Here is a 144179-nt window from a genome sequence, read left to right as displayed (position 1 = left end):
ACTCTCAGCAACCCCACTGGTTGCACTCCACCAGGCCCCCTCTGTCCTTGGAATTTTCCAGGCAAGAACACTGGAGAGGGTTGCCATTTCCTACTTCAAGGGATCTTCCTGACCCAGAGATAGAACCCACATCTCTTGTGTCTTCTGTATTGGCAGGCAAATTCTCTACCAATGTGCCACCTGGGAAGCCCCTATATACGCAGTACTTCATCTTATTAATTGTGTTATTTAAACTCATTTACTGGTTTATTTTTTTCAGTGAACATTTATTCCACACCTTATTATTCACTGGACACTCTTCTAGGCATCAAGAATACAGTCTTAAACAAACAAAATCCCTGCCTTTCATGGACTTTATATTCTAGGGGAGCTAATAATAAATAAATAATAACAACTTATGTTATACACACCCACAGAGTAGTGATAAATGCTTTCAGAAAAATAAAGTAGGAGGATGATAGAGAATTTAGGGTGTACAAGGCAAGAGTTAATCCATAAAGGGTGGGTCAGGAAGATCTTTCTGAGAAAGTGATATTTAAACATATCTTTATATGTTTGTTTATTTGTCTTTGATTGAGCTCTTATTTTGAAGATATATATAATTGTTTTTCTTTTCACTCATATCTGATGTCCCTTTTTGGCTAGTATGATATTTTTTGTCTTGAATTCTGTTTTGTCAGATATTAAAATTTGAGCATCTGTTTTCTTTCAATCCATATTTGCATAACTTTCTTGATCTTGTTTTATCACTTGGTTTGAATCCCAGCTATGATACTTGCTGGTTATTTCATCTTGGATTGATTATTTAATCTCCACAATTTAATGATCCATTAGTGAGGATAGTCAAAGTATAATAACTATCTCATAACACCATTATGAGGATTAAACGAGTTAATTCTTGTCATGTGCTTAGGACAGTGCCTGGCTCATAGTAAGTACTGCAGAAGTAAGACGCTATAGGAAAAAAACAAAAACAAAAAAACATTGTGTTTCAAACATTTGTTTGCTTTTATTTCAAGTTTGTCTATTGCTAACAACAAATTAGGTTTTAGCTTTTAAAATCCAGAGTCAATTTTAATAGATGTTTTCTATCCATTTACATTCACTCTATGTATTTTAACTATATTAGAATATATTTCTGTCACCTTATTTAACATTTTCCCATTTACTATATCTTTAGTATTTTTCCTTTATTTCCTATTTTATACTAGCTATGCAGCATTTTCTCCCAACTAAAAACATAAGCAATTATTTGCACCTAACTTCTTAAGAAGCCATGTCCTTCCCTTTTCCGAATATTTCTGTTTCTTCTTCATTTCCTTTTATACATATATTGTATTATTGCTCATGAATGGTTATATATATTTTGATTCCCATTATATAGTTTCCATATCACATACCTCGTTTTTCACCTTCCTATAGCATCTTCACTTCTACATGGTCTTTTTATACATCCATGGCTCCCACTACTCTGCGTGTATACAGACTGCCGTGTATGTATATATAGGCAGATATAGACTGCCACATCCTTATCTCTGGCTCTAATTCCTCTCCTGATCATACACCTGTGCATTCAGCTGACCCAGACCTCCCATCTGCATGCCCCGCGGTCATTCAAACCCAGTGCATCCTAAACTGAACATCTGCTCTGCGTTTCGCTGCTTCAGGAATGGTACCACCAACCTCACAGTTGCCAGCCTATCGCCTTGACGCTCCTCTTTTTTCCCCACCTTCCAATATAACGTGGTGTTCTGTCAATTCTACTTCCTAAATTTGCCTTGAAAGTCTGTGTTGTTTTCTACCATCCTTATCTGGATTCTTGCATGATCTTTCTACGCCCATCTGAGCATCTCCTCCACCCTCACCCCAGTATACTCTTCTACCCTATAACCTGTGATCTTCATAAAATGAATATCTAATGATGTCATTACCTACTTAACACTCATCAGTGGCATTTTATCACCCTTTGGATTAAATGTTGATGCCATAACATGGCTCACCAGTCCACAGGTGATCTGAGTCCTGCTGGCCCTTAGCTTTTCCCATCCCAAACTCCTTGAGGAATTTCTTCTAGCACCTCAAATATATCAGGTGTTGTCTTACTTTCACACGTTATTTTTTCTTCCTAGAACATGTTTTCCTTTCTCTTTGCTAAACTTTCAGACCTCTGTTTAGATGTTTCCTCTGAGAAGTCTGTCTGCCTCGTTTAGAAAGCCGGCATTCTCTCAAGGTCCCCTGCCTGCCCCCACCACACCGTGTCTCCTCCTTAATATGGTGTTTTATGAATGTTTGGGTTTTCATCTTTGATTCAATACTCTCAGCAAAGGCAGAGGCTGTTCCAAGTCGTGTCTAGGATGAGCCTGATGTAGGGTAAGTCCTCGGTGACATGTATTGACTTGAGTTGCACATCCATGCTGTACTTCCGGTCCCTTGGATTCTTTTAACTCTATACATTTCTTTCAAATTCCATTGGCTTCTTAGAGACATCCTAAACATCCCTAACTTTATACTTTACTAACTGATATCTCACACTAAAATAATCCTAAATTGTTTACAAGGTAATTTTCATAGACTATTTCATTTAACTCTCTCCATGTTCCTGGGATATGATTAGGAATAAATTCGGCTCCCCATTCTACAATTAAACATCTAAGTTCTGAAGAATTTAGTGAAAGGCACAATAAGACCAGAGTCAGTTCATCTATTTAGGTTTTTGATTCAATTTGGTACTTTTTAAAAATTGTGGCAAATATACATGGCATACAACTTATCATTTTAACTGTTTTAAGTGTACAGTTAAGTTGCCTTACGTACATTCACATTGTCATGGAACCGATCCCCAAAACTCTTTTCACCTTACAAAATGAAAATTCTATACCAATTAAATGACTCTTCATTCCCTCTGCCCCCCAGTCTCTTACAACCACTGTTCCACTTTCTATTTTAATGAATTCCACTAGTCTGAGTATCTTATGTAAGTTGAATGAGACACTATTTTTCTTCTTGTCATTGACTTCATTTAGCATAATGTCTTCAAGTTTCATTCATGTCGTAACATATGTCAGAACTTCCTTCCCTTTTGCTGTGTATATATTCAATCATCTGTATATATTACAATCACAGATATACACCAAATGTTGTTTATCCATTCATCTGTTGATGGCCACTTGCATGGGTCTATCATTTGGCTATTGTGGATAATGCTGCTGTGAACAATGGTGTACAAATATCTCTTTGAGTCCCTGTTTTCAATTCTTTTGGGTGTATACCCAGAAGTGGAGCTGTTGAATCACGTGGTCATCATATTTTTAATTTTTTAAAGAATTGTCATACTTTTCCCACAGCAGCTCTACCAGTTCACATTCCCACCAACAGTACACAATAGAGCTAATCTCTCCACATTCTAGCCAACACTTCTTATTTTCTGCTTTTTGATAGTAGCTATCTTCATGGGTGTGAGGTAGTATTTCACTATAGCTTTGATTTGCATTTCTTTAATGATTAGTAATATGAAACATCTTTTCATGTGCTTGTTGGCCATTTTCATATCTTCTTTGGTGAACTGTTTAACCAAGTCATTTGCCCACTTTCTGATTGATTGTGTGATTTTTTATTGTAATAAGATTAAATATTTGGGTATTAATCCTCAACAGATATATGATTTGCAAATATTTTCTCCCATCCCTTAGGTTGTTCTTTTACTCTGATCATTGTGTCCTATGACTCCTGACACTATTTTGAATGGTCTCTTTAGAGGATTATTTACAGAAGTGGTACAAAGCCTATGTGGAGTCATGGCAAAAGACCCAGAGCCCAGTTATCAGAACAGATACACAAGGTCAAGGATTGTATGAGGGGGTGGATGCTGAGGCTCAGGGTAGGGGAATGTTGCCGGGATAGAGACACAATGTTTTCCTGCTTAGAGTACCATATTTGTCATCGAGACTGAGCTAGGCATAAGGCAACAGATGGGGGTCAAGTGATCCCAGGGGGGCGTCCCAGGTGGCTCAGTGGTAAAGAATCTGCCTGCCAGTGCAGGAGATAAGAGTTCAATTCCTGGGTTGGGAAGATCCGTTTCCTTCCCCAGTACAACGAACTCCAGTATTCTTGCCTGGAGAATCCCATGGACAGAGGAGCCTGGTGGGCTGCAGTCCATAGGGTCACAAAGAGAAGACATGACTGAACACACACACACACACACACACACACAACTGACCCCAGGAGTGGAAAAAGGAGGGACACCAGAACTGAGACATATTTAAGCCTCTTTTATTGAGTCGTATATAGACGACCAAAAGATAGTTTCATTTCTTCTCTAAGAGGTTTAAACCACTATTCAAGTGCTAAGAAGTACCTGGGATAATCCCACCAGGTACTCAAGGAGACACCTAAGAATCATACAGTTGGGGACGTCCCTGGTGGTCCAGTGGTTGAGAAGCCGCCTTCCAATGCAGAGGATGCAGGTTCGATCCCTGGTCTGAGAACTGAGCCCACACACAACTACGGAGTCTGCTACAAGCCACCATGACAAATTTCAGCTAAATAAATATTTCTTATAAAAAAAAAAAGAGAACCATAGAACAAAATATAGGCCTTTGAAGAACTAGGAACCCAGGTTAAGATGATTATCTGCTAATTAAATTCTTGACTTTTAGTAAGGAAGATCCAGGACCTCAGGGTAGATATCACCAACTCAGTTGAGGTTAGGATTTATGATTTGTCCACAAGAAAGAAATTAGGAATTGTATGTATCAATGTCAGATCAGCAGTAGTGAATTGATGCCTTTCAGTTAAAGGCAAAACCTACCTGAATCAAGTTAGAAATAGGATCCAGGTTACCAATTAACCAGGACCGGCAGACTAAAGGTGTTCTAAAAGAGACTTTAAGGGTGAACCGGTTTGCTGTCTGAAGTCCATAGGTGTCATTTCCCCCTGTTTGTTCTAAAAGGATCTGTTTCCCAGGGGACCAGATAGCCATGTGACATTATCTATATATACCCTTTAGCCATATAAATGAATACAGAATCATCTCTTTTTACAAGTTTTTCAGATCCCAGTGCCACAAACAAACAACATTAGTGGTCTGCATACTCATTTTCAACTTGGACACCATGCTGTTCAACAGTCTGTTTTTTATTGAGCTCTTTTAAGAACATCACTAAACCATAATATTTTTAAAGCATCACTGAGAAAATATCAAAAGGGTTCATAACAGAGACTTACAATTACAAGGAAAACAGAGGAAGTGACTTTTAGAAATGAAAAGTGGTGAGGAAGTGACAAATGGACCACATGCACCTGGGATGAGTCATTTGACAGGAGAAATGATTCTCGGGGATGAAGTGAGTCACTGGCGGTTAACAGGCAAGATGGAAAAGAGAGAGGGATGTTGTTGAAAGATCAGATGCTATTAGTCGACCGAGTAGGCTTTTTAGCTCCAGTTTATTTGACTAAATCGTCTAAAGTTAAGGGACTTAAAGGAAAAGCACGCTGGGGATGCTGCCAAGAAAACTTCCGCCACAGGCCATGGATGGTTGGGTGAGTTAACAGCCCCTTGAATCTGCGCAAAAGCGAGGTGTGCAATGACAGCCATGGCAGATCCATGTTGTGTAGCATCTAAAGAGTTAACAGAACCACTTTTAAAGATCCTCAGGGATTAGAATGGGGATTAACTGCCTCCAAAACTTTTAATGCCCACAGAACAAATGTCAGCTAGGAGAAAACGGATGCCTAATTATAATGCTCCAAAGGCATGCCCCTTGCCTGTTTCAGTAGCGATGGATCCAGGAATTTAAAATTTAAAACAGCCCCCCTCCCTGTGAATTTATGAGCAAAGAGCTTTTCAAAATGCCTTTTAGAATGGGATTGGTGCATAGGAAGAGGAACATCTGTGAATCCCTTGAATTTGTTTTCCACTTTGTTCTGTATTGGCTGCAAACTTGATATAAATGCTTTCTCTGGTTTCATAAATATCACTGGTAAGATATTTTAGACATGACCAAGGATGACATGTAAAGACGTGCAACTGGAAGAACATTTCCCAGAGTTTGCTTCATAGGAAAACATGATTCCATGACCAAACAGATTTAGAAAATAATAAAACACTCAGTTAATAAAAAGTTGAATGTATTTCTTAAATAAATGTACTTCTTAAAACAGGGTTGTTAGAATACACCTAGCTGACCTCCAGCTACAGAGAGCATCCTGACCACGGACCTTCACTGCGGCCCTTCAAAGCCGTCCTCCACATGTGATAGGCCAGTTGTCCCCGAGGCTGCACCCAAACAGTGACCTTGACCCAGAGAACAGGGTCTGAGGTAGGCTTGTTATCGGAAGACACAAGACTCTCCTGACTGACAACACTGTCTCAGGGATTTCCTGGCAGGCCTGCTGAGCTGATAATTCACTCAGGCAGTCTAGAAGTTCCTCAGTCTCTCCTGTACTGGGGGTCAGACTTGCAGAATCTGATGGCTTTTCTGGGATTCCCCAGCTCCCTCCCTCTTCCTCTCCCAGGCATTTTTGCTAACAGAATTCTGCCATGTTTAATTCTGTCTTGGTGTCTGCTTCTCAGATAACCCAGAAAAACTATTAAAAAGCTTATAATAACTCATAAAACTCTGTGCACACACACAAAAATAGCAGCTAAATCTATGAAGCAAAACCTATTAGAAGAGGATTTATATAAAATGGTAATATTTGTGAGAGATTTTAATCCAACCCTTTTAAAATCAGTCATAAGTGACAGAAGAAAATTGAAAACATAAAGAAATTTATGAATCCATAGCTCTGCAAATAGATAATAAAAAGTATTTTCTAGCTTAATGGAACAAAGAAAGAAGAGACTTTTAAAGTCCATATTTCTTATCATTATTCAATAGAGTTAGAATAAATAATAAAATATGACAAAATTATTACCTAGAAATGAAGGAATATGACCTCAGACAAATTTTAGAGCAATGAGACAATCAAAACTGAAAGGTAGCATAAGTTGTACTAAGTGAGTGAAAGTCACTCAGTTGTGTCCGACTTTTTGTGACCCCATAGACTATACAGTCCATGGGATTCTCCAGGCCAGAATACTGAAGTGGGTAGCCTTTCCCTTCTCCAGGGGATCTTCCCAACCCAGGGGATTGAACCCAGGTCTCCCACATTGCAGGTGGATTCTTTACCAGCTGAGCCACAAGGGAATCCCAGTTGCACTAAAGGGAATGTTAAATACCTAAATGTTTTATTTAAAAAGAAAGATTATCTGTATGTCTTCTTTGGAGAAATGTCTGTTTAGTTCTTTGGCCCATTTTTTGATTGGGTCATTTATTTTTCTGGAATTGAGCTGCAGGAGTTGCTTGTATATTTTTGAGATTAATCCTTTGTCTGTTTCTTCATTTGCTATTATTTTCTCCCAGTCAGGATGGCTGCTATCCAAAAGTCTACAAGCAATAAATGCTGGAGAGGGTGTGGAGAAAAGGGAACCCTCTTACACTGTTGGTGGGAATGCAAACTAGTACAGCCGCTATGGAGAACAGTGTGGAGATTTCTTAAAAATCTGGAAATAGAACTGCCATATGACCCAGCAATCCCACTTCTGGGCATACACACTGAGGAAACCAGATCTGAAAGAGACACGTGCACCCCAATGTTCATCGCAGCACTGTTTATAATAGCCAGGACATGGAAGCAACCTAGATGCCCATCAGCAGATGAATGGATAAGGAAGCTGTGGTACATATACACCATGGAATATTACTCAGCCATTAAAAAGAATTCATTTGAATCAGTTCTAATGAGATGGATGAAGCTGGAGCCCATTATACAGAGTGAAGTAAGCCAGAAAGATAAAGACATTACAGCATACTAACACATATATATGGAATTTAGAAAGATGTAATGATAACCCTATATGCAAAACAGAAAAAGAGACACAGAAATACAGAACAGACTTTTGAACTTTGTGGGAGAATGTGAGGGTGGGATATTTCAAAAGAACAGCATGTATACTATCTATGGTGAAACAGATCACCAGCCCAGGTGGGATGCATGAGACAAGTGCTCCGGCCTGGTGCACTGGGAAGACCCAGAGGAATCGGGTGGAGAGGGAGGTGGGAGGGGGGATCGGGATTGGGAATACATGTAAATCCATGGCTGATTCATATCAATGTATGACAAAACCCACTGGAAAAAAAAAATAATTAAAAAAAAAAAAGATTAAAAGGAATGAAGCTTATTCTGTATTATAGAAGATTAGAATAACAATAAAAGCAACCAAAAGAAAATATGAGGAGGCTATTAGTAAAGATAAACGTGAAAACAAAAATAACAATAAATGATAAAAAAAATAGGAGAATAACTAAATAACTGAAGAGCAACTAAACCCAAGGGCTAGTTTTGTGAAAATATCAAACACTCATGGATGTAATTATGATAAAAATTTAAATGTTTAAATAAAAATGACTGAAAAATATACTTGATTAGGAATAAGGGGGAAAAAAAACCAACCATAGACAGAGAAGAAACTTTTAAAAAGAGCAACAATGTAATACCTCATACTACTTCTCAGTAGCAAATTTGCAAATCTAGAGGAAATACTTCCTATATGCTAAAAATTGCCAAAATTGACCCCAAATAGAGAACAGACAGAGTAATTGCCACAGAAGACTTGGGAAGGTGCTTAAGGAGCTACCATGACAGAGGTTCCATGTCCAGATGGTTTTACTGTTCCTTAAGCTTCTAACTCTAAACCATAAGAAAAGATGGAAAGGCCATCATGACTATAGTTATGAAGCTGACATAATTTCAGTACCAAATTCTGGTAAAGATAATTATTTTTAAATATGTTAACTAATATTTTTAAAATCTCAACCAATATCATATGTAACTAAGGAAGCAAAAATTATAAACAAAATACAGCAGACATATTTCAATATCTTCCATGTTTCCAGAGATTAATATACTATCGCCAATTGGGATTTATACATGTATTATATGGGTGCTTCAATGCTACAAAAATCTATCAACAAAATTCATAGCATTGATAAATTAAGGGAAAATATGATCACATTAATAAATCCTTAAAAGGCATTTAGAAAAGCTAATAGGCATTCTTAATAAAAGCTTTGAATAAAGTAGGAATAAATGGTGACTACTTGATGATGATTTGAAAAATTGACCTATCAAAACCAATAGAAAATATTTCAAATAATGAAAGAAAACCATTTCAGTTAAAATCATAAATATCATAGAATTCCCTCTATCTGTGTTATTAACCAATATGATATAGGTTTTAGTAAGTACAGTAACAAGGTAATAGAATAATTCATGAGAACATTAGTAAAGAAGCAATGATAATATCTCTATTCACTGAATTTCATACCTAGAAAACCCAAAAGATTCTTTGAGAAATTGCTTTAATAAAAGAGAAAAATTGGAAAATTGGATGGATGTTAAAAATACAAAATTCAACAGCTTTTCTTTATATTAATAATGAAGACCTGCATATGAAAATAGAAAAAAAAAGATTATTTCATTTACAATAGTTCCCCCAAATTTGCATGAGCTAGGAATAAATGTAAAATGAAAGACAGAGGTCTAAATAAACAAAACTATAAAGCCATGTTGGAGAAGATAAATGCTGAGTAATGAGAAGGCATAAACTTTTTGAATTAGAGAAACCTAATTCCATATGAAGTATATCTTTGCAATTCTTTGTTGCTACTATACTGCATTTGTTGCTGCCCTGCCACTCAGTCGTGTCCAGCTCTTTGTGACCCCATGGACTGCAGCACCCCAGGCTTCCTTGTCCTTCACCATCTCCCATAGCTTGCTCAAACTCATCTCCATTGAGTCGGTGATGCCATCCAACCATCTTGTCTTCTGTTGTCCCCTTCTCCTCCTGCTTTCAGTCTTTCCCAGCATCAAGGTCTTTTCTAATGAGTCAGCTCTTCGCATCAAGTGTCCAAAGTATTGGAGCTTCAACTTCAGCATCAGTCCTTCCAATGAATGATCAGGACTGATTTCCTTTAGGATGGACTGATTTGATCTCCTTGCAGTCCTAGGGACTCTCAAAAGTCTTCTCCAACAATGTAGCTCAAAAGCATCAATTCTTCAGTGCTCAGCCTTCTTTATGGTCTAGCTCTCACATCTCACTTACCCAAACCATAGCTTTGACTAGATGGACCTTTGTTGACAAAATAATGTCTCTGCATTTTAATATGCTGTCTAGGTTGGTCATAGCTTTTCTTCCAAGGAGCAAGGGTCTTTTATTTTCATGGCTGCAGTCACCAACTTCAGTGATTTTGGCACCCAAGAAAATAGCCTGTCACTGTTTCCATTGTTTCCCCATCTATTTGCCATGAAGTGATGTGCAATTGCAGTTAGAATCCCCTGGTAGAGAGGAATCCATTCTCTAGTGTGCATGCTCCTTCCTGTCTTAATAAGTACCCAGGGCTATTTGTAACAACACTGTATTTGCCAGTGTTCTGGAAAAGCCCATGGTTCTCTCCTCCCTCTCCTCTACTTTCACACAGAACACTTCCCTTCTGACACCTCTGGGTCACTAAAAGTATAGGAACTTTTCCCATACTAAGTAATTCTCTGTGACACTAACTGGGTGTGCTACAATTTAACTCTGTTCTAACGTGATCTACCTGGGGTTGGTATCAGATCCCACAGGTTAAGGGCTCAGTTACACAAGACTGCCCCCCATTTCAGATGTCACCCCAAGTAGCATGTCCCTATGTTACTCACAACTTCTGTCCTACCTGCTACAAATATGAGGTTCCCATGACTTCTTCCCCCCTTGGATTTGATTGATTGCTTGAATAATTCTCAGAACTCAGGGAAACACATTTACCAGCTTATTAAGGGATCTGCCAAAAGATCCAGATAACAGCCAGTTGAAGAGATACATAGGGTGAGGTCTGGATGGGTCCTGACTACAGGAACTTCTGTTCCCATGGAGCTGGGGTGCACCACCCTCCTGCAACATGGAATATCTCCTGGTAGACGCCTGTGTTCACCCGTGAGATCTTCCCCAATCCTGTACTGTTGGGATTTGTGGAGGCTTCCTCACGAAGGCATGAGCAAACATTAATGCTTTTTTTCATCCCATCTTCTCTCTCTAGTAAGTGGTTGGGGCTGAAAATTCCAAGCCTTTAGTTCTGGCTTTGTCTGCTGGTGGCTAGCCCCCCTTCCAGGAGCCCACCCAGAATCACCTCAAACAATGAACAAACAATGCTCCTAGTGCTCTTAGAACTTAGGAACCTACAAGAGCTTTAGAAGCCTTGTGTCAGGGACTGGGGACAGAGACCAAATATATATTTCTTACTACAAATCACAGTATTACAGTGTCTTTTGCTTCCTTTGCAATGGGACACTCTTGTGTGATCAAGTTCAGGCCAGCGGGATGCAGATAGAAGTTATGCAGTAGTCCTCCCCTACCTGTGGTTTCACCTTCCATGGTTTCAGTTACTCGCTGTCAGATGAGGTCTGAAAATAAATTGAAAATTCCAGAAATAAACAAGTCATAAGGTTTAAATTTCTCACCATTTTGATGTGGACCGTCACTTTGTCTGGTGGACCCTGCCCATTAGACTCTGAGTAGCCGTCTGAGTTATCAGATTGACTGTCACCTTATCACAAGGCTTGTGTTCAAGTGACCCTTATTTTACTTAAAAGTGGCTCCAAAGTGCAAGTGTGATGATGGAGGCAATTCAGATATGCCAAAGAGAAGCTGTAACAAGCTTCCTTTAAGTGAAAAAGTGCAAGTTCTTGACTTAATAAGAAAAGAAAAAAAAATCATATGCTGAGGTGGCTAAGATCGACAGTAAGAAAGAAACTTCTATGAAACTGTGAAGAACGAAGAAGAAATTAGTGTTAGGTTTGCTATCACACTCAAACCACAAAAGTTACAGCCACAGTGCATGATAAGTGCTTGGTTAAGATGGAAAAGGCATTAAATTTGTACAATACTCTGAGAGAGTACACATTCACATAATTTTTATTATAGTACATTGTTATAATTCTACTTTACGATTAGTTACTGTTGTTCATCTCTTACAGGGCCTAATTTATGAATTAAGCTTTATCATAGGTATGTATGTATAGAAACAAAAATGGTATGTATAGGGTTCAGTACTTGCTACAGTTTCAGGCATCCACTGAGGTCTTGAAACATATCCCCTCTGGATAATGGGGTACTCTTTGCGCAACTTCCATTCTTAAAAGGGGGTGGCGTGGTTTGACCTCTGCTTTTCCATTTTGTCTTTTCTGCTGGAATGTAGGCAAATAGCACACCATTTTGTATATGAAGTAGTAAAATGAAAGATGGTGAAAAAAAAAAAAAAAGCTTCGTCTTTTACACTTAAATCTGAGACACCAACCCTAGACTGCTTATATTTTCATTTTTGGTAAGAAAAGCACAGACAAAACTAAAACCCTTATCTTATTTAAGTCACAGTTACTTTTGCTCTTAATTACAGCATCTGAAACCACACCCTAAGCAAAGCAAATCTCAATGATTTTTAAAGTCATTACATAAGATCATATATAAGTTTAAATGGAAAAATAAATACCAATAGAAAGGTAGAAAAACCTTTTTTTTAAAAAAAAAAAGAAGAAAAGAAACTGAAAAGCTGTTTAAGGCATCTGATTAAATAAATATGGCAATGGTTTGGGGATAGAAACATAGATCAGTGAAACAATGTAGTTAAGCTAGAAAAGCAAGTTTACATAAGAATGCAAAATAAGCAAATGTGATTTTTTTTTTAATTATGTGTGGAAAATGTTTGATTTAATCAATGAACTGTCACAACTGCCTGTCTACATGAAAAAAAAGTAAAACTGCACCCCTGTCTCAAATCACATGGATATCTAAATTCCAAAAGGACTGAAGACTGAAACGTAAACATATAACCACAAAAACCTTCAGAAAAAAAATCTAAGAGATCACGTTCAAAACTGAGAGTTCCTTCTTAACCAAGGCAGGAAGTTCAGAAGCTGTTAAGGAAAAACAGGTATATTTACATGAAAGTTTATGTAGGAAAAGATAGAATATAGGTAAAGAGAAATTATGCTTGAAATCTGATGGCAAAATAAAAATTATACTATACAAAGAGCTCTTACAAATTGACAGGAAAAAGACCTACAACTCAATAGAAAAATGGGCAAAGTGTATGAACAAGCAATTCACAGGAAAGCAACTCCAGATATTTGATATGTATAATGAAAAGACATTCAAACTCACTAGCGTGAAAATTGCAAATTAAATTAACAGTGACATATGACTTACATCCATAATGCTACGTTTAAAGAACGGCTGTTCTACCTGCTGTTCTTTGCTGACAGGAATGAAGAAAAGAGCATACTCTCCGAATTGATAGTGGAAATGTGAATATTTATAGACTTTTGGGGAGAGCAACTGGCAATACCTATTTCAAAATAAAATAAATTGCAATCCCACCCATGGCAATATTTTCCACTGAAAAAAAAGTATCAATATATCATAAGGCTAGATGTATAGAATGCTTGTATAAGGTGTTTGTAGAGTTAAAAAATATAAACATGAACAGTACAACTCCAAATAGAGAAATTGTTGGATAATTTATGAGACACCCCGTCCATGGAGTTTTAGAAAGCCATCACAAATAATGAATTAGAGCTCTACTGAGCAGGAAAAGAGGATGCAAAGAAATATGATTCCATTTTTGTAAAACAAAGCCAGAGGACTATATGTGAGTACAATTATATTTTATGAGCCTGGAGGAAAGCAGGGAGGAATTCACATCACGTTGGTAAGAAAGCTAAGTTTGAGGCAAGTCACTGGGTCAGCAGTTTGATAAAGACAGGAAGAGGAGGAGGAGAAGAAAAGAGAAGGCAAGTCAGCTTCAGAACACCCTGCACGTGCAGCATCATCCCATTAGAGTAAAATGACACATGAGCGACACAGGTGAGTGCAAATAGAATTAGAATTAAGAAATTACTATGAGGCAATATAGGACCTTTTGTAGTGTAAGTTGTTACAATATTAAGTAAACAATAAATAGTTACAAAGTCAAGCATAACTTATGTGTGTGTCAGTCATGTCCTACTCTTTGCGACCCCGTGGACTGCAGCCCACGAGGCCCCTGTGTCCATGGGATTCTCTAGGCAAGAATACTGGCATGGGTAGCCATTCCCTTCTCCAAGGGATCTTCCCAACCCAGGGATCGAACTTGCGTCTACTATATTGCAGGTGGATTTTTCACCATCTGAGCCACCAGGGAAGCACCTAGCATAGCCTATGGTTATGTCTAAATAACATATGTGGAGAGAAAGACAAAGATTAGAAATTGTAGAGCACAGTTGGTGGGATTTTAGATTATCTCCCATCTTCTTAAAAAAAAATTTCTGTACTTATTTTTAATTTAATTTTCACTTTATATTGGAGTAGATTTACAGTGTTGTGTTTCTTTCAGGTGTAGAGCACAGTGATTCAGTTATACACATACATATATCCATTCTTTTTCAGATTCTTTTCCCACATAGGATAAGGGAATATTGAGTAGAGTTTCCTGTACTATACCATAGGTTCTTATTGATTATTTACTTCATATTACTGTTATATATTGTCTTTAAAAATTTAAACAAAATGAATAAAAATAATAATTAGCAATGAAAGACCGTGTGTCATGCATTTCTTGAAATTAAAGACTCTATAATGATGTCAAGATATCATATGAACTGGACAAATACTAACAAGAGAAAGTGGTGAATTTTGGCATCCTCTGTTTTCTCTGATTTTATGGTCATTTTTCCATTTACTACTTTCTGTCACTGTGTAAAAATGAGATCTTAAGATAATATGCTGATCTGCAAAAATAAACTTGGAAAAAAAAGTGCTTAAAATAAATGTGTGTAGTCACTGAAATCCTCTTAAGAAACCAGACAGAACCTTGGATGACTTCTGAAGAAATCAGCAATTCCAAAACTTTTTTCACTCTCCTCTCTTCTGCTCTGCCAGCCCTGTTCACAGCTGACCGACTCTGACAAGAGGTCTGGAAAAACAGGTCCTTTCAGATGGTTACAGGGCCCCCTGCAATGGTGTCGAGGACATGAAGACAGCCCCCTGGGGTGAGAGTGGTGGTGATGGGGAGGCATTCAGTGACCGTCACGGCAGCAGGGTGGAAAGGCAGCCGGGGAATCAAGTTCACCCAAGTCTGCAAGGTTCTCATTGCGTGGGTTCCCCTGAGGTCATTGGTGCTTTGAAGCCGATTATCAAAATGTTTGTGACAAAGTGTGCTTTGCCCTCCTGAGTGGAGGTTTCCCGTAGTGATGGCTCAAGACGGCTTTCCATGGAACTGTCCTGGGGACAGACAGAGGGCGACCTTGGTCCCCACCTTCCTTCTTGAGCATTAGTTTTCTCCAAGGTCAGAACTGCAGGGCTATAAAGGGCCGTGGCTGGGGAGGGGAAGACTGTTAGCTACATCCACGTGCCTTCTTGTGGCCACGCGGGCTGTCTTCATGGGCCACCAACTTCCCTACACCTGGCATGATGCCTCAGACAGGGCGGACACTCAAAGTTGCTCCCTTGAATGTACACATTTTATACAAATCTGGAGGAAGAACTGAAGACAATCTGTTGCTGGGACACACAGAACTCTCTGTTGCCTCTCTCTGCCTGAGAACACAGTGGTTCCACACATATTATGCCTTCCATCCTGAGCTGTTGAAAGGAAGGCTTTGAACTATCAGAAGCTCTCAGACTTGTAGGAAGCGTGGAATCCAGATTTGCAGATAACCTGGATCTTTTTCTCACACTCACAGGCTCATTGTTCTTGCCTCTGAATGTCTCCTGTCCTTAAGGTGAATCGTTCACACTCTGTGGGCCAACTCTCTAAGCTGGGGTCATGGGCCTCCCAGGGAGGCAGTGTTCTACCGGGAGGCATTCCTAGGAAGGGGACTCGAGAACACAGGTCCTGCGTGTCACCACACATCACTTGGGGGAGTTCTCGCCTTGTAATCTGCAGGTGTATGTTTGTAACTGCTCCCCAAGCAGATCTAAACAACAAAGCAAGTGAGTTGGCAACACCCTCTGCTTTTCACCTGCTCCTTCAGGCCCCAGGTGAACACATTTCTCAGGTAACTACCCAGTTCCAGAATCACATACCCGGCTTGTTTTCTCAGGAAGGGGCCTCAACAGAGCAGTAAAATAAAATGATGCTTCGTTTTTGCTACAGAAAACCGTTTTTTCCATTGGTTTCAACATAACCCTAGCATTGCCTGTTGCAGCCTGCACTTTCACCCGTATTCTATCTGCTACCTCTCCTGGCTGTGAAGCTGTGAATGAATTCCTCAGATAATGTCTTCCTAAATTCCCTGGCCAAGAGGAGGAAAGGTATTTTCAATGTGCATTTAACTGAAGGATTGGGCATAAGAAAGATGGTCCAGATTCATTTCACTAGTAAATCAGAGTGATTCAAAATCCTGTACATTAGTTTTACTCATGGAGACCAAACTGTGCCATCACAATGCATCTTCACCATAGACAACTTCTCATTGTCCAAGGAAGTTAAATTTAGAATCCCATCCTACCTGGGCCCAAGTTTCCATTTTTTTCATTCATCAAAGGCGACTATTTCAAAAAATTAACTAGCTCTCTTTAAAGTTCAGTAAAAAGTCTTCCTGCCCTGCATTTTACACCTGCAAGATCCGTGTTGCTTTGCGAACATCTAGGTCACATGTTCTGTAGTTCTGTGTGCTCTTTAAAGGACTGAGAAAGAACAAAGAGTGTGCACACTATCTGTAAATAGCTTGAATCTCTCTAGGATGCTCCTTCCTTAGGAAATGCACAGAGAAAATAGTGAGCAGGTTTACCTGGAAGGTAAGTCATAAAGCTTGAAATGATTTAACCACCAAAGGTCAGTCTTAGTTCACTGGCACTGTGAAAGGCTTTCAGAACTAATCCTTAGAAAGAGTTCCCTTTCTTCTCTTTGGCATGACCTCACAGATTTCCTGGCATCACTTGGTGAGAAGGAAATGCAATCCTGTTCCTCTTCTGACAAAGGAGGTTTGGAGCCCTTAAATGGCTCCTTCCTGTACATCTTGATAAAAGCCTTTTTTCTTCTGCATTCCACTCTCTTTTACTTAGTCTTGTACTTTGTATCTTGGTTCATCCCCAAGAGTGCAAAGATGTCCTACTCATTGCCAAGTGCAGTCCGTGACCATCAGCAGGGAACCACTGAAGTCCCTTTCAGCTTCACTTTGGATTTTGTCAGCAGCACTTCTTAGACCCTCCAGCCTCTGTGCCATGGGGTCCTGGCAAGAACATCACTCCGGGCAAATTCTCAGATGGAGAGCGGGCCTATTGAAAGCCAGAGAACTTACACAAAGCCCAAGTGTGAATCCCTGACGGGTGGGTGCTCTCTCTATACCCAGCTGATGCCCGGCAACTCTGTGAGCACATTAGTACCTGGGACCTCACTTGTGCTTCACCTTCTTCCTTACGGCTCCTGGGGACCTTCAGGTTTTTAGCATGGGGAGAGAGAAGGTGACTCTGATTCTTTCCCTGCCATCTCCACCTGGGCAGACGATTACTCTCTCCTGAGGATCTTGGAGCTCCTGGAAGTGCTCCATATGAACACCCCTTCCTGTGATCTTGCCCATGATCAGGATATCTTGGAAGGTGATGCGTGAAAGATGCTGTTCATCCTCAGATGGCCTCGCTAGTTAAAGTACATCTTGCATGACTTCCTGGACCTGAAAGTTCTGGTCAGGAATCCATTGACCCCCAAATAGATCCATGGATAGCAAGGATTCTTCAAACTCCTTAAAATTGTGTGTGAATTGTTCTCTATGTGTTTTTATTTTCCACAGTGTCCATCATGTATTTGAAGAGTTCTGCAATGCTAAAATGATTTGAAACAGATGCTTGCTTGGGTTACTTTTCTCATCCTGACATTTTATGGGACTTTGATCATGTTTGTAGCTTTACCACCAAACCCAAAACTAAAAAAAAAAAACATTTATCTGAGAATGTGACATTGTCAGAGTGGAATTTCTGGGCTACATCAGTGCATGCTGAAAAAAACACTAGAAGTTCTGGAGAGAGCACAGTTTTCCCTCATCTTGGTGAAAGTCGCTCAGTCATGTCTGACTCTGCAACCTCATGGACCACACAGTCCATGGAATTCTCCAGGCCAGAATACTGGAGCGGGTATCTGTTCCCTTCTCCAGGGGATCTTCCCAACCCAGGGACTGAACCCAGGTCTCCCGCATTGTGGGCGGATTCTTTACTAGCTGAGCCACAAGGGAAGTCCAAGAATACTGGGGTGGGTAGCCTATCCCTTTTCCAGCAGATCTTCCTGACCCAGGAATCAAACTGGGGTCTCCAGGATTATAACTTCTAGCTATTTTTGAGGCTTATTGGGTGGAACCATAGATTGTTTTCCGGGCTTCCCAGGTGGAACTAGTGGTAAAGAACCCTCCTGCAGATATAGAAGACTTAAGAGACAGGGGTTCGATACCTGGGTCAGCATGATCCCCTAGAGGAGGGCAGAGCAACCCACTCCAGTATCCTTGCCCAGAGAATCTCATGAACAGAGGAGCTTAAAGGGCTACAGTCCATAGGGTCCTAAAGAGTCGGACACAACTGAGTGACTTAGCATGCACACATAGATCATTTTCTACTTTTCACAATAACTGCTGTGATCAGAGTCTTCCCTGAGAAAGACGAAAGATTTATTTCGTTCCTGGAGACTACCTAAAGACCTTACTAAACACTGCCCCAATCCTGATCTTTTCCTGTCCCAGTCTTGTCTTAAAAGATCAGGACCATACAGGAAAAGCAAGATACATGTTAGACTCTTAAACTTCTGAAAGAGTGAGTCAGCTTCCTAGCACCTCTCAGCAACAGCCAAAGGTGGTTTTTCTTTTCAGTATCATTTTGAATTCATGAATAATAAGATATGTGATACATTTACCTTTTTTTAAAGAATTATTCATTTTGAAAAACAAAGAGACCCATCCTTGGTGAGTGGGGACCTCGTCAGGTTGAATCTTAAGCCCTGCAGACCCAACCTTGGTGGTCTTAGATTCTCGTATTGCCTGAAGAGAAAAGTTGTTCCAGGTTCATCTTGTCTATTTCCTGGACCAGATGGGAAGCAGCTGTTTCTCCAATGAGATTTGCAACAGGAAAACTTAGAGATCATACCTACTCATTGCTCCTAGGTGTATTTCTTTGGCTCTTTCAATAGACAGAACTAGAAATAAGCATTCTTAGAAGAAAAAAAAGACTACCCCATGAGCATAATGGTATAGCATAAAGAAGTAGAAGTTAAGGAGTTTTTACTTCATGATTTTATGTTCGTAACTCTGATCACTTTTGATGAAAATCTTGTTCCTAGTGATGTTAACACAATTACTTTTTATTTCATTTTATGTGTGTCTGTTTCAAAAAAACAATGCCAATGTTACTAGTAAGAAAATAAGTATTCAATACAGTTAACAATTTCTTTGGGGTTTCTTTTCACTATTAGTATATAGCTCGCTATGGAATATCAGTCAAAATTATTCTATTTTAGAATCACTTGAAATAATTTACTTTTATATAGCTAAGTAACTATTTTAAACACTCCAAAAAGATTTATTTTTTTGTTTACATAGTCATATGTTTTTATGTAACTGTAAAGGTTTTATTTTTTCTTTATGGGAACATATTATGTATCTAGGGATTCCTCATTAAGAAACAGAGGGGACGGACTTAGCTACTCCATGGCATGTGGGGTCTTCCTGGACTAGGGATCAGACCCACATCTCCTGCATTGGCAAGCAGATTATTTAATCACTGGGCCACCAGGGAAGCCCTACAAAGGGCATGACAGAAGTAACATTCCAAGAATGTAGAGATGGGAAAAGTAACATCCAATTGTGTTAATAATGGGAAAAAATGTACACAGAAGTGGGATGGTTAGTTGGATTATGTAGTAGAAATGGAACCTGACAACAGGTGTCTGATTTCACTTCCTATTTCCAGGCCACTCCCCAGTAGCAACTACAACACACCTAACGGCCACAACTGTGGGAGAAAGTCAATGAACTACCAGTGACTTTTCTAACAAAACTCTCGGATGTACCAAAAACTAGGTAACCATTTTCCATTGGTCTCCCTTCTAAATAGTCAACAAACATTTACAGGATCTTCTACCAGTCCACAGAATAACTTCACCCTGTTGCTCAAACTTTATTTCACATAAAACCTAATATAAGTTATTAGGTTAATAATAAAGGTTGTTACTGCCTTTATTTTATGACAGTATTTGGTCTTCAAATTTCATGTAGGATGAAATGTAGCATGAATCTACATGCTACATGAAATCTACATTTCATGTAGATAAAATGATGCATCTGCTCCATGCCCTTTGGAAATCGTAAATGAGGCACACTATCCTTCTAGTTAAGTGGGGAGCATGCCACCCAATAGAAGTGCCTCTGCTTCTGTGTTTTCTAAGAGATGGTAACTGCAATTTCTTATTTTATATAAGGATCTCCAGAATATCTTTTATGTGGCTTTTATACTCAAATGTTTCTCAAGAGCCAAGTGCAGTAAAGCATTTAGATGTTAACCGCTAGGAATATGCATGTTTTTAAGTTCCTGGGCAGTGCTCTGTGCATCAGTTCTCCCCTTTCCATCTCTCAGGATTAAAAACGTACGACAGTTGTGCAGGGACCCTGAGGAACAGGGACTCCACACACGTAGTCTCTGCGTTTTAGTAGCATCCCTCATGAGGTTGATAACGTGCTCTGGGCCCTCTGAGAGCTGCAGTATGGCTCAAACAAATGACCAAAATCCTGAGAAGGCTCGTCTTAGCTCTGTGGCTAACTTGTTGGGTTGTTTTGGGGAAAACACTTACCTACTTCATGCTGATCTGACCACTAAAATATACTGCCTGCTATGTGGCTTACAGGGGTGTGTAAGCAAGTATCCATAGCACTCTCCAGGGGAAACAATTACAGACATCCAGGGAGAAATACACATCTTCCTTACTATACCTGCAAATCAAGTCTGCTCTCTTGGTTAACATTTGTTGTACTTGCAACCCACATTTATTGATTCTGCTCTTCTTAGATTCCCGATCTTTTTGAAGGTTCTGTTCAAGACTCTGTTCCTGACACTGTTTCTGAGGGCCACTACCAGTTCAGATTGTCTTTTTCTCCCTTCTCTTAGTTTACAACTAAGCAGTGTAGACATAGAGCGATTTTTCTCATGCACAGAGGCCGACTACGTGTCCTGCTCTGCTCTGTGCAGAGCTGGGCTGTTTGGAGCTGTGATTAGCATCATTTCCATGTGAGCCTGTAGGGTCTTTCAAGGACTCTTTGCAAGTTTCCGTGTTTCACGTTTTGTTTGTTGTGGTTTGAATAGGGCACGGCTGAATTTGTTCAAGCATCTCAAGCATTCACAGCAGAGAATTCTATTTATAATAACATCTCATCTGCCCTTCAGTTAGGAAGGCCAAAACCCGTTAGATGTAATGACTGTGAACTCACTAAGATTCCATGCACGTTGAAGGCTTCCTCCTGAGCCTTAATACTTGCTAAGGCCATATTGGTTTGTCAGTGGTGTGATTTCTTACATTTGATCTCTGTACTGATTTATTTTTGTTTGTTTGTTTTTAAATTTTTATTTACCCGTTCATTTTTGGCTGTGTTGGGTCTCTGTTGCTGCCCGGGCCTTCTCTAGTTCTGGAGAGCTTGAGCTACCCTCTGGTTGCAGAGTGTGGACTTCTCATTGCAGCGGCTTCTCTTGCTGCAGCTCACTGGCTCTCAGTGCAGGCTCAGTAGCTGTGGCGTGTGGGCTTAGCTGCCCTGCAGCATGTGGAAGCTTCCCAGACCAGGGATCAAACATGTGTCCCCTGCATGCAAGGTGGATTCATAACCCCTGGAGCACCAGGGAAGCCCCTTATATTAGTTTCTTAAAGCTTCGTTAGGAAAGAAGCACCAATTGAGTGACTTAAAACTACAAAACCTTTTTCTTTCACAGTTCTGAAGGTTGGACTCTTGAGATCTAGGTGTTGGTTATTAGAAACACTCTCTCGCTGAGACTCTGAGTGGAATCCTTCTCACCTGCTCCTAAATCCTGTGCCTTCCTTCACTTGCATCATTCCAATTTCTGTTGCTGTCGTCATGTGTCTTCTTCCTTCTGGGTGTGTCTCTGGGTCTCTCCCCATCTTATAGGAAGTCCAGACCTCTCCTCCAAGATGACTTCATCTTAACTAGTCATATCTTCAATAACCCTACTCGTAGGTATAACTCCTTTCTAAAGTTCTGCAGGTTAGGACTTCATGTATCATTTTGGGGAAACACAGTTGAATCCATAACACTCTTCTTCCTTTGTGGTGGTAGCCAACAGCTATTTCTATTACTGTGTTCCTTTACTGTCCCCTGTTGGCCATTTCCACTCTCCCAGCACCTTCTTAACTAGTTCCCTGTATTAAATGTTTTCCATTGTGCTCCCTAGGTTGTGCATTGTTTTCTTGATTAAACCTAGATGATACACTGAGAGAAGAGGCATGTCTCTTTGTTTGTTTCTTTGTTTTTTAAATATTCCTATTCCTTCCTTGTAGATACTAATTTAAAGAGGAAAAGAAGGTAGTGTTGAGTCTTTCCAGCTGAAGAATCAGAACAGATGTTTTCCCTCTCCAAAGCAAGAGCTGCTAAAGGGCATCCATTCAGTTTAGAAAAAATCCTTCGGCCCACTGATATGAGGAAATAATCATTGTTAACTGTTTTTTTAAAATTCTAAGTGGGTACAATATCCATCTCAGATCATAAAGAAGTGCTCAACAGTTATCAGTCACCTGGCTTCATCAGATGAGAAATACATCAAGAAACCAAAAGAGTGACTTGGACCATTTCTAATTCTCTTGGCCTCCATTACATCTCCTGCATACTTTTTTCCCCAAAGAATTTGTTTTATTTTTCACTCAGCAAAAGTCTTTATTTTCTTACAGTAAAGTTCATGCCTGTGGAAGAGAGACCCACAGGAGCTGAAACCAGCTATGTGGCTAGTGAAAGTCTGTGGCATGGAAGTAATGACGTCAGTCTCTCAGGGCATGACAGAGATATTCTCCATGTGCTACCATCCCATTGCTTTGACTCCCAGCAGACCTTGATAAAATACCACCTGGGAGGGCAGCTTGTTCCAAGGATAATATCTGCTGTAAATGAGTCTTAGAGTGAATGGTAGACAATCAATGGACTGAAAATCTTCCTAATATAACGGAAGTGGAAACTTGCTCTGACTAGATTCACATGACGCTAAAGTCACGGAGTGAAAAAGGGCTCTAGTGGACTTCCCTGGGGGTCCAATGGTTAAGACTTTGCCTTCCAATGTAGGGGGTGCAGGTTCAATCCCTAGACAGGGAGTTAGGATCCTACATGCTGCTGCTGCTGCTGCTGCTAAGTCACTTCCGTTGTGTCCGACTCTGTGCGACCCCATGGACTGCAGCCTACCAGGCTCCTCCATCCATGGGATTTTCCAGGTAAGAGTACTAGAATGGGATGCCATTGCCTTCTCCGTAGGATCCTACATGCCTCATGGTCAAAAGGCTGAATTATGGAATAGAAGCAATATTGTAGCAAATATAGACTTTAAAAATGGTTCTCATCCAAGAAAGGAGTTTTGTCATTTATGAAGGGTGTGCTGACATCAAAAGATACACAGAATATGCAACTTGATTCATTCATTCATTGAGTTCATTCTTTCACTCTTTCAGCAACAGTTGCCCAGGCCTGTTATAAGTTAGGCCAGCTTCTAAACGGTAACGGATAGCTGTGCTGCGCGCTGTGCTCACTCCAGTCTGACTCTTTACGACTCCCTGGACGGTAGACCTCCAGGCTCCTCTGAACACAGAGATTCTCCAGGCAAGAGATTCTTCCATCTCCAATACTGGAGTGGTTGCCATGCCCTCCTACAGGGGATCTTCCCAATTCAGGGATTAAACCCAGGTCTCCCACATTGCAGGCGGATTCTTTACCGTCTGACTCACCAGGGAAGCCCGCCATTACATAGCAGGAAGCAAGAACGTCTTGCTTTTTAGCTTTTGTTCTTATAGAGCTTTAACTCTAGTAAGAGAAAGGCAGTTAATAAATGACAAAAAATAGCAGTGAGTGACAGCTTTAATAAAATTAAAACAGAGTAATATTAGGGAGACAGCTTAGGTTGCTGATTGGGAATTATCCTTGGTTTCTCTCTTCCCAAGCAGGGCAAGCCTCTTCAAAGAGATGCCATTCTAGCTGGATCAGAATGACAAGAGAGAGCCAGCTTTGCAAAAACCTAGGGAAAGAACACTTCAGGCAGAGAAAACTTTAAGTGCAAATTCCACAAAGCAAGAATAAACTCAAGGAGGCTGAGGAACACCAGAGGCCTGGACCCTGGAGCATGTTGAGCTGAGGAGCAGGAAATGAGGTGAAATCGAAGTGATAAGCAGGCCAGGTCAAGTAGGGTCTTGTTGGAAATTCAATTTCATTCAGTCATCAGTGGTAGCTTTCTAGAGGGTTTCACAGTGTGGGAGATAGATTATATAATCTTTTCTGCGTGCAGAATAGGATTCAGGGAGTAAAGAACGAAACCAAGGTGACAGAGAACAGTCTAAGTGAGAGACGGTCCCTGGGCTTGGGGTGGTGGGGTGACAGCGGCTCTGGGAGACACACACCACCTTCATTTTTTTGTCTGTCATTGACGATAGTAACATTTACAAGCTTACTTCCTAGAGTCACGATGAGGATGAAAGGAGAAAAAATACAAAGTGCAGAGTACAGTGCTTGGCACACAGTAAGCACAGTAAATGGTACCTATTTTTACAATTAACTGACTTCTGCTAAGGTGAAAAAAAAAAATCTACTACTGTGCTAACAAGACATCTATTTCTCTTGTGTTCATGAATTTAAAGGAACCTTCAAGAACGTCTTTACTTCATGATTCCTATTGAGGCCTGAGTCCTCACATCCTACAGGCTCAATTAAGGCTGTTTCCATAACTGTCTCAGTCCATCTGCAGAAGTTTGCTCTATATCCACACCCACTTAGTGTCTCTATCACCTGCAACCTAGATCTCTCCTTCATCTAAGTTGAGTCTTTCCCCCGCACTCTAGATCTTCTCTTGTGTACTTCCTCAATGATATCTTTCCATCAATCTTCCTCTTCTCTTGAGTGTTCAATTTCCCTGAAGGCTCTAAACTACTTTCATCAATACTTAAATATGTTCTGGGCACACTTGTCTTAAAAAAAAAATTCAATCACGTCACTCTCCTCATGAGACACTCTCGGTACCTCTCCCATTTCCTTCACCATCATGCAGAATTGTCTGCCCTCTGTCACCTTCACCTGACCACTCTTGTACTCTGTTCTCTGGCTTCCGTACCCTTCAGGTCACTGTTAGAGTTTTGCTTCTCATGTCACCAAAGACCTTGTTCTTATTCAGCCCCACTGAGCCCTAGGTTTGTGACGGCCACAGTTCCAGCCTGTTGATAGTGATGCTATCAGCTAGCAATGCCTGCAGTATTCACCTGCCTCCATCCCCGGCCTCCGCCATGGACATTTCTCTTTTCAGAGTCAGTATTGTGGTTGGACCTGCCCTTGTGGTTTTTAGTATAATTGCAGGACGAGCCTCAGCAACAACTATCAGGGAACTTGAAGGATCAAGATTTACTACTCACAGTTACTGAAGGGTGCACGGCACACTCAGTGCCACGTGGCGAGCTTGGAGGGAGAGAGAGCACCCTCACCTTGGCTTCTGCCTTTATTAGGGCTGAGGCTGAGATGCCTATGCCTACGCCATAGGTTCACTATTTGCTGGTGAATTTAAGAGTAGGAACTAAAGCCCAGGAAGCGAGGTGGTGTCAGTCAAGCGGTCAGTTATCTAGGGCTTTCCGAAAGGGGAAATTTATGGATGAGGCCACCTGGCCTTTTATCTCGCTGTGTAGCTGGCAATGCCTGTGACTGAGATGGATGTCTTTGAATAGGTGCCTCAGCAACTGAAAGCTTAGTGTCAGGCACTCACAGTACAGTCTGGCACTGTCCCCGAAGGAGACCAATGGAGGTGCCAAATTTACTTCTACCTTTAGTGAAGGAGGCGGTATTTTGTCCTTAATGTTCAACTCTATCCCAGGCATGGGCTAGGCTTCATGGCCTGCCCTACTTCTTCCAGTACCATTAACTGAGGATTGCAGGGTCATTTCCCAATGTGGGAATCTCAAGTAACACCACCTGGTACCCAAGGATCCACTTTACATATAAGGAAGTTTGACAATGGGCACATCATCATGGAATCCACTGGTACCATCAAGAACTCTGTCAACCCAGAAGCCGTCCACCTGATGGAATATTGGAATGACCTCCAAGAGGCTCAGCTAAAGGACCAGCTGGGATGACCTCAGATGGGGTTGGAGCACCCTCCTCCAACAACAATCGTAAGATGCCATGTCCCCAACAGCAAGAATTCGCAGTCCAGAAATCAAGGAGTAGAAGTAGTGTGGGGTCCTATCACCATTCTCAGACTTTGTGCATCAGCCCCCACAACTTTAAGGTCTGTTGTGTTAGAAATTGGAATGTTTCCACTAGGCAAACCAGTAAGGGTCTCACTGAATTCCAAGATACACTGAGGCCTGGTTAATTTGGACCTCTGTGCTCACAGCAGCAAAGGAAACATTTACTCTCTAGCGTGAGTGATGGCCATGGTTATCACAAAAAACTAGAAATGCTGACACACAAACAAACAGGGAAGAGTGTGTCTGGAGCTCAAGAGACACACTGGGGTACTTCCTGGGGTTTCCATGTCTGCTGGTAACCATGGCAATGAGAGCCTGACACAGGAACAAGGTGACTAGGGTCAAGACTCCTCAGGGATCAGGTCTGGGGCCCACTGGACAAGCCAGCTTAAACCAGTAGGAAAGTCTGGAGGGTGAGAAGAATCCAACAGATGGGTGGGAGAAAAAGGAGTGGATGAATATTAATTATGGTTTCAAGCCCAACTGCTGTCTCCTGCCACTGGCTCTTCCCATGAACCCTTTGTTTTAAGTCTTTCTGGAATTGTAAATGGCCACTAATCACAACTGAGCCACTAGAGGCTTCCCTAGTGGCTAAGTTGGTAAAGAATCTGCCTGCAATGCAGGAGACCTGGGTTCAATCTTCAGTTCAGGAAGGTCCCCTGGAGAAGGAAATGGCAACCCACTCCAGTATTCTTGCCTAGGCAACTCCATGGACAGAGGTGCCTGGCGGGCTACAATCCATGGGATTGCAAAGAATTGAACATGACTGAGAGGTTAACACTTTCACATATATACAGTGATCTTTTTGTTTAATGACAAGGCTATTTACACAGAAATATCTCTGTCAGAATCATACTTCTAGTAAACAATTTAGTTGGAGAAAAATCCTGGGTCTAGAAACAAGCAAAACATTTCTGCATCTCTGAAATGGTTTACAATAACCCACCGTTTCTTTTTTTTAGCACCTAGTCCTAAAGTCCATTATCTACAGCATGTGCTTTTGTAAGATGCTTTGTTATATGGTTTTCTATACCACAGAAAACTGAGAGGGAAGTTGAAAGAAGAGCAAACATGTTAGCAGTCGTAAACTAAGAGCGGAAAACTGCTTGATGTGGCCAAAGGGACCAAGCAACAAAAACAATAGGAGGCCAGAAAAGAACCAGCCAGAAAGTAGGACACGTTCCACAGCCATCCATGTAAACACGTGGTTGGTCCTGTGGAAGTTCCCTCAGTTACCAAACCAGAGAAAGGAATGTGTGTTTCAATGCAATTTACAACAACGTGGTTCAATTGTTAAAGCTCGGACTTTTGGATAGTATAATTTAATTAGTTATAAAATTCTTTGATGGAAAGTAACATTTCCTAAAATTGAAGAATAAAAGAGCTTTTGCCATATAATGTTTTTTATCTGCATTTTGCAGACATGGTGGAGTGGGTGAAGAGGAAGGGCTGACCACACTTGTCTACCAACCCACACCTCCCCAGCAAATCCTTTTAAGTGCCAGGAAAAAGAAATCTTTTAAAGACTAAATTCATGACAGCGCTGGGAGACTAGAGAGTAACAGGAAGGGGTCCTGAAATTGTGAGGAATTTCTAAAAGATATAAAGCACATGGATTAAATTGTCAAGAATTGATGAAACCACAGCCCAGCTTATGCACAGAAGGAAAAAAAAAAACCTACTCAGGAAGATAAGAGCAGACCTAGAGAAACCCAAGTTCACTGTCAACAACTGGAGCAGAGGGTCCTTCAGCAATCATCATGGTAATTAAAGAACTGCTTTCTGGTCAGTTATAGCTACTCTCTCCTCTGGGGAAGAGCAAATCCAAACCAGCTATTCGTGGGGCACTGGTTCATCCCGTTCTTCCTCCTTAGGTGTAATTAGAGGGAATCAGAACACCAGAAGTTCAGGAGAAAACCATTAAAATACAAAAAGAAGAGACAGAACCTTGACTCAAGGGAAAATTTGTGAAAAAGAAATAAACTTTTAAGCATTAAAATTAATGTCATCAGAGAGATGATCTTGCACGGTAAAACTAGAATATGTTGTTGGGAAAAACAATGAAAAAGCAAGTAATAATTCTTGAGGTTCTAAAATTATAAAGAGGAGGTGTCATGGAAGGAGTGAATGGACAAATGAACACAGCAATGGACAAATTAATGATCTAAAACGGAGGCTAGCAAAGGATTTCCATAAAAGGTCAGACTGAGGAAAAAGTTTAAAGTTGGTTTAAAAGACTTTTGAAAGGGTTTAAAGAGTTGAAAGTTAAGAGTCAAAAGAGTTAAAGAAAAAAGTTGAAACATTTCAAGAGTTCTGTTGTGGGTTCTAATAAGAATTCCAGAAATGGAGAAGACTGAATGGAGGAAAATATGAAGAAAAATAAATGAGAATTTATCTTAACTGAAGAAAGACACAAATTTTTACATAGGATGGGTCACTAGTATCATGTAAGAGAAATATAAATTGCCAAGAGGTATCTTTATGAATCATCAGAGCTTTAGAATAGAGATTTCTCAAAGCTTGTAGACATGGAAGCCCTCAGAAATAAACCTGCTCTAGAGTTGCTTGTTCAGGAATTCTTTACAATGGAATGAAAACTCAACCCAAGGAAGAACCTACGTATAATATAAGCTAAATAACAGTAAGCAAAGAAGTCAGGAAAACATAGATAAATTGAAATATGTAGTAAATAATAAAGTTCACAAATCTAAAACTAAATTCTTGAGTGATGTGGCATGGAAAGTAATGAGAGAGAAAGGGAAAATAATGGTGTGCCAAGATTTTGTCCTTTTAGTAAAGAAAGAGATAAAACTTAATTTAGATTAATACATGTTGAAATAGGCATGCTAAAAATGTAAGAATGATGACTAATACAATAGAAAAAAGATGAAATAACTTCTAAACCTCCTAGAGGAAAAAAAATGGTACCACAATTTTAGCCATCTAACAAAAGAAGGAAAGGGGCAATTAAATAAGAAATCATGATGCATAAACTAATATAAAATAAGATGACAAATTAGAAATTATAATAAATGTAGATAGGTTAAATGTCAAACATTTTCAAATTTTGTACATGTGTAAAGCCTTGAAAATTTTTGAAACGGTAGAGTGTGCTATTTATAGAGAGTATCTTTGGAGATCAGAGGGCATAGAAATGAAAACTAGGGGTTCAAAGTTGACAGGGACTTCTGTACTGTTGCATTTTACACATGGGGACCATAATCATCTATTTTATACATTTTTTAAAATTGAGGAATGTTAGCATACAACCATTGTACAGCTTGTAAACAGCTTATTTCTCTTCACCTCTCTCCAGCTCCACCCTCAGTTAGTTCAGTCGCTCAGTCGCTCAGTCTTGTCCGACTCTTTGCAACCCCATGGACTACAGCACACCAGGCCTCCCTGTCCATCATCAACTCCCGGAGCTTGCTCAAAGTCACATCCATCGAGTCGGTGATGCCATCCAATCATTTCATCCTCTGTCATCCCCTTCTCCTGCCTTCAACTTTTCCAGCATCAGAGTCTTTTCAAATGAGTCAGTTCTTTGAATCAGGTGGCCAAAGTATTGGAGCTTCAGCTTCAGCATCAGTCCTTCCAATGAATATTCAGGACTGATTACCTTTAGGATGGACTGGTTGGATCTTCTTGCAGTCCAAGGGACTCTCAAGAGTCTTCTTCAACACCACAGTTCAAAAGCATCAATTCTTCAGCATTCAGCTTTCTTCATGGTCCAACTCTCACATCCATACATGACTACTGAAAAAACCATAGCTTTGAATAGATGGATCTTTGTTGGCAAAGTAACGTCTCTGCTTTTTAATATGCTGTCTAGGTTTGTCATAGTTTTTCTTCCAAGGAGCAAGCGTCATTTAATTTCATGGCTGCAGTCACCATCTGCAGTGATTTTGGAGCCCAAGAAAATAAAGTCTGTCACTGTTTCCATTGTTTCCCCATTTATTTGCCATGAAGTGATGGAATGGGATGCCATGGTCTTCAGTTTTTGAATGTTAAGTGTGAAGCCAGCTTAGCTCCACCCTCATCTCCTGCATATTCCCTTAGCCTAGACAAACATAGAGTTCTTTCTGCTTCATATCTGGTTAATTTACCATTTTCATCCATAAACTGAAGTTAGTATGGTAACTATTTAGAGCATGTTTCAAACATAATCTTTAAAATGATCAACTGCGGCTATCACAAAAATACATTAATTGTAGTATATTATTACTAATATAGTGTTTGTATTTAATTTTACTTAACAATATAATATAAATATTATTTACTTAATAATATTTAATGATGCTTCCCTAGTAGCTCAGACAGTAAAGAATCTGCCTACAATGCAGGAGACCCAGGTTAAAATTTTAAGTGACAGGAAAACTTTTAATTTTAGAATATTATTTATTTAATAATATTTATTAAATATTACTTGTTTACTAATAATAGTCAATGATAAATAATGTTAATAGTATTTATTTGATTTTGTTTAATATTTTAAAATAGTAAATAAAAATATTTTGAGAACGGAAAAAGAAACCCTCTATAATTTTATCATCCAGAAATAACCAAAATAGAAAATTCATAACTTGACATTTAAAAAACCGGTTATGGTACCAGCTGAAGACATTTCCATCCTAGCACCTAAATCTGGCTCTCTCTAGTCCAGGCCACATCCAGATGACCTGGGAGTGAGCTTGGCTAGAATAATCAGGTTGGATGCCTGGGGTAGGCTGATAGTTGTTCCCCAAACTATGTTCACACCCTAATCCCTGGAATGTGTAAATATTGTTTGGAGAAAGGGTCTATGCAGGTGTGATTAAGTTAAGGATCTTAAGACAAGGGAAATCATGGAAAGTATCCTTAAGAGAGAGTGGAGATTAGACACAGAAAGATTAGTCATGTAAGAAAAAGGGAGAGTTAGGACTTCCCTGTTGGTCCAGAGGTTAAGGTTTGGTGCTTCCAATGCAACAAGTGTGTGGGTTCAATCCCTGGTACAGGAAAAAAATTCTACCTCCCACATGGCACATCTGGAAACTTAAAAAATTAAAAAAAAAAAAAAAGTAGAGGGAGATTGGACCCAGAGAGACGCACAGAAGAGGCAATAGTGTAAAGATGGAGGCAGAGGATGAAGAACACAGAGGAAGCCTAGCAAAGGTTGACCCCCAGAAGCTGGTGATGCCTAAAGCTTAGCTTCTCTGTACACTGGTGCTGAATCAAACCTAGGAGACAGAGTTTTAGGTGAAGAAGTAAAGGATAGTTTTATTGCTTTCTCAGGCAAAGGGGGACACAGAGGGCTCATGCCCTCAAAATCCCTGGGGAGGGTACTGACAAGTTTTATAGTAATTGTTCAAAGAGGGACTGATCATTGCATTGATGTTCTTCTCATGGGTTGGTGATGAGGCAACCAGAGATCAATATCATCAAACTTCAGATCCACCTGGCCTGGGGTCTACAGGCTTGTGGGCAGCATACCACTGTTAATCATTAATGTCTCCCACCTAGAGGGGCTTTCAATATTTGCAAAATAGCTCAAAGATATTGTTGTGTGTATCCTTTGATGGAGAAACAGGACCTTGCCCCAAGGCTGCTCTTGACTGTTTGCTTCTCCTTAGTCTCCCATCCCCTTCCTTCCCCAATTAACAACTGCTTGAATCTGCCCACTGGAACTCAGGGAAGGTCATGGAGGATCAATGAAGGCTGTTTCCCATAATCAAAGAAATGGGGACACAGAAAGTCTCTGTGGCCAGGAGCCCCACAGAGCCCTGCATGGTATCACTGGGAGAGGCAAGCAAGGATCCCCCTCCAGGGCCTCTGGAGGAAGCATGGCCCTTTGGCACCTCCATCTCAGACTTCTGGCCTCCAGAACTACAAAAGAATACAGTTCTGCTTTATGTCACCAACTTTATGGTCATTTGTTACAGCAGCCACAGAAGCGTGTGATACAACACCCCTTACCTCTCCCAGAGATGAATACACACTACATAAACCCACGTAACTACCCCTATCTGTGATATGGCAGTGGTTTCCAGACTCTGGATTATTCGTACGTGAAATTTCAAAAAATGATCTAATATTTTTAAGTCATTTTTAAATGATCTGACACTGGGTTGTTCCATTTTTATTTACAAAATGACATGAAAGAAAAAAAACTATCATTTATTATCATTAGTTCATAAAAAAGGACTTTTTTTAAAATACAAAGATACTTTAAAAAGGACAGTTCTTTAACTCAAATACTTATACATTTATTAAAAACTCATCATAATATCCTTATTCTTACTTAGCAATGGTGCTGATGGAATTTCACTACAGGTGGGTTCTTGTCCATAAACAAGAATTTAGGGCCCAAAGCTATGTCAGCTTAAACCACATGTACATATTTACTTACCCATTTTTACTCCGTTCCATTCACCATTCCAGCCAGCTCCTGAAAGAATTTTGTGGAAATTCAAGAACTCTTCTCTTTTCATTTCCTTCTGTGAATTAGATTTAAGATCATGGACATACAGTCAATGAGTAACATTATATATACTGGTTGGCAAGAAAATCAATGAGACTGTAAAAGAATAACTTTTAGGAATTCCCTGGTGGTCCAGTGGTTAGGACAGCACTGCCAAGGGCCCCCATTCAACCCTCAGTCAGGGAACTAAGATTCCACAAGCCATACAATGCAGCCAAAAACAAGCAAACAAACAAAAGACCCAGAATAAAAGAATAACTTTCTAATTTTTTAAGTATGAAAAAAAAATCTCTTTCCATTAATTTTTAAAAGTGTAACACTCATAAGTTTTAAGGACTCGTTAATGAAAAGAGCTAGTTAAGGGTATGGTTTTAGCCAGTGGTCATGTATGGATGTGAGACTTGGACTGTGAAGAAGGCTGAGCACCGAAGAATTGATGCTTTTGAACTGTGGTGTTGGAGAAGACTTTTGAGAGTCCCTTGGACTGCAAGGAGATCCAACCAGTCCATCCTAAAGGAGATCATTCCTGGGTATTCATTGGAAGGACTCATGCTGAAGCTGAAACTCCAATAGTTTGGCCACCTGATGCAAAGAGCTGACTCATTGGAAAAGACCCTGATGCTGGGAGAGATTGGGGGCAGGAGGAGAAGGGGATGACAGAGGATGAGATGGCTGGATGGCATCACTGATGCAATGGACATGAGTTTGAGTAAACTCTGGGAGCTGGTGATGGACAGGGAGGCCTGGAGTGCTGTGATTCATGGGGTCGCAAAGAGTCGAACACGACTGAGCGACTGAACTGAACTGAATGAAAAGAGAGAAAAAACAAATACATAGCATCAAGAGTGAAAAATGGGATAAAAAATTTAGGAGGAAATAATAAATTATGAAGAAAAAAGATGGAAATGATCCTACGGAATTTTCTTTGTTGTTATTTTCTTCTTGCTTCGCTGCCCTCTGTTCGCCAATCCAGTGGCAGAGGCAAAAAATAGATGAGAACAAAGAAATTATCATCTAGACAGATGCCATTCATATCAGCAATCTATGAGACCTAAAGAGTCTTAAGAAAAATGTACAGTATATACTTGAAGAAAACTATTGACACAAAACTTAACTAATGTACATATTGGACAAACCAATCATCAGGCTCATTCCTTACTGGTATCATCCATCTCAGACTGAATAACTCTGCTACCCCTAGGCTCCCAATCTGAAACTAACCTCCTCATTTTGCTGGCAGAGATGAAATTAAAAAGGTAAATTATTAACACCCGGAATATCTCCAGGCTGCAAGCCTATTCTCCTGAAGCCATCAGGTAGATTCAAAACTAACCCTCAACTGTAGGACTAAGTTCCCTGACACCTTTCCCCTCTTTTTTTTTCCTGCAGACTTTAGTACCTCTTCTTGTTTTACTAGCAAACCAACAAGATATTTCTAGGGGAAAAAATTTTTTTTAAGAATTTACTAAAGTGCTCAAGTGAGAGTGATCTCTCTCTTTTTTTTAATTTATTTGTTTTAGTTGGAGGCTAATTACTTTACAATATTGTAGTGGTTATTGCCATACAGTGACATGACTCAGCCATGGATTTACATGTGTTCCCCATCCTGATCCCCCCTCCCACCTCCCTCCCCATCCCATCCCTCTGGGTCATCCCAGTGCACCAGCCCTGAGCACTTGTCTGTTGCATCCAACCTGGACTGGCGATCTGTTTCATACATGATAATATACATGTTTCAATGCTATTCTCTCAGATCATCCCACCCTCGCCTTCTCCCACAGAGTCCAAAAGACTGTTCTACACATCTGTGTCTCTTTTGCTGTCTTGCATATAGGATTATCGTTACCATCTTTCTAAATTCCATATATATGTGTTAGTATACTGTATTGGTGTTTTTCTTTCTGGCTTACTTCACTCTATATAGTAGGCTCCAGTTTCATCCACCTCATTAGAACTGATTCAAATGTATTCTTTTTAATGGTTGAGTAATATTCCATGGTGTATATGTACATATACACAAGAGAGTGATCTCTTTAATCACCATTTCCTAAGGTGAGGTCATTCTCAGTGCAGACAGCCTCTTTTTACCCCAGGCTTCTTCAAAAATTCTTAGCTGATCCTGAAATCACAAACTAGACTCTCTATTCCTGAATCAAATAACAAAGAAATGGAGGAAGTTGTGACTTGAGAAAGGAGAATTTAGGATGAGACCTTGGTTTCTGTCTGAGAACTTGCCTGCTTCTCCATCGTTGTTCTTAAAGACAGTGCTGGGAAAAATTTACAAAAAGAAAGGATTTGGATTACCTCATCTAATCTCTTTGAGATTTTTCAAGATGTAAAAACTGAAGTTCAGAGTGTATTTGCATCATCAATAGACACAGAGCCAGTTATGGGGAAGTAAGATCTTCAAAATCACAGATCAATTTTCACATCATGCTGTCCCTCCTGCATCTCCTCCTTTCTGTTCTAGGAAGTTGGAGGGCAGAAAGTTCAAGAACAAGGAAAGAACCCTAACACCAAAAGCTTTTTTATATTGTTGCCACATTTAAGGGAAAAAAAAAACACAATATTAAATTGCGTTGCCATTTAATCTTACTACCTGGTCCATTTCTGTCAATGTTTCGTTCCCTTATCCATGCAGGCAGAGAGAGTTACACCCCCAGACTGTCCCCTCTCAATTATATAATGAAGTATTTAACAATTATTCAGACTGTTCTTTGGCAAGTTGATTTTTAAACATGTGTTGCCAGTTTGCCAGATACCAACCTTGTATGCTATTGCAACAATGTCAACCAAAACCAGGTAAAAAGTGCCTATGTTAAAAGGTTGGTTTACCCTTAGCAATCTTGGCTTTGAAAAAAATTCTGGGGAAAATTGCCAATTTGGTATGGGAACTGAGTATGAGGAAGTTTGTTCAGGGTTCTTATTTGGCAGTTTCAACTGTTTTTTTCTGAGGTTTATTTTTGCTTTTTAATTCTTCAAATATATGTGATTGGATGTTGACTTTGAGGCTTAGTCTGGCAAGATCTGAGTGCAGAGTTCCTTGTTCAGTGACTGTTTTATTCAAATTGTGGGTTTCACAGCCTTCCCTCCAGCCCTCTTTACAGCACCTTGGGTGGTTGTAAGCATTGAGACTGGATTATTAGGATTGGAGCTTTCCTGAAGAAACTCTCAGGTGTGAACCTGGAGCATTTTTCTTGGTGGCAGGATATTCTTCAGTTCTACTAGTTACATGATTGGGAACATATTGATACAGTTAAGCTTAATTATTGCATACCAACAGAAGGCACTTGTACAGACAAATGGGTTATCATCATTGCAGCAATACCATATTGCTGAATGGTGTTCATTCTGCCTTCACTTCACCCAGCCTCGGCATCATTCACTGTGTCTTTTTGGGACAAGCAATGGTTTGCTTTCAACTAGCTCAAGCACCCTCACAGTTAACTCCTGAGTGCCTGCTGTAAAGCCTACTGAAGCAGAAAACGGAAAGCCCACAGCATTGCCTGTTCCTCTGAGATTGAGAGTTTCTCCAGTGTGCAATTTAGACTTGGGGAAATAAGGTGACCTTTTGGAAACGGGACCTTCTCTTTCAGGTCTCTTAGTGGGTATCAATTTTCTAATGATTTAACTATTAACCTACAGCAAATTAACTCATGCAAACAGAACATTTTGACCTCAGCCATTGGGCATCATTTGCTATTCAAGTTACATATTAACTTAATGCACCCAATAAATCAGTAGCGCGACCTTCAGCTGTCAGGGAAAGTAGCAAGACTCATGTTGAAACTGAACATTTGTAGAGGAATTTTTTTCTCCCCAAGAAAACTGAATGTGAAGGATTTCCTCAAGAATGCATTTCCTATTTTGGAAAACGAGCAGGTTGCCAGGATGCCATTAAGTACTTTTAAGTCACTCACGAATAGGCACCCTGAGGCCTGGAAGAGTTCTAAGCCACTTCCTTACCTCTGTGACATGGGTAAGTAGCAGATTTTACCAGCCCACTTCCTTCATGGGATATAAAAAGTGGTCCAGTCTATACCCTGAGTCACAGATGATAATAATAATAATAAAGAACCTTGTTTTCAGGAAGCAGAGCTTCTAGAAACAAACAAGGAATAGGGGATGGGGCCAGAAGCAAATCTCAGGCTCCAGTCACAGCTCGAAGTCCCTTTATCTTTCTTTGTTAAAAACTTTTCTCCCTTTCCTCCCTATACAGATCTGTTCGGTCTCCTTGTTTGTGCCAAGTTCTTCTGTACCTACTATTCAATATGAAGAGATCTGAATGGAAAAGGCCTGTGTTGGAGTCACTGTGGAGAAAAACTCAGAGTTTTCTGGGAGCTTCATCATTTACCAGATGTGGTGGTACTGATGTTTTCTTCCTTTTTTTTTTTTTTCCCCAACTGTGCAGGTTGCAGGATCTTAGTTCCCCAAACAAGGATAGAACCCTGGCCCACAGCAGTAAAAGCCCAGGACCCTAACCACTAGAAAGTGAAAGTTGCTCAGTCATGTCCAACTCTTTGTGACACCATGGAGCCTGCCAGGCTCCTCTGTCCATGGAATTCTCCAGACAAGAATACTGGAGTGGGTTGCCATTCCCTTCTCCAGAGGATCATCCCAACCCAGGGAACAAACCCAGGACTCCTGCATTGCAGGCAGATTCTTTACCATCTGAACCACCAGGGAGGCCCTAACCAGCTGGTCTACCAGGGAATTCCCATGGTGCTGTTTTAAAATACCATGCATTTCTGGCTCATGTTTCCACTTTGGGTCCTAGAGTATTATTTGACCCAAATCAGCCCTCTCCTGTATGGTTCAACTGGTGATCTCAGCCTTTGGTCACATCCCATCCCCCCAACCCCCATGGGGCAGTGGCAGATGTCTTGGCAACCAGCTGGCTGTGACATTCCTCTGTCCCCCTTCCTCCTCTCCTGCTCTCAGCAGTAAGTCAACATCCACTGGAGCTGTTGCTGCAGGAACCACGCACATAATTTACCCAGGAAAGAAAACATACCTTGGCTCTTAAACTAAAATAAATCTTCTGAACAAGAGAAAGCAAAACATCCTCTGGGCAAATGGGGTCCCTGCTAGTGTGAGATGCATTCTTTTTCATTTTGCTTATCCCCAACAGTTTATTTTAAGGACATCCACAAGTAGGATATCACAGGCACATTAATTTGTATGACAAATATTTCATGGAGCCCTGGGAAACTGAGAAGGCACAGAATGAATCAAACAGAATCCAGACCAGAGCCTCAAGGAGTGAATGTCTCCAAGGGGAGTTATTATACTCATTGTAAAGTAAGACAGAAAGATCCAGCTAGTAAGATGTTGGAATTCAAAGGGCCAGTTTAGGACTTTCAACTGGGAGAGCTGAGGAAGAGGTGGCTGCCTGGATGGTCTAGAAGTCCAGTCAGATTTGTGTGTCAGGTTGGGCAAGATGTCAGAGGGCCTGGTCAGAGGAGCAAGAGGGGGCACCCATGGACTGCAGCATGCCAGGCTTCCCTATCCATCACCAACTCCCAGAGCTTGCTCAAACTCATGTCCATCAAGTCCATCAAGTGATGTCATCCAACCATCTCATCCTCTGTCATCCCTTTCTCCTCCTGCCTTCAACTTTTCCAGCATCAGAGACTTTTCCAATGAGTCAGTTCTTCGAATCAGGTGGCCAAAGTATTGGAGCTTCAGCTTCAGCGTCAGTCTTTCCAATGAATATTCAGGACTGATTTCCTTTAGGACGGACTGGTTTGATCGCCTTGCAGTCCAAGGGATTCTCAAGAGACTTCTCCAACACCACAGTTCAAAAGCATCAATTCTTTGGCACTCAGTTTTCTTTATGGTCCAACTCTCACATCCATACATGACTACTGGAAAAACCATAGCTTTGACTAGACAAAACTTTGTTGGCAAAGTAATGTCTCTGGGTTTTAATATGCTGTCTAGGTTGGTCATAGCTTTTCTTCCAAGGAGCAAGCATCTTTTAATGTCATGGCTGCAGTCACCATCTGCAGTGATTTTGGAGCCCAAGAAAATAATGTCTGTCACTGTTTCCATTGTTTCTCCATCTACTTGCCATGAAGTGATGGGACCGGATGCCATGATCTTAGTTTTTTGAATGTTGAGTTTCAAGCAAAACACAGATCTAAAAGGCAAAAAAAAGGGTCTTCAGCAAAGGTTTCACCTAGTTTTTCCTTGACACATTTAACGGAGTTAGTTTCTATCCTTCCTTCCCAAAAGTTTCTAAAATGTCCCCATACTATATCTGTAAAGAAGTTTAGTGATATTAAAGTTTTTTAAATCACTTGCTCTTTGCTTGGTTTACTGTGTGGTTTTAAGTGCCAGCAGATAAGCAGGTTGCAATAGCTTCTTGCAAAGCGCTCTCTGAGCCACGGGGCCATCAGCTCAGCCACAGGGCAAGAGGAGCAAGGTCCTGGGAGGCTGCCCCTTTGTGAAGGTGGTTCTGTGATCTTCAGGGAGCACTTAGCAGCAGCAGAAAGTAAGAACACCCCAGGCAAGCCCTAAGTCAGAAGTCTTAGAAGTTTTAGGAAAGACAGGAGCCGTAAGAAGTAGGCACCAGGCTTTGAGACAGGCTAAAGGCTGGGGAGAACGTTCCAAAATCAGAAGGTGGTTTTGAAGAAAAGCAAACATCAGGAATTGCAGTTAAGATTTTATATATGTGTCTTTTAAAAAAATGCATGTCCCACCTGAAAAGATTAGTAACCTTGCTTAAAAACACTGTTTATGTTTAATGTATGGAGTATAAGTGCCCATGTGTCCCCATGGGCATTTCTGGCACCAGACTGTCAATATTGGTTCACAGCCCTAATGATACGGGCTATTCAGATTGGACTGGACTCTTAGCAGTATTTGCTCTTCAAATTCCTCTAGTCCAGGGGAGTCTGATTCTTCAGCTCTGTCAGTCGTTAGGCTATGTTTCTCCCATGATCCTCTTCTCTCTCTCTTTTCTTTTAAAGGTTTTTTTTTTTTTTTGGATGTGGGCTATTTTTAAGTCTTTATTGAATTTATTACAATATGGCTTCTGTTTTGGTTTTTTGGCCCTGAGGTATGTGAGTCTTATCTTCCTGACCAAGGATGGAGCCAGCACCCCCTATATTGGAAGCTGAAATCTTAATCACCAGGCCACCAGGGAAGTCCCAATCCTTTTCTCTTGAGCTTGAGTCTAATTGTCCTTTCTCCACAAAATCAGCCACAGATAATGAGGCAAAATTATCAAGAACTGCTGTTTGTTAAGTGAACTTTGTCCCAAGTTGTATCATTCTTCCTCAAAATATCACAGCACATAAGGCTAGAGGTTACCCCCAGCACCATATGTTCCCTCCTCCTCCCTCTCCTCCTGTGTGATGGACGAGTACTCTATGAGAAACCCCCCATATTTGGAACTTCATTTTGCTATCGTTGTGGCCAAGAATTTCTTCCTAACACTTATACTACTTTTCTCTGCTGTAGTGAACCCCACCAGCTTCTCTTCCTATACTTATATGTGAATGGAGATCCACTGCCTGTGTGATTAAGACACAGTCTGTAAGGCTGGAACCCAGCATCTGAAGGGCCAGTACATCTATCTCTGCTCCAGAGTTAGAGCCCCTACCCCTCATCTAAACCGTTATGGTAAATGGATCGTCATAAAGCGACCAGCTTGAGAGCGTGTGCATGAATTTGCACGAATCCATCACAGTGTTAATGTTGCTGACCAAACATCAAGCTAATAATCAATATAACAGGTTTTATTGTCAACAATATTTGCTTATGGAAATTATTGCATATCTTTAAAAATACCCTCTTTTCTAGATTAACTATCCCAAAGACGTTTTCTGCTTAGAATCAAGTTTCAATTTTTTTAGTTTTGCCTTTCCCCTGCTTTACCTTTAAGTGGTTTCCTATGACCCATAAGGGCTAAGGTGTTTTTTTAAACTTTTTATTTTGTACTGAAGTACAGCTGACTAACAATGTCATGATAGTTTCAGGTGAACAGCAAAGGGACTCAGCCACACACATGTATCCATTCTCCCTCAAAGGGATAAGGTCTAGTTCTCCTGGTCAATACCTTTAGGGGGCTAGCCAAAGTCATTTTCTTGGCTTCCCATTGTGGTGACCATATTTTTCTGACTCTCATATCAGAGAAGAAGGTTAAACAAGGAATTTATGTACCATATTTGTATGTAAGAGGCAGCCAAAATCAGTCTAGATGCTGTTATATTAGAATTCCTAGGATTTTCTAAGAATTTGTGAGACTTCAGTATCCAATCCTGTAAATGGAAATAGGACTGGCCAGGAAATTTAAGCCATGTTACTCCAACTGTGTTTCTGAATCTAATTGCTATGTTTTGCTATGTTTCATTTTTTTTTCTTTTTTAAAGTATGAAAATATGATAACACACTACAGGTGACTTGGAAAATATAGACCAAAGTTATAGTTTCACTATATATTTCAATTGCTTGTTTTAAGTAGATAAATTAAGATTTTTAGTTGGAGTGTTTCGTTTCAAATCTTATTACCTAAGGCAGAAAGAGGGTTTTCTTTTAATGTACAGTTAAGTAAGGCCTTTGAAAATCACACCAATAATGTTCAATTTCACAAATGTTTAGAAGCAAAACACATTTTCTAAGTAGATTCCATTCTACTTCAATTCTTTCGTTAGAAAATGAAAATAGTCTTAAGATTTAGGAATCCAGTTACCCAGACACACTGGGGTTTACTGAACCTGAATACCACCCAGGAGCTATAATGGAAGCTCCCAGCCTCAGCACTCCATGGATCAATTGGCAAACAGACTTCTTTCAGGAACTCAGGCACCACTACCCGCTGTTTTCAATTACTTTTTCCTTGATAAATACAGCGGAAGCTACTTGTGTCGTCTCTGTAAACTCCACAAAGTGCAGAAAGAAATCTACAGAAGTCTCCCCACTGTGGGGAGATGGTCAAAGGCATCTGTCATGTCTGTAGGAGAGGGACCTGGGAGGATTTTGAGTGTTAATAAAGACGTCTTAAGAGGGGACCTGCACTTAGGGCCCCTGAGCGTCTTCAAAGTGGTTTCTATTTCGGGCTTTTCACTCTTCTTTATTAGAATCAAGAAAACCTACATCAAGGAACTCTAATGGGAAATTTACGCCTCCTAAAGCTTCTGTACCCTTCAAGAAAGGTAGTTTACTGGATGGTTAAAAGTGTTTCTAGAAGTTGTTTGTTATTCTTATATGTTTGTGTTCATTCGTTTTGATTCCTTATGTCTTAAATAGCATGATCAGGCATTTCTATCATCTCTTCTGAGAAGGGACTGCCAAGTAAGTACAGAGTAAAATAAAAATTAAATTAAAGATAAGATATCGGTATTCTCCCGTATTGTGTTGTTGTTGTTCAGTATCTAAGCTGTGTCACACTCTTTGTGACCCCACACACTGCAGCTGTCCTTCACTGTCTCCTGGAGTTTGCTCAGCTCCTGTCCATTGAGTCCATGATGCTATCTAACCATCGTATCCTCTGCCCCTCTCTTCTTTTGCCTTCAGTCTTTCCCAGCATCGAGGTATTTTCCAAGGAATCAGCTCTTCACATCAGGTGGCCAGAGTGTTGGAGCTTCAGCATCAGTCCTTCCAACAAATATTCAGGATTGATTTCCTTTAGGATTGATTGGTTTGATCTCCTTGCAGTCCAAGGAACTCTCAAGAGTCTTCTGGGTTTTTTTTTGTTTTTTTTTTTTTAAGATTCTGGAAACTTCTATACAGGATAAATATTCAACCTTGGTTATATAGTATTGGACTTTATTTTAAAACATGTATATTATATATGTCTGAACATATACACATCTGAAAGACAGACTCTTAGAACGCCTGGGGCCCCTCCACTTCTTTCCCACAGACTCTGAAGCCACTGTCCTCTGTTGAGCTGAAGTGAGACCAGTGGCTTCAGCATGCCCCCAGGTGGAGGAGGCCTGACTCAGCATACCCCATGAAGCCGCCTGAGTATACAGACAGCAGAAACAGTGAACTTCCCCATGTAGAACGACAGAACCCTAGGACTGGAAAGATACTTAGAGAACACATAAGGTAATCCTCTTGTTTTTTGTTTCCTTTCTTTTTTTTTTTTTAAATAAACCAGGAGCTGAGCTCAGGGAGATGAAGTCATTTGTCCTAGGATATCACCTGATTTTTGATGAGTTAAAGCTTGAAGTCAAACTTCCTTACCTTTAGTATGGAAGCTTTCCACTCACTGCAGGATGTTGCTTGTTCGAATTTAAGAGGAGTATGAGAACCCAAGCCCTGGCTTGGTCACGGAGAGAAATGCTATGAAAGACATAAATGATATGACATGATATCAGCTGTCCTCCCTACCACCAAAATGGTCTCTACATCTCTAGGAACTCCAGGGCTGCCGTAGGGACTGAACAGGGATGAACCAACCTTCTAAAGGCGTCTTATCTCCCTTCTTCCCAAGTCTATCACCACTGATCCCTGGGTTGGGAAGATCCCCTGGAGTAGGAAATGACAACTCGCTCCAGTATTCTTGCCTGAAAAATTCCATGGACAGAGGAGCCTGGTGGGTTACAGTCCATGGGGTCCCAAAGAGCTGGACATGACTGAGTGACTGAGCATATCTAGGAAACAAAATGGATACACAGAGAGGAGAAATAAAATTATCATTGATAAATGGCAATAAATCGAGAGATTGAGACTGATATATATACCCTACTATAATAAAACAGATAACTAATGACAACCTGTTATATAGCACAGGGCACTCTACTCAGCACTCTGCAGTGACCTATATGGGAAAAGAATCTAAAGAAGACTGGATATATGCGTATATATATCCATATACATATATAACTGATTCACTTTGCTGTACAGCAGAATCTAACACAACATTGTAAATCAACTATACTCTGACAAAAATTAATTTTTAAAAATAGCAATAATAATTGTAATCATACTAAGAGTGAAAACAGTACTGGTTATTTAGAATGCATTATGCACTGAGCCAATCGCATGCATTGTCTGATTTTACTTTCGTAATAATTCTGTGAAATGAATCCTTTCATTATTCCAATTTCAGATGAAGAAAATGAGACCCAGGGAGATGAACGTGCCTAAGCATCCACAGCTCAGCAGTGGCAGTCCAGGGATTTGAAATAATGACCATTCAGGTGCAAAATTAACATCTTAATTTTTACACTACGAGATGGACAGAGAGGAGACAGGTGAGAATTTCAGATAGAAGAAATAGTGTGGGACTTCCTTGGTGGTCCAGTGGTTAAGACTTCGCCTTCCAGTGCAGGGGTTAGGAAGCCAAGATCTCACATGCCTCACAGCCAAAAACCAAAACATGAAACAGAAGCAAAGTTGTAACAAATTCAATAAAGCCTTAAGAAAAAAAAAAAGCACATGCAGAGACAAACAGGATACCAGAGCAAATCCTGTTTGAGGAGCTATGAGTACTCCACGAACCCACAGCTGTTGTTTTTGTTTACTCACTAAGTTGTGTTCCACTCTTTTGTGGCCCCATGGACTGTAGCCCGCCAGTCTCCTCTGTTCATGGGATTTCCCAGGCAAGAATACTGGAGTGGGTTGCCATTTCTTCCTCCAGGGCATCTTCCTCATTTTGGCAGTTGAATTCTTTACCACTGAGCCACCAGGGAAGCCCTACAGCTCAGCGTAAATCCAGGTGAATTAACTGTGGGACACAGGACCAGCAAGAAGGATGGGGTCACATCACAAGGACTTGAACAGAAAACCAGCTTGGGAGTTTTACAATAGATTTGACCTTGGGCAGTAGAATTGGGATGAAGAGAAAAGGACCAAGTCAAACACTGCGGAAATAAAAAACAAATAAAACCTAGTGGTTTCCTGTTTCTCCATCTCCATTGTATTCCCAAGTAATATGATAAAGTTAATCTATCCCTTGTACACATTGAACGTGTATCTTATAAAAGATACCACAGTAAAAATGATCAAAAGGGACAAATGAATTTACTCATAAAACAGAAATAGACTCACCGACATAAAGAACAAACTTAGGGTTACCATAGGGGATATGGGGGATAAATTAGGAGTTTGGAATTAACAGATACACACTATTATATATAAAATAGCTAAACAACAAGGATCTACTGTATAGCACAGGGAACTATAGTCAATGTTTTGTAATAATCTATAAAAGGAAAGAATCTTAAAAAGAATATATACATGTATAACTGAATCACATTACTGTACATCTGAAACATGTATAACTGAATCACATGACTGTACATCTGAAACTAACACATTAAAAATGAACTATACTTCAATTTTAAAAATGCTTAAAATGTTTAAAAAATTATCAATAAAGATATATGACTAACTATAGGGGCTTCCTAGGTAGTTCAGTGCTAAAAAATCCTCCTGCAAGAGACACAGGAGACCCGAGTTCGGTCCCTGGGTCAGGAAGATCCCCTGGAGTAGGAAATGGCAACTCACCCCAGTATTCTTGCCTGGAAAATGCCCATGAACTGAGGAGCCTGGTACAGTCCATGGGGGTCACAAAGAATCAGACTCGGCTGAGTGACTCAGCACAGGCATGCAAAGGAAACATGGAGAAATAATTTCTCAGTTTGTTTCTTAGTTTTGAACTTAGTCATATTATTCTACTTCAAATTTAACAAATCTTATTATGTGCTGTTCAATTAAAGTCATGTTTCACTTTAACATTGATTAGATTATGGGGGAGGAATTGTCTAAATAGAAAAACCAATGAGGCAGAGACAGTTAATAAGCTTCTAAGCCTTGGAGCAAAGATATTGTACCATCCAAGAGATGCTTCATTCCAACAGGGAGATGGCATTTCCCATATTTTTCTTGATTACTTTTTTTTGCAAGATGAACATAAGCAATTGAAAGGGAAGTTGAAATTTGCATATTGAGGGCTGTTTATTATTTATGAGATGGAAATCAAACTCCTATATAACCGCACTCATTGAGTCTCACATAAAGCTTCTCCCATCTTATTCCAAGGACACTACTTCTGTAACAAGTGAATTTCAGTCCCAAGCACATTCAAGTCTGAAATCCGAGTTTATTATCCAGGACTAGATGGCTTTACTCTAACCTACACCTCCCTCCTCCAAGCAGAATGTTCCATAAACCTCTTCCAGGAAGCAGGCACTTCTGAGAGCTGGCCCCGCCTACCGTCTATTTCTGCACACACAATACAGACCCCATCGTCAGCGTCCACCACCCCCTTGGCTTGGGTCCACCACCCCCTTGGCTTGTGCCTGCCTCGTTTTGCAATTCTCCTCTGTTTTTCAATTCTCTCTGCCACTCTCCCTGTGGGAACTCACCCCTCAGCACCCTCGAGGGACAAACCCAAGAGCGTTCCTCTGCCCTGTCTGGAGCTCAGCAGGCATCCTCGCTGCGCTCACTGGGCTCAGGGCAGGCTTCGGGCTCGGCCATCCGATGTGTGCCTGTCTACCCCACGTCGACCTGAGCTTGTTGACCATCATGTCCCCAGTGTCTAGAAGGCGGCTCAGAAGACAATCAATGCTCAGTTAAGTACTTGTTAAAGGAGAAAAGCTGGTGTGCTATGTTGTTAACAATAACAACAAAAATTTACACTTAAAAATAATTCCATTAATCACATAGTTAGGTAGTTAGTAACACTAAGTAATGAGAAATTCAACACAATGTATACTTATTTCACCTACAAAAAATAATTTTAAAATTAAAACAAATAAATAAACAATTAAAATAATTACATCTATTCACCTTTTCCCCATGGTGTCTGTTTTGGTGTTATGAATAGAAATTCATCAATAACTCCAAATTTATGGAGTTATTTTCACCAATGCATATGTCTATTTGGAAATATTTATAGAATACATATTGCATTGGCCAAAAAGTTCGTTCAAGTTTTTGCATCTTTAAGGAACCAAGGCTGGAGATTTAGGTGCCTTATCTCTTTATGCACACAAAGGCTATTTTTATGTTTAATTTTAGATTTAAAATTTCAATCCATCTGGAATTCACATTACCATTTGATTGAAGTTCTTTTCAAGTTCATGGCTTCCTGGTTCTAAAACCCATTGGAACTGCACAGAAGAATCTGCATATATATACATCTCTTTGTATGTAGATGTGTGTGTTTGTGGTGTGTGTATGTGTGTATGTGAAAGAAAGAAAAGTTTCAATCTGTCATCAGATGATTTAAGTGGTTCATGAACTGAAAATTATTAGAAATCATTAGTGTAAGTGGTAATTTTATTTTAAATGAAATGCCAATTTTCCTAACACTATGCATTAAAAACCCATCCTTTCCCCAGTAATGTAAAATGTTAACTTTAACAAGTTATAACCAACCTAGACAGCATATTAAAAAGCAGAGACATTACTTTGACAACAAAGGTCCATCTAGTCAAAACTATGGTTCCTCCAATAGACACGTATGGGTGTGAGAGTTGGACTATAAAGAAAGCTGAGCGCAGAATTGATGCTTTTGAACTGTCGTGTTGGAGAACACTCTTGAGAGTCCCTTGGACTGCAACCAATCCATTCTAAAGGAAATCAGTACTGAATATTCATTTGAAGGACTGATGCTGAAGCTGAAACGCCAATACTTTGGCCACCTGATGCGAAGAACTGACTCATTTGAAAAGACCCTGATGCTGGAAAAGATTGAAAGGAGGAAGAGAAGGGGATGACAGAGGATGAGATGGTTGGATGGCATCATCGACTCAATGGACAAGAGTTTGAGTGAATTCCAGGAGTTGGTGATGGACAGAGAGGCCTGGCATGCTGCAGTCCATGGGGTCACAAAGAGTTAGACACAACTGAGTGACTGAACTGAACTTTATCAACAGCTAGGGCTCTGATATTAGAAAGACCTAGATTGTGATTTGAATCACAATTCAACTATCTGTGATTTCAAACAAGTTACTTAACCTCTCTAAGTCCATAACCACATCAATAAAATGGTATACTATAGTAGTATCTCATAATCAGGTTTTAGAATTAAATTAGGTAATATAAGCAGAGGACATAGCAATAATCTTGGTTCGAAGTAAGCCTTTAATAAATGTTTAAATGTTGGCACTTATTAATACAATTCTCACGCATGGCTCTAGTTTTGAATTCTCTATATCATCCATTGATATAGATAAATTTGCCTATTACTCCAAGGTATGAATATTTTAAGATCTTCGTTAAATAGCTAAATTGCTTTCAAGGAAGTCTGTCCATCCTCATCCCCGCAGACAATTTAGCAGAGTGTCACATTTCACCTAGTATTATTATGTCAAAGAATCTTTGCTTACTTGAGGCATGAAAGGTATTATGTCACATAAGTTTTAATGATGTGTTTCTTTGGTTGTTAATGAGCTTTCTGTATTCCCCCACATGTACTGACAATGTGTATTTGCTCTATAGTGAACACAGGTGACCGTTCTCCCATCATCAGGACAGCAGTGCTGGACTCGTGGCCACATAGCTCACACTGCAATTCCCACCTCCCTTGCTGACTGTACCCATGTACCTAAATTCTCACTCATATAATATGCACAACTCTCACCTCACCTACAGAGGGCGGGATGTTCTTCTCTTCCCGCTAAACATATATCCACAACTCGCCCCACCATGCAGACAGGGAAATTCCTCATGATGGAATGGAACGGCAATCTGGAAGTAACTTAGGTCTTAGAGCAGAGTTGTCTCGGCCTGCTGGACCACTAACTTTAGGATTGTTATTCAAGAAAGACTTTTATTGTCTTTGAAAAAAAATGTGAAAGTGTTAGTTGTTCAGTTGTATCTGACTGTTTGCGACCCCACAGGCCCCATTGAGCCTGCCAGGCTCCTCTGTTTATTCAGCTTGCTGTATTTTTAGGTTTTTGTATTAATTATACATAGGGCTTCCCTGGTGGCTCAGATGGTAAAGAATCTGCTTGTAGTGCAGGAGACTCTGGTTTGATCCCTGGGTTGGGAAGATTCCCTGAAGAAGGGAATGGCAACCCACTCCAGTATTGTTGCCTGGAGAATTCCATGGGCAGAGCAGCCTGGCAGGCTACAGTCCATAGAGTCGCAAAGTCAGACACGACTGAGTGACTAACACTTTCACTTATTAATAGTACATATTTTTTGTTCACTTACCTATTGGAATATTAACACTTTTTTATTGATTCATGGGGCTTCTTTGCTCTATTCAAAGCAAACATTTTTATGTAGTCATTTCATTATGCTGTTTCTGTGTGTGATATCTTCTTTGTATTAGCTAAATAAGAAACACTCCCTATACCACAGACATTATATGTCCTCATTTTTATGTGATTTTTAAATTTCTCATTTAACTCATTGATCTAGCCAATGTTATTTCAAATAATGAATGGATAGTAAAATATATCAAAATTATTTTTCCAAATAATTCATTTTTTCTTACTTCTTAGGACCATTTATAAAACAATTTCTCCTTTTCCTGATGATTAGTGATACTACCATCATCATATTCTATATACTAGTTCTACATTCGAAGATGTGTTTCCAGATTTTGATCCAGTCATCAGTCTAGTCTAGCATCAATCTGATATTGTTTTAATAATTGTGGTCTTAAATTCGAGATGTTTCTTTTTATTAATGTGGCAAGGTGAGGGACAGCAGTTGCCACAATGTTGGGAAATTGAAGGAACAGACTTTCTGGGGGAAGCAGACAAGCCAAGGATCAGTGGGACATACCTCACGGTTCCAGTAATCTCAGCATCCCAAAGAGGTGCTATAGCCCAGGGCATCATTGGACACACAGCGAGATTTGATCTGAAAGGGGTCCTGCCTCCTCATTCTTTACCAGTTTAGAATGCTAGCAAGACATCTGCTTTACATATGAATGTGCAGGTTTACTTCTCTACCTTTATATCAAAAGGAAAAGAAAAATCATGTAACATAGAATCAACTTCATGTAGACTTCCCTGGCAGTCTAGAGGTTAAGACTCTACGCTTCCACTGCAGGGCTACAGGTTCACGCCCTGTTCATGGAAGTTCCCCATGCTGTATGATGTGGCCAAAAAAAAAAGGAAGAATCAACTTAATGTATCTTTTAAAGTGAAAGTGAAGTCGTGTCCAACTCTTTTCAACCCCATGGACTGTAGCCTACCAGGCTCCTCCGTCCATGGGATTTTCCAGGCGAGAGTACTGGAGTGGGCTTTCATTTCCTTCTCCAGGGGATCTTCCCAATCCAGGGATCAAATCTGGGTCTCCTGCATAGTAGGCAGATGCTTTACCATCTGAGCGGGGTCAGGAAAGTTCCAATGTATCTGTTAAACAAGCAGTAATAAATTTAAACTTTCTTTTATTTAAATAAAATTCTTTAATAAACTAATGGATAGCTTCTGGACACAAAGAATATTTATAACAATATCCAGTCTCATATTCACCTGCTAAAATACATAAAAAATAAAAGTAGAAGTTTGAGCATCCCAGTTCGAATTAGAAACAAAACAGTGCTACTCCTCTTCACCATTATTCTCTAATGCTGTTCTGTAATTTTGAGCCAGCGCAATAAAACATGGCATAGAAATAAGATCTATTAGACTGCCAGTGCTAAAAGTAACATCAATATTTTCAGACTCTACTCAGCATGTTCCAAATGTAAAACTGTTTGTTTAAAGTCTATCAGAAAAGGTAAGCAGGTAAACATAGGTAGGTGATTTTGGAAAAAGACAGAAAACATGAGAAAGCAGCAGAAGTATCCACGAATGATAGCCGAAAGTTCAGGTTATCTGACTGAGCCTTCCAGGACTGGAGACACCTCTCCCACAGACGGAGAGGCTAATTTTTTTCTCATTACTAATTTCTCTGATCATTCAATTTTATTGGTTTAAAGTCTGCAGTGCATAGGGTCGCACACAGTCAGACATGACTGAAGCAACTTGGCACATATGTAGTTCCAGAAGAATAGAACCTTAAGGATGAGTCCTCTGGGTTAATGGAATTAATTCTGGGTTCTGTGCAATTCATTTCCTGATCTGATTTAAAGTTCTTATTGACCCTGTTTCCAATGGGAAGAGGACAGTGGTGGCCATGGCATGGAGTGACAAAACACTTCTGTACATTATTGGCTGTTAGACTGGCCATCAAGTGCCTGGAAAAGATAAGGCTCTGAGCGCCAAGTGCTTGCTGCCAGAGAGCACCGTGGTGAAAACAGGAGGGTGACGGGCTGCTTGGTCGGACCAGAGTATTGTGCAGAACTTAGGGAAAGAAAATAATGATGTCAGGGCTTTAACTTTGTACTTTAAGGACTCTGTGGGGACCCAGCACGTTTCATGAGTGCCCTAAAGGAAGCGCTTCTCCTGCAGCCAGTGGTCTATCATTTCTGAAAACCAAACCGAAGACTAATCTATCAGGTGGCTGAATTACAACTCACATTCATTCCTAATCTAACAGGATCTGTTATTTCCCAGTAAGAGTACTGCTTGGGAAGATGTTGTATACTGAATATTGGTTTGGGATAATATGGACAATTTCATGCACCTGGAGACCTTGGATCTAGTGCCATGCTGAGCTATTTTGAAGCTTAAAGCAAAAGGATGAAGTCATTTATATTGATTCTGTCTTTATTAAAATTTTTGATATTTTGTTCATCATAGATATTTTGCATCAGCTTAGGTATTTTAAATATCACATTAAAAAGTTCTTTATTTTTATTATTGAATTGTTGGTGCCCTCTTAAAGTCCGCACCCAAAGCAGGTGCTACCCTCTGGTCTCCATCCTTCTTGAACCTCTAAAATCTGCCAAGTCTTCTTGACGAGGAAAAGTAGGAGGTTATGATTACCCTTTTAAAGAGGCTAGGCTCTCTTTCCCAGAGGAATCCATAAGGACCTTCCTTGAGACAGCTGCCTTGAAGACAGGAGTGGTAAGCTTCTAAGGACGACCCCACCACCTTTCTCACTGCTTTTAGACGTATGTGTGCTTAGTCGCTCAGTGGTGTCTGACTCTCTGCGACCCCATTGACTGTAGCCCGCCAGGCTTCTCTGTCCATGGAATTCTCCAGGGAGGAACACTGGAGTGGGTTCCCATGCTCTCCTCCAGGGGACCTTCCCTACCCAGGGATCGAACTCAGGTCTCCCGCACTGCAGGCAGATTCTTTACCATCTGAGCCCCCAGGGCAGCCCCTCTAAACCTATAGCCAGACTCAAACCGAACTCTAATTGACCTACCTGGTGAAGACGTCCTAGCTGGCGTCATTTCGATTGGACTGGCTTCCGTGTTGATTAGCCAATGTTCATCACTCATTAAGTATTCAGGCTTTACTTCAAATATATGTAATTAATGTTATATTAATATGTTGAAATATTCAACATCCTGTTTTTAAAAATCTACTTGATATATCAATATGATGAATTGTGTTTCTATTTTACTTTGTGTATTTCTATTTTATTTTATTTCTACAGTAATTGTGTTTCTCTTTTAATTTGTGGCAGTTTTAGTTCCAGATGGATAGATAGATGGGGGGGTGGGGTGGGGAATTGGTTTTATTTTTTGTGTTTTTATGCAGTTCAGCTCAGATAAGTTACAATAACTTCTTCAACATCAACTATAGCTTTTCCAGTTTGGAAATATACCTATAAAACTGTCTGGGCCTGGTTATCATAGAAAAAACATGGAAATAGCAGGATCCAAAGAAAAAGTAAAAATTCCACATCTGGAGACAGCACTTATGAAAATTGTGTTGTATACTTTACAAAACCTAAGATTACAAAGCATGGGTTATTTTGGATCAGCTATTTTCCTCAACTCTCACATTAGAGAATCAAATGTGATTCTCACATTAGAGAATCAAAAGAATTATCACCTATTTGAAGGTGGTAAAATGCTTTAAAGACACAGGGGCATATTATCTGGGCTGTGCAGGTAACCAACGAGAGAAGTGAAAACAGATGGATCAATGGTGAGACTGAAGGGACAATTTCTAACATGATTTCTCCCCTTTCTGTCAAAATTTTACTTTTAGGATGTGTATCTATTTCTTCTCAAATAACAAAAAGTTATACACATTTTTGAGAAGCCAAGAAAGATTTAAATATCCCTTTAAAAAGGCACAAGTCAGAGATTAACAAAATGATTGATAATAAAATATTAATGGAACAATATACTGTAATAAAAGTTATGTGAATGTGGTCAAAAAAAAAAAAGAATGTCATCAAAACACTGAAGGTATATTTAATGAGAATTTTATTAATTGCATTAAGTATTCAACGTTGATTGAAAAGTCAAACATGTATTTTAAGGGATGATCAGAGAATATCAGAGGAAACTGATTTTTACGCAGACTTGTTTTTCTACCAGTATATGGAAGAAATGCAGTCTAGATAAGAATTTTAGAAGGATGCTGCCTCTTCTTTAGGGGAAGTAGGAAGCTGTAAAATCACAGGGGAATCAGATCTAAAATGGAGAATCTCTATAAACCAGTCAGTCTTAAAGGAAACCAACCTTGAATACACTTTGGAAGGATTGGTGCTGAAGTTGAAGCTCTGATACTTTGGCCACCTGATGTGAAGAGCCGACTCATTGGAAAAGACCCTGACGCTGGGAAGGACTGAAGGAAGATAGGAGGAAAAGGGGATGACAGAGGATGAGATAGTTGGATGGCATCACCGACTCAATGGACATGAGTTTGAGCAAGCTCTAGGAGATGGTGAAGGACAGGGAAGCCTGGCGTGCTGCAGTACATGGGGTTGCAAAAAGTTGGACAGAACCAAGTGACTGAACAAGAACAACAAATGCCGTCTGCAGCAACGTGGATCAACCTAGAGACTGTCATACTGGGTGATGTCAGTCAGAGACAGACATATTATATGACACTGCTTTATGTAGAATCTAAAGGAGTGATGCAAATGAACTTATCTACAAATAGAGTTCCAGATGTAGAAAGCAAACTTATGGTTACCAGGAGTAAGGGCCAGGGAAGGCATAAATTGGGAAATTGGGATTGACATCCACATATATAAAATAGATAGCTACTGTATAGCACAGGAAACTCTATTCAATACTCTTTAATGGCCTATATGGGAAAAGAATTTTTAAAAGAGTGGATATATGAATATATATAACAAATTCACTTTGCTCTACACATGAAACAACCACAACATTGTTAATCAACTATACTCCAATAAAATGTTGAAAAAAGTGAAAAAAAATATGAAGAAAAGTCTGGGTATGAAGATTTTGAACTTCAGCATTCCACATTTTGCATTAGTATGTGCCACTTTAGAAGGTATCCCAGGAGAAAGTCCATGTGAATAAATGCTCTTTGTACTTTATTTACAAATTCATTCATCTTATTTTTAGTAACACCACATCTAATTATAAAAGCCAAAGTATAATTGTAGCAAATGTGAAATACAACTGTTCAGAAAATAGTAAAATTCCCCATAAACCCACATCTGGAGCCAGAACATAGTAGCATTTTATTGCATATTTTAGCAACACTTCCCAGGGGGTGCTAGTGGTAAAGAACCCACCTGCCAATGCAGGAGACACAAGAGACGCAGCTTCCATCCCCGCGTAGGGAAGATGCCCTGGAGAAGGGAGTGGCAGCCCACTCCAGTACTCTTGCTGGAAAATTCCATAGGCCGAGGAGCCTGGTGGGCTAGTCCATGGGGCCCCAAAGAGTAGACCATGAATGAGCACAACAAGGTCACGGAGTATATATTATTTTGAATCACCCTTGTTCACATTGTAGCACATTTAAGACACACTGTGAATGTCTTTCCAACGTTCCCAATCGCTTTTCTGCATTATCATCTGTCAGTGCTGCCTAGTCATCCATTGCTGGATATGCCATGATTCCTTTAGCGAAGTCCCTGTTTCGGCTGTTGTTTGTTTTTACGTCAGGCTCTTGAGATTCATGGCTTGAATTTGCATACCCAACTACTGGTGCATTCTTGACTAACTCGCCTAACCTTGAAAACTAAGTGTTCTCTTGTCAATGGAAGTTGTACAGAGTACCTCATGACGTTTTTTATAAGGCTCAAATGAGATGATGTTTATAAAATTCTTAGCATAACACTTGGGCACATGGTAAGTCCTGAATGAATGATTTGTTTGTTTAGTCGCTTAGTCCTGTCCAACTCTTTGTGACCCCATGGACTGTAGCCCACCAGGCTCTTCTGTCCATGGGATTCTCCAGGCAAGAATACTGGAGTGGGTTGCCATTTCCTTCTCCAGGAATCGACGGTAGCTAATTTTATTCAATATATTGGCATGAACATACATGTAGATAAATTTTTGTGTGCATTTACAATGTCCTGATTAAAATAAAATTTTAGAGACAAAGTAGCTGAATCAAAGGTATATGCATAAAATTGTGTTAGGTATTTCTAAGCTTTCATCAAGGGATATTAACAATATAGCAAAGATACTTTTGCCTGAGGTATGTGAGATAGCTTTTACTCCCTTTCTTTACCAACTTTGGATAAGTTAGAGCTTCTTAAAATTGGCTATTTATACAGGCAGATACAGAATTTTGTTTTAATTTTCATTTCTTTAATTACTATGAGATTTAACATTTTCATATTTCATAAAATATCACTTATTATTGCTTCTTTGAGGAATTGGTTTGTATTTTGCTCATTTTCCCAATGGACTTGTCAGAACATTTAAAAAAAACTGCAAAATTCTTGCATAGTCAAATACTAATACTTTTATGGCTTCACCTTTAATCTATATACAGTTTATTGGGTGTTTGGTGTAGGTCAACTTTATGTTTCTAAGTTGTCTGTTGTACCAGGGCCTCTTGCCGTGTGGATAAGGGTACACAAGCAAGTCTGGGCAATCAAGATTTTCAATTCAAGTTTAAAAGTGTAGGAAGTAGTAGAATTAAATTAGTTTACAGAATTTATCAAACGCACAAAAGATGAGTATATTTTAAGCCCAGGCTTAACTGAAACCACAGGGGCAAATTTTTTTCCATCATTTGGAGACTGTTTTCTCAAAATACTGAAATCCAGGAAACTCAGACATATGAAGAAGTCCTGGGTTTTAGCCTTTCAAGTGAGAAAAAATATATATATAAAACATAATGCTGCTCCACTTGTTTTTTAATTTCAGTATCAATAGCTTCATCTTAAACTTATCCTATTTCTTGTCAGCTACAAAATCGTGACATAAAATCAGTTTCTACTGGTGAGAATATGGTTGTGGGTAAACCATAAAGTAACTTTGAGTATGTGGTACATTATATTCTTATGACCACAGGATCCCTGGTTCTCTTGCTAATTAAAAGAGTAGAATATAAGGCTTCCCTGGCGGTCCAGTGGTTAAGAAATCTGCCTGCCAATGCAGGGAACATGGGTTTGTCCTGATCCAAGAAGATTCCACATGCACAGGGCAACTAAGTCCATGCGCCACCACTACTGAGCCTGCATGCCTAGAGCCCGTGCTCCGCAACAAGAGAAGCCAATGCAGTGAGAAGCCTGTGTACCCTAACTAGAAAAAGCCCACATACAGCAATGGAGACTCAATACAGCCAAAAATTTTAAAAAAGAGTAGAATACATAAATGTATTTTATAAATATGACTATGTATGTGTGTATTTTTTCCAAATATTAAGGATCCTTAATGAAACACCCTTAATTTACAAAGGAAGAAATTGAGGCTAGGGCTATAGTCTCTAAATATTTTTTATTTCACAATCTTAATAAAAATGGGTATGTATATATATATTTCTGAATCATATTCATGTTCTACTTATTAAAGTTAATGTATTTTGTAAAACACAGCACACATACTAAACTTTTAAATGATGCAATGGAATTGGATCTAACTAGAGATACTGATATTGTTCTTCCTCACCCCAAAACAACATCCCAAGGACATATAAATAACCCCACTTTGAAATAACCAACTTAAGAATTTAACTGACTTGTCCACAGTCGTGTGAGGTGGAAGAGAACTATAATTGTGGTTTTCTAACTCCAAGTTGCATTTATTGCTACTACATTGACCTTTTCCTTCCAAATATATCCTCAAGTTAGAATTGGGCCAGGATTGACCAGGTTAATAGCTTCCACTCTTATAAACTCTATACTTAGAAATATCTTATTTCCACAAATAACTGAACTTTAGATTTCAGGCTAATATTAAAGGTACACTGGTGCTAACTTAAAATTCCCCCAAATTGACTTTAAGGTTATGTCAAAGGGAAAGTTTCAGATTATTAATTTCCTGCCAGTCTTGTCCAATGTTGGCTTAAACCTGCAGTTTATTCTTAGAAAGCACTTCCTTCCCCAACACAAGGCACTAAAGCAACTTTTAAAATCCTAAAATTATAACACAGAGACATTTCTTTCAGAACATAACTTTGTCTTCTTGTCCTTGAAAAAAGAAAAAAGATGTATTTTCCTAATCCAGATCCCCCTACAGTTGCAAATAACTTTACCATCTCATAAGGTGAACTTTTGAGATTTGTCTTGCTTGATACGACCAGAATTCTCCTAAACTGAATGTTCTAAAATGGAAGCATTTATACTTGAGAATGAGCTAAGGGGGGAAAAAAAAGCGGCAAGGTGTAAGTGCATGGACCATGATTATCTTGACATTCGGATGAGCGTGATTGAATGTTTTCATTAGAACTCCAGGCAATGTGTTCTCGTCCTTCTAGCTCAGGATTTCTCAAACCAGGCGTGCAGTTGTAGTCTTAGGGCTCTGAGCTCTCTTTAGGGCTTTTGTGTGTATGTGTATTTGTTGGTGCTTGTACATGCTTTCACAGCATGGTAATCAGAACCATATTTGTGAGCTCTGCATATTCTGGACCTTCTGAACAGTCATCTTAAACTTAAATATCACCACCTTCCCAGGTGGTTCAATGATAAAGAAATCCCTGGCCAATGCAAGAGACATGGGTTTAACCCCTGGGTCAGGAAGATCCCTGGAGAAGGAAATGCAACCCACTCCAGGATCCTTGCTGGGATAATCCCAGGGACAGAGGAGCCTAGTGGGCTATAGTCCACAGGATCACAAAGAGTCTGACATGACTGAGTGATTTAGCATGAATGCACACATACATGTGCAACATTAGTGCCTGGATTTGCCTTTGGATTTATGACTGCAGCTAAGAATATAAAAATGTGTGTGTGTGTGTGTGTATGTGTGTGTAACTGAGCCATTTCGCTATACAGGAGAAATTAAACACAACATTGTAAATCAATTACACTCCAATAAATGTTTTTTTAAAAAATAGCAGACTTATCACAGTCACTTGAAGCCACCTCAGAAGAAGGAAAGAGCCCTGTCCCTTTAGTATCCATGTATGATACCAGGGTGGGGCTTCCCTGGTGGCTCAGTGGTAAAGACTCCACTTGCCAATGCAGGAGATGTGGGTTCGATCCCTGGATCATGAAGATCACCTAGAGAAGGGAATGGCTACTCACTCTGGAATTCTTGCCTGGGAAATCCCAGGGACACAGGAGCCTGGTGGGCTACAGTCCATGGGGTCGAAAAAGAGTTGGCAATGATTTAGCAACTAAAGGACGGTGATACTGGGTAGGGCTCTAACCTGCTTGGGTCATTTTCCATCCATAGGGCCAGAAAGTTGAGTACTAGGTTCGAAATCCAGATCACATGGCCTCTCCTTTGAAGGCTGAGTCATTCAGCTTTGCTGCTTATCCTTGTGCAGGAGGTGGGCAAGGAGAGTTATGTAAAAGAAGGGATACTAGGAAGAAAAGAATCAGCCAGTGGTCTGTACCACAGGCAAAGGAAACCAGAGCAGACAAATCAGAAGTGATGCATTTGAGCTAAATGAATGCCAGATGGTATTGCAGCATGGTATATAATTAAAGGTTTAGCCGTAGTCTGAATAAAAAGAAGTGGTGGTAAAACTATGATCTCATGGCACATGATAGCATGCCAGCTTTAAAAAACAACGCCTTTACAGCATCAGTACCATAATATAATCAGACTGCTAATGTGACTTTTAGTAGTTCCACTAAAACTCTATCAGCACCACATTAAATTAATGTTTGCTCAATTTACTTGTTGATTTGTTGGTTTTTACTGGATCTTTCTGTATTTAATCAGTAAACATTTTGATTTATTAATGTATTTGTTATGTAACTACATGGCTACCCACCCCAGTATTCTTGCCTGGAGAATCCCATGGACAGAGGAGCCTGGTAGGCTACAGTCCATAGAGTTGCAATGAGTCAGACACAACAGAGTGACTAACAATTTCACTTTCTTTCATAAGCAATTGCATACCTGGTTTATGGCTTATGTATTTTGCCAACATTATAGTAAAAACAATGTTAACCAATACTATGCTTGACTATTCTTTCTATATAAGAGAATCCATACAATATTTAGTTTCGAGGAGCCTTGCTAACTTATCCATTTCATCTGAGATCCACTCTCTTTTTCGAGGCCAAACACTATAATTCCCTCAGTCTTCTTTCATATGATCAGATTTCTGAGTTCCTTTGGACTCGGGATTCCCAAACTGGGGGCGGTGCTCTTTGGAGGTATATTAGAATCATCCAAGGGGCCTTGTCCAGACCCGAAGATGCCCCTAGCATCCTGAAAAGGCCTTTTAGGAGGAACATTCTCCAAAAGGATGTTGAGAACCACTGCCACAGTAATCTGCATTCACAATGAACTATCTGATGTGCCTCAATAGTACCAGGGTGGAAAGCAGGGCAAGTATGATGGCTTTTGAACGCCAAGCCCCTTACCAACAGCTCCCAGAACTGGACACAATGGTCTATGTACGGTCTAGTTGCCAGAAGGCAGAAAAGCACCTGAGTTGAATCTAGTTTTACTCACTGCACCCCTGGTTCTCAGTCCTGTCTCTCCACTCACTTTGAATCTCTGGATACTGACCATGGTGGACAGGGGGTAGGCTGCCCAGATCTTCCTCAGAGAAAGGACTTGCTGCCCAGCAGCCAGCTCATGTAGAGTCTGTCCTAGAGCCTGTCTGGCCTGAGGACTATGGCTTTCCAAGGATATCCGGCCCTTAGTGATCATTCTGACCAGCCAGAGACCCTGTGAGGGGCGATGCATGAGTTGGAGCTCTCTGGCAAGTCAGCCAAAGGAAACCCACAAAAAAGAGGGGATACATGTATAGGTATAGCTGATTCACTTTGCTGTACAGAAGCTTTAACTATACTCCAATCAAAATTAAATACAAAGATTCGCTGGATCTGCATCACAGTTGACATCTTCTTCTGCCCCTGCCAGCGTCCTTTGTTATGGACTGTTTGTGTCCTTCTCCCTCCATTCATATGTTAAAACTTCACTTCCAGTGGGGTGGCCTTAGGAGGTGGGCCTTTGGGAAGTTTTGGGTCATGAGGGCAAAGTGCTCAGGAATGGGATTAGTGCTTTCATAAAAGAGGCCCCACCTCTGCCACCACGTGAAGACACAGGGAGAGGACGGCCATGTATGATCCAGGAAGGGGATTTTCACCAATGAATCTGTTGGCAGCTTGACCTTGGACTTCCAGCCTCCAGAACTGTAAGAAATGTATGTCTGTTGTTCATAAGCCACACAGTCTCTGGTGCTCTGTTTTAGCCTTGGTAGCAGAATAGGCATGCCCCCTTCCTCTCACATGTTTGCTGTCACATAAACACCTTGCACCCCTAACGCCACCTCAGTGCCTGCGCCTGGGGACTGACCAGGCTCTCCCGGCCACCTCACTGTGTGCTGACCCTGCCTGGCCACCCAGACAGTGCTGCTACTTCCTCCTCAGTCTGATGTGCTTCGTTGAGATACTCTGCTCAAGGATTCTCAGATGCAGATCTCTGGGATACAGAGAGAACAAGAAGCATTTTCAGATGAGTAGACTTATAAGTATTGTGCTTCACCTGAAAAACTCACAATACCCCATATCTACGGAGTGCTTATAATGTGGTGAATACTGTTTTAAATTTACACTTTGTGTGAATTAATGGGGCTTTTCTGGCTCAGTGGTAGAGAAACCATCTGCCAATGCAGGAGACTCAAGAGACTCAGGTTTGATCCCTGGGTTGGGAAGATCCCCTGGAGAAGGAAATAGCAACCCACTCCAGTATTCTTGCCTGGAGAATCCCATGCAGGGAGGAGTCTGACAGGCTACAGTCCACTGGGTCGCAGAGGTAGAGATGACTGGTGTAAGGCATAGTTCGGGCGAGGCAGAAAAGGAAAGACGACCTCAACAGAAGTAGGTTACCTTTATTCAGGCAAGGAGGGGCGACAGTCGGCCTAATGACCAGGCTGAGCGCTGAGAGGGATCAGGGAGGCTTCATACTTATAGGGAGGTTTGTGGAAGCGATAAGGGAAACGTTAATCAGGCAGGATATTTTGAGTATTCTTTTGTTGAGATGACATTTGTAGTTGGGCAGGGGGTGATAAGTCTTCTGGGCAGGTGTAGGGGGTGCAAAGTTCCCGGACAGGGGGCGATAAGTCTTCTGGGCAGGTGTAGGGGGTGGAAGGTTTCTGGACAGGGGTTGGTAAGTCCCAGATAGATGCAACCGGCCTGGAGCATCAGGGTGGAACTAAAATTCTGTTTTGTTTTCTCCAAAGTTAGATGATTCAGCAAGGGGCCTTTGAGACTGTTGTTCTCTTTTCTAGGCCCAAAAGACTCCTTCAACTGGACAACTGAACACACACATATGTGAATTAATTCATCACAACCCTATTGTTAATACTATTATTTTACTCCAGTTCTTTTAGGTAAGGAAACCAAGGCATAAAAAGTAACCAGACAGTGAGTTGGTAGAGCTAGGGTTTAAATTTAGGCAGTTTTACTGCAGAGTCCACAATACTGATCACCATGTCAGTGTTCTCCTCTTTGACGTGCACCAGTATCACACGGAGGACTGCCCCCTCGTATGCTATTTGATGTGGCAGATCTCAGGTGGAACTGGAATATTTGCATCTCCAGCAAGTTTCCAGGTGATGATGCTGATGATGCTGTTCAGGGACTCCATTTGGCAACCACTGTGCTTCATGATATGACCTCTTAAGTGAAATAACAACTGCTGTCACTGGGGGTTAGTACATCTTTCCATATGATAAACAAGAGTTTCCAAATTTAATAAGCTTGCAGAACACCAGCTAGATAACCTTGTCATGCCTTCTCCAATATCATGCATTTCTCATCTTCTCTGGGCCATGCTTGACTCTGTTACCCATATGTGGTCAAGTACCTATGGCAGGACCCTGACTGCAAACCCAGTGTTGCTTTCCTTGGGTATTAACAGGAGCCTAGCGTGGATAGATAAAGGATAATATACTGAAGTGTGCTTAGACTTAGACTTTTAAAAAAAGGGAGAACAGCTATTGTTAGCTCAGCCAATGGTAAGGCCCCCAAATTCACAGCATAATCCCAAAGGTAGTATTTCAGAAATTGTGCTAAGCAGGTTGTGTGAAAGCACATCTATTTTAAAAACAGCAATACAAATGTGATACTTTTGAATCTTGGAAACAATAAGGCGATGTGATAGATTGTTTTCTAAATGTGAATCTTTTATTTGTTCAATAATTCATTCAATTAATATTTAGTAAGTATCTATGAGTCTATGGCATAGCCTTTGCCAAATTATATATCATTATAATTGTTGTAATAATAGCCACTAATTTTTTTTTATTGTACTCACTTTCTTGGGGAATTGAAATCCTTTCCAAACTTTAGGTCATTGGTTTTCACATCATCTTCATAAGTAAGATGATCTTGTGTGCTATTATGTCCTGTGTGTACCCCAGAAAGCTAAGGACCAGAGAGTCAGCACTGCCTCCAGGCAAAACTATACTGGAACCACAAGTAAAATGCAATCTTGGACTCTTACTCTGCCAGACAATTTTCTATCTCTGGAGAATTATCTTTCCTAAGTTTTCATGGTAAAATACTTACCTCTAATTTTACTTTTTTAAAAAAGAAAAAATTCTATAAGATGGTTAAAAAAAATTAATATGTTTGGCTCTCCCATGATTCTAGACAGGAAATCTGTTGCATATACCTCAAGTCCCAAGGGGGGAGCTCTACTTTGCCCTCTATAGGGTTCTGTAATTTATAGCCTCTGGGAAATAATATTCCAGGTTAAGAGAGAACTGTGAGGAAGTAAAAAGGGGGAAGACACATGCATTCGTGGTATTGTAATATTACTATTCTTTTTACTTAGCTTGTGGGCAGATGGAATATCTTTGCCTTTTTGAAAAGACTATGATCTCATAGAACTATTGTTATATATCTACAATTGTCTATTTATTTCATATTTTATTGGAGGTTTAACAAGCCCAGTAATACAGAGTTCAGCAAGTCTTGTTGGATATAAAATCAATATTCAAAAACCAATTGGATTTCTACACATCGGCAACAGTTAAAAGCACAACTTATTAAAAGAAAGTGTTAATATTTATAATAGGAACAAATAAATAGGGTGCCTAGAAATATATCTGAGAAAAGCTGTGAAAGGCACTTATGGAGAATCATTGAGACATTAAAGAAAGCCTACATAAATGGAGAGATATGGCATGCTATTAAGTGGCAAGATTCTGTAAAGTTGAGATGTCATGACTTCTTCCCAAGCTGATGCAGAAACTCCAATAAAAATCTCCATAATGCTTTTCCAGGGACTTAAATCAACTCTGAAATATTTATTCAAAAGAGGAGCCCAAAATCAAAAAAGGCACTTAAAGAAACATTTATTTGTTTATTTAGGTGCACTGGGTCTTAGTTGAGGCATGTAAACTCTTAGTTCACCACGTGGGACCTAGTTCCCTGATCAAGGATTGAACCTAGGCCCCTGAATTGGGAGTGTGGAGTCTTAGCCACTGGACCACCAGGGAAATCCCAGGAAAGCATTCTAATAAGAAGGGAAAAAAATGGAATTTTCCCTACTGGATAGTAAAAAAAATTTAGGAAGTTATAGTAATTAAGACAGTATTGGTACCAACATGATAGATAAAAATAAATTACAAAACAGGGTAGAAAATCAAGAAACAGAACTTTGAGTGCAATAAAATGATATATGACAGAGACAACATTACAAGTTTTGGGGGAAAAGAATGGACTTTTACATAAATAGCACTAGAACAACCAGCTATCAGGAAATAAAATTTGACCTCTATTTTATGCTAAACACAAAAATCACTTCTAGGTATAACCATGTGTAAAAGTCAACACTTAAAACATTTAAAAAGAAAATACAGCATAAAATATCTATGACCTCAGAGTAAAGATTTATTATACAAGACATAGAGATCACTAATAAAAACATAAGGAATGATAAATGTGATTATATTTTAATTGAGAACAGATGTCCATAAAAGTTTACTATAAAGAAAGTTAAAACATAATCTGCAAACTGGAAATATTACAAACACACACATGCAGACATACACATAAACACATATATGTTTATAAAAAACTCCCATAAATTAATAGGAAAAAGAAAACCTGTAGAAAGATAGTCAAAAGGGTAGATAAAGATAATAAACAAACCAGATGTTGTTAGTTTCCTTAAGTAATCAGAAAAATGCAAATTAGAAACAAATGAGATACCATTTTTTATCTACAGCACTACCAAAAATAAAAATATTGATACTATCTGAAGCTGGTAAGAATGTAAATTGATATGGCCCTTTTGAATAATAATTCTGGCATATTTCTTTAAAAGATGATGTTATTTACAAAACTGAAACAGATTCATAGATAGAGAAAACAAATTTATGGCTTCCCTTGTAGCTCAGCTGGTAAAGAATATGTGTGCAATGTGGGAGACCTGGGATCGATCCCTGGGTTGGGAAGATCCCTTGGAGAAGAGAATAGCTATCCACTCCAGTATTCTTGCCTGGAGAATTCCATGGACAGAAGAGCGTCGCAGGCTATAAGGTAGCAAAAAGTTGGATACAACTGAGTGACTTTTACTTTCACTTTCTTTCAAAGGGAAAACGGAGGAGAGAGATAAATTAGGAGTTTGGGATTAAGAGATATACACTCAGTTCAGTTCAGTCGCTCAGTCGTGTCCGACTCTTTGCGACCCCATGAATCGCAGCACGCCAGGCCTCCCTGTCCATCACAAACTCCCAGAGTCTACTCAAACTCATGCCCATCGAGTCAGTGATGCCATCCAGCCATCTCATCCTCTGGCGTCCCCTTCTTCTCCTGCCCCCAATCCCTCCCAGCATCAGGGTCTTTTCCAACGAGTCAACTCTTCGCATCAGGTGGCCAAAGTATTGGAGTTTCAGCTTCAGCATCAGTCCTTCCAATGAACACCCAGGACTTAACTCCTTTAGAATGGACAGGTTAGATCTCCTTGCAGTCCAAGGGACTCTCAAGAGTCTTCTCCAACACCACAGTTCAAAAGCATCAATTCTTTGGCACTCAGCTTTCTTCACAGTCCAACTCTCACATCCATACATGACTACTAGAAAAACCATAGCCTTGACCAGACGGACCTTTGTTGGCAAAGCAATGTCTCTGCTTTTTAATATGCTATCTAGGTTGGTCATAATTTTCCTTCCAAGGAGTAAGCGTCTTTTAATTTCATGGCTGCAGTCATCATCTGCAGTGATTTTGGAGCCCAAAAAAATAAAGTCTGACACTGTTTCCACTGTCTCCCCATCTATTTCCCATGAGGTGATGGGACCAGACGCCATGATCTTAATTTTCTGAATGTTAAGCTTTAAGCCAACTTTTTCACTCTCCTCTTTCACTTTCATCAAGAGGCCTTTTAGTTCCTCTTCACATTCTGCCATAAGGGTGTGTCATCTGCATATATGAGGTTATTGATATTTCTCCCAGCAATCTTGATTCCAGCTTGTGCTTCTTCCAGACCCGCGTTTCTCATGATGTACTCTGCATATAAGTTAAATAAGCAGGGTGACAATATACAGCCTTGACGTACTCCTTTTCCTATTTGAAACCAGTCTGTTGTTCCATGTCCAGTTCTAACTGCTGCTTCCTGACCTCCATACAGGTTTCTAAAGAGGCAGGTCAGGTGGTCTGGTATTCCCATAGAATTTTCCAGCAATTAGAGAAGAAAAAGAAATAAAAGGAATCCAGATCAGAAAAGAAGAAGTTAAGCTCTAACTGTTTGCAGATGACATGATACTGTACATAGAAAATCCTAAAGATAGTACCAGAAAATCACCAGAGCTAATCAGTGAATTTAGCAAAGTTACAGGATACAAAATCAATACACAAAAATCACTTGCATTTCTATATACTAACAATGGAAAATCAAAATGAATTTAAGGAGTCAATCCCATTCACCATTACAACAAAAAGAATTAAATATGTAGGAATAAACTTACCTAAGAGGACAGAAAGACTGTATACAGTAAATTACAAGACACTATTGAAAGAAATCAAAGATTACATAAACGGAGAGATATTCCATGTTCCTGGGTAGAAAGAATCAATATTGTGAAAATGACTATACTACCAAATGCCATCTACAGATTCAATGTGATCCCTATCAAATTACCAATGACATTTTTCACAGAACTAGAACAAAAAATTTCACAATTCATATGGAAACACAAAAGACCCCAAATAGCCAAAGCAGTCTTGAAAAAGAAGAATGGAGCTGGAGAAGTCAACCTTCCCAACTTCAGATTTTACTCCCAAGCTACAGTTATCAAGACAGTATGGTACTGGCACAAAAACAGAAATGTAGACCAATGGAACAAGATAGAAAGCCCAGAAACAAACCCATGCCCCTATGGGTGTGTTATTTTTGAGAAAGGAGGCAAGAATATACAATGGGGCAAAGATAGCCTCTTCAATATGTGGTCCTGGAAAAACTGAATAGCTACATGTAAAAGAATGACATTAGAACACTTCCTGACACCATACACAAAGATAAACTCAAAATGGATAAAGACCTAAATATAAGACCAGAAACTATAAAACTCTTAGAGGAAAACATAGGCAGAACATGCAATGACATAAATCAAAGCAAGATCCTCTATGACCCACCTCCTAGAGTAATGGAAATAAAAACCAAAGTCAACAAGTGGGACCTGATTAAACTTAAAAACGTTTGCACAGCAAAGGAAAGCAAGGTGAAAAGACAACCCTCAGAATAGGAGAAAATAATAGCAAGTGAAACAACTGACAAAGGATTAATTTCCAAAATATACAAGCAGCTCATATAACTCAATACCAGAAAAACAACCCAATCAAAAAGTGGGAAAAAGACCTAAACAGACATTTCTCTAAAGAAGACATACAGATGGCTAACAAACACATGAAAAGATGCTCAACATCGCTCATTATTAGAGAAATGCAAGTCAAAACTACAATGAGATATCACCTCACACTGCTCAGAATGGCCATCATCAAAACGTCTACAAGCAATAAATGCTGGACAGGGTGTGAAGAAAAGGGAATGCTCTTGCCCTGTTGGTGGGAATGTAAATTGATACAGCCACTATGGAAGATGGTATGGAGATTGCTTTAAAAACTAGGAATAAAACCACCATAAGACCCAGCAATCCCACTGCTAGGCATATAACCTGAGGAAACCAAAACTGAAAGAGACACATGTATCCCATTGTTCACTGCAGCACTATTTACAATAGCTAGAACATGGAAACAACCTAGATGTCCATGGACAGATGAATGGATAAAGAAGTTGTGGTACATATACACAATTGAATATTACTCAGCCATAAAAAGGAACACATTTGAGTCAGTTCTAATGAGATGGATGAACCTAGAACCTATTATACAGAGTGAAGTAAATCAGAAAGAGAAAGATAAATATCATATTCTAATGCACATATACAGAATCTATAAAAATGGTACTGAAGAATTTACTTACAGGGCAGCAATGGAGAAACAGACATAGAGAATAGACTTATGGACTTGGCGGGGGAGAGGGTGAGATATATGGAAAGAGTAAGATGGAAACTTACATCACCATATGTAAAATAGACAGCCAAGGGGAATTTGCTGTGTGGCTCAGGAAACTCACACAGGCGCTCTGTATCAATCTAGAGGGGTGGGGTGGGGAGGGAGACGGGAGGGAGGTTCAAACAGGAGGGGAAGTGTGTATACCTATGGCTGATTCATGCTGAGGTTTGACAGAAAACAGCAAAACTCTGTAAAGCAATTATCCTTCAATAAAAAACAAAAAAGAAAGAAATGGTTTGCTGTTTTTGCATAGAATAAGAGAAGATGACACTTCAGAACAATGATTTTTTAAATTTGTGGTCATCTGGTGGCTCAAATGGTAAAGAATCTGCCTGCAATGCAGGAGACCTGGATTAGATCCCTGGGTTGGGAAGATTCCCCTGGAGGAGGGGATGGCAACCCACTCCAATATTCTTGCCTGGAGAATCCCATGGACAGAGGAGCCTGGCGGGCTACAGTTCATGGCATCACGACTAAGCACACATGAGGCACCCACTTGTCAAGCTTTTTCACCTTTCCAATTTATTCCAAACAGCCTTAGGATGGTTGATGTTGAGTTCTTCGGCAACTTCTCATGTAGTTATAAGAGAATCAGCTTCCATGACCCTCTCAGTTGGTCACTGAACTTCCAATGGCCAGCCACTATTCTCCTCATCTTCAAGGTTCTTGTCTCCTTTGTAAAACTTCTTAAACCACCACTGCACTGTACATTCATTAGCAGTTCCTGGGCCAAATGAGTTGTTGATGTGAGTTGTCTCTGCTGCTTTACAACCCATTTTGAACTCAAATAAGAAAATCGCTCAAATTTGCTTTTTGTCTAACATCATTTCCCTAGTCTAAAATAAATATAAAATAAGCAGCAAGTAATGTCATTAGCAAAAAACATAAAGTGAGAAGTGTGTATCAAAATGATCCATAACATAAGCACATTTAAGAATGTATTCCAATATCAAACAGCAAAGTTCAAGAATGCAAACCCGCAATTACTTTTGCACCAATCTAAGAACACTGTAGTGGGTCAGATATATATATCTGACATATATATATATATGTATATACATATATCAGATTATATATCTTATATTATATATAAGATATTCAATATATCGTAATAATCTATAACAAAAATGAATCTGAAAAAGAAATTATATATATATGTGTGTATGTATGAATAACTGTTTCACTTTGCTGTATGTCTGAAACTAACACAGCATTGTAAATCAACTATACTTCAGTAAAAATTTTAAATATTTTTAAAGAAATTAAAAATTTTTATGTATGCATCGAAACTAAATATGTAAGTACCTTTTCACCCAGGTGTTCTATTAATCAGAATCTATTCCACATATGTATAAAATAAACAAGCAAACAAAAAACTATTGTTATTATTTCTAACACTCCTACAAAATAATGATGGAACCTGACCTCATTTCAGAATAAAAAGTCATCAAACTACTGTCACTGGCTGTGATATTGCACACAGATCAGAAACCCACATCAGAAACCTTCTGCTCTGATCAACAGAAGATGACAGGAAAGGAGCTGGGAATTTAAAATAAAGGAGAAAAATTCAATTATAAAATGTGAAGTTCTTTATATGTTTACAACCCCCAGGTTTCACAAATAAGTTCACTTTACAGATTTAGATTTTACCAGGGTGTCTTTCCAGAGTACTAAATACTCGTTCAATATGCAAAAAGTGTCAAGTTAAATGATTTTTGCATTGATTATCATTTATATCTTAAAACCTAAAGAGTTATTATTTGGGGAAAGTCTTTGGGACAATTCCATCTATCAATATACACTAAATCATTAAGAGAAACGACAATATAAAAGGACTCAGGCTTCCTGGTTTTTATCCAAGTAAGCATCAATCAATGTAAATTCAGACTGTGATTTTTATTCAACTAAGCATTTTATAGTTGAGTTGGTAACACTTAGGGAGAAAAAGATTCTAAATTATATCTTTCCCCTTCCCTCTAAGTATACATTGATTAAGTTAATGCTCTTTAGGTCATCAGGCTTTAGGCGTTATTGTAACATAAAATCTAAGATCATGAGAAATATAAATTATAAAACAAATTTACAACAAAGTTTTCATGAAAGTGAAAATGCAAGTTGTTCAGTCGTGTCCGACTCTTTGTGACGCCATGGACTATACAGTTCATGGAATTCTCCAGGTCAGAATACTGGAGTGGGTAGCCTTTCCTTTCTTCAGGGGATCTTCCCAACCCAGGGATCGAACCCAGGTCTCCCGCATTACAGGCGGATTCTTTACCAGCTAAGCCACAAGGGAAGCCCAAAGTTTTCATAATGACATATGTATAACATGCATGCTAAGTCACTTCAGTCGTGTCTGACTGTGCAACCCTGGCCCACCAGGTTCCTCTGTCCATGGGAGTCTCCAGGCAAGAATACTGGAGTGGGTTGCCGTGCCCTCCTCCAGGGGAATCTTCCCAACCCAGGGATTGAACCCACATCTCTTACATCTCATACATTGGCAGACTGGTTCTTTACCACTGGCGCCACCTGAGAAGCCCCATATATAAAAGAGCCCCATAGAATGGAGCATAAAGTTTTCTTTATGAAAAATCATGAAGTCAGAAATCAAAGCAAAAGCATCTAGGTTTGGGGGACAAGATTAACATTTACTAACAATGCAATTTCAAGGGTGAAGACTTTTTGAATGCATGTTCTAGTCAATGAGAAACAGTATTTTTACTCCTTTTGGAAGATCTTTTTGAAGTACCTTGTAGGTCTATTTTAATAGTCATAATAATAATGTTAGGGAAACACATTGAAACTGCCCACCTTGGCCAGGTACCATATTAACCATTTGCATGAGTTATTTTATCACAGGAAGTCCTAGTAAAGAACACAGAACTGACAAGCTACCACCAACCAGAAGAATTTGGGAAAAGTCAAAAGGAGACACCACATGTCCTACTACTTTCCAGAATCCTTCTTGCTAGCATCCACCTTGGCTGAGCAATGCGTGCCTCACCAGGAAAGACCCTGAGTTAGAATGATTGGCCAAAGACAACCTGGGAACTAATCCCATCACCATAAAACCTGAGATTGTGAGCCATGTGGCAGAGCCGTTCTCCTGGTTTCCCTGACCCGCCTGCTCTCCACCTGGGCATCCCTTCCAATAGTCTCTTGCTTTGTCAGCATGGGTGTCTCCTTGGACAATTCATTTCCAAGTGTTAGACAAGAGTCCATTCTTGGGCTCTGGAAGGTATACCCCTTCCTGCAACTATAATAACAGTCATCATTCATAAGCACCCCCAAATTAAATGTTAGTTACTCTAAAAATCTAAAGGCTCGGCAGAGCTAATGAGCTATGAGTGAGACAAAGAAAAAAAGGGAAAGAATGGAGGCAGTATGGAGGTCCAGTGTGGGTCAGGAGGGTTAGGATGAGGCATCATAGTAAGTGAACTCTGCACGCTGTGGGGACACGGAGGATGGGAGGGCTCGTACGTCTTGCCACATGGCAATTTTTCCTGTATCAAGTACCATACTGGATCTGTTTCTGTGACTTTCAGTTCAGTTCTGTTGCTCAGCTGTGGCCAACTCTCTGAGACCCCATGAACTGCAGCATTCCAGGCTTCCCTGTCCTTCAGTGTCTCCCGGAGTTTGTTCAAACTCATGTCCACTTTAATCCTCGTTTTGCTTTGTTTTCTCCTCACTTTTGTTATTAAGCATACATAATGGCCTGCATCAGGGAACCCTGCCCCCCTCTGCAAGACCCTTAAACTAAAGTGCCTTTGTTTAGTTTACAGAGAGATACTCTGACCCTGAGCACCTGTGAACGACTGTCACATTATTTTTTTTTTTCTTTATTAGTTGGAGGCTAATTACTTTACAATATTGTAGTGGTTTTTGCCACACATTGACATGAATCAGCCATGGATTCACATGTGTTCCCCATCCTGATCCCCCCTCCCACCTCCCTCCCGACTGTCACATTCTTGAGTTACTAGTACATCCCCCTGCCTGAGGCCTGCCATTCTAGGATATATTTGCAAAATATTAAATGGGCTTTTGCTTTGTTTCCTCATTTCCCCCATCTCTGATCCATAAAAGAACCTGGCATCCAGGCCCCGACAGGATGGCTATTTTAAGACGTTAGTCTGCCATCTTCTCAGTCAGATGGCTCTTCATGTAAAATCATATTCCTTGCCTCAACACCTCGTCTCTCGGATTTATTGACCTATCGTGCAGCAACCAGAGCAAGCTTGGACTCAGTAACAATGAGGCCTATCTCCTTGGCCTACAAATGGCCACATACTCACAGTGTCTTCTTGGGGGCTTTTGTCTGTGTGTACACACTCCTGGTGTCTCTTTCTTAAAAGGACAATAGTCCTATTGGATTTTGGCTCTACCTTAACAACATCATTTAACATCAATTACCCCTTAAAGGCCCTGTCTCAAGCCGTGACTTTGGGGGTTATGTCTACCACATATAAATTTTGGGAGAACACAATTCAGTCCATATAATACTGCCATACCCTTTTCCATAATGGTTGCACCATTTTACAATCCCACCCACACTGCACAGGGTTCTAATTTCTACATGTCCTAGCAGACATTTGTTCTTTTCCTTCTTTTTTTTTTTTTTGACTGTAGCCATGGGTGTGAGGTGTGACCATGCCCCTTTATGTGGGGCCTGGGGAAGATGAACTGAGTAGTCACACTTAAATATTGAATTCTTGGTATTTATGGCAAGTAGTATTTCCCTAATATGCCAGGCTTTGCAGGTGGGGAGTGGAGAAACAAAGGAGAAGACTGACATTTCCATGAAAGGGAGGAGTTACTTAAGAAAATCTGAGCTAACTGAACACGGAGTCTGTTTCTAGCTGGGCTGGATTACAGTTTCCTTAGGTCGTTGCATGCATTAAAAGTAATCCTTTCAAAGAAGGCAGAGCTCACACTTGCCTGGTATCATTTACAGCCTCAGCTGCAGCTGCAGCAGGGGTCCTGGCCCTCCTGCTGTCTGGTGGGCACTGAGAAGTCTTCAGAGAATGTTCACACCCGGTGCCTCGACAGAAAGGAAACCTGCTCAGAAAGAGAAGCCCAGGTATCAGAAAACTGGCATGGGGAGAGAGTGCTTAATCCTGTTTACTTTCATTTAAAACCTAGGGCCTTGGATTCAGTCAACCATGACTTCAAAATCGAAGGCAAATTGAACACAGGAGGGTCTCTTTGAAAAGGTCCACGCATTCTGTGAGGTTGTCCTTGGTTTCTAGAAAACACTATCCCATACAAAAGAACACTGCAAATTGAGAGGAATCAGAGCTTTCTTTTAAATATTTGCTTTTTAAGTTTTTAGCTCAGGATATTTTCCAGACTTAGTCCTCTGCATGAGTAAGTCATATAGATATAGTATATGCTTGGTTATAAAAATTCTCATATCTTTGGGACTTTGAAATGGTAAATATTCATGATGTGTGAAAGAGCATGATACATAACTGTATGATCTTAATTACATAAAAATAGAAGCTTCGTTGTGAAAATACACAAATGAGATCTAGAAGGACACATCAAACCATCAACTGCTTGTGCTTATAAATGACTCTGTTCTTTGCTTCTTGTGTTTTTGGGTTTCCTATTATGCACATGTTAACTTTTAAGAAATAAATGTTGTTTTAAAAACCTTAAAAAATTATATTCTCCATTTAGACATATGTCAAATATATCCAGGTCCAATATACAGAAACAAGATCTAAGTTCACTAAAAGAAAGACCATTATGGAGCAGCTTATGGGGAATGAGGGTCAGCAACTCATGTGGGTCAGAAGATCACTCCAAGACAGAAAGAGTTTGCAAAAGAAATTCAGCCTTTGGGAAAAGAAAGATCACATCCAGCCAGCACCACCAGAAGAGAACTTCAAAAAGGACATGGTATTTGAGTTAAACTTAAAGAGAGCTCAAGTTTGAGGCTTGTGGAGAAGGAGAGAGAATATCCTAGGCAGAAGGAAAGCAGACCGTAAATCCAGCATTGAGAATAGGAAACTTTGTGTATAAAAGAGTAACCGTAAATGGCTCAATTTGGATGGCAGAAATAAAGGTGAGAAGTTGGTTGGGATCTGGTCTTAGAGGTTCCCATGTTTTTATATAAAATTTGGAAATGTTACTATGCACTCAGCATTTTATGATTGATACATATACACCTACTTACAGAGCGAAATTTCCCTTTTGAAGTTCCAGTTCAAGACATGATAAACACATCCATATTTTAAGGAAAAATAAACTTTTAAATGTAAATTGTGCTTGTTACCTTAAAATATTGATAGCTGGTGGAAAGTTCCAGCAGTAAATTAAGATATAATATATACATACACAGGAAAGGTGGGGAGGGCATTTCTTCTTGTAGTTATGCAGCTGGCATTGAGAAATGAGGCAAGGTCAGAAGGAATTGCAAACACGTTTGGCCTTGAAGATCTATAAATAGGAAGCCTGCTATTTATACATAACCTACTTACAAATGCTCCTTAGTTTAAGTGCTACTTGGGACAGCCATCAGAACTTAATTCTGAGCTGTCCAGAAGCTCACAACTGCAGCAAGGAAAAGAAATTCCCCCCAGAAACATTATTATACATCACGGTTAATTCCTACAGTCCTGAAGACCCACCACTACACTGTCAGAGGTTCATAGATCACAGGGCTGATCTGAAGAAACATGGGAAACAGAACTCACTAACTTTTTTTTATTACAAAAGGTTCAAAACATACACAAAAGTATCAAAAATAATGACCCCACATACATTTCGCACATAGATTCACTAATGATCAAGACTGGCACATTTGCTTTGCCTATTTCATTTTTTAGAAAAATCCTGCGGCATTGTGAAGTGTTCCAGGCATCATTCTTTGATTCCTACAACTTCAGTTGGCATCTCTCATGCACAGGAATATTTTCTTAAATAATCTTAATGAGATTCACACAATGTTAACAATCATTCTTTTGTTTCATCTAAATGATAGACATTTATATTCAAATTGCCCTTATTGTGTTAAACATGCTATTTCTTAGATAGCTTAAATAAGAATCCAAAGAAGGTCCACTCTTGACATTGGTGGTTACGTCTCTTAAACTCTTAATTTTGAGCTGCCTCCTTCTTTCTCTCTCTTTTTCAACTTTTTATTTTATATTGGAGTGTAGCCAATTAGCAATGTTGTGATAAAGATAGTTTGAGGTGCACAGCAGCGTGACACAACCATACATACACATGTATTCATTCTCCCCCCAAACTCCCCCCACCCAGACTGCCACATAACATTGAATAGAGTGCCCTGTGCTATACAGTAGGTTGGTTATCCATTATAAATATAGCAGTTTGTACATGTCCATCCCAACTCCCTCACTATACCTCCCTGCCATCTGCCCTCCCTAGCCACTATAACCATTAAGTCCATTCTCTAAGTCTGTGCATCTGTTTTGTAAATAAGTTCATTTGTATCAAGTCTTCTTAGATTCTACATTTAAGGGATGTCATAAGATATTTCTCCTTCTCTGTCTGACTTACTTCACTAAGTATGGGAATCTCTAGGTCCACCCATATTGTGCAGCAGCCTCCTTCTCTTCCTCCTTTCTCTGTGCCCTTGACTCGATTAAACAAGGTCAGTTTTCTTATGTAATGTACCACATCCTGCATTTGCCTCTTTGTTTCCATGTGGTATTATTTAATTGTTTCTCTGTATCAAAATGCATTTCTGAATTGGATAGTGTCAGTTTTCTGTTATATTAATACTCTCTTTGAGCAGAAATGAATGAGCTAAAAAAGGATTTATTGGGATGAAGATAAGCTTTTTCTTTCTCCCTCAGAGAAGCAACACTGAATTTTAGTGCCAGCTTCTCAACTTAATTGTTGTGTAAATTCATACTTGTATATGTTTTAACTTCTCCAAGTTAGTTTTATCATCAATAATTTCATGGGGTTGCTGTGAGGGTTAAAGAAAGAGAATCTGCAAAGGACCTAATCCAGTGGCAAGCACATAGAAGAGGAACTGTTGTCAGACAAGTGTAATCTCCTCGGTTCTGTCTCATCACAACAAAGATTTGAAGTGACGGACATTAAAGCCCTCAGTGCATCACAGCTCTTGGACAGAACATGTCACAGCTCTTGGGTCTCGAACAGACCATGCTATAGCTCTTAGACAGACCAGTGTTACAGCTCCGTGTTACAGCTCAGTTTTATTTAGAAAATAGCAGGAAAATACATCCTCAAGGCGTGAGGGAGTGCCGACCCAACGACTGAGAAGAGAAGAGAGAGCCCCGGCTCTTTGGCTTCTCTTTTTATATGTTTTTTCCTCCCCTCTGGGCCTGCCCTATGTAAATTGGGCTAGCATGGAGTGCTGTTTCTGAGGTCCTCACGCCAGTCCTCAGAACTCCCTTTGACCTTCTTTTGTTCTATTTTTGTGGACTTTTTCCTTCCATGTCTTTTAGCCACTGCCATTTTGGACTCTTGTTTCCTATTCTACCTAACACTGTGAAATGGAACTTTCTAGATAGTTATATTAGTATCTAATTAGACGGGGGAGCCTGGTGGGCTGCCATCTATGGGATCATACAGAGTCGGACATGACTGAAGTGACTTAGCAGCAGCAGCTTATTTATGGTCAGAATCTCCTGAAGGATGGGCTGCTTCATGAAGTTATCAAGGCTTGGTTTACTTCCCAGATTTCAAAAGATAAGTATCTTACTAACTATGGAAACAACAGTTGGCTACATTTTTGTTGTTGCTCAGTTGTATCCAACGCTCTGTGATCCCACGGACTATAGCACACCAGGCTTCCCTGTCCTTCACTGTCTCCCAGAGTAGTTTGCTCAGATTCATGTCCATTGAGTCGGTGATGCCATCTAACCATCTCATCCTCTGTTGCCCCCTTCTCCTCCTGACCTCAATCCTTCCCAGCACCAGGGACTTCTCAAATGAGTCAGCTCTTTGCATCATGTGGCCAAAGTATTAGAGCTTCAGCTTCAGCGTCAGTCCTTCCAATGAATATTCAGGATTGATTTCCTTTAGGATTGACTGGTTGGATCTCCTTGCAGTCCAAGGGGCTCTCAAGAGTCTTCTTTAGCACTACAGTTCAAAAGCATCAATTCTTCAGCAGTCAGCCTTTCTTTATGGTCCAATTCTCATATCTGTACATGGCTACTGGAAAAACTATAGCTTTGACTATATTCACCTTTGTCTTGGAGGAGTCTAAATTATACAGATAGTCATTTACCCAACTTAAAACCCAGTTCCATTAAAAAGAGTAGCTATTTACGTTAGTCTTGACAAGATGGTCTAGGTCAAAAGGCCCAACAGCGTTGATCTGCACGTGAAAGAAAGACTTCATGAATTAAATTATGTCTTTTAACCCTTCCCTATTGCTGAAGGCAAAAAGGGTACCCAGGCTAAGAGACCTATAGCCAGTCTTGCCTGGATCAGTACAACGGCCTTGGAGTCTTCAATCTAGGGTTCAGGCTCTTGAGGGGGTTTCTTACAATCTGTAAGTTGGGCTGTTGCTGCTGCTGTATTTCTTCTCTTGGCTTGGGGCATGTTGACAGCAATGCTTCATCACTAAAGGCTACCCATTTCTTTCCCTCCATTTTACTTGGAGAGCACGAGAGAGGGAGCTTTGATTGCATGAGTCATTCTGTTATTCTATTGGCTTGATGATAATAACATTCTTCTTATTACAAACATCACAAAAAGTAATCCGTCTGTCCTCAATGTGCTAGAAATTAGGGTGATGGTTCTCAGAATCATCTGGACACTAGTTACAAATGTGTTATCTATGGGCCCATTTTCAGACTTAGTAAATCAAAACCCCTGGAAGTAGAACCCAAGAATTTGCGTGTTAACATGCACACTACAGCTTGAGAATGTATGAGATATTCTGGGATGAAATCTCCCACAGGTGATGAACTCGGTTATGAAATGGAGAAGCCGATATTTTAATCCAGGACTGCTGTGCCCAGAACTCCTATGCCCATTGACCTCTGCCACATTTCTAATTGCCAAGGACTGGCATGTAAGTCTCACCAAACCATTCCAATCAACCATGTGTACTATTTAGCTTATTAATGAACCCATCCATCTTCAAAGGTCTTCTGAGGGGGCTCAGTAGTGGTAAAGAATCCACCTGGCAAGCAGGAGACATGGGTTCAATCCCTGGGTTGGGAAGATCCCCTGGAGAAGAAAATGGTAACCCACTCTAGTATTCTTGCCTGGGAAAACCCATGGACAGAGGAGCCTGGTGGGCTACAATCTATGGAGTTGCAAGAGTCAGACATAACTTAGTGAGTAGACAATAACAACCATCTTGAATGCTTAAGATGCTGCATCTTTCCAATGCCCACTCCTTTCTGAAGACAGATTTTTCAAGAGTGGGGTTTCAGTCATTCATTCCCTTTATCACTAGTGATTTCTTTGCTTATAATCCAACCCCCTTAAACCCTTCCCACCTACTGGCCTGTTTTCCTCTTTATCCTTCTTTTTTTTTTTTTAAGATTTTTTTTATGTGGACCATTTTCAAAGTCTTTATTGAATTGTTACTATATTGCTTCTGTTTTATGTTTTGGCTTTTTGGCCAAAGTGTGTGTGGATCTTAGCTCCTCAGCTAGGTATCAATCCCACACCCTCTGCATTGGAAGGCAAAGTCTTAATCCCTGGACCACCAGGGAAGTAAATACCTGTCCTCCTTAAGTGAAGGAATTTCCCATATCAAATTCTGGCAAGTTTAACATACAAACTGAAAAGGCAACACACAGCCTTGGTACTGCAAAAAAAATTATAGAATTTCCTTAGATTATTTGTGCTTACTGACAGCAGCTTTTCCATGTGTATGATATGGGAAGTGGTAACTACGATTCTGATCGTAAGTCTGTCCTTGATTTAAGGACAGCAAGATGGAAAAGCTATGGTGCCCCCCCATGCAAAAGTATCTATGCTCATAGAAAGGGGTGAGAAAACAAAGCGAAACAAAGGACAGGAGACCCATGTTCAAACACTGCACACATTCTGAGCACAAAAGTTATGTCATCTTTACAAACAGTAGAGTATGTCAAAGAGAGTGTTATTACAGTTATTAAATCATGTCTGACTCTTTGCAACTCCATGGACTGTAGTCCTCTAGGCTCCCCTGTCCATGAATTTCCCAGGCAAGAATACTGCAGTGGGTAGCCATTTCCTACTCCAGGGGATTTTCCTGACCTAGGGATCAAACCCACAGCTCCTTGAATTGGCAGGTAGATTTTTAACCACTGAACCACCAGGGAAGCCCTAAGCAAAGGCCTAGCTATGACATTTAAAATTTTTCCACGTTCATAGAGTCAAATAGAAAAACAGCACAGAGCAGTAGCTTAGAGCCTGGATTCTGTAGCAAACTACCCAGCTCAAATCCTGGCCCTGTGATCATGTACTAGTTTCTTAACAGTTTGTGAATTATTTTCCTTATCCAAAAAAATGAGGTAGTTATAGTGTCAACTTCATAAATGTAAGTATTAAGTGAATTCATATTCACAAAATTCTTAGAACAGTGCCTGGCACTTAGTAAATTCTTATTCAAACAAATGTTATTTTATTCATTATTTGCCAAACAGCAGGCACTTTTTAAATTTAAGTATAGTGGATTTAATAATGATTTGTTAGTTTCAGGTACACATATATGTATATTTATTTTCAGATTCTTTTTCATTATGGGTTATTATAAGGTATTGAATACAGTTCTCTGTGCTATACAGTAAGTCTCTGTTGTTTATCTATTTTATATAGTAGTCTGTATCTGTTAATCCAAATTCCAAATTTATCATCCTCATTTCATTCCTTTTTGGTAACTGTAAGTTTGTTTTCTATGGCTGTTATTTCTGTTTTCTAAATTATTCGTATCATTCTTTTTAGATTCCATATATAAGAGTCAGACATGACTTAATGACTAAACAACAGCAACAAACAACATTTACTTGCAACATTTAACATTATTTATAATGAAAAAATCTTACTCTATATTGTAATGTCAGTGGTGTAGAAGTGTCTGGGTAGAGTATTTATCATCCATGTAGAAACTTTATACATTTTGGGAATAATGTTCTTATGAAGGAGGAACACTGGTTTCTTTGTCTATAAACTAAGTGCGAATATTCCACATTATTAACCTTACTCAAAAGACATACCACAGGTATCTTCAGTGAGGAATTTTATCTACTGTTTGTCTAGCATACATGAGCTCAATACCTCGTCGCTTTTCACTTGTGAACATGCTGTGATTTATTGCTCCATGTCACCCATCTATTAAGCATGTCACTAGATAAGCTTCCTCTTAGACAGTAAGATTCTGAAGGCCAAGAGCCATGTCTTCTATTAACACACTGCAGTGAAATCTCCCCATGAGTTCACGCTAAAGCACCAAGTCCCTCTAGTCCTGAACTTGTCTTTGCGTCTCACAAGGTTCTTCTGTGTTCAATGTCATATAGTTTAACTATCAATTATAAAGTTGTCTCAAGCTGAACATACATAAAGTCTGGCAGGTATCTCAAACTCTATCTAGCCAACAAACCCAAAGTAATCTTTAAAATTCAACTCTGTGGGAGACTTCCCTGGTGGTCCAGTGGTTAAGAAAGGCTTGCAATACAAGGGTGGGGAGTTCAGTCCCTAGTTGGAGAACCAAGATCCCACAGACAATTAAGGCCACAGATAGCAACTACTGAGCCCACGCTACAACTAGAGTGAACCCAGAAGGAAAGACCCTGCATGAGGCAAGAAAGATCCTGATGCACCAACTAGGACTCTTCTCAGCCAAAAATAAATATTAAAAAAAAAAAAATCTGTACCTCCTCAATATTTTCTCTCTTAATAGCAGAAAATTTTCACCTGTAACTTGTCTCACTCACACTCACTTCAGTCACTCAGTCGTGTCCGACTCTTCCTGACCCCATGGACTGTAGTGCACCAGGCCTCCCTGTCCATCGCCAACTCCCGGAGTTTACTCAAAACTCATGTCCATTGAGTTGGTGATGCCATCCAACCATCTCATCCTCTGTTGTCCCCTTCTCTCACCTTCAATCTTTCCAACATCAGGGTCTTTTCCAATGTGTTAGCTCTTCACATCAGGTGGCCAAAATATTGGAGTTTTAGCTTCAACATCAGTCCTTCCAATGAATATTAGGACTGATTTCCTTTAGCATGGATCCTAAAGGATCCTTTAGGATCTCCTTGCAGTCCAAGGGACTCTCAAGAGTCTTCTCCAACACCACAGTTCAAAAGCATCAATTCTTCTGAGCTCAGCTTTCTTTATAGTTCAACTCTCATCCATACATGACTACTGGAAAAACCATAGCCTAGACTAGACAGACCTTTGTTGACAAAGTAATGTCTCTCCTTTTTAATATGCTGTCTAGGATGGTCATAACTTTTCTTCCAAGGAGCAAGCGTCTTAATTTCATGGCAGCAGTCACCATGTGCAGTGATTTTGGAGCCCCCAAAAATAAAGTCTGCCACTGATTCCAGTTTTCCCATCTATTTGCCATGAAGTGATGGGACCAGATGCCATGATCTTTGTTTTCTGAACGTTGAGCTTTAAGCCAACTTTTTCACTCTCCTCTTTCACTTTCATCAAGAGGCTCATTAGTTCGTCTTCACTTTCTGCCATAAGGGTGGTGCCATCTGCATAAATGAGGTTATTGATATTTCTCCTGGCAATCTTGATTCCAGCTTCATCCAGCCTGGCATTTTGAATGATGTACTCTACATATAAGTTAGATAAGAGGGGTGACAATATACAGCCTTGACGTACTCTTTTTCCGGTTTGGAACCAGTCTGTTGTTCCATGTCCAGTTCTAACTGTTGCTTCCTGACCTGCATACAGGTTTCTCAGGAGGCAGGTCAGGTGGTCTTGTGTTTCCATCTCTTGAGGAATTTTCCACAGTTTACTGTGATCCACACAGTCAAAGGTTTTAGCAAAGTCAATAAAGCAGAAGTAGATGTTTTTCTAGAACCCTCTTGCTTTTTCAGTGATCCAACGGATGTTAGCAATTTGGTCTTTGGTTCCTCTGCCTTTTCTAAAACCTGCTTGAACGTCTGGAAGTTCATGGTTCATGAATTGTTGAAGCCTGGATTGGAGAATTTTGAGCATTGCTTTGCTAGCGTGTGAGATGAGTGCAATTGTGTGGTAGCTTGAGCATTCTTTGGCATTGCCTCTCTTAGGGACTGGAATGAAAACTGACCTTTTCCAGTCCTGTGGCCACTGCTGAGTTTTCCAAGTTTGTTGGAATATTGAGTGCAGCAGCTCTTTCACAGTATCATCTTTCAGGATTTGAGATGGCTCAACTGGAATTCCATCACTTCCACTAGCTTTGTTCGTAGTGATGCCTCCTAAGGCCCACTTGACGTCACATTCCAGGGTGTCTGGCTCTAGGTGAGTGATCACACCATCATGATTATCTGGGTCGTGAAGATCTTTTTTGTACAGTTCTTCCATGTATTCTTGCCACCTCTTCTTAATATCTTCTGCTTCTGTTAGGTACATACCATTTTTGTCCTTCATTGAGCCCATCTTTGCATGAAATGTTCCCTTGGTATCTCCAATTTTTTGTAGAGATCTCTAGTCTTTCCCATTCTATTGTTTTCCTCTATTTCTTTGCACTGATCATTGAGGAAGGCTTTCTTATCTCTCCTTGCTATTTTTTGGAAATATAAACTTCTCTCTAATCAAGTTCTATTTAAAAATTCTGCTCTCACAAATGTCTCATATCTGTCATTTCCTTTTAAACTGCACCAACCCTAACCACATTCTGGTCACAATTATCTTTCATTAGACCACTGCAACAGCCTCCCGAAAAGATTGCACTGAATTGAATTTCTTATTAGTAGAATCCATCCTTTGTATTGATATTTGTACTGCTAGGTTTCCAAACATCAATATAATCACATTTATTAATGTTAGTTGGAAGGTTAGGCATGAGCAACAAAGGGTGGCCTAGCAGAAAAGGAAGAAACCTGACCTCTAAATCCCACCCCAGACATACCCCACTGCTGCCCCAGGATAGCTCACAAATATGTTACAAAATAACCATACTTTTCCAACTCCAGCACAAGCTCTGAACCTACACAGTGGATACAAACTAACCACAGGGGCATCTACAACTCTGCACATGTGCCCTTGGTACACAGCTGTGTTCTCAACACAAGTGACCTTAAGCAGCCAGGAGCCCATTAAGGGTTCATAAATATTCTATACATACATACATACATCTGATTATATCGGCCTGAATTATGGGAAAGACATGGGTAATAGAGTCTGTTGTTATGTAACTTACAACTGTCAATCAAAACTGTCAGTCCATGCCCACCTAAATGAGTATATAAAAGCCCTGTTTTAAAAATTGCCATACCTCATCATTCCAGTGCCAGTGACTCTGTTGGCTTGGCCCACCTCTCCCTTGAGGTGCTCTTTGTCTTCTTCCCTTAATTAACTTGTTTTTGTCATAGGTAAGACCTCAGATTCTTCTGAGGAATCTGAAACCAAGAATGGAAGTCCGTGAGAGAGGGTCTTCTTTGACCTTCCCTACCCAGTAACAACTCAAAATAATTTATACCAAATAAAGTCCAAATTCCTTGCTATGGCATTCAAGGCTACTTGTGGACCTTGGTTTCAACCTAGCTGGCTAGCTTTTTGAGGTTAGAAGTATGTCTCCTTGAAACCAGGCTAGAACTATAAGTCTCCCTCACCCCAGCATTTATGTAGATACATTAGTTTTTCAATTTTATTTATTTTAATTGGAGGATAATTACTTTACAATATTGTGATGTGAATTCATCACCATGAATTGGCCATAGGCATACACATGTCCCTCCCTCCTGAACCCCCCACCACCTCCCTCCCCCACCATCCTGCCAGGTTGTCAAAGAATGCTTACTTTGGGTTCCCTGTGTCATACATCAAACTCACACTGGCTATCTATTTTACATATGGTAATGTATAGGTTTCAGTGCTATTCTCCCAAATCATCCCATCCTCTCCTCCCCCACTGAGGCCAAATGTCTGTCTTTATACCTGTGTCTCCTTTGCTGCCCTTCATGTAGCATCATCAGTAGCAGTTTTCAAGATTCCATATATATGCATTAATATATGATGGCTGTCTTTCTCTTTCTGACAGTCTATATAATAAGCTCTAGGTTTATCCACCTCATCAGAACGGACTCAGATGGTGTTCCTTTTTATAGCTGAGTAATATTCCATTGTGTATATGTACCACAACTTCCTTATCCATTCATCTACCAACAGACATCTAGGTTGCTTCCATTTTCCATTATAAGTAGCATTGCAAGAAACATTGGGGTACATGTGTCTTCTTCAATTCCATGTCCTTAGAGTATATGACCAGTAGTGGGAATGCTGGGCCATGTAGTAGTTTTGGAAATACCAAAACTAGAATTGGAAGTGGTCAAACAGGAGATGGCAAGAGTGAATATAGACATTTTAGGAATCAGTGAACTAAAGTGGACTGGAAAGAGTGAATTTAATTCAGATGACCATTATATCTACTACTGTGGGCAAGAATCCCTTAGAAGAAATGGAGTAGCCATCACAGTCAACAAAAGAGTCCAAAATGTAGTACTTGGGTGCAGTCTCAAAAATGACAATGATCTCTGTACGTACGTTCCTAAGGCAAATCATTCAATATCACAGTAATCCAAGTCTATGTTCCAATCACTAAAACTGAAGAAGCTGAATTTGAATGTTTCTATGAAGACCTACAAGACCTTCTAGAACTAACACCCAAAAAAGATGTCCTTCTCATCATAGGGGACTGGAATGCAAAAGTAGGAAGTCAAGAGATACCTGGAGAAACAGACAAGTTTGGCCTTGGAGTACAAAATGAAGCAGGGAAAAGGCTAGCAGAGTTTTGCCAAGAGAATGCACTGGTCATAGCAAACACTCTCTTCCAACAACACAAGAGACAACTTTACACGTGGACATCACCAGATGGTCAATACCGAAATCAGATTGATTATATTCTTTGCAGCCAAAGGTGGAGACGCTCTATACAGTCAGCAAAAACAAGACTGGGAGCTGACTGTGGCTCAGAGCATGAACTCCTTATTGCCAAATTCAGACTTAAATTGAAGAAAGCAGGGAAAACCGCTAGACCATTCAGGTCTGACCTAAACCAAATCCCTTATGATTATACAGTGGAAGTGACAAATAGATTCAAGGGATTAGATCTGATAGACAGAGTGCCTGAAGAACTATGGAAGGAGGTTCATGACATTGTACAGGAGGCAGTGATCAAGACCATCTCCCAGAAAAAGAAATGTAAAAAGGCAAAATGGTTGTCTGAGGTGGCCTTACAAATAGCTAAGAAAAGAAGAGAAGCTAAAGGTAAAGGAGAAAAGGAAAGATACACCAATCTGAATGCAGAGTTCCAAGGAATAGCAAGGAAAGATAAGAAAGCCTTCCTCCGTTATCTATACAAAGAAATAGAGGGAAACAGCAGAATGGGAAAGACTAGAGATCTCTTCAAGGAAATTAGAGATACCAAGGGAACATTTTATGTAAAGATGGGCACAATAAAGGACAGAAATTGTATGGACCTAACAAAAGCAGAAGATATTAAGAAGAGGTGGCAAGAATATACAGAAAAACTATACAAAAGAGATATTCATGACCCAGATAACCATGATGGTGTGAACACTCACCTAGAGCCAGACATCCTGTGGCCTTAGGAAGCATCATGACAAACAAAGCTAGTGGAGGTGATGGAACTCCAGTTGAGCTATTTCAAATTCTTAATGATGATGCTGTGAAAGTGCTGCACTCAATATGCCAGCAATTGGGAAAACTCAGCAGTGGCCACAGGACTGGAAAAGGTCAGTTTTCATTCCAATCCCTAAGAAAGGCAATGCCAAAGAATGTTCAAATTACCACAAAATTGCACCCATCTCACACGCTAGCAAATTAATGCTCAAAATTCTCTAAGTCAGGCTTCAACAGTACATGAACCACAAACTTCCAGATGTTCAAGCTGGATTAAAAAATGCAGAGGAACCAGAGATCAAATTGCCAACATCCACTGGATAATCAAAAAAGCAAGAGAGTTCCAGAAAAACATCTACTTCTGCTTTATTGACTATGCCAAAACCTTTGACTGTGTGGATCACAACAAACTGTGGAAAATTCTTCAAGAGATAGGAATACCAGACCACCCAACCTGCCCACTGAGAAATCTGTATGCAGGTCAAGAAGCAACAGTTAGAATCGGACATGGGACAATGGACTGGTTACAAATTGGGAAAAGAGTATGTCAAGGCTGTATATTATCACCTGGCTTATTTAACTTATATGCAGAGTATATCATGCGAAATGCTGGACTGGATGAAGCACAAGCAGGAATCAAGATTGCCGGGAGAAATATCAATAACCTCATTTATGCCGATGACACCATCCTTATAGCAGAAAGTGAAGAAGAACTAAAGAGTCCTTTGATGAAAGTGAAAGAGCAGGGTGAAAAAGCTGGCTTAAAACTCAACATTCAGAAAACTGAGACCATAGCATCTGGTCCCATCACATCATGGCAAGTAGATGGGAAAACAATGCATACAGTGACAGACTTTATTTTGGGGGGCTCCAAAATCACTGTAGATGGTGACTGATCTGATGCCAGGAAAGACTGAAGGCAGGAGAAGGGGATGACAGAGGATGAGAAGGTTGGATGGCATCACTGACTCAATGGACATGAGTTTGAGTAAGCTTCGGGAGTTGGTGAGGGACAGGGAAGCCTGGCGTGCTGCAGTCCATGGGCTTGCAAAGAGTCGGACAGGACTGAGTAATGGACCTGAACTGAATGATAGTTTTGGTCCTAGTTTTTTTAAGGAATCTCCATGCTGTTCTCCATAGTCGTTGTATCAGTTTGCATTCCCACCAACAGTGTAAGAGGCTTCCCTTTTCTCCACTCTCTCCAGCATTTATCGTCTATATCTTTTTGATGATAGTCTTTCTGACCAGTTTGAGAATACACCTCATTGTGGTTTTGATTTGCATTTCTCTAATAATGAGTGCTGCCTTAGTTCTGATGTACCGAAATCATTAACATAACTCTCCTACACCTGGATGCCTCAGCTGGCGATGTGCCCACACTCTGCATGTCCCAGCGCCACCACACTAAGACAATGACCTCCATGCCACTTCAGAGCCATATCCTTACCTTTTGGGTAACCAGCAGCACAGAAGGCCAATTGTGGACAATTAGCTGACTTGCTTTAGCCTGGAGACTCGAAAGGAAGCCCTGATTTACTTTTAATATTCCTCCGATAGATTTGACAGGACTCCAAAATTGCATGGAACTTGTAGTGATAAAACGTGACTTGAACCAAAAACCATGCGCGTACTGCTCTCCCCACCCCGCCCCATTCATAGCTTCGGTATTACAAGCATTGTGTTAATACAAGTCTGGAAACCAAAGAGGTACAGTGAAAACCAAAAATTCCCACAGCAGCCGCATCTCGGACCTGTCCGGGCGCCCTCTCAAGTCTCGCGAGAGAACAGGACAGACGCCGGGTTTTCCCTGTTTCTCGCGAGAACGAAGGACTTCAGCTTTCGGCTCCCAGCGTTTCCGGGGTAACAGCAATGGCGTCCGTGGTGTCTGAGCGGCTTTTCTCGTTGGAGCTACTCGTAGACTGGGTATACCTTGAAGCCTGGCTGCCGCAGCCACCCGTGGTTGCGGAGGAGGAGCAAAAGGAGGAGGAGGGAGAGGCAGCATCGTCGCCGCTGCCCTCGCGCAGCCTGTGCCCCGCGGTGGCCTTCCGCCTGCTGGACTTCCCCACGCTGCTGGTTTACCCTCCCGCCGGGCCCGCCGCCCCCTCCCAGGAATCTCGGCCTGGCCTGGTCAGCTTCCGTCGCGGCAAGTCCTGTCTCTTCCGCCTGCAGCCCGCCACCCTGCACCGCCTGCTCCTTCGGACCCCGCTTTACGCCTTGCTGCTGCAGCTGCCCCCCGGGCACCCAACCCCTGCCCCGCAGCTCCTGGGGTCCTGCAGCATCTCTCTGGCCTCGGCGGTCCACAAGATCTTAGGGTCCGCCGCCCCCGGCAGCTCCCAGAGTCATCGGGGAAGTTTCCCGCTGTGTAACCAAGACGGGGAGCGGATTGGGGACACTGCCCTGGGTTACCGTCTGACTGATCTGGGAAGCAGCTTGTTGGGCCATCTGGAGCGGCCAGTCGCTTCCACAGGAGGTGGAGTGGAGGGTATGGAGGTGCAGAAGTCAGTGCAGGTCAGTCCCCAAACCTGGCAGGAAAATCAGCAGCTGCAGCAGCCAGACTCAGAGCCAAGTCCAGGAGAAGCCGATAAGCCTCTGGTGGATGTAAAAATCTCAAGGGCAGGGAAGGATTTGAAGGGAAGAGCTTTCCATAGCAAGGCTGACTCTGATTACACGGATTCTATGGAAAATGGCAAAACCAACTCTGTTATGTGTTCAGAGGGTAGCAGTGAGAGGAGTAGCCCACCAAATCAGGAAGGCACAGAGATGGAACTTGAAACTAACATAATTTGCCCTCCTCCTCTGTATTACACTCATTTGACTCAAGAAAAGGCACCCCCTAAACTGGGTAAAATAACCATTGAGCCTCAAATTAATGCACCTGAGGAATGGGATGATGGTACTTTCCTGAAAGAAAACCTTGTAAATCCCCCAACACATACTAATCCTCCAGAACATACAAATTCTGCAACAGGTGAGAGTGGTCCAGTGCTTGTAAATCCTGCACGCATTCAGGATACAGGAGCAAGTAGGCAAACTACAGATCATCCTCCAACTGAACATAATAGAATTAATACTATAAGGCAGCTGCCTTTGTTAAATGCTTTGTTGGTTGAGTTGTCCTTGTTATACAACCAACCCATGGCAAGCCCTACTCATATACATCCTCACTTAGCCTGGTTATATAGAACTGAGGATAAGAAGTCACCAGAATCTTCAGTGAAATCCACCTGTAAATCTGAATCTAAGAAGGATAAGCTTTCTGTGGGGGAAAATGAGAAGTCAATGAGTCTTCAGTATAAAAAGAACCAAACTGAAAACCTTAAGAAAGGTAAATATTTTGAAAAGAAAGGTGGTGCCCCCCCCAAAAGAGTTTCAAGGGGAAGACTACTTTATGGCTTAACAAACACACTTAAACTACGTTTAAAACAAAAAAATCCTAATATGTTGGTAGAACATGAAAAGAGAGAACAGTATAGAAAAATGCAAACACAAATGTTAGGTGCAAAACTCAGAATTCCATCATCCAAAGTTAAGATACTAAGTTTTGCTGAACTGTATCAGAAGCCACCTGAACTACCTAAAGAAAAGTGTTTAGAATCAGATGCATCTTGTGCTGAAAATAGCAATACCTCAAAGCAAATTAGTGTAGTTGATGATGACCCTAACACAACCAAAGAAACTAAACTGAAACGTGCAACTGAAAAGACAGCTGATTGTGATGAAAATAGAAGCAATAATGGTTTTTTGGGAGAAATTGTGAGTCCTGCAAATTCTGTCATCTCAGAAAGGTTTATTCGTACAAATATTTTGGAAGGAAAAGTGGAAGTGAAAGTCCAAAGTCCAGGTGTTTTCCAGCAGGTTGCAGTAGTTGACAGAATTGTAATAGATAAAGAAATAGATGACAAGCAGGTCAAAATCACTAGTGATGACATTCTAACTGCTGATATCAATGAAAACAATCAAACTACAAGTAGTTGCTCTGACAGTATCTCAGAACTAAAGTATTCAGATGACTTCACCAGCCCTTGCAGTTCTGAAGACACCAGCAGAATTTTACGAGCTCGTGATAGCAGTCCAGGGACAGAAAATCCAAAACACAGTCAACGTACAAGCAAGTCCAGTGAAACAAAGTTGTCCATAAGGAAAAACAGCAGTGAAAAGAGTTCTGTTCTTAGCCCACCTTTTTCAGCTGGATCTCCAGTACTCTCATATAAAAGATTTCCTGTTTCAAAGACTCAAGATAAAAGTTTGGAGGAAGCATCTTCCAGTGATTTCTCTTCATCACACTGGACTGAGGAAAAAGAAAACCAGAGAGACCAAAACAGTATGCATAATTTTAAAGTTCTAAAGCAGGATCGTGACATCTCTGCTAAACCTAAAACAAGAACAGTTTGCAAGTCCTCAGAAAAAAGCCAGTCACCTCGGACATCTCAAGTGAGTTCTTACCTGCCTTCTAATCTGTCGGAACTAGAACTTAATGTCCTGGATAGCAGTACTTTAGATCACTTTGAAGAAGACAGTGATGACCTTGGTTCACTAAACATTTCCAAGCAATGCAAAGATATTTGTGAATTAGTAATAAACAAACTTCCAGGATATACAGTGTAAAAATATGTGCTTTTAAATAATATTTAATTTGTTTTATAATCTGTGTGTACTATTAGTGAAACAATTTTAATAGCTGTACATAATTTTTAGTACATAAATTAATGTGAATAATTCTTTTTCAGAATATAAGTGTTTCGTCATTCCTTTGGGGTTTAGGATTCTGCCACTAAATCTGACAAGACTGATCATGAGATGATCTTATAACGTAGGTAAGATTTAAGTTGTTTAACCTTGTAAAAATAAAAGTATCTTCCTAAACTGCCCCTATTAAAGTATCCTAAAGCTGACTTCATTCACACCATTGAAAACTGAAGACTGGTTAACAAAGATACCTTCAAATTTTAATGGGAATAAATCATTTAATGGATATAGAAGACTTACTGTATGAGACCCAGAAAGGTACAGAAGAATTTAGGGTATAGCTACTGCAGTTATAAGGGCTTACCATTTTATTTAGATGTGAGTTCTTTAGGGAAATCTTCCAGGACCCATATGCATTCCACATCTCTAATAGGCGGAATCCTTTTTATATGCTGTCATAGTGCTCTGTGTACCTTTTCTTAAAACCACAATCTGGGTGGCTGCTTGGTTAATGTTTATCTTGTGCTAAACCTAAGTTCTGTGATTGAAGGGACCATGTCTGTCTGAGCAGCAATATGGTCTTAGTACCTGGCACAGTCTCTGGCATATGGCTGGGGTGCAATAAAAGCATTTGTTGAACAAATAAGTGATGGCCGTACACTTAACATACCTAACGAGAGAGGTTAGAATTAAGCAGTAAAACATGCAGAAACCTAAAAAATATCCTTCTTGGATACTGGCTATTTGACTACAGTATTTTTGTTTTGCTGAAACACCTTTTGGTGTTCTCTGAAGTATTTGGAGAAAGGAGCTGAAAAAGGTGTCTTCCTATACAGTTTATTGTATAGAAATTCAGTTTATTGTCATTTCAGCCTTTTCAAGTTATTTTTAATGTATGATAGTTTGTTCCTATGAAATCTAGTGATCGTTTCTTTATAATTTCTTCCATTGTTTTTATATTTAGATCTTATTCTGTGTGCAGATATTTACATGTATTTTCTTCTGTGTTATATTTAAATTTTACACTTAAGTTTTAATATAGCTAATACTTTTGGATATATGAGGTGAGGTCCTAATTTTCTTAAGTAATTAAATAATTATGTAGGTATTATCTTGTCTGATCATAATAATAGAATTTAGTTAGATGGTGAGATGAAGAGACTATATTTTGAGGAGAAATATGAATAAAGAATAATGATGGGAATGAACACAATGTCACAATGTACTCATGGGACTGAGAAGACCTTATGTGATCTTGATTAGAATGGTAGAGTCACACTAGAGTGGTAGAAGAAAAATTTGTTGAGTAAGAAAATACCAGATTGTAGGAGCTTCAAATGTCAAGCATACCCATAAAGTCCTAAGCAGTAAAATCAGTATTTTAATGTATAAGTGAGCACCAGTAAGTAGTCATGACATTTTGAATATTTTAAATTATTGAAATAAACTTTTAGAGATCCAGAAATTATACCAGTGAAAATTTTGGAGTGTGAAATGTTTTTAATGGCTATGATCTTACTTTTTTGGTAAATAGAAAACATAGTGTTTCATTTCACAAAATCAAGCTAATTTACTGCTAGATGCTGCAGCTGGCTACTCAGATGACATCATTTTGGCCTGCAAATTGTTAGCAAGTTTTCATTATCATGGAGGAAACAGAAAATATAAGCAATATTAGAATAATCAGAGAAATAATTCTTTAAAAACTGAGAGTAAATTGTTGTGCATGATGAGAATGGGTAAGGAAAATGGTGAATTCAGTATATTTAAGGTTCAACAAAGACTAAAGAACTTTAAATTACAAAATTGAGTAGCTAAATAAGCTTCTCTTTGAATTATTCCATGAACACCTATTTCTAGAATTGTGGAGGTGGTGGTTTTTCCAGCTTAATTCTAATGAAATACCTGTTTCATGTATTTAGCACTTCCTGTTTGAATCCTATATTCAAATTGTACTTCATGTTTTAATTCTAAAACCTGTAAACTTAGTACTTTAAGAATGTCATAATAGATACTACTCCTGAAGCCTTAATTATCTCCTTAAATTACTTAAAATCATTGACACATGAAATAGTTGTTTTAGGTTAAAAATGAGACGAGAAGGATCCAGCAAGTCCTGGCTCACAAACTGTCATTCTGTACAAGGATCAGATATTTTAATCTAAATTAAAACATAAATAGCCCGAAGGATGGCTATATCTCTTGGTCCAAGAACAGTTTATGACTAGGCAAATATAAATATTATGTATCTAATAGACAGATACAGATATTATTTATCTTATTTAGATGTTGCTTTGTTATGAAATTTCTTTGCCTTGCCAGCAACACACTGTGATAATTAAAAACTTGTTTTTTAAAATTGATAGTCTTTTCCTGAACTTTCAGGGTCATAAATAGGGAAGAGTGTCACTTAATTGTAAAACTGAGCTGCTGCAATCCAGCTTTTCTGAGCAGCTTAGGTATCTAAACTGCTGTGTTAGGGCTACCTCTCTGTAATATTAAGAGGCAACTGTCAACAATGACAAGTTCTTTGAACTTATTAAAGCAGATTCAAAGAGGACTGTGCAGATGCATATGTCCAATTTTTTTTTTTCTGGAGTCATCTGCATGCTATTCATGACATTTCTAAATACAAAGAACAGTGATACTGAACTCTTAGGCACTTGTGGCTCTGTTGAGAGCCACCTGTTCACATCTTGATTAAATTAATTTTTCTGCCTGTACAAGCAGTGCGTTTATTATGCAGTCACATTTAGGAACCAAATTTTATTTGTTACAACATACAGGTCAAGACTATCAATTAAAAAAAACAAGGTTTTGATTATCACATTGTGTTGTTGGCAAGGCAAAAAAATTCATAACAAAGCAACATCTAAATAATATTTATATTTTATTTGTCTATTAGATACATAATATTTATATTTGCCTAGTCATAAACTGTCCTTGGACCTCGAGATATAGCTGTCCTTTGGGCTATTTATGTTTTAATTTGGATTTAAAATATCTGGATCCTTGTACAGAATGACAGCTTATGAGCCAAGACTTGCTGGATCCTTCTCATTTCTAACCTAAAACAATATGAGGGTAATTTACTTGGTCAAGGACCAAAACATTTTTAGTGTTTTTCTCCAGAGATCTAACTGTCATGCCAGGAAATATTAGACCTCAGAATGAGCTTTATTAGGTTGGAGTGCCAAGCCACAGTACTAGAAATATTTTCTTATTTTCCAAACATTTCTCATATCTCTGTTATACAAGTAATATGTATATCAATTCTAGAAAAAATTAGAAAATTCAGATAAGAAAAAATTTTATGTGCTTTAAAAATTTTAAATTTAAAAGGAAGGTTATGGTCCTTTCCTTTCAAAAATCCCACCAAAATGAGAGAAGAGGTATAAAAATTAGAGTGAGTCCCAGAGAATAAGGAAAATGCTGGTGGTGGACAAGATACTTGGAGGAACTTCCAGAAGAGACAAAGCAGATGGAATTAGGTTGCTGAAAAATTGACTGGAAATCTATTCTTCAACATAGCTCAGGGAGGTGCTGCTGGAGAGATGAGAAGATGGTGTTTTCTAACAAAGCCCAGAGATAAACATCAAATTCAGTGAGCAAATCTTAAGAAGGAGCAGGTCATGGGACACAAAGGGTAGAAAGCAAACGCTGAGTGTGATGGAGAAGCTGGGGCTGGGCTAAAGGTTATCTACTAGAAGAGGTGTTGGGACCAAAGAGAAAAAATATTTTTGCTTTGGATGGCAAAACATGTTAGCAATGTCTTTCTCAATTTTATTGGAAAGACCACTAATCCTAGTGGCAAATTAAAGTGTTAAAGCCCTGGTCTTTGGAGACAGGTGGGTGGTGATTACATCTTTGGTCATGCTATGTATTTTTTTGACATTATTTCTTCATTATAAGATTAGTTTGGGGGTTGAATCAAATAACATTTATCTAGCATATATAACAGCAAATGCGCCTGGACTGTTGGTGTATTTAATAGTACAGAAAATGTACCATGTATCTGTATTCTTGCCCTTCGGGGGATATATTTTCAATAAAACCTCAGTCAGGAAGTCAGCTCTTCCTTCCAAAGGTTAAAACAAATGTTTCATTTGACATTGTAACTGAGTAGGAGAACCCTTGACAACAGGAATCCATGGAAAGTTTTGGGCTTTAATAAGAATGTTTGTGTTTGTCCAGCAGCAGGCCAGTGCAGGAGATCAGACAAGCTCCTGAGTAACAGTACAAGATAGCAGCTGAAGGCCATAAGGTAGAAAGAAGGCATGTGCAAGGGGACAGGTCCACAAACCACTAAATGAGGGAGTTATTACAGGTTCAGAAACCTATACTTGCAAACTTGACTATTCAGGATACTTTGTCTTATTTGTTTATTTTTTGTTTTGTTTTCTTCTTGGTTTTAATATAGTTCTCCTTGAACTATATTGTAGCTGAGCCATAAGAACAAAAGGATCTTGTAGTTGAGCCATAAGAGCAATAGGAAGTGGATTTGGCTATGGCTCATAATTGAGCTGAAACCCTAACAGAGGAGCAGTAAACCCCCAGGGTCTACATAGTGAAAGACAGAAAAAAGATCCAACCCCTCTTCTGTCCAGAGATTTCTCCTTCAGCTATTCTCCCCAAGAAACCTTGGAGGGTTTTGCCTTTTGTTTCATTAAGGGAAGCTGCTCAGATTCAGAGTTTCACACCCAACAGTGGCCTGGAGGACTGTGTTTCCTTAATTGTGATGTTGATGTTAATGCTGAGGAGAGAATTGGGGCAGGATTTGGATTCAGAGTGACATAAATAATGGATTGCTTTATATGTGGAAGAGCCTGTTGTCAGCAGTGTTAGTCTGAAAATGATTGCTTGCATATCCAGAATTCTTAAGGGTATTTCCACATACTTTGGACAGTATTTGTTAACCTGAAGGAGGAGATCTTTCTGATCTGGAAATGTTCAAGGCATGAACGCTGGCGTTGTGTCAGCAAAGTTCTCCATATCTCCCTCTGTAGTGGCCAGAAGCCAGGTGTTTAGGGAGGCACATTTTTTCTTTTCAGATGGCACGGCCTTACATTCCAGTGCACCTTATCTGAATCTATGATTTCTTGCTACTCTCTTGCTACTTCACTGATCACAGCATGAGCGCATACCGTCAGCATCTAAGAATCTATGTGAGAGGTGAGATTTCACTAAAAGAATGGCCTTTTCACTGGAAAATAGGATTGCTGGAGAAACAGAGTATTTTGGTCTCCGTTAATGTCATTAATTTAATCCTAATGCTTCCTGACACTGATTAGCACCTTATAGCTGGTGAAGGACTTCCACTGTCTCACTTCATCTTCACGAGCACCCCATAAGTTGTTAGTATAGATGAGAAAACGGAAGCTGTTTTTCTCATTCATTGCCTTTCTCACTTTCTAGAAAAACCAAAAGACTGTTGGTCTAAATCTCAGGAAGTTAATGTTTCTTCAATACTTCTATCATTTCCAGAATCAGAGTGGATAGCAGTTATCTATAAAGTTCCAGTTTGAAACATTATAAGGGATGGGATGGGGAGGTAGGTGGGAGGGGGGTTCAGAATGGGGAACACATGTAAATCCATGGCTGATTCATATCAATGTATGGCAAAAGCCACTACAATACTGTAAAGTAATTAGCCTCCAACTAATATAAATAAATGAAAAAATAAATAAAAGTAGGAAAAAATGTTTTTTAATTAAAAAAAAGAAACATTATAAAGTTGTGTTGTATTTTAGGCCTCCCTATTATTTTTATGTATTTTAATTTTATCTTCTAACTTAGCTGTTTTTACTAAACTAGAAGTATGCTCTCCTGCATCAACAAAGAAGTACCCACCTCTATGCTGAGAATATGATTATACTGAATCCTGGTGTGGTATTAAAAAGTAGCTGAATGACTTCCCTGGTGGTCCAGTGGTTTGGACACTATGCTTTCACTGCAGTGGTCATGGGTTTGATCCCTGGTCAGGGAGCTGAGATCCCACATGCCACAGCCTCCCCAAAATAATAATAAAAAGCAGCTGAAATTTTAGACAAGTCAGAAAAGAAAGCTTGAATACACAGGAATGTGGAGCCGGAAGATACTTTGGAAATCACTTAGTTCAGTTCCTTCACTTAATAAATAAGGGCTGTGGCCCTGAATAATGAAGTTTGTTAGCTTCTTGCCCCCTCTTTCCATTTGAAGATGCCACCTCGTGTGTTAAACCGGGATCACTGCAAACCCAGTCTGTGTGTCTGGCAAGCTTTCTATAACATTCATAGTAAAAACACTAACCAAAAATGAACGACTTAGAGATGTGGGAATCATACTCTGTGCCACAGGGAAGGCATTTGTGTTTGGGATCAGACAGACCTGTTGGAGTCCTGGCTTCACCTCTTAGCTGTTAACCTTGGCAAGTCTCTCTGGAGCTCAGTTTTCACAGCTATGAAATGGAGAAATGAATCATCATAGTGAACGTCCATTGTGAGTTTCTTAACAATATTCACTGCCTTTCTACTACTACTGTGTAGGTCAAGCCCAGGTAGGGGATGTGTACCAGAAGAGGTGATTCTGATGGTGAGATACAACAGTCTCAGTCTTCCTAACGCATGGGTACCACCTACTTTTGCCAAAAACTGGACGACTGACACCTGCGTCCTTCTAACTAAAGAGATCGTGAACCCGCTGGCCTCCTGAATTGAACTGCTCATCTCCACGTCAGTTCGGTGCTGTACTTCTCCCTCCTTAATGGACTTTGCCATTGAAACCCCACCTTCCATTCCAGGCCCTGTTGCCTGGTCCTCAACTAGAAGTGAGGAACCCAATTAAGTTACAGAAAAGGAGATAGATTCTTGACAGCTATAGAGTAGCAACAGGTATGGCTCTTCAGAAGCAGAATACATCAGAGGAGCTGTCCCATGCACTTCTACACCCTGAAATATGTACATGAATTGCCATGGGTTAGACTGCTGGTGGGTGACCTAAGGAATGCTCCAGCCATACTCCATATCCCCCTGAAGAGGAGGGGCTCAGAAAAATGTTCATAGGGCTGGTTTCATGGGAATGCAGCCTGTGCGATTGTGTAAACCCTGTACTCAGAAGAGCCTCACACTGGGTTTAATGCTCTGCTGTTGTCATGTTGAAATTCTCCATTACTTTCCCTTTGAGCTTGGGTTTTTGAGTGACGTCTAATGGGATAAGAGGACATCCACATTAGTGGGGGAGATGTGTGCCATGTGTGTGTCCAGTCTGGTTTCTTCCCGTCCTGTTCACATGCAGCTTTCCTAGACAACTAGCTTCTACTCAGGGCCCCATTAAGGAAAGCACAGCTCATGGTTTAAAGTTATCACTGTCTTGAAATTCTTAACAATTTTATCTTTGAGTTTGTGTTGTGCAAACATACAAGTGGGCCCTAGGAAGCTGTGAATAAAGCTAGTGGAGGTGATGGAATTCCAGTTGAGCTATGTCAAATCCTAAAATATGATGCTGTGAAAGTGCTGCACTCAATATGCCAGCAAATTTGGAAAACTCAGTAGTGGCCACAGGACTGGAAAAGGGTCAGTTTTCATTCCAATCCCAAAGAAGAGCAGTGCCAAAGAATGTTCAAACTACTGCACAACTGCACCCATTTCACATGCTAACAAGGTCATGCTCAAAATCCTCCAAGCAACAACAGTACATGAACTGAGAACTCCCAGATGTTCAAGCTGGATTTAGAAAAGACAGAGGAACCAGAGATCAAATTGTCAACATCTGTAGGATCATAGGAAAAAAGCAAAGGAATTCCAGAAAAACATCTGCTTCGTTGACTATGCTAAAGCCTTGACTGTGTGGAACACAAACTGTGGAAAATTCTTAAAGAGATGGAAATACCAGACTACCTTACCTGCTTCCTGAGAAAACTGTATGCAGGTCATGAAGCAACGGTTGGAACTGGACATGGAACAACAGACTGGTTCCAAATCAGGAAAGGAGAACATCAAGGCTGTATATTGTCCCCCTGCTTATTTAACTTATATGCATAGTACATCGTGAGAAATGCCAGTTTGGATGAAACACAAGCTGGAATCAAAATTACCAAGAGAAATATCAATAACCTCAAATATGCAAATGACACCACCCTTATGGCAGAAATTGAAGAGGAACTAAAGAGCCTCCTGATGAGGGTGAAAGAGGAGAGTGAAAAAAATTGGCTTAAAACTCACCATTCAAAAAACTTCAGTACCATTTTTCTAGATTCCATATATATGTGTGTGTTAGAATACAGTATTTTTCTTTCTCTTTCTAACTCACTTCACTCTGTATAGTAAGTTCTAGGCTCATCCACCTCATCAAAAAACTAACATCATGGCATCTGGTCCCATCATTTCATGGCAAATAGATGGGGAAACAATGGAAACAGTGACCGGCTTTATTTTCTTGGGCTCCAAAATCACTGTGGACAGTGACTGCAGCCATGAAATTAAAAGATGCTTGATCCTTGGAGGAAAAGCTATAACAAACCTAGAGAGCATATTAAAAAGCAGAGACATTAATTTTGACAACAAACGTCTGTATAGTCAAAGCTATGGTTTTTCCAGTAATCATGTATGGATGTGAGAGTTGGACAATAAAGGATGAGAGCTGAAGAATTGATGCTTTTGAACTGTGATGTTGGAGAAGATTCTTGAGTGTCCCCTTGGATTCCAAGGAGATCAAACCAGTTAATCCTAAAGGAAATCAGTCCTGAATATTCATTGGAAGGACTGATGCTGCAGATGAAGCTCCAATACTATGGCCACTTGATGTGAAGGGCTGACTCATTGAAAAAGACCCTGATGCAGGAGAAGGAGACAACAGAGGATGAGGTGATTGGCTGGCATCACGAACTCAATGGACATGAGTTTGAGCAAACTCTGGGAGGTAGTGAAGGACAGGAAAGCCTGGCATGCTGCAGTCCATGGGGTTGCAAAGAGTCAGACAAGGGTGAGCGACTAAATGAAAACAACAACAAACATACCAATTCAAGTCTGATGGGACAGTGGTGTGTGCCTGAGTAAACAGGTACAATGTGCATATTTATCTCTTTGCTGCCCTATTTGCATACAGTGTTCATGATATCCAAGGGCACAGAATTCCAGGGACTCACAGTCTGTGGGAGCTCAGTGCAACTCAGCCTAGCACAGGTGAGTGCATTCCGTCTACACCTGGGCATTCTGAGAGGCCGGGCTCTCTTTGGGTGCCAGAACTGGTTTCACATACAGAAAGAAGGCAGTGCTATTCCAAAAAGTATGAATGACCGAGGAACTCCATCATATTTTTTGACTGGCTTGTGTTACTTCCCTATGTTAGTCAACCACTGACATTCAAAATGATGATACAGGAGAAAAGAGAGCAGCCTAGGGTTCCTTGTCCTTCCAGCTCCTCAGTCATCAGGAAGCCTATGGTGGAGGATGTCAGTGGGATGTGCAGGCATCAAGAAGTGGAACAGAAGAGTTAGTTTAGTTGGGACCACATTTCCACTATCTGCATGCCAAATAAATATTACATATTACATAAATATTACAAGATACCAGCTGTAATTTTGATTTCCACCTACAAGTAAATATTCTATTCATACTTAAAACTGACCTTTCAGAATGTAAAGATGAACAGTCAAAATTAGGTTAAAGATTTTAATTTTCCTTTACATTGAAATACATTGAACAGTGAGACAGCATTCTAAAATGATCCCTCAATGACTTATGCCCTTGTACAATCCTCACGTAGCAAGTCGGCAGGACCTGAAGTTTGCTTCTAACTAGCAGACTATGGCAGAGGTGAAGGAGTTTGGCAGAGGTAATTAAAGCCCCTAATCAGTTAACTTGAAATAATCAATGAATCAAAGTGAGATTATCCTAGGTGGGCCATACCTAATCAGGCAAGCCCTATAAAAGTGTATAGAAGTGAGACTTTTCTTCTGCTGACCTTGAAGAAATGAGCACTGTGAGTCCTGCAGCTGGAAAAAGAGTTCTGCCAACAACAGCCTGAGCTTGAAAGTGGACTCCAAGCCTCAGATGAGACCCCAGCCCTGGCCGACACCAAGACTGAAGCCTGTGAGACCCTGGGCAGAGCACCCAGCTACACATTACTGGACTCTTTATCCACAAAGACTGTGGGACACTACATGGGTGTTGTTAGAAGTGGCTAAGTTTGGGGGTAATTTGTTATGCAGCCATAGAAAGTTAATACAAACAGCCAATAAAAGCACCATGACAAGTTGAGAAAAAGACCTTGGAAGAAAGGGAAAAGTTTTATATTTTAGGCACTCCCTATTTTTGAACAGGCCCTGCATTTTTACTTTTCACTGAGCCCTGCAGATTCTGTAGCTGGCCCTGGCTGTTACTCCAAGCTTAGTGAGGCACATCCAAGGACTGACAGGCTTTCTGCTTGACTCTCCAGCGCACCCGGGCTTTGGCACAGCTTTTCTGGCCTTGCTGTGTATCATACTTGTGAATACGGGGCGGGGGGGAGGCGGTGGCTACGCGTTTCCTCTGTAGAATTGGAACACCATCTTTAAATTTTTAATTTTATAGTCTGAACTCAAACGCCTACATTTCACACTAATGACAAATTTGGCTTCTGAAACTTTTATATAAAATTACTCATAGTAATTCTTTGGGGGTAGAACTAATGTAATTCTGCATACAATATTTTTAATGCATAACAAAATGATTGAACAATCCATAACCATTTAGGAACTGTGTCCTATTTATTCTTGACAGTTAATTTCTAAAGTTTTTTTTTTTTTTAAGGACTGACTTTCTCCATAAGGCTTCTTTAGCACTAGTTGCAGGCTTCTGCAATAGTGCTATTTCCTCAAAATGGTTAGTTTTGTAGATGTTCTGGGTATATGTGTGTGTAACCACTTTGACCCACTTCCCTGTTTTGGAGAACAAATATAATAATTCTCCTATTCTAGTCCGGTAGGTAGTGCCAGCTCCACGTACTTGTGTTAACAGGAAATTCAACATCAAAATTTAATGAACTGCCATCCCAAAGGACCAAGGTCCTGAGACGCTTACTTCTTCTTACTTAAGTAAGATCTCTCCTGCTTACAAATGCCAGACCCACCTGCTAAGTAACTGGGCTTGGTTTTCAGCTGTCATGGTTTCTGTTGCTGTGAAAAAGTTTGGTGTCTGAAGACCAGTCCTCTTCCTGGTCTTGACTCCAGCACAGTTTGTGAGGGTGCAAGTTACTTTGGTTTTTGTTCATGAGTTCAAATGCACAGAGTGGCTGAATCTGGAGTTGTCTTAAAGCCTTTCCCCCTGATGATCGCTCTGTACAGAGCAAGGACCACTAGGACAGATGCTTACTTCTCTTGTCTGCTTTGGGGTCTTTTCCTCCCAGAGAGTTTTGACTGAAACTAGCCTAAGACATCAGAGTTCCTAATTAGTTCAAACATCTAAAGGGAAGGAGTCATGCATGGACTGGATTCTGCTCTTCTCTGAAGCCTACTGAATCCCACACGAATCTATTCTCAGTTTTCATCAAATCACAAAAATGATTTGATTCCTAAAGCCAGTGATTGTGTGTGTGTGTGTGTGTGTTAGTCCCTCAGTCATCTCTGACTCTTTGTGACCCCATGGACTGTAGCCCACCATGCTCCTCTGCCCATGGGATTCTCCAGGCAAGAATACTGGAGTGGGTTGCCATTTCCTTTTCCACGAGATCTTCCCAGACCAGGGATTGCACTAGTGTCTTCTGCATTGGTTGGCAGATTCTTTACCATCTGACCCACCAGGGAAGCCCCAGAGAGACCTTTGCGGTGTTGTGAGCAGAGTCCAAGAACATTTCTGGAGAGTGTTCTGTGTCCTGTTTTGGAAAAGTGGTTGGCAGTGCTGGCTTAAAATAATAAAGAAAACTCACTTTCCCTGTGCCAGGCACCTCCTACATGTGTATGTGTTGAGAATGTTTTATTCAGTTTTGTTTTCGTCTCTCATCCTTAGCAAGGAGCCTACTGCAGCCCCTTTCATAAAGTATACATTTAATGGATGCTGGTGGAGTTGAATTGAAACAATAATTAGAACTAGCATCTATTCATGGGGCTTCCCAGGTGGCATTAGTGGTAAAGAACCTGTCTGCCAATGCAGGAAAGGAAATGCGGATTCAGTCTCTAGGTGGGGAAGATCCTCTGGAGGAGATGGCAACCCACTCCAGTATTCTTGCCTGGAGAATCCCATGGACAGAAGAGCCTGATGGGTTATAGTCCATGGGGTCACAAAGAGTCGGACGTGGCTAAAGCGACTTAGCACATAGCACAGTATCTATTCATAGTTTACAAATTAGGGTCTGCTATACTCTGTCTGCCTCACCGCTTAGCTAAGAGTTCTGCCACACAGAAATCTGGGTGCTGGGGCCCAGGGAATAGTGACCCATGAAACTAACTTCATCCCCTTTAATCCTAAAGAATAAATCAAGGTCGAAACTCTTCCGTTGATTCCGCCATCCAATTCATTTGACTGATAATCCTTAGGTCCACTTGGGTTAAGAATGAGATGACCACAGACCAGGGAGATGCCCTGCACATCCTTGATGTCGCTCTTGTTCTTCAAATTTACTCTCAGATGGGTTATGCAAGCTGACGCCCCAGAATTCCTGGCGCACTTGTGTAGCGGATGTTTTCCTGGCTGACAACTATTCCAACATATGGCACCTCCTGAGAAACACCAGAAGACCGAAATAGTCTGATCTCCAGGCTTCGACTGCAGTTCTTGAAATAGCTTGGTTATAAAACTCACAACAAATAACACTTCCTTTGACACTCAGGGTGTGAGGAAGAGCTAGACTGTGGTGTGTATTTAGACCACTTTGTACCTGAATTTAAATTTTTAACGTTCTCTTTAGAGGCATGCAGTTTCACCGTGTGCATGTTAAAGAATAGCAATGCAAATGAATGTGTTTGGTCTCCAGTCTGTGGACTCATTCACTTGTTTTTATTGTGTAGCATTTTAAAGATTGAGAATAATTATGACGAGTCCTGTGTAAACATCACCCAGGTTTACCCCCATGCTGGCGTTATGCCATGCTCTCTCTCTCTCTCTGTCTCTCATAAACGAACATCAGCTACCTCTGAAAGCCCCTTGTGGGCCCTCTCCCATTTCTTTGCCCTCCCTTCTGAAGAGTAACCATTACTCTAGGTTACTGTAGACTCTTCCCATTCCCATGGGGGAGGGCATGTAGGTTGTTTCCAGATTTTTTTTTTTGTTGTTACCAATAATGCTGTAATTAACATTCTTATCCCTATGTGCCCATCTGCTCAAATTTCCTTAGGATTTTGTACCTGGAATTGGAATTGCCAGGTGCTATGGTATATGCATCTTCAGCACTGCCAAATCACTCTCCAAAGTAGTTGAACAAATCTACTGTGCTGTCAGCAGCATATGAGAGCGCCCTTTCTTCATATTCTATCACAAAATTCAGTGAAGACTCGACGTTTTAGTTTAGCTGCTCTGTCTAACTAGTGTAGCTTTACAGTAAGTACTGATCTCTAGAAAGGCAAGCCCACGCCCTTCTGTTTTTGAGTTGTCTAAGCCAGCAGTTCTCAGACTTTTTGAGCCCTTTACACTCTTAGAAATTGAGTACTCCAAAGAGCTTTTGTTTATGTGAATTATTTCCATCAATATTTACTAGCAATCAAAAATGCAAGGTTTTTTTTTTTTTGAGGTGGACCATTTCAAGGCGAGGATGGGATGCTTTGAGAGAATAGCATTGAAACATGTATACTATCATGTGTGAAACAAATTTCCAGCCCAGGTTGGATGCATGAGACAGGGTGCTCAGGGCTGGTGCACTGGGGTGACCCTGAGGGATGGGATGGGGAGGGAGGTGGGAGGGGGGTTCAGGATGGGGAACACATGTACACCTGTGGCTGATTCATGTCAATGTATGGCAAAACCACTACAATATTGTAAAGTAATTAGCCTCCAATTAAAATAAGATAAAATAAACTGTATTAAGAGAAAAAAAATAAAGTCCTTATTGAGTTTGTTACAGTATTGCTTCTGTTTTACATTTTGATTTTTTGGTCACGAGGCATGTGAGATCTTAGCTCCCCAATCAGGGATTGAATCTGCAACCCCTACATCAGAAGGTGAGGTCTCAACCACTAGACCACCAGAGAAGTCCCAAAAGTGTGAAGTTTTTTAAATGTGTAGTTACGAATCCATTTAAAAGTGTCACTGGTAAACCTATTACATGTGAGCATGAATAACACTTTTCAATAAAAAAGTAACTAATATTCCAAAACAAGAAGATTCGAATGGCACTGTTTTATATTTTTGCAATTTTTTTTAATGTCTGGTTTAATTCCCATAGCTGCTCCTGCATTCAGTCTATTATGATATTAACTATCATGTAGCCTCTGGACAATTCCAGAGTGAGGGAATGAGAATGAACATGGCAAATAATGTCTCAGTATTATTACGAAAATAGTTTTGATCTCTTAGACCACCCCCACCCCCGACACCTACAAGAGTCTCAAGGATCCCCTGGAGTCCTTGGGTCCATCCTTCAAAAATGCTGTTCTAAGCTATTCTTGGTTCTTTTACTTCTGTGAGTTTTAGGATCAGCTTATGAAGTTCCACAAAGTAGGCAGGTGTGTGGAATTTATAGATTAATTTGCTAGAACTGGCGTATTTATGGTAGTGTGTGTGTGTGTGTGTGTGTGTGTGTGTGTATTCTCAGTCATGTCCAGCTCTGGACTGTAGCCGCCAATCTCCTCTGTCCATCAAATTTTCCAGGCAAGAATAATGGAGTGGGCAGCCATTCCCTTCTCCAGGGGATCTTCTTGACCCAGGGACTGAAGCCGTCTCTGGTATCTCCTGCGTTGGCAGGCAGATTCTCTACCACTGTGCCACCTGGGAAGCCATTTATGATATTGGGTATTCGTAAATACACTACATTATCCTATAACTTTAAGCCCTATTGAGTGTCCTTCAATCATATTTTAACATTTTCTTTGTCAGTTCTTATATTTATACACTGTGCTTTAATTAGTCAATTTATGTGTTTGCTGCCATTGTGAATGGACTATTTTAAATGTGTTTTTGAAATTGGCTGGTTGCTGGCATATAATCAGAATCATGTTGATTTCTGTACATTGATGTTGGTTCCAGCAACCTTCCTAAACTCTTCTTTTTTCTTATGATCTGTCCATAGATTTTCTTGACATTTCTATGTAGGCGATCTCATAGTCTAGGAATAACAGTTTTGAAACTCTTATGCCTCTATTTTTTTAGGTGGAGAAGAATAAGGGCTACATTATGTTGGCAAGGACCTCTTCTTGTCCAATGTTGTCAGGAGCTGAGCTGAACAGCCAGGTGACAAGATTGTCAACTAAAACAAGATAAAATTACAGTCAGGCCTTACTGTCAATATAAGCAAGAGTCTGGGGGCTGGTCCCACCAGTGGTTGATTTTCCCTACAGAATGGTATTGAGTGAGTCAGATGTACCAGCCAAGAGGAAGGATCCTTTCATTGCAGTGGATACTCCCCCTTCCCCCCAAAAGCTTCCTGCCATTTATGGACCCAGGACAGCCAGGGGCGGGGAGATGGGGAAGGGGCTGGAACAGCACTGAATACTGTGTCAGAGTGGAGGGAAGTGTCTCCAAGCCGCTCCCACACCCAGGTGGTCTTGGCAGAGGCACCCGAGAAACACCTTGCCCAGTGCCCCGCAATAAGATGGCCTTTGATGGGCGTCCCAGAGCTGTGCAGGGGCGGGTGGGGGCTAAGTGCTTAACGGCGACTTTCTCCCTCCAGATCGTGCACCGCGTCTGCTGTGGGGAGGGCGGCTCTGCCCCAGGAGTCCTGCCGCGTAAGGCCTTGGTCGTCGCCAGGTGGGGGAGACAGGTGAGGGCTGAAAGACCTCACGTAGGATTTTGGCCAAGAGCTGGATTCCTCAAGGTTAAGTGAAGCTGTGATTGTGAGCACCCTTCTCTTATTCCTGACTTTAGAAGGAATGTTTCAAATAGTTCACCATAATACATGGCATTCATTTTAGGTTCGTGATAGATGCGCTTTGGCGTGGTTTAGCCGCTAGGTCGTGTCTGACTCTTGCGATCCCGTGGACTGTACCCTGTCAGGCTCCTCTGACCATGGAATTCTCCAGGCAAGAATACTGGAGTGAGTTGCCATTTCCTTCTCCAGGGGATTTTCCTGACCCAGGAATCGAACCCAGGTCTCCTGCGCTGCAGGCAGATGCTTTACCAACTGAGCCCCAGGGAAGCCCAGATACGCCTTCAGATGGAAGTTTCCTTTAGCTGTTTGGTTGCGATCATTGCATTTTATTTCTTAATCATAAATGTCTTGAGTTTTATCAAGCACTTATCTATATCTATTGGATGAATTATATGCTTTTTCTTCTCTTATCTTGATTTTACCAGTCTTGATTCACCCTTGTATTCTTGGTTCTGATACATTCTATTCTATACAATGTTTGCCAATATTTTGTCAGTAATTGCCCATTCTCATACTATTTTAGTCTACTTTCCACATCAGGGTTATAAGAGCCTTGAAAAAATAAATCACGGAACTTTCTATTTCTGTTCTATGGACTGGCTGGGATGAGATAGGAGTGATCTGACATTTAAGGTTCGGTAACAATTTGCTTGTAAAACTATTTAAGCCTGGAGTTTCTTTGTGGTAGACTGTTTTGCTTAGACTATTCGGGGGTCCTGGTGTTATGTGATTAGAAAAGCCCAGTGGATTTGTTGCTTAAACAATTTAGTATACCTTTTATACTGCAAAAAAAAGTATAAACATGTTTAATTAAAGCTTTTGTGCAATTTTGAAACGTAAAAAGGGATTCAGGATTGACAGACTCACCTGATTAACCTCCCCACTGCACAGAGGGTATCTGCCCACTTTCTTCCTTCCACTCTGCTTTCCCGTCTTAAATTCCTCCACATCACATTCTTTGGGGTATTCTCCTTTTCTGGACTCAGAAACAATCTTCTTTAGTTTATTAAATTTAAAAAAATAATTTTTATACATTCTATTTGCAATTATTACAAAATATCGACTATATTCCTTACACTGTACAGTACATGCTGTAGCCTATCTCACACTCAATAGTTGGTGCCTCTGACTCTGCACCCCCATCTTGTCCCTCCCCATGCCCCTCTCCCCTCTGGTAACCACTAGTTTAAACCAATCTTCTTTTTAGGCTCCTTTCACACTGCATCTAAAGCTCAAAATTCCCAGCTCTCACCCCTGCCTGTCTTTTCAGTCCGTCCCAGATTTTCCAGATAACTCATCTCTCCATTGCTTCCAGTACCACCTAGATGCTGATGACATCGGGATTTTAATCTCCAGTTCCAGTCCCAGAAGAGTATCCCCAACTTAACAGGTACAGAATGTAACCTGATTTCTACCTGCAACACAGTTCGGGTATTTCTATGTTGCTCTTTCTAGGCCTGCACCTTAGCATCCGCCCACCAGCTCTCTCCTCCGGCACTACTGCCTTTGCAGACAAACTGACTTTGGCTTCAGTTTGGGGTCCTTCAGTAGCTGCACAGAGGAGATGGGCCGGTGGGAGGAGAGGGTCGTTGGGATCCCGGGTCACTCCTCGGCAGTCGTGGCTCCCACTCTGCCCTCTTTGAGTCCCAGGATCTTTTCAGCTGCGGATGCTGGCGGCTCCTTCCTTGTGGCACCGAGGCCCTTACCATCGCTGTGGTCCCTTTGAACTTGGCCAGTCTTCCTAAGTACTCCCTTCATTCAGCTTTCCTCAGTCACCCTGTTTGAGCGTAGAGATGCTGACTGAGGGCACTGCCCAGCATTAGTCAGCACCGCCTCTCTGGCTGCTTCAGACAGAGAACCTCCATCTCCTCCTCCCATCTGCCCCCACTGCCCTCCCCACCCCCTCCCGCCCTGTGGATGCTGCTTCCTGCACACCCTGAAATGAGCCACGTCTCCTCTCCCCGCAACTGAGGAGCAGCCTCTTTCCCAGTCTCCCCACAAAAGTATAAACTTTTGCTTCTTTCAATCTATTCAGTGCGAAAACACGAGTTACGTATTTCTTCACTGCTTAAACCTCACTAATGGTGTTGTCTTAGATTTTGAGTTAAATCCAAGTTCCTCCTCACAGGTCCACAAGGTCTTGCATGACTGGACCTCTGCATGCCTCACTGAAGCCATCACACATGGCCCCTGGCTGCCACACTATGCTCCTAGCACACTGTCCTCCCAGTTGTTCCTTGAATTCGGCAAGCTCATCCACACCGCAGGACCCTTGCTCCTTCTTTTCTTTGTAGACGAAACTCAGGATCCCCTCCGTAGAAAACAATGACTGTGCCCTACATATGTGCCTTTAAAAAAATTTTATTGGAGTATAGTTATCAATGTTGCATTAGTTTTGGGTATGCACCAAAATGTATCAGTTATGCATATCCATGCACCCACCCTTTCTTAGATTCTATTCACATACAGGTCATTATAGAGTACTGAGTTCCCTGTGCTGCACAGTAGGTGCTGCTTAGTTACCTATTTTATATGTAGTAGTGTGTATATGCAAAGAAATCAATGCATATAAATCATTGATCACTGCAAAGAAATAGAGGAAAGCAATAGAATGGGAAAGACTAGAAATCTCTTCAAGAAAATTAGAGATACCAAGGGAACATTTCATGCAAAGGTGGGCATAATAAAGGACAGAAATGGTATAGACCTAACAGAAGCAGAGGATATTAAGAAGAGATGGATAGAATACACAGAAGAACTATACAAAAAATATCGCAATGACCCAGATATTCATGATGATGTGATCACTCACCTACAGCCAGATATCCTGGAATGCAAAGTGGGCCTTAGGAAGCATCACTACAAACAAAGCTAGTGGAAGTGATGGAATTCCAGTTGAGCTATTTCAAATCCTGAAAGATGATGCTGTGAAAGTGCTGCACTCGGTATGCCAGCAAATTTGGAAAACTCAGCAGTGGCCACAGGACTGGAAAAGGTCAGTTTTCATTCCAATCCCAAAGAAAGGCAATGCCAAAGAATGTTCAAACTACCACAGAATTACACTCATTTCTCACAGTTCAGTTCAGTTGCTTAGTCATGTCTGACTCTTTGTGACCCCATGGACTGCAGCATGCCAGGTCTCCCTGTCCATCACCAACTCCTGGAGCTTACTCGGACTCATGTCCATTGAGTCAGTGATGCCATCCAACCATCTCATCCTCTGTCGTCCCTTTCTCCCGCAGGCCCTCAATCTTTCCCAGCATCAGGGTCTTTTCAATGTGTCACTTTTTCACATCAGGAGGCCAAAGTATTAGAGTTTCAGCTTCAACATCAGTCCTTCCAATGAACACCCAGGACTAATCTCCTTTAGGAATGACTGGCTGTGTCTCCTTGCAGTCCAAGGGACTCTCAAGAGTCTTCCCCAACACCACAGTTCAAAGCATCAGTATTTCAGCATTCAGTTTTCTTTATGGTCCAATTCTCACATCCATACACGACTACTAGAAAAATCATAGCTTTGACTAGATGGACCTTTGTTGGAAAAGTAATGTCTCTGCTTATTAATATGCTATCTAGGTTTGTCATAGCTTTTCTTCCAAAGAGCAAATGTCTTTTAATTTCATGGTTGCTGTCACCATCTGCCATGATTTTGGAGCCCCCCAAAAATAGTCTGTCACTGTTTCCCCATCTATTTTCCATGAAGTGATGGGACTGAATGCCATGATCTTAATTTTTTGAATGTTGAGTTTAAGCCAGCTTTTTCACTCTCCTCTTTCACTTTTATCAAGAGGCTTTTTAATTCTTCTTCACTTTCTGCCATAAGGGTGGTGTTATCTGCATATCTGAGGTTATTGATATTTCTCCCAGCAATCTTGATTCCAGCTGTGCTTCATCTAGCCAATATTTTGCATGATGTACTCTGCACATAAGTTAAATAAGCAGGGTGAAAATATACAGCCTTGATGTACTCCTCTTGCTGTTTGGAACCAGTCAGCAGCCGTGAAGAGATATCCCACGTCCAAAGTAAGAGAAATCCAAGTAAGACAGTAGGCACTGAGAGAGGGCATCAGAGGGCAGACAGACTGAAACCACAATCACAGACAAATAGCCAGTTTGATCACAGGACCACAGCCTTGTCTAACTCAATGAAACTAGGCCATGCCGTGTGGTGCCACCCAAGGGTCATGGTGGAGAGGTCTGACAGAATGTGGCCCACTGGAGAGGGAATGGCAAACCACTTCAGTATTCTTGCCTTGAGAACCCCATGAACAGTATGAGAAGGCAAAATGATAGGACACTGAAAGATGAACTCCCCAGGTTGGTAGGTTCCCAATATGCTACAGGAGATCAGTGGAGAAATAACTCCAGAAAGAATGAAGGGATGGAGCCAAAGCAAAAACAATACTCAGTTGTGGATGGGACTGGTGATAGAAGCAAGGTCCGATGCTGTAAAGAGCAACATTGCATAGGAACCTGGAACGTTAGGTCCATGAGTCAAGGTAAATTTGAAGTGGTCAAACAGGAGATGGTAAGACTCAACGTTGACATTCTGGGAATCAGCAAGCTAAAATGGACTGGTATGGGTGAATTTAACTCGGATGACCATTATGTCTACTGCTGTGGGCAGGAATCCCTTAGAAGAAATGGAGTAGCCATGATGGTCAACAAAAGAGTCAAATGCAGTACTTGGATGCAATCTCAAAAACAGATTGATCTCTGTCCAATTCCAAGGCAAACAATTCAATATCACAGTAATCCAGTCTATGCCCCGACCAGTAACAATGAAGAAGCAGAAGTTGAACGGTTCTATGAAGACGTACAAGACCTTCTAGAACTAACATCCAAAAAAGATGTCCTTTTCATTATAGGGGACTGGAATGCAAAAGTAGGAAGTCAAGAAACACCTGGAGTAACAGGCAAATTTGGCCTTGGAGCACAGAATGAAGCAGGGCAAAAGCTGATAGAGTTTTGCCAAGAGAACGCACTGGTCATAGCAAACACCCTCTTCCAACAACAGAAGAGAAGACTCTACACATGGACATCACCAGATGGTCAACACCAAAATCAGATTGCTTATATTCGTTGCAGTCAAAGATGGAGAAGCTCTATACAGTCAGCAAAAACAAGACCGGGAGCTGACTGTGGCTCAGATCATCTACTCCTTATTGCCAAATTCAGACTTAAATTAAAGAAAGTGGGGAAAACCACTAGACCATTCAGGTCTGACCTAAATCAAATTCCTTATGATTATACAGTGGAAGTGAGAAATAGATTTAAGGGACTAGATCTGAAAGACAGAGTGCCTGATAAACTATGGACGGAGATTCCTGACATTGTACAGGAGACAGGGATCAAGACCATCCCCAAGAAAAAGAAATGCAAAAAAGTAAAATCGCTGTCTGAGGAGGCCTTACAAATAGCTGTGAAAAGGAGAGAAGTGAAAAGCAAAAGAGAAAAGGAAAGACATTCCCATTTGAATGCAGAGTTCCAAAGAATAGCAAGGAGAGATAAGGGAGCCACCCTCAGTAATCAATGCAAAGAAACACAGGATAACAACAGAATGGGAAAGACTAGAGATCTCTTCAAGAAAATTAGAGATACCAAGGGAACATTTCATGCAAAGATGGGCACAATAAAGGACAGAAATGATATTTACCAAACAGAAGCAGAAGATATTAAGAACAGGTGGCAAGAATACACAGAGGAACTGTACAAAAAGATCATCACGACCCAGATAATCATGATGGTGTGATCACTCACCTAGAGCCAGACATCCTGGAATGTGAAGTCAAGTGTGCCTTAGGAAGCATCACTATGAACAAAGGTAGTAGAAGTGATGGAATTCCAGTTGAGCTATTTCAAATCCTGAAAGATGATGCTGTGAAAGTGCTGCACTCAATATGTCAGCAAATTTGGAAAACTCGGCAGTGGCCACAGGACTGGAAAAGGTCAGTTTTCATTCCAATCCCAAAGAAAGGCAATGCCAAAGAATGCTCAAACTACCACACAATTGCACTCATCTCACACGCTAGTAAAGTAATGCTCAAAATTCCCCAAGCCAGGCTTCAGCAATATGCGAACCTTAAATTTCCAGATGTTCAAGCTGGTTTTAGAAAAGGCAGAGGAACCAGAGATCAAATTGCCAACATTCGCTGGATCATCAAAAAAGCAAGAGAGCTCCAGAAAAACATCTATTTCTGCTTTATTGACTATGCCAAAGCCTTTGACTATGTGGATCACAATAAACTGCGGAAAATTCTGAAAGAGATGGGAATATCAGACCACCTGACCTGCCTCTTGAGAAATCTGTATGCAGGTCAGGAAGCAACAGTTAGAACTGGACATGGAACAACAGACTGGTTCCAAATAGGAAAAGGAATATGTCAAGGCTGTATATTGTCACCCTGCTTATTTAACTTTTATGCAGAGTACATCATGAGAAATGCTGGGCTAGAAGAATCACAAGCTGGAATCAAGATTGCTGGGAGAAATATCAATAACCTCAGATATGCAGATGATACCACCCTTATGGCAGAAAATGAAGAAGAACTAAAAAGCCTCTTCATGAAAGTGAAAGAGGAAGGTGAGAGTTGGCTTAAAGGATCAACATTCAGAAAACTACGATCAAGGCATCCAGTCCCATCACTTCATGGCAAACAGAGAGGGAAACAGTGGCTGACTTTATTTTTGGGACCTCCAAAATCACGGAAGATGGTGATTGCAGCCATGAAATTAAAAGACGCTTACTCCTTGGAAGGAAAGTTATGACCAACCTAGACAGCATATTAAAAAACAGAGATATTAGTTTGCTGACAAAGATCCATGTAATCAAAGCTGTGGTTTTTCCAGTAGTCTTGTATGGATGTGAGAGTTGGACTATAAAGAAAGCTGAGCTGAAGAATTGATGCTTTTAAACTGTGGTGTTGGAGAAGACTCTTGAGGGTCCCTTGGACTGCAAGGAGACCCAGTCAGTCAATCCTAAAGGAAATCAGTCCTGAATATTCATTGGAAGGACTGATGCTGAAGCTGAAACTCCAATACTTTGGCCACCTGATGCGAAAAACTGACTTATTGGAAAAGATGAGTTCTCACCTAATGCTGAGAAAGATTGAAGGCAGGAGAAGGGGATGACAGAGAATGAGATAGTTGGATGGCATCACCGACTCAATGGACATGAGTTTGAGCAAGATCCAGGAGTTGGTGATGGATAGGAAAGTCCAGTGTGCTGCAGTCCGTGGAGTCGCAGAGTCAGACCTGACTAAGCAACTTAACTGAACAGAACTCATTTTTGTTAACTAACAAAAAATCTCTACATGTGAAAATTTGTCTAGAAAGATATATGTGGAAATTTCAGTGATTCTCTCTGGAGATAGAAACCCAAGAGATTTTCATTTTCCATTTACACATTTAAATCATTTAATATTAGACAAAAGTATTTACTGCTTTTCAATTCTGAAACATCCATTCTGGTTTTTATATAACTTTTTACTCCTTTAACTTATAAGGGACTTCCCTGGTGGCTTAGACAGTAAAGCATCTGCATGCAATGTGGAAACCCGGGTTTGATCCCTGGGTCAGGAAGATACCCTGGAGAAGGAAATGGCAGCCCACTCTGGTACTCGTGCGTGGAGAATTCCATGGACAGAGGAGCCTGGTGGGTGACAGTCCATGGGGTCGCAAAGCATGGGACACTGAGTGACTTCATTATCCAACTGCATTGATCTATGAAGGCACACCATCAAACTGCATTGACCTGATTGCTTGCAAACATAGTTGTTGACAAAAATAAAGAAATGTGTTTCTAATTTTCTGGATTCCTCATAACTAAGAAATACCTCTTTTTGTAAACAGTTATAGGATTCAGAGATTTCCTTTTTTTTTTTTTTCTTTTCAGAGGCATCAGAGAAATAGTTTGAGACACCCAGAATGGCCTGGAAAGGTTTTGGTCTTCAAACAAATGTGTTTGTCCTAGGACTAAAGAACACTCACCGTGGCAGAGATTTAGTTTTCTATTTTAACCAAATCAACAGAATTTTAAAAAGATGACTGTACTCATTTTTGGCTGCGCTGGGTCTTCATGGACTTTCTCTGGCTGTGGCGGGGGCGGCTACGCTTCGCTGCGGTGCATGGGCTTCTCGCTGCAGTGGCGTCTCTTGTGCAGTGCAGGCTCTAGGTATGTTGGCTTCAGCAGTCACAGCACACAGGCTCAGGAGCTGTGGCACGTGGGGTAAGTTGCCCCGCAGCATGTGCAATCTTCCCAAACCAGGGATCGAACCCGTCTCCCCTGTACTGGCAGGTGGATTCTTATCCACCAGGGAAGTTCAGCAGAACTTTTTTGGATCTTTGTAAGAGGCCTGGCATTGAGGAGGGAACTGGTAAAAATTAATCAAAACAAATAACAAAGTACCCACAATGTCCAAGAATTGTTTTGGTTGCAATGGCCAGGCCTACCAATCCAAAACGGTCTTGATTTTTTTAGAAGTGAATTTACTTGCTTAGGTATTTTTAGAGTCCAAGAATTAACTCTCTTCAGCTGTGTGAGTAGCACCCAGTTTCCTTGTTTATCCAAGCACTGGTTCCATCTCCAGGCAGGTCTCTCCTGATTGCTTCCAAGATAACCTACAATACATTTTGTAATTCAGACCCAGTGGGAAAAAGAGAGGGTTTTTCCCAGAACAGTTTTAAAACACTTCCTGATGTGGAGTCGTATGCCCGTCCAATTACTGTTGCCTGGGAGAGGAAATACGCTTGTTGTTTCAAACTAGTGGTGGGATTAAGCTCATCAAACCTCATTGCTCAAGAGCTGGGGTTGAGGGGTTTCCCCAGAGGAAGATTACAGTAAATATTTTATCCAAAGAAAAGTGAATCATTCAGGGTAGCAAGATTAATAGATGTTCACTACAGTCCTCTGGAAGATTATTTAGACAACAAAAAGAAGTTTAAAACACATCTTTAGCCACAAAATTCATCACAAGAGCAGTGGGAAATAAATCTCAGACACATGAAAAAATGACTGCAATTAACGACTGAGCCTGCTAAGTGGTAAGTTAGTTGTACGAGCAACAAATGGGTCTCAAAGGAGGAGACATTGCTGTGTGTTTAGATATTCAGACATCGTCTCTTCATCTAGTAACAGCTTGGTGGTTTAAAATATTCTTGCCAAAGCCAAGTTGTTCTGTTTTTATTTTTGACTTTTTGGCCACTCTCTTAAGTGATTAGTCTTCAGGCCTTAGACCCAAGGTCTGAGGCTATGAAATAATTTTTTATTAATATCTTTTGCTTCTGTTAGGTCTGTCTTTTTCTGTCCTATACTATTTCTATCCTTTATTGTGCCCACCTTTGCATGAAATGTTCCCTGGGTATTTCTAATTTTCTTGAAGAGATCTCTACTCTTTCCCATTCTGTCATTTTCCTCTATTTCTTTGCACTGATCACTGAGGAAGGCTTTCTTATCTGTCCTTGCTATTCTTTGGAACTCTGCATTCAGATGGGTAGCTCTTTCCTTTTATCCTTTGCCTTTAGCTTCTCTTCTTTTCACAGCTATTTGTAAGGCCTTCTCAGACGACCATTTTGCCTTTTTGCATTTCTTTATCTTGGGGATGGTTTTGATCACTGCCTCCTGTACAATGTCACAAATCTCTGTCCATAATTCTTCAGGCACTCTATGAGATCTAATCCCTTGAATCTATTTGTTACTTCCACTGTATAATCATAAGGGATTTGATTTAGGTCAGACCTGAATGGCCTAGTGATTTTCCCTATTTTCTTCAATTTAAGTCTGAATTTGGCAATAAGGAGTTTATGATCTGAGCCACAGTCAGCTCCTGGTCTTGTTTTTGCTGACTGTATAGAGCTTCTCCATCTTTAGCTACAAAGAATATATAATCAGTCTTTTTTTGGTATCAACCATCTGGTGATGTCCATGTGTAGAGTCTTCTCTTGTGTTGTTGGAAGAGGGTGTTTTCTATGACTAGTGCATTCTTTTGGCAAAACTCTGTTAGCCTTTGCCCTGCTTCTTTTTGTACTCCAAGGCCAAACTTCTCTGTTACTCCAGGTATCTCTTGACTTCCTACTTTTGCATTCCAGTCCCCTATGATGAGAAAGACACCATTTTTTGGTGTTAGTTCTAGAAGGTCTTGTAGGTCCTCGTAGAACCATTCAACTTCAGCTTCTTCAACATTAGTGGTTGGGGCATAGACTTGGATTACTGTGATACTAAATGGTTTGCCTTGGAAACGAACAGAGATTATTCTGTCATTTTTGAGATCGCACCCAAGTACTGCATTTCAGACTCTTTTGTTGACTATGATGGCTACTCCATTTCTTCTAAGGGTTTCTTGCCCATAGTAGTAGATATAATGGTCATCTGAATTAAATTCACCCATTCCAGTCCATTTTAGCTCATTGATTCCTAAAATGTCAATGTTCACTCTTGCCATCTCCTGTTTGACCACTTCCAATTTACCTTGATTCATGGATTTAACATTCCAGGTCCCTATGCAATATTGTTCCTTACAGCATCGGACTTTACTTCCATCACCAGTCACATCCACAACTGGGTGTTGTTTTTGCTTTGGTTCCATCTCTTCATTCTTTCTGGAATTATTTTCCACTGTTCTCTAGTAGCATACTGGGTACCTACTGACCTGGGGAGTTCATCTTTCAGTGTCCTATCTTTTTGTCTTTTCATACTGTTCATGGGGTTCTCAAGGCAAGAATACTGAAGTGGTTTGCCATTCCCTTCTCCAGTGGACCACATTTTGTCAGAACTTTCCACCATGACCCATCCATCTTGGGTAGCCCCACACAGCATGGCTCATGGTTTCATTGAGTTAGACAAGGCTGTGGTCCATGTGATCAGTTTGATTAGTTTTGTGTGATTGAAAAATGAAGTCTTTCTCATATTCTCTGTATTCTTTTTTCATTTAATAATGATAATAATGTGACAGTATTTTCATGTCAACATATATAATTATTAGAATTTTGAATGACTACTTAGTATTCCATTGTGTGGCTATACCATAGTATATTTTTAAAACTCCTCCCTTATTAAAGAACATCCCAACTGGTTCTCTATTATATTATACAATTATCATTGTATTATAAGTGAGGTTGATAAGTCATCACATGTGCAGTTTTAAAACTGAGGTATAGTTGTAATACAGTGTTGCACTAGTTTTCTGCTATACAATGAAGTGAGTCAGCCAAAGGTGTGCACATATCCCCTCCGTCTTGGATCTCCCTCCCCCCTCCCGAGGTCACCGGGGGGTACGGAGCTGAGCTCCCTGTGTTGTACAGCAGGTTCCCACTAGCTATCTAGTTCACACACGGCACCGTGGGTGTGTCAGTCCTACTCTCCCAGTTCACACCCCCACTCCCCTGTCCATATGTTTGTTCCCCATGTCTACACCTCTGTTCCCGCCCTGCAAAAAGGTTTGGCTGTACCATTTTTCTAGATTCACATGCATGCACTAATATATAATATCTGTCTTTCTCATTCTGACTTACTTCACTTTGTATGACTCTAGGTCCAAAAGCTAAAACCAGAATTATTATCTGACCCAGCAATCCCACTACTGATAAAACCATATTTCAAAGAGACATGTGCAGCCCTATGTCCATTGCAGCACTATTTACAGTAGCCAGGGACATGGCTAAATGTCCATGGACAGATGAAAGGATAAAGATGTGGTACATACATACAATGGACTATTACTCAGCCATAACAAAGAACAAAATTGGGTCATTTGTGATATGTACATAATTTTTTAAGAGTAAAATTCACAAAGTGTAATAGCTGGCATCTTTGAAAATTTGATTCATATTGCCAAATCATCTTCCAAAAAGGTTGCATGATTCAGCCCTCCAGTGAAGAGTCTTGCTTATCTCTTGGAGAAGGAAATGGCAACCCACTCCAGTATTCTTGCCTAGAGAATCCTATGGACAGGGGAGCCTGGTGGGCTTCTGTTCGTGGGGTCGCACAGAGTCGGACACAACTGAAGTGACATAGCATGCATGTATGCATGCTTATCTCTACCTGTGTCAAAGGTGACGACTAGTCATACTTTCCTGTTTTAGCTTGAATTGCTTTGATACGTAAGGGGGTGAAACCTTTGTTAATGGATGAATGATCAGTTTTTATCACCGTGTGAAAAGCCACCTCGAAACTTACGGGGCTCACGACCCCAGGTGGGTGGCTCTGACCTGAATGGAGAGGCTGGGCTCAACCACGAGTCTGTGGGGACTTGCAGGCGGGCTGGATGACTCTGCCTCAGGGCTTGATGTCAGTGAAGCTGAGGCATCTTGACTTTCTTTCATACGCTCTCCCAACATTTCCGCAGGAAATTCCAAGCTAGTTCACACAGTGGCAGAGAGGTTCCAGGAGAAAAAGCTACAAACTTACATTGCAAAAGGGGTGTGGACACAGGGAGAGAAAAACTGGAGTTGTCTTTTCAAACAATGTACCCTGCTTTTTTAAAAAATATAGACACAGTAAGACCAAAACCTCCATTTAGCTCTTTTGAAACAAATTTTATTTTGGAAAATATTCAGGTTTTTTCTGAATGTGAAGGGTAGATTTATTTCTGTTTCTTGGGTTAATAAAAGCATCATTTTGATGTCTTCTATTAGCTGCATCCTTTTTCTGCCACACCAGTTTTCATTTCAGGTTAAATGAAGTGCAGTTTTTCCAAATCAGTTTTTGCCTAGCTCACTAAAATCAATCTATTAGCTCTGAATGTCTTCCTATACACATTTTGATAGTTAGAATTACTGAAAAAGAGTAACTTTTTTCCATTCAAATGCACAGTACTTATTATTTTATAAGTTCTAATAGCAATATATATACTGCCCAGTGGGAAAAAATTTCTTCTTCAATTGAGTTTTCCTGGCAGTATGTCCAGAAAATTTCCTTCAAAAATTTTCCCTGAACATTTGTCTAATGCTGAGATACTGGAGTTGACTATTTTTATTTCAGAGAGGACAAACATGCTTATTAAAGAGTCATTCAGAAGGGAAAAAAAACACCCTAGATATGAAAAATCCAAATATCCTATTTTGAATATGAAGACTCTTCCTCCTGAAAGGTCAATTCAAAAAGATGTATAGTCACATGCTATAAATTTTTGATCTATCCTGATGGTTAAGCAATGTGGGGTGAATTGTGAGTTTTAAAATGTTCCAGTAGGCAAGGTATCTACTCTGGAAACTGCTCATCATCAGTCATTTGTTCAATGAATGTGAAGTGTTTCCCACTATCAGATGCTGTGAAAGTCACTCTGGATACACACGAAGTCAGTAACTTGCTGTCCCTGCTCACTCATGGTTTATATTGACTATAAGATGCAGGTCATTAAGCAAGTGATTAGAATAATATGCTCAGAGTATCCTTCACTGAAATTTCAGCTTCTAGTGATAGTTTCTTCTGTAACATTAGAAAGTTACAAGAAAGCACCACAAGTTAGAATAAAGTATTTCTTTTATTTCACTATTATTATTTTGCATAGCTTTGGGGGAATGTAGAGAGTGAAACAGTATCTCTTTTCTAGGTTGCACCCTCTGGATCAGAGGGCTTACCAGGGTACAGAACACAGCCCATTTATAAACGCTGTGGCCTTTCCCTTATGTCATAGTGTGCGATTTTAATTTTGCAAAACCCTGGCCAGGAAAGAAAGAATAAAGGGTCAACATGACCTCCTATCTTGTTTAATAGTTTGAAAAATCCATTTTAAGAAGCTAAGCACGAAACGGCCTTCCTCAAAGAGATTTTTCTGCATTAGAGGGTTTAGCTATATATTTTCTAAGAAGATGGTAAATTTCTCTGACTTCCACCTTCTGAAAGCTTAAATCACTTTCTTTAATAGTAAGAAGGAAAAAAAACTATCTGAAGTTTTGAAAAGTTGCCTACTTTTTCTAGATACTTATTAATATGAAAGAAATCAAGTATGTATATGCTTGTTCTAGGAGTCCTAGATGAGAGCCAGGTATAACAATATTCCACACAGCATTTGGTGGTATGACACCTCAGCTACCAACTATTATTTTTTGGAGGCATCGCAAGATTTATTTTTACCTTAACTTTATCATTACTTTTGAAATCCTAGCTTTTAAAATTGAAGCTAAGAATTTTGCTCTGCTTTTGGTTTCTGGCACCAGTAATCAGCAATGACAAATTCAAAAGTGATTAAAGTAGGCAGGCAAAGATGAGTTTCCATTTAACAAATGAAAGCAAATTATTATTATTATTATTTTGGCTTCACCTACCAGCATGCAGAACTTCCCCAACCAGGAATCAAACCCTGCAATATAAAGAGTCTTAACCATTGGACCATCAGGGAAGTCTGAAAACAAATTCTTTTTAATCCAATTAGCAAACCAAGGAAACTAATAAGGGAAATAAAAATTTATATTAAATCATTCAACAAAGTCCAGGCTAATGTCACCAGTACGTTTAGATTCTAAATCCCTGGAGGGAAGAGTTGGATGAGTGAGTATAAACAACAAACAATTTTGCATTTTCCAATCCTTGTGCTTGTCTGTGCCTTGTCAAGCCCACTATTTATGAGTTGGGTGATGGCTCAGCCCTGTTCCGCAAGTGATCCAATCTCATCACCAAATCCCTACTCAGCTCTGTCCTCCCCTGGCACCGACCAGGCATCTATAGGCAGCATTTGAAGTGAGATGCAGAAGGGTCCACTCCTTTGGAAGTGTGAGAAGCTTACGGAAAGCTTACGGGGGCTTACGGAAAAGCAGAGCATCCCTCTAGTTCCTGGTGGCATCAGAGTCCTCCTTTGCCAGCCCCTGCTTGCTTGCCTAGTGCTGGGTGGCCGCCAGGGCCCGTGCAGCAGATGTGCAGAGTTAGGTCCCCAGGCGTGTGTGTATGAGTTCTTCGAGGAGCCTCGTTGGATGAAAGGGACCTTCCCAGTGCACACATTCCTGAGGTCATTCATCGTTTTCCGATAACCCCCTATGGTGGGACACCCCACCTGCTCTTGGCAGATGACAGAGCCCTTAGATTGGGCCAGGATGCCTTCAACTCCACAGTCTTCCGTCACTCCACCTGGTCTGTGGGAAACTCTCCCATTCTCACCAGGCCAGGAAGTTAGTGCTTGGCCGTACCTGTCAACCCTCCACCATTTTCTTCAACTCCTCCTTTCCTATTTAGACAGGTGCCAGCAGCATCAGCAGGCATCCTACCCAAGTGGGAGCCAGCCTCCCCTTTCCCAGCATCTGTACCCCCTGGACGTGACTCTCCCAGAGCAAGGGTCAGCAGACTTTTTCTGTAAAGGGCCATAGAATAAACATTTTTCACCTTTGTGAGCCATATAGTTTCTGCTTAGAGTTTTCAACTCCACTATTAGAGTGAGAAAAGTGTTAGTTGCTCAGTTGTGTCAGACTCTGCAGCCTCCTGAACTATAGCCCACCAGGCTCCTCTATCCATGGAATTCTCCAGGCAAGAATACTGAAGTGGGTAGCCTTCCCTTCTCCAGGGGATCTTCCCAACTCAGGGATCAAACCTGCGTCTCCCGCCGTTGTAGGCAGATTCTTTACCATCTGAGCCGCCAGGGAAGCCCAGTGGTCAGAAAGCACCCATCGAAGATGTGAAAATGAATGAGCGTTGCTGTGTGCCAGCAGAACTCCACTTACAGAGACGGGTGGTGGACTGAACCCCTTCCCCAGAGCATCCCCCATTTGGTGTGCTGTGTCCACATCCCAGGGAGAGGATTGCGTGAAGTCCAGCTGTCCACACCAAATGGTGGACTTACAGCCAGACGCTCCTCTTTTCTCTCCTGACGCTGTTCTCCCCCCTGCGTCCCCACCCCCAGGTTTCTGCCTATGGTGACTGCGGAGGAGCAGGGCTGGAGGGAGTATCAGCAAAGGGAGCAGAACTGATGGGCGCTCGCTCAGTAAGCCCCACATGTGTGTCTGGAGCTGGAAGTTCTTCTGAGAATGCAGGGCAATTGAGGCTTCTTTGTCTCAGTTTTACATCTGAGCCACTGAGTCTTGAGTATGATGAGAGCTCCACTCAATCTCCCATGAAACTCTCTATGTATCTCTATATTTTATTCTGTGGGTCAGTAAGTTTAAGAATGAAGAATATTCGGGAATGAAAAAATACAGTTGTAGCTCATCAAGGGTAATTGATTTTGTCCTAGTCTCAGCTTGTCACATTCTTGGCAAAATTCAAATACTTTGCACATTCTAGAGTGCATTCTGATGTTGCACAAAATAATGAATTTTTAAAAAATGTAGTTGAAGTTTCTCTTGCTTTTCTGGGATAGAAGGGTTTGCTGTTGTTGTCTTTAGTTGACCTCAGCTTTGGTCCAGAGAGATCAGTGTGGTCAATACCCAGACTGATTTTTGACTTTTTTGACTTTTTTGACTTTTTAGACATTTTTGACTTTCCTCTTTCCTACTCCCTCTCATCCTTAGCAAGTAAACTTTTCTTAATCCTGTTCCATTTCAAATAATTTCCTTTGTGACCTCCATAATAACTCCTCTTAGACTTCTTAGACTTCCTTTTATGGTTTTGCTTTTCCTAAATGCATATTTTCTCATCAGTCTAAGAATAACATCTGTTGGAAATTATTTTTTTCCCATTTCCACTGTGTCTTCTCCTATCTTGTATCCTCCTCTCCTGTCTCATGTTCCTGACTTGATGGCCCCATGTGCTGCCCTGGTAGCTCTGATGAAATGAATTTAATAGATCTTCAGCTCCCCCTTTGGACCACACTGTTCTACATACAGAAGATAAAATCATGAAGATCTAACTCCTGCCTTCCAGAAGCTCACAGTCCAGAGAAGCAAGAAGATAAACATCTAAACAAGTTGGGACTGCCCTGGTGGTCCAGTGGTTAAGAATCCACCTGGCAATGCAGGGCACACAGGTTCAGTCCCTGGTTGGGAAACTAAGGGCCCACATGCCGAGAAGCAACTAAGCCCATGAGCTGCAACTAAGCCAAATACATAAAGTAAATTATTTATGTATCCCGTGCAGCCAAATAAATAAAAACCTGAAGATAAAAAATAACAGCCCCTGACACTGTGGTCAATTGGTTCTCTTCTTGATGGATGGTAGGCACCAGTGTTTATAAACTGGGCCCACTCCAGGCTGGCTGATAGAGTCAGGCTGTGGGGCATTCTTGCGCTCCACAGCAAGGACGGGGGTGACGCAGCCACCGTACATGAGCTGGTGACTCACGGTGCAGCCCACTTGCACCCTGCTCATCAGATGTGGTGAGCCCCTCCCCAGCCAGCAGTGCGTGCATGCTTAGTGGCTCAGTCATGTCTGATTCTTCGTGACTCTGGACCCTGCCAGGCTCCTCTGTCCATGGGATTTTCCGGGCAGGGTACTGGAGTGGATTGCCATGGCCTCCTCCAGGGCATCTTCCCAACCCAGTGATGGAACTTGAGTCCATTAGGTGTCCGGCATTGCTGGTTCTTTACCACTCGCCTGCCTGGGAAGCAGAGCCCTCTACATTTCTCAGCATAGGCCCTGGAGGAGGTCTGGGGGCTCTACTGGCCTTGTGCCCACTGAAATGAAGAATGGAAATGGAACATGATCACCATTGTATGGATCCCACAGAGGGTTCTGATTGCTCTCTATTAGATCTTGTGAAGGGAGAAGTACAAAGATCTTGCCTTCAAATTGCTTATGATCTGTTGAGTGAGAAAGATAACCAGAAGGCACAGAGAAGAAATAACTGAATAATTTTTGTGGGGCAACAGTATCAGCCAGCAACACTTTACCAGAGTACCTAAGTTCTAGAAGACAAAAGATGAGAAGACAAGGTTAGTTACAGGTGCTTTTTGGAGGAGAATTTTGAGTATGAAAGGTTTAAATTGTTTCCAATCTTTGCTTTTATAAAAGCTGTATTATGATGAACCTGTCAATGCTTTTGTTTTATTTTCTCAGAACAAATGCCCCAAAATATAAGTACCAAGCCAAATGGATATTAAGGAAATAAACATTTTTAGAAATTTTTGTTAGATGCCGCAAGATATTTCCCAATTGATTCCTAAAAGGATTACACAAATTTAGACCCCTCACTCCAAGTAGTATATAAGGGGCCCATTTCACAAAAACTTGAGCAGCTTTAATAATTGTTTTTTAAAAATCTCTCTGACATTGATAAAAATGTCTAATTTTTTTCTTTGCATTCCCTTGACTATGAGGGATGTGAACATTTTATCATGGTTGTTAGTCATTTTTGTATACTCTTTATGAACCAGCTATTTCATTCAGTGTTTTTCTTTCTTATCTCATCTCCATAGATGAGTTAAAAAACAGCAAAAGCATAACACCTAACCTGATACACTCTGTGATTTTGTAACATGATACTGACTAGGTGATCAGAGTTGAAAGGTAAAGGTCTTAGGACAGACTGAGAAAGTAATGTTTATTAAGACACGAAAAATGATGGGCCCTTTTAGAAGAAGACACAGTTCCGTAATGGGAGTGGGCTAGATGGGCTAGAAACACAGTGAGGAGTAAGAGAGTCAGCACCCTTCCTGAGGTGTGTCTGCATATTATCCCCAGATACAATATGTCAAAACCCTTGATATACAAAGGGGATTTTACTTTCTAAGTTAATTTTAAGGACCAGCAGTGCCAACAAAATGCATTCTAGTGTGAAGTGATACAAGTCTTCGAACAAATTAGGTAAAACTCATCCTTTGTTGTTCCTTAGTTGCTAAGTAGTGTCCCACTCTTCTGTGACCCCATGGACTGTAGCCCACCAGGCTCCTCTGTCCATGGGATTTCCCCGGCAAGAACACTGACGTGGGTTGCCATTTCCTTTTCCAGGGGATCTTCCTGATCCAGGAATAAAGCTGGATCTCCTGCACCGCAATCAGGTTCTTTGCCACTGAGCCACTTGGGAAGACCCTAAACTCAACTTTACTCTCCATCATTTAGAAAATTCATCTCAATTTTGGAAAAAGAATTTGGAATTATTTTTTAGCTTCATAACACATCAACACTAGGCTTTATAATCCTATGGCTTTATAAACCTAGATTTCTATCAAATCTTAAAATAAACCTGAATAATAATGAAAGCTAATTTCCACATAGATTTCCTATTCAGATATTATAAATTTTCAGTGTTAATTTTATAGAAGAGAAAAAGGTAGTGTTTGATCATCAGATTCCTGACACTTTTGTTCGCTTCTGTTGACTTTTGAGCTACTATTGTGTATGTTTTGGTTCTTTTTAAAAGATATTTTTATTGGAGTATAGTTGATTTACAATATTGTGTTATTTTCAGGTGTATATCTGAGTGAATCAGTTATATTTATACATGTATCCACTCTCTCTCTCTCTTTTTTTTTTTTTTGGTAGATTCTTTCCCCATGTAGGCCATTACACAGTATTGAGTACAGTTCCTTCTGATATACAACAGGTTTTTATTAGTTACCTATCATATAGTAACGTGTATAGGTTTCCCTGGGGTTTCCCAGTGGTGCTACTGATAAATAACCCTTTTTCCAATACAGGAGACACAAGAGACACGGGTTTGATTCCTGGGTCAGGAAGATCCCCTGGGGGAGGGCATGGCAACCCACTCCAGTATTCTTGCCTGGAGAATTCCATGGACAGAGGAGCCTGGTGGGCTACAGTCCATGGGGTCGAAAAGAGTTGGACTCGACTAAAGTGCCTTAGGATGCATGCAACATGTGACTATGTTTAGGTTCTTCAAAGATCATAGGTCTATGCTTAAAACTCTGTCACAGTCCTGTTTTTTCTTTATTCATGATTATTTTTTCTTTTCAATTTTTTAAATTGTAGTATAGTACACATAACAGAAAATTTACCATCTCAACCATTTTTGCATGTACAGTTCAATGGTATTAAATACATTCATAACATCATACAACCAAGTCCTCTGTCTCAAGAACTCACTTCATCTTGTAAAACGGAAACTCTGTGCCACTCAAACTACAACTCCGCATTCTCCCCTCCCCTGTCCCTGCAACCATTCTACTTTCTGTGTCTACAATTTTGACCCCTCTAAATAGCTCATATCAGTGGAATCATGCAATATTTATCTTTTTGTGACTGGCTTATTTCACTTAGTATAATGTCCTCAGGGCTCATCCATACTGTGGCACAATGTATAATCTCCTTCTCCACATTTTGCTTATCCATTCATCCATTGACACACAGGTGGGTTGCTTCCACGTATTAGCTACTGCGAATAATGGGTGTACAGATATTTAAGACTTTGCTTTCAATTCTTAGAGATACAGACCCAAAATTGGATTTTCTGAATCCTGCAGTACTTCTATTTTTAATTTTTTGAGAACAGAATACTGTATTTCACAGCAGCTGTGCCATTTTACGTTCCTACCAAGAGTACATAAAGATTCTAATTTCTGCGTATCCTCGTCACCACAGTATTTTCTGTTTTGTGATAGAGTCCTCCTAGGGGTGTGAGATGGCATCTCACTTTGGTTTTGATTTGCATTTCCCTAGTAATTAGTGGCGTTGAGCATCTTTTCATGTGCTTCTTGGTTATTTGTATATCTTCTTCCTTTCTAATTGAGATGTCTTTTATTTCGTTCTCTTGACTAATGGCTCTGACTAGAATTTGCAGGACTCTGTTTTGATTAGAAGTGGTGAAAGCAGCCATCTTTGCCTTTTTTCTGATCTTGGAGGGAAACCCTTCAGTCTTTCACCATTGAGTATCAGTGCTACTGTAAGCTTTTCGTGAAAAAAAAAAAAAAAAGTGAAAGTCGCTCAGTCATGTCCGACTCTTTGTGACCCCATGGACTATACAGTCAGTCCATGGAATTTTCCAGGCCAGAATACTGGAGTGGGTAACCTTCCCTTTCTTCAAGGGGATCTTCCCAACCCAGGGATTGAACCCAGGTCTCTCGTATTGTGGGCAGATTCTTTATCAGCTGAGCCATAAGAGAAGCCCAAGAATACTGGAGTGGGTAGCCTCTGCCTTCTCCAGGGGATCTTCCCGACCCAGGAATCAAACCAGGGTCTCCTGCATTGCAGGAGGCTTCTTTACCAATTGAGCTATGAGGGAAGCCCCATAAGCTTTTCATACATGACCTTTGTTGTGTTGTTGGGCAGTGAGTTCAGTTGCTAGGGGTAGAGAGAGCAGCTTAATCTTTTCAAGGCTTATTTTTAATCCTTTGTTATTGTAATTGCTGCCTAGACCCTATTCTAGGTGTAGGTTTCTCCTGCTACTAAGGTGTAACCCCTGGGTCTCTCTATTCAGTGCTCCAGTTTTCCAAGCTCTCATCACCATGGTTGAGTGAAACTTAAGTGGCCACAGCATGAAAATGTGCAGAACTACACATCACTGCAACGATCTTGGCATAATTTTTGGTAGAATGGGAGAATTTTTGGACTGAGTAATGTTTCTGCCTTTGGGGCTCTTCCAGATTCCAACATGTCCTGCTAGCCTATGTTGTCATCCAAGGCTCCCCTAACTTCTCCTTGTCCTCCCCAGACCTTGTTAGCTATGGCAGGCCTGCTTCTCCATCTGCCACCTTTGGGAAAGGATGCTGCTCCACCTCTTTGTTCAGCTACAAAGGGCTTGGTTTTCTTTGGAATCCCATTCATCCAGCATTATCCGTGTCTAACACTCTTAGAGGATGTTACAAAAGTATATTTTTGCTTTTCTGGGGTTTTCTTGTTATCGTGTCCCAGACTTACATGATTTTCTACATCCTAATTAAGCAGAGGTCTTCAAAATTCTCTTTTTAGGTTTTTACTTTAGTAATGGGTTTTAATCCTTGATGTAGTTCAGTAAATTACTACATGAATACAAATACATCCAAATGGAGGTGATACATTGTGGGCCACATTTATTATTTTAAAAGAATTTTTTACCCTACTGCCAGTGTATCTACAGTATTAACAGTAAAGTGAAAGTGTTAGTTTATCAGTCGTGTCCAACTCTTTGCAACCCCCAGGCTCCTCTGTCCATGGAATTCTCCAGGCAAGAGAACTGGAGTGGGTAGCCATTCCCTTCTCCAGGGGATCTTCCCAACTCAGGGACTGAACTTAGGTCTCCTGCATTGCAGGCAGATTTTTACTGTCTGAGACACCAGGGAAGCCTTGTGTAATTTAATCTATGTCCTCTGATATGAATTGGTTATGTTATAGCCTTATCTGAAAGGAAGAGGAAGAAGGGGGTGAGAAGTTTATATATGTTTATATATGTGTATATTTCTTATCCAGTGTGTGTATAAGCACTTATATTCATGCACAAGTGCACATACACACACGGACAAAGATGTGTTTAAAATCCATTGAAATTCTTCAAATGGAGGATCCTTAAATATGTTAGACAATTTTATACCCAAAGAGAGTTGTTATAGGTGACACGCACATTTTCTGCAATAAAATTACACAGCAATGGAAACATCCCCAAACATCGCTTTTCAAGATGCTCTTTCCACGTAACAAATTTCTTTTGTAAAGAAGCAGTTACTTTCTCTTAAGAAAATAAACACACAAAAAAACACCTTTTTTCCACGGAAGGGTAGATTGTGTGTGTGTGTGTGTTTCCTTTATAAAATGTTATCTTGGCTGCAGTATTGCAACAATCTTCAAATTAAGCCTGCTTGTAAAGGGCTGTCTCCAGCCTGCTCTCTGTACTACTTTCACAATAGCTTATGTAAAATAACCTGGACCAGCGCCCCCCTCCATCTCTCATTAAGAAAATCCTTCATTGATTTGCAGTTGGCTTCAGAAGGAATGCTAATGTCCTTGGGTGCTAAGTTGCTTCAGTCTAACTCTTTGCGACCCCATTGTAGCCCTCCAGGCTCCTCTGTCCATGGGAATCTCCAGGCAAGAATACTGGAGTGTGTTGCTATGCCCTCCTCCAGGGGGTTCTTCCAGACACAGGGATCTAACCCGTGTCTCTTGTGTCTCCTGAATTGGCAAGAGGGTTTTTTTTTTTTTTACCACTAGCGCTACCTAGGAAGCCCGGCTAACCTCCTTTGTTGTTCTTCAGTCACTCAGTCGTGTCAGACTATTTGAGACCCCATGGACTGCAGCATGCCAGGCCTCCCTGTCCCTCACCATCCCCCGAGGTTTGCCCAGTTTCATGTCCATTGAATCGGTGATGCCATCCAGCCCTCTCATTCTCTCACGCCCTCTTCTCCTTCTGCCCTCAATCTTTCCCAGGATCAGGGACTTTTCCAGTGAGTTGGCTGTTCACATCAGGTGACCAAAATACTGGAGCTTCAGCTTCAACATCAGTCCTTCCAATGAGTATTCAGGGTTGATTTCCCTTAAGATTGACTGGTTTGATCTCTTTGCTGTGCCAGGGACCATCAGGAGTCTTCTCCAGCACCGCAGTTTGAAAGCATCAGTCCTTCGGCTCTCTGCCCTCTTTACAGTCCAGCTCTCACAACCATACATGACCACTGGGAAGACCACAGCCTTGACTATACAGACCTTTGTTGGCAAAGTAATGTCTCTGCTTTTCAACACACTGTCTAGGTTTGTCATCACTTTCCTGATAAGAAGCAATCATCTTCTGAAGATTTTTCTGACGACACTAACCTCCTTAGCATGTGTAAAATCCTTCACAGATACTCAAGGTCATTTCCAGACATTCCTAGTTATGTACTATAGGTTGCAGTCTTCCTTCTTTTTCACTGCTCTCTGGGTATGGAGCAACTTTCAGATCTCTGCATATTTGCGTATACTGTACTCCTTTGTCCAGAATATTCTTCTTCCTCTTTCTAGGAAGTTTCTACTTAGCCCTTCAAGACCCAGTGTAGATAGCTTTCCTGGGGAAATTTCATGACTCTCACAGAGAGAGCTGCTTTTTCCCCCACCTTTGCAACCATTCTTCTTATCCCATTTGATGTTGTGTAATCTGCTGGCAAGACAAATCTGCTTCCCTGATTAGACAGTGAACAGCTTGACTGGTTTAACTCATCTCTGATCCCCTGCACTTAATTAAAAGGGCCTGGGACCAGGTAGAAACTAAGTAATTGTTGCCATATTCACAAATGAAGCAGGCAGATAGTGACATACAAAGAAAATACGTCACAGCAAATTCTTAAATGTTTTACTTAAATGTTTACAGTTCCTTTTATGATAAAGCCAAAAGGAAATCAAATGAGGCCAGGTCATCAAAGATCAGGGAGTCCATTTTCATTCCTGGATTCTTCCAGAAAGAGAAAGATGACAGTTCTCATCCTAGCCTGCAGCTGCTTTTAGCTTGAGTTGCCTTGTTTTCAGGATTATGTATGATGATCAACTGCTAGAATTCAATAATGAGCAGTGAGATTAACTGATGACTGAGGATTAATTTAAACACACAGTATTAAGTTAAGCGAGGGTAAGATATTTTATTTTCCCAAAATTTGAAGTATTATTTATGGTGTTATCAGCAGTATAACTAGGAATAGTAGATTGAAATTAAGAAAAGGCCATTTTCAGAGGAAGACAAGAAAAATTCTCTAGACAGTGAGATCTACTAGACTGTGAAATAGGCTTTCAAGTAAAGTGATGGAAACACAGGCCCTGGAGACATTCTAAACAAAGGGACAGTGGACTCAGAAGTGCTTTGCAGAGGAACACTAGCTGGGTAGCTGAGTATGATAGCTGGAGCAGCAAGGGGCCTGGGGTTTGGGATGACAACAAGCTGTGGTCCATAGACAGGCTGCATGCTCAGAAAGGAGGAGGGTGGGCTGAGATCCAGGGATGCTGAGGAGGGTTTGCTAAGGAGGAGAGAAGCAAAGACAGCATCAGTAATGGAAGAGGAACACAAGTGTCAGAATTAACATGGTACGCAGATGGTTATTTTCAGGTTTGTAGACAAGGCAGCTAGAACCAGCACTGACAATGGGAAAAACAGTTTGGGTGGAAACAGTCAGCTAGATCAAAGAGGAACCTAACAGATGAGAGGAGTTTATTCTTGATTTGATGGGTAATGGGGAGCAGGAGCTGATCCCTGAACTGGGAATGAGCCTGATGCCCCTGGGTACAGTCTCTTTCCTTGGAAGCAGGATAGAACAGGTGTGACTTGTTTCTGGTAGCCCAGGATCTGGCAGAGAGTGAATATTTGCTGAACATCTGTTGAATGAAGTAGAGAATGAACAGATAAGAGTTACATAATCAAAGCATAGTTGTAACGATTCGTTTGATTGAGGGGGCGGGGTGCAGGGCAAATGAGGAGAGAGAAGCTAGAGTCGGGACAACCGTTGAGAAGCCCCACAGAGTGCAGCTCTCAAACACTTCTGTCCAGATGAGAAATTCGTGCTGTGTTGTGACTCAGCTTACACACAAACCCCCATACTTGCATACACATGTGCGGCACAAAACAATACACAAAATAACAGTACTCATCACAAGAGTATGGTATGGTTTGAGCTTCCCAGGTGGCACTGATGGTGAAGAACCCACCTGCCAATGCAGGCAACATAAGAGACTCGGGTTTGATCCCTGGGTCGGGAAGATCCCCTGGAGGAGGAACTGGCAACCAACTCCACAGTCTTCTTGCCTGGGAAATCCTATGGACAGTGGAGCCTGCTGGGCTACAGTTCATAGGGTCGCAAAGAGTCGGACATAGCTGAAGCAACTTAGCATGCATGCATGATATGGTTTGAAATTATTTTTTGTATTCTGTTTCATTTCTTTTTTTTTTTTTCAATGCTGACTGGGATACACTAAACTGATTTCATGACTGTCTGACACTAGTGTGTCACAACCTATGGTTCGAAAAGCTCTGATCTGGAGATAAATAATCAATTAATTATAATCGAATGAGACACAATAAGGAGAATACATTCTTGAAGAACATAGTAAAGTACAGCTTTTCTCAAAGTGGGAAATTTCCAGCAGCTGACCAGAGGGTCACCCCATCGAAATGCAATACCTGTGGAGGAAAGGCACTGTTACTTCAAACAAACTGTGAAAAATGGTCCATTTGAACTTTTCAAGGCCTGCGTTGGACTCTTATATGCTTCACAATACAGAATTCAGAACATTTTTAGGAAATTTACTAGAGACTATTAGTATGGGAATCAGTTAAATACCCATTAGATGTTTCGATAATGCAGAATAACACCAGCATACTGCAGAAATCTCAAAAGAAAGAGTAATTATTTTTATTTTTTATTTTTGGCAGAAATATATTGTGGGCCTTTAATCTTGGACAAAGTTGAATTGAATTTGTGGGTTAAACATTGACCACACTGAGCTTTTCATATTTCTTTCTTTCTTTTTTTTTTTTTTTGATGGCAATCTCTTCTTCTAATCTTTTAAAGTTCCTGTGGTCCAAATCTCTTGGGTAAATATGTTTAAATTGTTCTAGGTTTCTGTTGTTTTTAGCCCTGGCAGACATAGAAAGCCATTTTGCTCTCTTAGCTTCCAAATGGGTCTGTGGATCTAATTCTCCTTTCGTTTCTTAATAGGTTTAGAATAATCCTCTCTGGCACTGGTTTCTCTCCTGATACAATTGTAAAAGAGCATCATACTTCCCTTCATCCCTCCAACAGACAATAATATCTCCTTTTCCTTTCTTGTCCTTAATTAACCTTGTTTATACTCCTAGGGACCCTTATCTGCCTTCCGGGTAGTTTTGTAAGAAAACCACCTATGTCCACACCTCATTTGTCTCAGGAAAGTCCCTTGGGAAGCCTTGCTGCCAGTCACTCCATCCTTTGGAAGCTTTTCTTCAGTCTTGGCTTCCCTTCTGGGTCTTAATTATGTGTTTCCCCAAATTCTTCAGCTTTCTCATAGGCACATGGATGGCAGTGCAGTGAGGGGGTTCAATTAATGGATCCTCTAAGAGAGAAGACTTTTATAATCCACTGTGTTTGCATTTTTTTTTAAAGGCAAAGCAAAATAATTCTTATAAGACATGGGAAACAATGTTGGTTTACTTCACAGGCTCAGGGTGGAGAGGTTGTCCTTTACGTGCATGCTAAGTTGCTTCAGTCATGTTTGACTCTTTGCGACTGGATGGACTGTAGCCTGTGAGGTGCCTCTGTCCATGGGATTCTCCAGGCAAGAGTATCGGAGTGGGTTGCCATGCCCTCCTCCAGGGCATCTCCCAGACCGAGGGACTGAAGCCACATCTCCTGCACCGGCAGTTGGGTTCTTTACCACTAGCTCCACCGGGTTGTCCTTTATCACCCTCTTTAAGAAGCACATGATGGAAGTGTTGAGCCCTTATGTGGCAGAACTGGAGGAGTGTGGGTTTAGAGGTGGACACACTGGTTTTCACGCTGAATCTGCCACTTATAATTCACTCTGTGACTTTCACTGGCTACTTAGTCACTCTGAGCCCTGGTTTCTTCATCTGTAAAATAAGTGCAGCACTATTTACTTTAATAGAATAAAGGATTAAATGAGGCCATGCTTATTAGGTGCCTATTACTGTAGTGGTTCTCAAACTTGATGTCTATCATAATCACCTATGAATTGCTAAAGAGCAGAAGCCCAAGGGCATTGGGGTAGGAGAAGATTCTTTGTCTTTTTATGAACTTCCATGTGATTCTGACACTAACCAAAGCTTGAGAACCATTCGTGTAGCATGTGGTAGGCCATCAATATGCATAAGCCCTTTGCCCCATTCGCACACTCAGAATAGTTGAAAAGTTCAGTTCAGTTCAGTCGCTCAGTCCTGTCTGACTCTTTGCGACCCCATGGACTGTGGCATGCCAGGCCTCCCTGTCCATCACCAACTCCCAGAGTTTACCCAAACTCATGTCCATTGAGTCAGTGATACCATCCAACCATCTCATCCTCTGTCGTCCCCTTCTTCTCCCACCTTCAATCCTTCCCAGCATCAGGGTCTTTTCCAATGAGACAGCTCTTCTCATCAGGTGGCCAAAGTACTGGAGTTTCAGCTTCAGCATCAGTCGTTCCAATGACACTCAGAACTGATCTCCTCCAGGATGGACTGGTTGGATCTCCTTGCAGTCCAAGGGACTCTCAAGAGTCTTCTCCAACACCACAGTTCAAAGGCATCAGTTCTTTGGTGCTCAGCTTTCTTTATAGTCATCTCTCACATCCATACTTGACTACTAGAAAAACCATAACCTTGACTAGATGGACCTTTGTTGGCAAAGTAATGTCTCTGCTTTTTAATATGCTGTCTAGATTGGTGGTAACTTTCCTTCCAAGGAGTAAGAGTCTTTTAATTTCATGGCTGCAGTCACCATCTGCAGTGATTTTGGAGCCCAAAAAAATAAAGTCAGCCACTCTTTTCACTGTTTCCCCACCTATTTGCCATGAAGTGATCGGACCAGATGCCATGATCTTAGTTTTTCAAATGTTGAGCTTTAAGCCAACTTTTTCACTCTCCTCTTTCACTTTCATCAATAGACTCTTTAGTTCTTCACTTTCTGCCATAAGGGTGGTGTCATCTGCATATCTGAGGTTATTGATATTTCTCCTGGCAATCTTGATTCCAGCTTGTGCTTCTTCCAGCCCAGCGTTTCTCATGAGGTACTCTGCATATAAGTTAAATAAGCAGGGTGACAATATACAGCCTTGACGTACTCCTTTCCTAAGTTGGAACCAGTCTGTTGTTCCATGTCCAGTTCTAAGTGTTGCTTCCTGACCTGCATACAGGTTTCTCAAGAGGCAGGTCAGGTGGTCTGGTAGTCCCACCTCTTTCAGAATTTTCCGCAGTTTGTTGTGATCCACACAGGTCAAAGGCTTTGGCACAGTCAATAAAGCAGAAATAGATGTTTTTCTGGAACTCTCTTGCTTTTTTGATGATCCAACAGATGTTGGCAATTTGATCTCTGGTCCCTCTGCCTTTTCTAAAACCCAGCTTGAACATCTGAAAGTTCACAGTTTATGTATTGTTGAAGCCTGGCTTGGAGAATTTTGAGCATTACTTTACGAGTGTGTGAGATGAGTGCAATTGTGAGGTAGTTTGAGCATTCTTTGGCATTGCCTTTCTTTGGGGTTGGAATGAAAACTGACCTTTTCCAGTCCTGTGGCCACTGCTGCGCTTTCCAAATTTGCTGGCATATTGAGTGCACCACTTTCACAGCATCCTTTTAGGACTTGAAATAGCTCAACTGGAATTCCATCACCTCCACTAGCTTTGTTCATAGTGATGCTTCCTAATGCCCCCTTGACTTCACATTCCAGGATGTCTGGCTCTAGGTGAGTGATCACACCATCGTGATTATCTGGGTCGTGAACATCTTTTTTGTATAGTTCTGTGTATTCATTCTTCTTAATACCTTCTGTTTCTCTTAGGTCCATACCATTTCTGTCCTTTATTGAGCCCATCTTTGCATGAAATGTTCCCTTGATATCTCTAATTTTCTTGAAGAGATCTCTAGTCTTTCCCATTCTATTGTTTTCCTCTATTTCTTTACACTGATCACTGAGGAAGGCTTTCTTATTTCTCCTGGCTATTGTTTGGGACTCTGCATTCAAATGGGAATATCTTTCCTTTTCTCCTTTGCTTGTCTCTTCTCTTCTTTTCACAGCTATTTTTTTTTCACAGCTATTTTTAAGGCCTCCTCAGACAGCCATTTTGCTTTTTTGCATTTCTTTTTCTTGGGGATGGTTTTGATCCCTATCTCTTGTATAATGTCATGAACCTCTGTCCATAGTTCATCAGGCACTCTGTCTTTCAGATCTAGTGCCTTAAATCTATTTCTCACTTCCACTGTATAATCATAAGGGATTTTATTTAGGTTATACCTAAATGGTCTAGTGGTTTCCCCTACTTTCTTCAATTTAAGTCTGAATTTGGCAATAAGGAGTTCATGATTTGAGCCACAGTCAGCTCCCAGTCTTGTTTTTGCTGATTGTATAGAGAGTCTCCATTTTTGGCTGCAAAGAATATAACCAATCTGATTTCGGTGTTGACCATCTGAATATGTCCATGTGTAAAGTCTTCTCTTGTGTTGTTGGAAGAGGTTGTTTGCTATGATCAGTGCGTTCTCTTGGCAAAGCTCTGTTAGCCTTTGCCCTGCTTCATTCTGTGCTCCAAGGCCAAATTTGCCTGTTACTCCCGGTGTTTCTTGAGTTCCTACTTTTGCATTCCAGTCCCCTATAATGAAGAGGACATCTTTTTTGGGTGTTAGTTCTAGATGCCCTCAAGGAAAACACTGACGCTCTCCTGAGGACTCCTACCTGTGTCCTGAGCTTCTTCCTTCTTCTAAGCCCACCTTTTTAGTGATTCCTTCTGGTAGAAAAGACCACTTCTGTCCTTTATGTGGATTCAAGCTTCCACCAGCAGGTGAGCAGAGTAGGTCCACGTTTCCGCCCATCGCAACAGTCTGTATTTCTGCTGGTGTCCCATGTGTTTCTTGCTACAGCTTCTCCTAAGACTACAGCAAAGTATCCTTCCCAGCATTCTTTCTGGGCTAGCATAGCCATGAACACTTTTGTGTATTCTCTTCCAGGGGCAAAAGCCTGACCTAAGTGCAATATGCTGCCTAGCTGCTTGTACCGAACTGTTTGGTTTTATAGGTTATAACTGCTCCTGGTATAGAATGTCAAATAGTTCTGTTAGCAATTCGGATTTGGATCCTCACTGCTCAAAAATCAATACAAGGAGGGGAGCATGCATTGCAGGTGAATTCTTTAAGGAAAGGAGTTATATTGAAGGTAAATCTGTTTTATGTCTCTCACTCTACAGCTCTAGAAAACTGAGTTTGGGCCAGATAGTTCAACCTAGGTTCACAACTGTTGACCCATAATCGTCATCTTATAAATATCGATAGGGAAGTATATTCTTAATCTCAATTTGTAGCAAGTTTATTTTTATTAACTGTATTTCATAGTTTGTACTTTTTACCACATTATCATTCATATTCAATAATACTTTTAGAACATGGTATTCTTTTTCTTTTCTTTTTTAGCATATCAAAACCCTATGTTATTTGTAGCTTTGAAAGGTGTATCATCTTATTTTATTTATTTTATATCATGCCTCATTCCAAATAGTATATGGGCTTCTAGCTTCTTCTAAGGATGTAGAAATCTGGAAAGAGAGCAGCTCCCACTTTAACAACTGGAAAAAAGTCAGATAACCTGCAAAATCCTACCTTATCTTCAATTTCTCGGAGCACTTAAGGCACAGGGCAACCAAGGGTCTGAAACTTAAGGAAATACAGGGATTTCCAAGGAGTAATGATGGGTCATGAGCTGAAGTTTACTTGTGAGAGAGGAAAAAGAAGCTGCCATAGAATTAGTTTAAGCGATTTCAGCTACCATTTTAAACAAATTTCTAAAGGTTGAGTATTGCCTAGCATGAGAATGTAGAATCCCTGGGAGTCACAGATACAGGAGGAGTTCTCACTTACTCACAGACCTCACTGTGGACTCACAGAGAATATTCAGGAAGGAGCAGGAGACCAAGGAGAGCTACTTTGTTTTTTATTTCTGAACATCCTCCAGCTCTTCACATGGATGGATCATCTTAACACTTGTCTCAACTTAAATGGAACCTCCTCAGAGAGGCCGTCCACGGCTATGTTACATAAAACACCTTTCCTATAACTTCTTTATTATATGTCTGGTTGATTTCTCCCTCAATGATAAACAGGAAAGTTCTTTTCCTTCCTGTGCTTGTTTATCCTGTTTCCGCATACCAAAATGTAAACTCTAAGACAGCATGGGCCATGTATTTCCTGTCATGTATAATTAAGTTGGTAATTTGTCAGAGGAAGATAAAGAATCTGCCTGCAATGTGGGAGACCCAGGTTCAAGCCCTGGGTCGGGAAGGTCCCCTGGAGAAGGGAACAGCTACCCACTCCAGTATTCTTGCCTGGAGAATTCCATGGACAGAGGAGCCTGGCAGGCGGCATTCCATGAAACAGTCAGACATATCTGAGCGACTAACACTGCTACTACTACTACAGAGGAAGATTTAATATTATTCTTTTCTCTCTTTTACTTTATACTATGAAAATTTCAAACATACATGAAAATGGGGAACAGTGAAATTATTCTTTACACCCATTACCCAGCTTCAATATAATTGATGTATGGCTAGTCTTACTTTGGGGCTTACCTGGTAGCTCAGATGGTAAAGAATCCGCCTGCAATGCGGGAGACCTGAGTTCGATCTGAGTTGGGAAGTTCCCCTGGAGGAGAGCATGGCAACCCACTCCAGTATTCTTGCCTGGAGAATCCCCATGGACAGAGGGGCCTGGCGGGCTACAGTCCATGGGGCCGCAAAGAGCCAGACTCGACAGAGCAACTAAGTACAGCACAGTCTTACTTTATCAATGCCACCTTCCCTTCCTCCCAAGTGAAAAATTTTAAGGCAAATCCAAGACACATTATTTCACCTATAAATATGTCAATACATGATGTTAGAGATAAGAACACTTTCTTTGACATAACCACAATACCATTTTAACACCTAAAGAATTTAAAATTTTTTCTTAATTTCATTTAATTGTCTGTAATTAATAGTTGGTTTGTTCAAATAAAGATCAAAGTCCACCACCGCATTTGGGGAACATGTAATTGTTTCCCTTCCTCTGTTGTTTTTTTAACTGGCATTCATTTGTCAAAAAAATCTGATCATCTATTCTATAGACTTTTCTGTGTACTGGATATGAATGGTTGCATCTTTTTTATTCCATATATTTTTTGAAATGGAAGCATAATTCATGTATCATAAAATTCACACTTTCAGGGTATATAATTGAGTTTTAGTATATTCACACAGTTGTATAACTGTCAACATTATCTAATCGCAAAACTTTTTAAAACCCCAAACTGGGGAGTCCCTGGTGTCTGTTGGATTTGGCACTTTCCCTACTGAGTCCTGGGTTTATTCCCTGAGAGCTGAGATGCTGCAAGCCACATGTCATGTGACAAAACAAACAGACTCAAATGGCAGTCACGCTCCATCACCCCTCCCCCTGGCCTTGGGAGCCACTAGTCTCCTTTCTGCCTCTATAGTGCATATTTTGGACATTTGTATGAAAGAAATCATACAGTATGTGGTTCTTTGTGACGGACTTCTTTCACTCAACATAAATTTTCAAGATTTATTTATGTTGTAGCATGTGTCAGTAATCATCTCTTGTTATGGCTGGATAATAATTAATAATTAATTTAAAATATATTTCAAAATAAAACAACAGTTTCATTGTGTTGTAATTCTTTAATAACTGTCAAGCCATCCATTCACTTATTCATTTATTTATTTAACAAATATGTATTGAATACTTACTCTGTACCAGGTATTAAGCTAAGTGCTGGGGACATAGTGGTGATAAAGACAAGCAGGGTCTCCTTTCCTCTTAGGAAGTAAATGACAACTCAGATCCAAGCAGAAGATGAAAATGGGATCACCAGCATATCCCATTCACAACCATTCTGGACAAATAGGTGTAGTATCACTAGGACATGTCCTGGCTCACAGTGAGTTCTTAGAAGAAGTAGAAAGCATTTCCAAGTAGTTTCCTGTGTTTTTCTCCTTTGTCTTCATCACTTGGTGCCTCATTTCTCCAAGAATTCCAGAGTAGCCTTTCAATACCTTTAGTAGGCCCTTTTCACTTTTCCCATCTTTTCTATTTATTGTCTTCCTCCCCATTTCCTCTAAGAAAAGCACGATGTTTCCTTATTTAATCGGTTCATTTCTTGAATGTGGAGGGCAGGATAGGATGTAGGAATACATTAAGAAAGCCACCAGAGGATGGTACAATCTGGGAGACTCTGGGGCTTCCCTTACTCATCAGTGTCTGATATTTCATATTTAAACATTCTTGCTCCACAAAGGTGTATACTCTGGCTGAAATGTAAATACCCCTGGGGAAATCATATTTTTGAGTCTTATACATCCTTTCTGTATTGGGGTGAATGAGTTTATTTAATTCTTTTTAGAGAGAATGGGTTTGGGGTAGGAAAAAGAAAAATTGTGAGCAGTAGATAACTGAAATTATTTGGAGAGGAGGTAGAGAAGGGAGGTGAAAGTTACCACCATTACAAAAGAGAAACAAGTCAGTTTTTCAAGCTGAGTTGAATTGACTTTACTTTCAAACTGTATTGCTAAATTCCTGTAAAATGTTCTCTAAACATGACACAAAAAAATTAAAATTAACCTGATGATAGGTACTCAAATTTCACTGAATGTAACACTTGGGATTATATGTAACACTAGGATTATATGAACATATTTGGAATTCCTCTGTACACGTTCAGGGCCTCTTATGTATTCCTTCCTGTAAATCCTTTTCCATCTCTGTCTTAAGGGTGAGAATTCCTGGCGTTCTGAATACAGACTAGTAAAGTCAGTGGACCCAAAATCAAAATTTAAGAAGAACATGAAAAGATTCTGGAATGATCAAAGCAGCATTAAAATTTAGAGACAGGTACTTGTTAGAATATGATACACTAAGATATACTGTGCCCTTCTGGGTCAATCCTTGCCTCATACACACGAACCTAGATGTTTCTGTACCAGTATTCTCATTGTCCTCAACAATAGCGGTCAGGTTTTAGTCATGCATTTCATTTCAGTAGGATGGTTATAATCATTTTTTTCAATTTCAACTGATTAATTTCAATGATAGATTTTACACTCATATTAAACAATAAGGTTTTTAATATGAAAGAGATGCCTTAACAAACCCCGTCTCTAAATGAATAGCAGTTGTGTAAAATTGTCTGTGATACCATCCCATATAAAATACGTGGACATAACAATTACAGACCATCTGTTAAACTGGCATCTTGCTTGTACAGGAATGAAATTTCAATCAAGTTTTATTATCAGGAAGTGTAAATGACAGATCCCATACGAAAGTCCATAGCCAGTAAACTGTCTAAATAAAGAGTGGGATGTCATACAGTTAATGAGTTGGATCAGGTTCCCTGATTACAGACTTTGTAAATAATGTGTTTGTTCACTAGGTCTTAAAAATGCACACTGTTGGTAAGTGTGGCAGTTGTTTTTAAAGAGATGCCCATATGGAAGGTAAATCAGAACGGCTGTGCAACACAATCCAGAGTCGTCTGGTTAATGTTGATTCACCACTTCAGCTGGAGAGACTGAAATTAAATCCTGCATTTGATAAATGGATGATATGAAAGGAGAGGAACACAACTCATATCTCAACAGCCGCTAATAAATTCTGATTTGCTGGGAGTCATGTATCCATTGCCTGAAGACCGGTTCACAGCTCTGAGGAACTGATGTCATGATGTAACAGTGGTTTGACTGTGGTCGAATCGTCCCAGGAGGGCGAACGTCTGACACTGTCAGCAAGTCTCAGGACCAGGGTCTGGATTATGAATGGGAGAACAAATGGGCTTGTGAGTTTTAGCAGTGAAATGTGTCTCATCACTCAACAAACAAGATCCTCATTTCCTAATCTGTCACTGTTATTCATGTCTTTTATTGATGAAGACAGTCAAGAAAAGAGAAATCACACCAAAATTGTACTTATTCAAGTAGTAACTTGGAGAGTTGTCAAAAGAAGTCTAATTTTCATTCCCATAAAATAAGCTAAAAATAATCTCAAGCCATTTCTCTTTCATGCTCTTCTGAAAAACATAGAATTAAGTAGAGTTGTAATTCATCATAGAAGCCATAACCCACAGCTGCAGACCCTTGGAAAGTTATCTGAACTTTTCCCAGACTTTTGCTGAGTAATGTCTATGTGATTCAGCAGCCAGACTCCTGCCCTGGACAGGACTTGCCAGAGGCATCTGCAGCCTTGGTGACCTATCCCTTCCGGGCCCAGACTCTTCCACATTCCAAGGCTCCTGAGTGGATATCCGGTCCCAGAAAGTTAAGTCTCCAGTGACTTTTACTGCTAATCTGCTCTTCTAGCTCTTAATGGAGAGTGGTTTTTTCTTTTCCTTTTTGGTATTGCCTTTTGAAAGAGAGTGGGTAGATGACAAGAGCAAGGAAAGTAAGCTTTTCACTTGGATGGAGGCTAAGTGAACATTTTTTTGGCCGTAAGGCAGAGAACGTAGTACATCATATACATGGCCCTGACACCGTGACTAGCACTGGTGTGTACCAGGAGGCAAGTATCAAGACTGCAGGTGAGTTTTGACTAATTTTTAAGATTTTTTTTTATGGTGATGTACTTTACAAAGAGTGAAATGTACATATCTTACGTTCAGTCATTTTTGACAAATGTCCATGTAATTCACCTCATCAATATACAGAAACATCTATCACACTAGCAGATTCCCTTGTTCCCTTTTCTATCAGTCCCTCTGCTGCAACCCACCCCTTCCATGCAACCACTGACCTGATTTTGACCAACACAGATTCATTTTTCCTACTGCAGATGACAAACAAATGAAATCATACAATTGTGCTCTTTTGTGTGAGGCCTCATGAAGAAGGCACTCCTCCTGTGAGAGAGTTTGAAGGGGTAATCCATGTTGCATGTAGCACATATCAATCATTCACCCATTTCTATGGATGAGAAGTGTATTCTGCTGCATAAAAATAAACCAACAGAGAGCTGATCTATTTTTCTATTAATGGACTTGCTGCTTCTAGTTTGGAACTATTATGCATATAGAAGCTATGAATATTATCGTTTAAAATTTTTGTGGGTGTTTTACTTCTGTTGGCTTAATATCTAGGAGTGGGATTACTGGGTTATGGGATAGATGTATATTTAACTTTCTAAGAAGTTTCCAGTGTTCAGTGACTGTACCATTTTGTGCTGTGCTTAGTCATTCAGTTGTGTCCAACTCTTTGCAATCCCATGGACTGTAGCCCACCAGGCTCCTCTGTCCATGGGGATTCTCCAGGGCAGAATACTGGAGTGGGTGCCGTGCCCTCCCCCTCCAGGGGAACGTCCCAGCCCAGGGATCAAACCCAGGTCTCCCACATTGTGAGCAGATTCATTACCATCTGAGCCACCAGGGAAGCCCAAGAATGCCGGAGTGGGCAGCCTATCCCTTCTCCAGAGGACTTTCCTGACCCAGGAATCGAACTGGGGCCTCCTGTATTTCTGGAGAAGGGAATGGCAGCCCAGTTCAGTATTCTGGCCTGAAGAATCCCGTGGACAGAGGACCCTGGCAGACTATATATAGTCTGTGGGCTCACAAAGAGTCGGACATGACTGAGCGACTAAAACCACTACTACTTCTGCATTGCAGGCAGAGTCTTTACCAGCTGAGCTACCAGGGAAGTCCAGATATACATTCCACATAGAATACTGGAGTGGATAGCCGTTACCTTCTCCAGGGGACCTTCCCAACACAGAGACAGAGCCCAACACAGAGATAGAGATAGGTCTCCTGCATTGCAGGTGGATTCTCTACGAGCTACCAGGGAAGTCCAAGAGTACCGGAGTGGGCAGCCTATCCCTTCTCCAGGAGATCTTCCCAACCCAGGAATTGAGAGGGTCTCGTGCATTGCAGGGGGATTCTTTACCAGCTGAGCTACCAGGGAAGCCATTTTACATACCTGTAATTTCTCCATATCCTCGACATTTGATGTTATTTTTATTTTAGTCTCTCTAGAAAGTAGGTAGGTACTGAGTTACTTTCAATGCACTAAACAACAGCAACAGCCCAAGAGGGCTGAGGTCCAGAAACTGGAAAAAACGAACCTAGATCTGAAGTTTGCACCAGCTCTTTAGGGGTCAGGGCCTTGAAGGTCACACCCGTGAAACAGTAAGACTTGGTTCATGAGAAGAGGTCCAGACTTTCTATCCACATCTAAGTCAGGGGAGGAGGCAAGATGGCGGAGGAGTAGGACGGGGAGACCACTTTCTCTCCTACAAATTCATCAAAAGAATAACTGAACGCAGAGCAAACTTCGCAAAACAACTTCTGATCGCTAGCTGAGGTCATCAGGCGCCCAGAAAAGCAGCCCATTGTCTTCGAAAGGAGGTAGGACAAAATATAAAAGATAAAAAGTGAGACAAAAGAGCTAAGGACAGAGGTCCGCCCCGGGAAGGGAGTCTTAGGCGGCATTGCTTGGGGTAGGGTCCGGGCCTGAGTGCCCTGAGGGCAATCGGAGGGAGCTTCTGTGAGTTGCCAACTTGAACTGTG

At 40.5% G+C, this 144179-nt stretch overlaps 1 protein-coding gene and 2 long non-coding RNA genes across 5 annotated transcripts; 1 reads left to right on the top strand and 2 right to left on the bottom strand.

Moving 5' to 3' along the window:
• Window positions 1-39055: 39055 nt before the first annotated feature.
• On the bottom strand, window positions 39056-43554 carry LOC122446185. Its single transcript, XR_006270806.1, has 3 exons — window positions 43384-43554; window positions 43168-43266; window positions 39056-39112 (listed from the first exon to the last, which is right to left on the bottom strand). It is a non-coding gene; the product is annotated as an uncharacterized LOC122446185 (long non-coding RNA).
• Window positions 43555-72761: 29207 nt separating this feature from the next.
• Window positions 72762-87329, bottom strand: LOC122446648. Its single transcript, XR_006270952.1, has 3 exons — window positions 87021-87329; window positions 83208-83331; window positions 72762-72882 (listed from the first exon to the last, which is right to left on the bottom strand). It is a non-coding gene; the product is annotated as an uncharacterized LOC122446648 (long non-coding RNA).
• A 70-nt stretch (window positions 87330-87399) lies between these two features.
• Window positions 87400-107598, top strand: MAP10 (microtubule associated protein 10). 3 transcript variants are annotated; one of them, XM_043477106.1, is made up of 3 exons: window positions 87400-90004; window positions 90301-90387; window positions 107544-107598. In XM_043477106.1, exons 1-2 carry the CDS (start codon window positions 87443-87445, stop codon window positions 90346-90348), a joined length of 2610 nt encoding a protein of 869 aa, XP_043333041.1. In that variant the 5' UTR covers window positions 87400-87442; the 3' UTR covers window positions 90349-90387; window positions 107544-107598. The 3 variants fall into 3 exon arrangements, with proteins under 3 accessions (XP_043333041.1, XP_043333042.1, XP_043333040.1); XM_043477107.1 differs by lacking the exon at window positions 107544-107598 and adding an exon at window positions 102838-103981; XM_043477105.1 differs by lacking the exon at window positions 107544-107598 and having other exon boundaries at window positions 87400-91739.
• Window positions 107599-144179: the final 36581 nt, after the last annotated feature.

Source organism: Cervus canadensis, chromosome 8 (assembly GCF_019320065.1).
Source record: "Cervus canadensis isolate Bull #8, Minnesota chromosome 8, ASM1932006v1, whole genome shotgun sequence".
Taxonomy (NCBI): Eukaryota; Metazoa; Chordata; class Mammalia; order Artiodactyla; family Cervidae; genus Cervus; species Cervus canadensis.
The sequence above is the reverse complement of the archived record's forward strand: the minus strand, read 5'-3'. Positions and strand labels throughout refer to the sequence as shown.

What these genes read in the sequence shown, in the direction of transcription:
- MAP10 (XM_043477105.1), top strand. Translation starts at nt 87,443, where the DNA reads ATGGCGTCCGTGGTGTCTGAGCGGCTTTTCTCGTTGGAGCTACTCGTA.